At 43.9% G+C, this 144,179-nt stretch overlaps 1 protein-coding gene across 3 annotated transcripts; it reads right to left on the bottom strand.

Moving 5' to 3' along the window:
• Positions 1-56,239: 56,239 nt before the first annotated feature.
• CYTH4 (cytohesin 4) lies at positions 56,240-143,753 on the bottom strand. Of its 3 annotated transcripts, XM_056524125.1 has the most exons (13): positions 143,069-143,753; positions 133,495-133,568; positions 131,145-131,209; positions 130,994-131,060; positions 122,003-122,121; positions 118,914-118,994; positions 110,255-110,367; positions 102,846-102,994; positions 84,237-84,351; positions 61,431-61,507; positions 61,272-61,343; positions 58,453-58,598; positions 56,241-57,053 (listed from the first exon to the last, which is right to left on the bottom strand). In XM_056524125.1, exons 1-13 carry the CDS (start codon positions 143,163-143,165, stop codon positions 56,975-56,977), a joined length of 1,254 nt encoding a protein of 417 aa, XP_056380100.1. In that variant the 5' UTR covers positions 143,166-143,753; the 3' UTR covers positions 56,241-56,974. The 3 variants fall into 3 exon arrangements, with proteins under 3 accessions (XP_056380101.1, XP_056380100.1, XP_056380102.1); XM_056524126.1 differs by lacking the exons at positions 130,994-131,060; positions 131,145-131,209; positions 133,495-133,568; positions 143,069-143,753 and adding an exon at positions 122,486-122,682 and having other exon boundaries at positions 56,240-57,053; XM_056524127.1 differs by lacking the exons at positions 122,003-122,121; positions 130,994-131,060; positions 131,145-131,209; positions 133,495-133,568; positions 143,069-143,753 and adding an exon at positions 121,218-121,723 and having other exon boundaries at positions 56,242-57,053.
• Between the last annotated feature and the right edge of the window lie 426 nt (positions 143,754-144,179).

Here is a 144,179-nt window from a genome sequence, read left to right as displayed (position 1 = left end):
AGTAAGCCCCATAACCCCCCCTCCCAGCGCAGGCATGCTCACACGTATACATGCTCCTAATGCCTACACTCCCTATCACCAGCAGGCCTCGACGGTGATTTTCATGGCGGCAGGGCCGCAGGTGAGGAGGTTGAGGACCAGGGGGCGGGGGTTGGGATTTTGGAGTGTATGTAAAATGTGAGTGTGTGTGATGTATGTGTATGAATTATGAACGCAGGGAGAGGGATGATTGGGGGAGGGGTGCAGAGGTTATCCTAAGACAGCAGGTGTATGTATGATGTGTGTGTATGTATGATGTGTATGTATGTATTATGAAAAAAATAGGGAACCTTTAAAATGTTAATATTTATTGTATCCATTAAAATATGAAAAAACTTTTTGGAAAAAATCACACCACGTGAAAAAACTAAGAATGTATTGCCACCGCCATATGTTGGTATCTTTCTTGGTGCTCACCTCTCCACATTAATTCATACAGATGAGAGCCCCAACATTGTATTCTTATATTCTTATATTAACGCCACAGTCTTTTGATCACTGTTCACACTTCTAGTAACGACACAGTCTTTTGATCACTATTCACACTTGGTTTTTAGAGCCAAGCGAAAATAATCATGCAAATTTCGCAATTGGAATCCATAAAACTGTTAGTAATTTACTGCATCCAGTGCCATATACTTTAGATCACTGTTCACACTTCTAGTAACGCCACAGTCTTTTGATCACTGTTCACACTTGGTTTGTAGAGCCAAGAGAAAATATTCATGCAAATTCCGCAATTTAAATCCATAAAACTGTTAGTAATTTACTGCATCCAGTGCTATATACTTTAGATCACTGTTCACACTTCTAGTAACGACACAGTCTTTTAGTAACGACACAGTCTTTTGATCACTATTCACACTTGGTTTTTAGAGCCAAGAGAAAATAATCATGCAAATTTCGCAATTGGAATCCATAAAACTGTTAGTAATTTACTGCATCCAGTGCCATATACTTTAGATCACTGTTCACACTTCTAGTAACGACACAGTCTTTTAGTAACTACACAGTCTTTTGATCACTGTTCACACTTGGTTTGTAGAGCCAAGAACAAATATTCATGCAAATTCCGCAATTTGAATCCGTAAAGCTGTTAGTGATTTACTGCATCCAGTGCCATATGTTTGAAATGGATGATTTACTACATGCACTGTTCCTTTTGATGTTATGGGAACACGCTTCAGTGCTTGTCCGTAATATTTATTATATATGAATGTCTGCGTTTTTACAGATATTTAGCACCAAGCTCAATCATCCACACACAACAAATTGGTACAGACTGGAAATGTCTAATATAGATGTTGCACCAGACTATTCATCCATAAAAATCGCATCAATGTGAACAAGGTGAAGGCGTTTTATATAACTTTTTGTGCAAAAAGCTTCCTTGTCCCATGGGTGTTTGTACAAAGTCCAATAGGTCCACTATCTGCATGTGTATCAGCACCTTATTGGATATTGCACAGTTCCTCTTAAATGAACTTCACTTAATCCCAGATATATTTAAACCAGTATTTTTACATTTGCAAACGTGTTACTAGTTTAGTTATTTTTGTTAATAGACATGTTTAAGCTTCATATATTATTGCACTATCCCTTTAGAATACTAAGATGATTTCATTTCATATATTCACACACATGGTGGCAAATTGATAGAGGACGTGAGAAAAAAACCTGATGTCTTCTCCTTGTGTTCGTTCACACTGCTCCTCTGTAAGATTTCGGTTCAACGCGTTTCCTTCATCCTTTAATTCATCAGGAACCGTACTTAGGCTTTGTTATTCCAGCATCTCCTTTCTTTTTGTTGTTTGTTTGTGGAGTGAGCTTGTGCATAACTCTGATGGCGGTCGCGACAAAAAGAAAGGAGATGCTGGAATAACAAAGCCTAAGTACGGTTCCTGATGAATTAAAGGATGAAGGAAACGCGTTGAACCGAAATCTTACAGAGGAGCAGTGTGAACGAACACAAGGAGAAGACATCAGGTTTTTTTCTCACGTCCTCTATCAATTTGCCACCATGTGTGTGAATATATGAAATGAAATCATCTTAGTATTCTAAAGGGATAGTGCAATAATATATGAAGCTTAAACATGTCTATTAACAAAAATAACTAAACTAGTGACACGTTTGCAAATGTAAAAATACTGGTTTAAATATATCTGGGATTAAGTGAAGTTCATTTAAGAGGAACTGTGCAATATCCAATAAGGTGCTGATACACATGCAGATAGTGGACCTATTGGACTTTGTACAAACACCCATGGGACAAGGAAGCTTTTTGCACAAAAAGTTATATAAAACGCCTTCACCTTGTTCACATTGATGCGATTTTTATGGATGAATAGTCTGGTGCAACATCTATATTAGACATTTCCAGTCTGTACCAATTTGTTGTGTGTGGATGATTGAGCTTGGTGCTAAATATCTGTAAAAACGCAGACATTCATATATAATAAATATTACGGACAAGCACTGAAGCGTGTTCCCATAACATCAAAAGGAACAGTGCATGTAGTAAATCATCCATTTCAAACATATGGCACTGGATGCAGTAAATCACTAACAGCTTTACGGATTCAAATTGCGGAATTTGCATGAATATTTGTTCTTGGCTCTACAAACCAAGTGTGAACAGTGATCAAAAGACTGTGTAGTTACTAAAAGACTGTGTCGTTACTAGAAGTGTGAACAGTGATCTAAAGTATATGGCACTGGATGCAGTAAATTACTAACAGTTTTATGGATTCCAATTGCGAAATTTGCATGATTATTTTCTCTTGGCTCTAAAAACCAAGTGTGAATAGTGATCAAAAGACTGTGTCGTTACTAAAAGACTGTGTCGTTACTAGAAGTGTGAACAGTGATCTAAAGTATATAGCACTGGATGCAGTAAATTACTAACAGTTTTATGGATTTAAATTGCGGAATTTGCATGAATATTTTCTCTTGGCTCTACAAACCAAGTGTGAACAGTGATCAAAAGACTGTGGCGTTACTAGAAGTGTGAACAGTGATCTAAAGTATATGGCACTGGATGCAGTAAATTACTAACAGTTTTATGGATTCCAATTGCGAAATTTGCATGATTATTTTCGCTTGGCTCTAAAAACCAAGTGTGAATAGTGATCAAAAGACTGTGTCGTTACTAGAAGTGTGAACAGTGATCAAAAGACTGTGGCGTTAATATAAGAATACAATGTTGGGGCTCTCATCTGTATGAATTAATGTGGAGAGGTGAGCACCAAGAAAGATACCAACATATGGCGGTGGCAATACATTCTTAGTTTTTTCACGTGGTGTGATTTTTTCCAAAAAGTTTTTTCATATTTTAATGGATACAATAAATATTAACATTTTAAAGGTTCCCTATTTTTTTCATTTTTGATATATTTATACGAGTTGGGAGACCTACATCCTTTGGATCATTATAGTTTTTTCTATGTATGTATTATGCATGTATATGGGGATGCTTGGTGTCCCAAGGCGGTGTGTGTATGTATGAATGATGTGTGTAGGCATGATAGAAGTGTGTATGCTAGAAGAGTGTATGTATAATGTGTGTGTGTGTATGTATTATGTGTGTGCGTGGGGTGGGGAGGGTATATCCAGAGGCAGAAGGTTTATGTATGGTGTATGTTTATGTATGATGTACAATATGTATGATGTGTGTATATATGTATTATGCGTGTGTGGGGCGGGGCGGAGGGTGTATGTGTGTGTGTGTATGATAGATGTGTGTAAGCTAGATGGATGTATCTATGATGTGTGTATGTACGATGTGTGTGTGTGTAGGTGTGATGTTTGTATGTTTGATATGTGTATATATGATAGATGCGTGTATGCGTGTACCTAAAAGGTACTGCTGCATACTACTACACCTACCTAAAGGTGGCTACTACTACTACTACTTCCTATCAGGGCTACTGCTACTACCACCTAAATGGGGGCTGTTACTTCTATATTTGGGGAACTTCTAATACTATATATGGGGGGCTGCAACTATATACTGAGGACTGCAACTTTATAAAGGGGGCTACTATCTACTCGGGGACCTACTGACACGAGACCCCTACCTACCTACTCAGGTGCCCTAATCCTCCATAATGGGGAAATCATGTGAAGGGATCTGCTTAATAGGGGAAAGTACCTGTCACGATTCGGCTGGCTGAAGGTGGATCCTCTGAGCCAGAGAGGGATTGGCGTGGACCGTGTCGGTGGACCGGTTCTAAGTTGCTACTGGTTTTCACCAGAGCCTGCCGCAAAGCGGGATGGTCTTGCAGCGGCGGTAGCAACCAGGTCGTATCCACCAGCAAAGGCTCAACCTCTCTGACTGCTGAGATAAGCGCGGTACAAGGGAGTAGACAAGAGCAAGGTCGGACGTAGCAGAAAGTCAGGGCAGGCAGCAAGGATCGTAGTCAGGGGCAACGGCAGGAGGTCTGGAACACAGGCTAGGAACACACAAGGAAACGCTTTCACTGGAACAATGGCAACAAGATCCGGCAAGAGAGTGCAGGGGAAGTGAGGTATAAATAGGGAAGTGCACAGGTGAAGGTACTGATTAAAACCCATGCGCCAATCAGTGGCGCACCGGCCCTTTAAATCGCAAAGACCCGGCGCGCGCGCCCTAGGGAGCGGGGCCGCGCGCCGGGACAGCACAGACGGGGAACGAGTCTGGTAAGCTGGTCGGGATGCGCATCGCGAGCGGGCGCGTCCCGCATCGCGAATCGCATCCCGGCTGGGAACATTATCGCAGCTCACCCGGTCAGCAGGTCTGACCGGGGCGCTGCGAATAGGAGAACGCTGTGAGCGCTCCGGGGAGGAGCGGGGTCCCGGAGCGCTCGGTGTAACAGTACCTACTCTTCCCCCAATCTGCTTATCTACACACTCTACTGTTGGTAGAGTGGGTAGACACCAACGGGGTTATTATTACTGTACGGAATGCTTGGAACGCTATAGGTGCTTAAAAAGTGTGCAGCCTAAAATGTTTGTCTGGCCTGTTCTGTGGAGACGAGTTGTGACTGGAGGAAACTGCTTTGATGATTAGTATTGAGTGGCAGAGGCCATATTCGAATTCATGATATTTCGCGAATGTATGGACCAATATTCATCATATAGTCGCTAAATTCGCATATTTGTAATATTTGCGTTTTATTTTCGTATATGCGAAAATTTGCATATGCAAAAATTAGCATATGCGGAAATTTGCATAAACAGAAATTCGCATATGTGAAAATTAGTATATGTAAATGTTTGCATATGCGGAAATTCGTACGCCAGTCTCACACAGTAGTATTAGAGCCTTCTTTACACCGCACAAGCTGGAAGCAGAGAGGAATGATCACTGTGATGTGTACTGTGAAAAAAAAAAAATAGGAATATTCGTAATTGCGAATATATAGTGCTATATTCGCGAATATTCACATTGCGAATATTCGCGAGCAACACTAATGACAATCTGGGCCAGATGAAGAAGAAAAGGGAAAGTGACTCCGATCAGAGGAGACGTCACCTGATGTAACTGTAAGTAATTACTAATATGGTCTGTATAGCTGGGTCACCACCATATGTTCACTGTATGGGGCGGGGGGAAATATTAGTCTGTGTATAGTAGTGTTATTCAGTATCAGTATGGTATTATTATCCATCATTATATGGTGGTAATGATAATGGTCATGTTGTGGCGTTATTATCAGTATCAGTGTTATTGGTGATACTGGTCTGTGTACAGTGGTTTTATTCAGTATCAGTATGGTAGTATTATCCTGTCACTATATGGTAGTAATAGAAATGTGGTAATGGTAGTGGTCATGGTGTGGCGGTATTATTTGTCCCTTGTATAGTGGTGGTATTGCTGATGCTGGTCTGCGTATAGTAGTGCTTATTCAGTATCAGTATGTATTATGTATCGTGCCACCTCACGATCACTGTCCTGCTATGTGGTGATCACCGGTGATAGGGGCAGCGATCGGGGCCTTACTTACCTTAGCGAAGGTCAGCGGGGTCCCCTCAGGCAGCGGCAGGATCGGGACGGCAGTGGCAGGAGCAGTGGCAGAGGCGGCAGGATACAGCAGGAGGTGAGGCTTGTTCGCCTCCTCCTGTTGCTAAGCAACAATTCCCTGCATGCACAGCCAAAGGGCATGCTGGGAGTTGTAGGTTTGCAACAGCTGGAGGCACAACTACAACTCCTAGCATGCCCTTTGGCTGTCTGTGCATGCTGGGAGTTACAGTTATGCAACAGCTGGAGGCACATTTTCTTTCTATGAAAAAGTGTGCCTCCAGCTGTTGCATAACTACAACTATCAGCATGCACAGACAGCCAAAGGGCATGCTGTGAGTTGTAGTAATGTGCCTCCAGATAACTACAACGGCCAGCATGCCCTTCGGTGGTCAGTGCAAGTGCATGAGTTGTAGGAACACTGGTTGCAAAACACTGAGAGTTAACCTAAATCAGTGTTTCGCAACCAGTGTGCATCCAGCTGTTGCAAACTACTACTCCCAGCATGCACGGACAGACCGAACATGCTGGGAGTTGTAGGTTTGCAACAGCTGGAGGCACACTGGTTGCGAAACACTGAGTTAAGTAACAAACTCAGTGCTTTGCCACCAGTGTGCCTCCAGCTGTTGCATAACTACAACTCCCAGCATGCACGAACAGCCAAAGGGCATGCTGAGATTTGTAGTTTTGCATCAGCTGGAGGTTTGCCCCCCCCCCCCTCATGTGAATGTACAGGCTACAGGATACATTCACATGGGCGTGGGTTTACAGTGAGTTTCCCACTGCTAGTTTGAGATGAGGCAAATTTTCCGCCGCAGCTCAAACTCCCAGCGGGAAACTTGCTATGAACCAGCGCCTGTGTGAATGTACCCTTAAAACCCTACACTATGCTAACACAAAATAAAAAATAAATCACTACTCAGTACATATACATATACGCCTACAAAGTTACGTCCCCCCCCAAAAAAAAAAAAAAATGTCTCATTAGGCACTGCTTCCAAAATAGAGCCTCCAGCTGTTGCAAAACAACAACTCCCAGTATTGCTGGACAGCCATTGACTTTCTAGGCATGCTGGGAGTTTTGCAACAGCTGGAGGCACCCTGTTTGGGAAACACTACAGTAGGGTTTTTTGGTATCAGAGGCAAGTGTAATGCTTGCATCCGGGTCCGTAATTCATCCGGAAATCCCTAATTTAGGCCTCAAATGCGCATGGCGCTCTCTCACTTCAGAGCCCTGTCGTATTTCAAGGCAACAGTTTAGAGCCACATATGGGTTATTACCGTACTTGGGAGAAATTGTGTTACAAATTTTGAGGGGCTTTTCTCCTTTTATCCCTTATGAAAAGGAAAAATAGGGTCTACACCAGCATGTTATTTTTTTATTTTTACACTAACATGCTGGTGTTGCCCCATACTTTTCATTTTCACAAGAGGTAAAAGGAAAACAAGACCCCCAAAATTTGTAACAGAGTATGGAAAAACCCCATATGTGGACGTAAAATGCTCTGCAGGCGCACAACAAGGCTAAGGAGTAAGAGCGCCATGTACATTTGAGGCCTAAATTGGTGATTTGCACAGGGGTGGCTGATTTTACAGCGGTTCTGACATAAACACAAAAAAATAAACACCCACACAAATTCTCTCTCCAAAAGCCCAATGGTGCTCCTTCTCTTCTGAGCATTGTAGTGCACCCACAGAGCACTTCATGTCCACATATGGGGTTTTTCCATATTCATAAGAAATGGTGTTGCACATTTTGGGAGAATTTTCTCCTATTACCCCTTGTGAAAATAAAAAATTTGGGGTAACACTAGCATTTTAGTGAAATAATTTTCACGTCCAACTTTAGCGGAAATTTGTCATACCTCATAACACCTGTGGGTGTAAAGGATCACTGTACCCCTTGTTACTTTCCTTAAAGAGAATTGTTTCCCAAATAGTGTGGCATGTGTTTGTTTGTTTTTTTGCTGTTCTGGCACCAAAGGGGCTTCCTAAATGCGACATGCCCCCTAAAAACCATTTCAGCAAAATTTGCTTTCAAAAAGCCAAATGTGGCTCTTTCTCTTCTGAGCATTATAGTGTGCCTGCAGAGCACTTGACATCCATACATGGGGTATTGCCAGACTCGGAAGAGGTGGGGTTACAAATTTTGTGGGGCATTTTCTCCTATTACCCCTTGTAAAAATGCTAAATTTGGGGAAAAAACTACATTTAAGTGGAAAAAAAATTTATTTACACATCCGAATTTAACGAAAAGTTGTCAAACACCTGTGGGGTGTTAAGGCTCACTGTACTTCGTGTTACATTCCTTGAGGGGTGTAGTTTCCAAAATAGTATGCCATGTGTTTGTTTGTTTTTTGTTGTTCTGGCATCATAGGGGCTTCCTAAATGCGACATGCCCCCCCAAAAAAAATTTTGATCAAAATTCACTCTCCAAAATCCCATTGTTGCTCCTTCCCTTCTGAGCCCTCTGCTGCGCCCGTTTACATCCACATATGAGGTATTTCCTTACTTCAGAGAAATTGGGTTACAAATTTTGGGGATATTTATCTCCTTTTACCCCTTGTAAAAAAAAAATCAAAAACTGGGTCTACAAGAACATGCGAGTGAAGATTTAGAAATGAAGATTTAGAATTTTCTTCCTCACTTTGCTGCTATTCCTGTGAAACATATAAAGGGTTAACACACTTACTGAATGTCATTTTGAATACTTAGAGGGGTGCAGTTTTTATAATCAAGTCATTCATGGGTATTTCTAATATGAAGGCCCCTCAAATCCACTTCAAAACTGAACTGGTCCCTGAAAAATTCCCGACTTTGAAAATGTTGTGAAAAATCTGAAAATTGCTGCTGAACTTTGAAGCCCTTTGATGTCTTCCAAAAGTAAAAACATGTCAACTTTATGATGCAAACATAAAGTAGACATATTTTATATGTGAATCAATATATAATTTATTTGGGATGTCAATTTCCTTATAAGCAGTTTCAAAGTTTAAAAAATGGAAAATGTTCTAATTTTTCATAAAATTTAGGAATTTTTCACCAAGAAATAATGCAAGTATCGACAAAAATGTACCACTACCATGAAGTAGAATATGTCACTAAAAATTTTATTGGAATCAGAATGAAAAGTAAAAGCATCCCAGAGTTATTAATGCTTAAAGTGACAGTGGTCAGATGTGCAAAAAATGCTCGGCTCCTTAAGGTGAAAATGGGCTTGGTCCTTAAGGGGTTAATTGACACCCCTGAATGAGGGAGGGTCAATTCAAATTGCAGAGGGGGATCTGGGGCCCTGATCGCCCTGTGTCATGTTAATTGACCCCCCCCCCCCCCCCCGATTCAGGGGTGTCAATTAAAATGGCACAGGGGGATCAGGAGGGGGATGGTCAATTAAAATGGAACAAGGGGGATTCGGGGGGGGGGGGCAATTAAAGTGGCACAAGAAGGTCGGGGGAGGGGGACTGAAATGGCACAGGGGCCTGTGTCATTTCAATCCCCCTTGTGATCCCCCCGTGCCATTTAAATCCCCACCACTGATCCTCCCGTGCCATTTCAATCCCCACCACTGATCCCCCTGAGCCATTTCAATTGCCTCCCCCTGATCCCCCATGCCAATGGAATCCCCCTTCTCTTATTCCTCCCCCGTGCCATTTTTAATCCCCCTTCCTCAGATTCCCTCCCTGTGCCATTTCAATTGCTTCCCTCTGATCACCCTGTGCCATTTTAATCCCCTTCTGATCCCCCTGTGCCATTACGTGTCGTGTATGGGCATGGGTGGAGCTTCCTGTGATGTCATGCATATATAATTAATTATGCAAATTACCAAGGCTGGAATGTTTTTGCAAGAAAGGTGGCAACCCTACTGTGTTCCCATATGTAGTTGTACACCCCACTGTGCTCCATATGTAGTTGTAGGCTTCCTGTGCCCTCCCCCGCCCCATATATAGGTGTTGGCCCCCTGTGCCCCTCATATAGAATTGTAGGGCCCCTCTTTGCCCCATATATAGTTGTAGGGCCCATGTGCCTCCTTATGTAGTTGTACACGCCCCCCTGTGCCCCCCCATATATAGCTGCTAGCCCCCTGTGCCCCCTATATATAGTTGCAGGGGCCCTCTCTGCCCCCATATATAGTTGTAGGGCCCATGTGCCCCCATATGTAGTTCTACCCCCCTCTATTTCTCCCACAGACAAACTGCCTCAAGCCATATAAAGTATATGGCTGGAGGCAGTATGTCTGTGTACTGAACTGCTTCAGTGCTCCAACCCCTTCTCCTCCGGTCCGAGGCCTTTGGGCCAGAGCAGCAGTTCCCCGGACCGGGGGAGCAGTGATCGCAGCACTGAAGGTGGCCTGGATGCTGTAAAATGACCTTCCCTGCCGGCCAGGCTTCTTCTTGGCTGCTCCGCTCCACCACTCTGGGCCCACGCAAGCACATTAGTTTGCTTGCGTATTCTGCTTCCCAGAGCATCCAACAATATAAGTGGCTGTGGCCCACGGCGTAATGACCAGGCCATCCCTGTGTCCTGAAAAGATCTTTCAGGACACAGGGATGTCCCGGGCGGGCGGCATGCAATGTTTGTCGCTGGGCCCGGGCCCCTTACTGGGGTACTACATGTACCCTCCTGACGACGGCCCTGGATACAGCAGCTGATAAGTACAGGAAGGACAGAGGTATTTTTTTTTTTTTTATAATAGAAGTGATTAAAAATCTGTAGAACTTTCTGATACATGTGGATCTTAAAATATCAGATATTAAGTTATTCAACAGCTATTTGTTCATTGATAAAGCAAGGTCTGCTTCTCCTACTGTGTGTTATTTCAGGGCAGCATCAGCATGGGATACAGGATGATAACAAGATGCAGAGATAACCTCCTGCCTATTATTTACTGCAAATGGTGGAGTGGTCAAGGTCGGGATGCTTACGAAAGACTAGGCTCCTTTTAGCTTTAATTGAGCCTTGTAGAACATAGTTATCCCCTATTGTAATAGAGCTTTGATCTTTACAGAGGCCTCTGCTTGAGCTGTTTGTCTCTCAATAACATAATAAGTTATTCTTGGCTCCCCTAAATTAGTAGCTTTTACGCCTAAATTTATAGTTCATTTTTTCTACTAATTGGAGAGAAATACTAAATCATGTTATATAAACATAGACTATGTCGGCAGATCAGAACTATTCGGCCTATCTAGTCTGCCCAATATCCTGAATACTATAAATAGTCCCTGACCCTATCGTATATGAAGTATAGCCATAAAGGAAAACGGTCATCCTGTTTACCTACACTCACAGACAATGATATGCAAATGGAGCCAACAGAGAATATAGAAGAGGATCTTCGGTGGAACATATCTCCGGACCTAAGGTACATATATTTGTGGTCAGGGCTTAAAACAGTGGGTACTTATCTGAAGCATCTTACAATAATACATAAATACCAAATACATAATAAACGTCTGAGCTGTGCCATAACCGTGATCGAGGGCACTCCTATAGAGGGCATACCCTATAGTAGAAATGAATAGAAAAAGATGGGAGGGCTGGGTAGGTGTACAAAAGCAACACACACCCCGAGGTAGGGGATTCTGGGCATTATATAGTCCACTCCCCTCCCACAAACACAGCCCTGCAGGCTTAATCACTTGTGGCCAGAGCTTAAAACTGTGGGTACTTACCTGAAGCATCTCACAATAATACATAAATACCATGTACATAATAAACGGCTGAGGTGTGCCATAACCGTGATCGAGGGCACACCTATAGAGGGCAAAAAGCAAAACAAGTTAGTATTAATAATATTTATTTAGTACACTTCACATGATTACATCACCAAAAGTTTAAACACCTGTGAAATTTCAAGCCGGGGGTTTGGGACATATCTAGCAAAACAAAATCAATTCCATCTCCCCATTGACTTAATGATATGAGCCAGAACCTTATGCTGTGATGCTGCTCAGGCAGCACCAATTCGGAAGAATGCCTGGATGCAGAAGCGGGATTATGACCCAATGATTTTGCTAGAATATGCATGTGTTTTAAAAAGTTTCTGATGGTTAGGAAAGCATTATTGAAAGAGAGTAGAGGTGCGTTATCCGGTCTCTCTACCATTGTAATGAGCAATTAATTGAAAACCAGAACTGGACACCATTGTGCCCTGTCGGGAAATACAACACCTGCACTTTGGTTGTGGACGTTTTGGTGGAAAACAAAGTTAAGACATACCCCTGCTCTTTTGGGATCAGTTGTGACTTGACCAAGGACCTAGCCTTGGTGCTGGACCTGGAAAACTCCCCTGATTTAAAAAAAAAAAAAAAAAAACTAAAATGCTAGATACATGGCTGCCTTGAGTACTAGGCTATTGAGCAAACCAAAGGGAGAACCGTCTGGTATGTCTGACATGTTCCTGAACATTTCCCCTGAGAGTGGCAACCTGGCTGAGGTTTTGCTGACTGTTGTGTTGTGTATTCCCCTGAGAATGGCCCTGATTGGGTGAGCCGTGAACAATGAAGGCCTATTTGGGAACTGTATAGACAGATGATGCTCTACCCTCGCACGGAGCAAAGTTTGCTCTGTGCAGCAGATAAGAGGGGGTGCTGCAGGAGAGTTTGAGGGGGGTTCCCAGCGGTGGGACCCCGCGATCAGACATCTTATCCCCTATCCTTTGGATAGGGGATAAGATGTCTAAGGGGCGGAGTACCCCTTTAAGTACAATCTACCATTTATGGCCATAAGGGCAGGGGCACCCTGATAAGACCCTCTGCCAGTTTTTTGTACACCCTTAATCCAACATTAAGGCGCTAACTACTGGAACCGGCCTGCCCACCAAGTCTGCTTCCAGCAAAACCTGAAAGAAAAAGGAAAACTTCATCCTGCGATATTCTTAGGCCATCAGGCACGGAGCGAAATTTCTTCTGTGCAGCAGATGAGAGGGGGTGCTGCAAGAGAGTTTGCGGGGGTTCCCAGCGGTGAGACCCCGCGATCAGACATCTAATAAGATGTCTAGGGGCGGAGTCCCCCTTTAAGTAAAATCTACCATTTATGGCCATAAGGGCAGGGGCACACATTCAATTAATATAGCGCCAAAGCAAAAAAAAATCCTCAGGAAATAACCCAACTCCCACCTGTACATGCACAGTGATCATTGAGCAGCAGTAGTGCCTGAGAGAAGAGCCAGAGGCTCAGAGCACATGCCATACAGAGCACCCCAAAGGAGGGCCAGAGAGGAGACACCTGGGAAAGGAGAAGGCGGTGGCCCTGTCACCTATCACTGCACCTTTCCTCAACAACATACACAGAGCTTTGTACATAATCTCTTCTGGCAGGGGGTAGAGGCAGACTACACAACTATAGTTGCCCCCCCCCCCGCACCACAGACCCATACTATTTGTGGGATCTGCCTCTATGGGCAGTACTCAGCTGCATAAAGGTGAAGTAGAAGGATTAACATTCTTATAGCTATCTTGTTTTTCCTGTTGCCAGGACATATTCCCTTTAAAGAACCATTGGTCTGCCTGATAGACAACATGGCTATTTATTGAGTATAGCTTGTGTCCTTGCTATAGGTTAGGCTACTTTTACACTATGAAAGTGGCTCAGTTACAAACAGACATTAAGGGCTCTTTTTTTTCACTTTGACCGCCCTTAACGTCCTTTATTGTAACGGTGCCTAACGGGAGTCATAATGGGCAAAGAGGATGCCATTCACTTGAATGGGATGCCTCTAATTTCCGTTATAACGGACATTAGATAGCGGGAGAAAAAGACGTCACATGGACACATTTTTCTCCTGCTATCTTCCTAATGGACGTCACCTACCATGCACAAATGGCAGTGTGAAAGGAGGCTAACAGTTGAGAAAGGAAAGCATTTTAATTCATTTGAATGCAGACATTTCATGAATATGATGCCATTAAAGAAGTCAAAAGAATGGGGAATGCAAAACAAAATGTATTTTTGGCTCTTCTCAGCAGGATGTGGATGCTGCTGTTAGAGTTTACCAGGTTGCTTCCTAAGAATGGTTCCTATTAAGGTTGCAGTTAGCCAGGCAAGCCAGATGGTCCCAGTTCCAGGCACTGGGAAACAGGTAGAGGTGGGACTGGTGCTGTGCTGGGACTGGTGTGATAAGTAGGCTATCAACCAGAAAGAGTTAGATCCAGGCAGAAGAGTCATGGCAGGTGGAAAAGGTTCAGGGTTAGCAGTTGCGGTCAAGCACAGGAGAGTCAGCGTAATATACCAGGGTGAAGCAATGTCAGGTTAACAGGTAGAAGTCAGATACAAGATGGCAGATCAGGAACACCAACGTTTGCTATGGAAGACAGAACTATTAAGCAGAGGAGTCTTAAAGGAAAACTGTCAGCTTGCTCCCCCTGCACTAACCAGCGGTACTGGCTGATAGTGTGGGGGATGCTGATCAGTTTAAACCCTACCGTGCCCGGCCGTTCGTCCAAAATCTTTGTTTTTCTGTATATGCTAATTAGGTGCTAACTGGCACAGGCGGGGTAACTGGCACTCAGACGTCACCGCTGCTGGCTGCAGCGCCGCCCAGCTCATCAATATTCCTCCCCTGCCTCTGTCTCACCCTCTTCATCACAGAGCGGGGAGAAGAAGGAGTGACGGGGAGAGGGGAGGAATATTGACTAGCTGGGTGGTGCTTGACGTCAGAGTGTCAGTTACCCCTCCTGTGCCAGTTAGCACCTAATTAGCATATACAGAAAAACGAAGATTTCGGCCGAACGGCAGGGCGGATCCGGGCACAGCCAGTACCACTGGTTAGTGTGGGGGGAGCAAGCTGACAGTTTTCCTTTAAATAGATAGTGCCATTGTGGCAGGCAGGGAGGCTCAAATGAGTAGTGGTGGGCAGGGATAGGTGGATGCTACAATGGAAAAAACTGTGTGCAATGACCCTCTAAGTTGCTGCAAGAGTATGTGCTCACACCCTATGAGTCAGAACAGGACCTGCAGCTATGGAGGAGAAAGGTGACGAGGTGGCAGAGCAGTGACTGAGACACAAAGAGAGCGAATGTCAGGACAGACCCTGCGCCAGCTGGTGTTATGTAATTGACTACTTATTTTGATCAACAATTTTGTTAGGTCCGTTTAAATGCCTAAACTATCTCCTGATGTTCTATACTAAGTAAATATTGGTATTCGCCGTGTCGCTTAATTCAGGCAAAAAAAATAAAAATCTGAAATAGTTTTTACTAATAGCCCGTAGAAATGGTTAAATCTTAATAGAGAACAAAGTGTCTCCTCTGAGCACTCTCTGCTGTTTTCCCAGCCCTCTATATTGAACTTGGCTCTTCATGTCTGGGCTGCCCGCACTCACTATTCCCCTGCATGTATGCACTGTTGTGATTCTATAAGTACATTCTCTCAGTCTTGTTTCCTCTCCCTCTTGGATCTTGTTTGATGTCGGTCTAAAAGGCTTTTAATTAAAGGTCCACAGATCAATGCATTTCCCAGTATCCATCTTGTCTCTGCTCATCTCTCACACACAAGTGTATTGACGTCTATATTAAGCCACGTGTGCACGTCCATTTCACTGTTTTCACAATTCTCCAACAGTAAATCTATTTGGCTAATGAGCAGGTTTACAATAATGACGGTTTCTAAAGAAAACATAAAACTATTGCAATGCCACTGGGAACAAATCCTGGCCCCATGCTTTCTGTGCATTGTGAATATATATATATATATATATATATATATAGAGAGAGAGAGAGAGAGAGAGAGAGAAGACTGAAGCAGCACTCTCAGGAAAAGAGGGTAAGTCTGTGGGTGCAGGCAGTCTCAGGGACTCCGGTCCTGGGTCCACAAATTTGTAGAATTAAGAAGGGTGGAGCAGCACACCGGAGTATCAAAAATGCAAAAAGTGTTTTATTCCAGCTATAAATAAGACAACGTTTCTGTGGTCTCACACCAGGACTTGAGAAAGGTGGTGTGAGACCACAGAAACACATTGTCTTATTTATAGCTGGAATAAAACACTTTTTGCATTTTTGATATTCCTGTGTGCTGCAGCCACTTTCTTTGTTATATATATATATATATATATATATATATATATATATATATATATATATATATATATATATATCTGCACTGCTCAAAAAAATAAAGGGAACACTAAGATAACACATCCTAGATCTGAATGAATGAACTAATCGTATGAAATACTTTCGTTTTCACATAGTTGAATGTGCTGACTACAAAATCACACAAAAATGATCAATGGAAATCATATTCATCAACGCATGGAGGTCTGGATATGGAGCCACACTCAAAATCAAAGTGGAAAACCACCCTACAGGCTGATCCAACTTTCATGTAATATCCTTAAAACAAGTCAAAATGAGGCTCAGTAGTGTGTGTGACCCTCACGTGCCCGTATGACCTCCCTACAATGCCTGGGCATGCTCCTGATGAGGTGGCGGGTTGGTCTCCTGAGGGATGTTCTCCCAGACCTGAACTAAAGCATCCGCCAACTCCTGGAAAGTCTGTGGTTAAACGTGGCGTTGGTGGATGGAGCGAGATATGATGTCCCAGATGTGTGCAATCGTCTTCTGGTCTGGGGAACGGGCCGGCCAGTCCACAGCATCAATGCCTTCCTCTTGCAGGAACTGCTGACACACTCCAGCCACATGAGGTCTAGCATTGTCTTGCATTAGGAGGATCCCAGGGCCAGCCGCACCAGAATATGGTCTCACAAGGGGTCTGAGGATCTTATCTCGGTACCTAATGGCAGTCAGGCTACCTCTGGCAAGCACATGGAGGGCTGTGCGGCCCCCCAAAGAAATTACTGACCCTCCGTCAAAACGGTCATGCTGGAGGATGTTGCAGGCAGCAGAACATTCTCCACAGCGTCTCCAGACTCTGTCATGTCTGTCGCATGTGCTCTGTATGAACCTTCTTTAATCTGTCAAGAGCACAGGGCACCAGTGGTGGATTTGACAATCTTGGTGTTCTCAGGCAAATGCCAAACATCCGGCATGGTGTTGGGCTGTAAGCACAACCCCCACTTGTGGATGTCGGGCCCTCATACCACCCTCATGGAGTCTGTTTCTGACCATTTGAGTGGACGCATGCACATTTGTGGCCTGCCGGAGGTCATTTTGCAGGGCTCTGGCAGTGCTCCTCCTGCTCCTCCTTGCACAAAGGCGGAGATAGCGGTCCTGCTGCTGGGTTGTTGCCCTCCTACGGCCTCCTCCACATCTCCTGATGTACTGGCCTGTCTTCTGGTAGCGCCTCCATGCTCTGGACACTACGCTGAAAGACACAGCAAACCTTCTTGCCACAGCTCGCATTGATGTGCCATCCTAGATGAACTGCACTACCTGAGCCACTTGTGTGGGTTGTAGACTCCGTATCATGCTAACACTAGAGTGAAAGCACTGCCAGCATTCAAAAGTGACCAAAACTTCAGCCAGGAAGCATAGGAACTGAGAAGTGGTCTGTTGTCACCTCCTGCAGAACCCTTCCTTTATTGGGGGTGTCTTGCTAATTGCCTACAATTTCTTCATGTTGTCTGTTCCATTTGCACAACAGCATGTGAAATTGATTGATTGACCATGTGATTTCACAGAAGTGTGATTGATTTGGAGTAATCACATTGTGTTGTTTAAGTGCTCCATTTATTTTTTTGAGCAGTGTATTTTGCCCTCACATTCCAACATCTATAATAAACTTGTTATGTTGTTTATTGTGGGACCAGATGTTGTTTTATTTAGGGTTAGATGTAAATAAGAGCTTATTTATGATGCCCTTCACCAGAGTTTATTGTGTTGACTTTACTGTTCATATGTATTGAACAAGTTATGATTGCACATTCCCGTTCATATCAAAATTTTAAATACAATTTTTATAGATTTTCATTTTTTTAACTTTTCTTTTCCATGGTGAAAAATACAATATTTGCTATCCTTTTTTTCTGGTACTTTTAGGCTAAGTTTCCACTTGCTTTTTTTTCTGGCAGTTTTTGGAATACTGCCACTGCAGTTTTTGAGCCAAAGTCAGAAGTTAGGGGAGGAGAAGTGTAAGTCCTTCCTTTATATGTCCTATTCCTTTTGAATACACTTCTGGCTTTGGCTCAAAAACTGCATTGGCAGTTTTCCAAAAAACTGCCAGAAAAAAAAACAAGTGGAAACTTAGTCTTATGGAGCCTTTTGTGCAGCTTTGCATGCTGCAGATTGCTCCCTCCTCCTAATTTACTATCAGGATATTATCTGCCATGCTACAGATGCAGTGAAGCTTCCAGTCACCATTTTTACCAGCCTGCTCGCTGACATTTCTCTTGTTGCTTATGCCCTGCCCCCTGTTACTGCACTTCTACACACTACTTGAATCAGTGCCAATGCTGCTGTAATCACAGGTCATTATTAACTAGCAAGTTGCCTTTACAGAGATATAAACAGCATGTAATTCCCCCTTGGATAATTGAATTGGTGTGGATTGTTGGTTTGCAAATGAATTAAGATTCCAAACACTATAGGGCACACATTTCTTTAATTTTAGATAAGATGCTTGAATGTAATACACAATGAGGATTACTGGAGGTGCATAATAATAGCAATAAAACAATAACAACAACAACATTTACTACTATTACTACTATTAATAATATATATATTTTTTTTTACAATTAGAAATTTTTATTGTTTTGCAAAAGCACTAGTAACAACAAGTAGTGGACATCTCCATACACATAGCCAAGCATACCTATAAACCATCAGATAACAATACAATAGAATCTTATAATAAAATAGGTTAATCACTCTAAGTAAAAAAAGACTCCTAGGTTTGACTCCATGAGATGAGGGGAAAAGGGATGGGGGGAGGCTGGGAAATGGAGGGAAAAGCAGAGGGAAAGAAAGAAAGAAAGTAAGAAAGAATATCCACAGTATAGACAGACCATACGAACAGTAATCATACCTCATCATTTGACCACGACTTTGAGCTACTCCCGTCCCAAGTGGTTCGCATAAGGCCAAACTAGTAATGGCAACATGTAAGGGAAATGGGGAAGGGACACTAAGGGATTGCTGAGGCCGCAGCAGGGAGAGCAGTGGAAGTATGTAGGTCTCTAAAGTCCGGTGAGGAAATCAGGTTAACCCATGGAAACCAGATGGCAGCGTGCCTATCAACCTTGCAACGAGAATCTGCAAGCAGTTCCTCCATTCTGTGGAGGTGTGTCACCTCCCAAAGCCAGCACGAGAGAGTAGGGGGGGGGGGGAGACTGATCACCACAATCGAGGGATGACCGACCTTTCAGCCAAAAGGAGAAAATGTAGTAAGATTTTAGTAAATTTAGGTATGGAGGGCGGTAGAATGGAAAGGAGCAAGGGGATTGGGTCCAGGGGTAGGTGAATAGTAGTCATGTGGAATATGAGGTCCAGAACTTGTGACCAAAAGGTGGAGAGGACTGAACAGTGTAACCAAATATGTGAGATAGTGCCACCGGGCATTCCACACCTCCAACAGACATCAGGGACAGTCAGATGGAAGCAGGAAAGAAGAGCCGGGACCCTATCCCACCGAGTATGGAGTTTGTAGTTGGTTTGTTTACTAGAAACCGACAGAGTATGACACGCATTCACCGCCGTTTCCCACTCGCCATCTGATAATGGGCGGTAGATTCACAGTTCTGCCGAAACGGCAGCAGGGTAACCTTCAGTGAGTCCAGAAAGAGGCTGTAAATGACGGGCGAGAGGGAACAGACGAAGAAGAGCAGAGGCACTCAAAGGGGGTCAGAAAGCGATGTAATTGTCTTGTCAGTTTAGAGGCTTCATAGAAGTGCTGGAGTTGCACACAGTGAAAGGGAGCAGTAGGGTACATTGTACCACCTTCCATGATCAACTCAAATGTCTTCAAACCTGATCCTTTTAAGAAGTCTCCAAACGTGACACACCATGACACACCGTCTACCCAGATACAAAGAGAGTGTGAGAGCAGGTGGGAAGGCCACATTGCCAAACACCGGGGACACAGGGCCATCAGGGGGCGATATGTGTGAATGACAGAGGTAGGTTGAACGAATCATGGCTATAGAAGACATGGCAGGGGGTAGGGCAGAGAGCACCGACTTGGAGAGTGCATTGCATGTCAACCAGAGAAGAGCCATAGGGTCTAGTTGAGCTGAGGAGGATTCTAGACTAATCCACTGCTTCCCATCCCTATGATGAAAACTATCCAAAACCCGTGTAAGGACCGCAGACAGATAGTAAGCCTGGCAATCAGGGAGGGCAAGGCCACCTTCCTTCTTCCTGCGCATCAGTATTCCACGAGCAATTCTAGGATGTTTGTTGGCCCACACAAAGCCAGTCAGGAGTGTTGCTAAGTTTTGGAAAAAGGGACGAGGTAAATGTGTCGGGACGCAAGAAAACAGATATAGAAGTCTTGGGAGCACATTCATTTTTAGGATATTAAACGACGCAGGACGTATATTTACGTCCTGCGCTGGCTGGCTCCCGCGATATGAAGCTGCGCATCACATCGCGTCGGTCCCGGCGCTCATCAACGGCCGGGACCCGCGGCTAATACCACACATCGCCGATTGCGGCGATGTGCGGTATTAACCCTTTAGAAGCGGCGGACAAGTGAAAGTATCCGGGCTAGTCAGTCGGGCTGTTCGGGACCACCACGATGAATTTGCGGCATCCTGAACAGCTTGCAGGACACCGGGAGGGCCCTTACCTGCCCCCTCGGTGTCCGATCGACGAATGACTGCTTCGTGCCTGAGATCCAGGCAGGAGCAGTCAAGCGCCGATAACGCTGATCCCAGGCGTGTTAATACACGCCAGTGATCAGCATAGGATATCAGTGTGTGCAGTGTTATAGGTCCCTATGGGACCTATAACACTGCAAAAAAAAAAGTAAAAAAAAAAAGTGTTAATAAAGGTCATTTAACCCCTTCCCTAATAAAAGTTTGAATCACCCCCCTTTTCCCATAAAAAAAATAAAACAGTGTAAATAAAAATAAAAATAAACATATGTGGTATTTCCGCATGCGTAAATGTCCGAACTATAAAAATATATTGTTAATTAAACCACACAGTCAATGGCCTATGCGCAAAAAAATTCCAAAGTCCAAAAAGCGTATTTTGGTCACTTTTTATACCATTAAAAAATGAATAAAAAGTGATCAAAAAGTCCGATCAAAACAAAAATCATACCGATAAAAACTTCAGATCACGGCGCAAAAAATGAGCCCTCATTCCGCCCTTTATGTGGAAAAATAAAAAAGTTGTAGGGGTCAGAAGAGGACATTTTTAAACGTATAACTTTTCCTGCATGTAGTTATGATTTTTTCCAGAAGTACGAAAAATCAAACCTATATAAGTAGGGTATCATTTTAACCATATAGACCTACAGAATAATGATAAGGTGTCATTTTTACCGAAATATGCACTGCGTAGAAACGGAAACCCCCAAAAGTTACAAAATTGCATTTTTTCTTCGATTTTGTCGCACAATGATTTTTTTTTCCGTTTCACCGTGGATTTTTGGGTAAAATGACTGAAATCACTGCAAAGCAGAATTGGTGACGCAAAAAATAAGCCATAGTATGGATTTTTAGGTGGAAAATTGAAAGGGTTATGATTTTTAAAAGGTAAGGAGGAAAAACGAAAGTGCAAAAACGGAAAACACTGAGTCCTTAAGGGGTTAAAGGGGTATTCCAGGCAAAACCTTTTGTGTTTGTCCCATCGAACCTTTCTACCACATATCAAATTAATTTCCATCCCCTTCTTCATTCCCTCAATTCAGACTTGGTCAGATGGGAACGTAAATACTTTTATTGGCTAGGGAGAATTAAAATGGGGTTTTCCAGGCCAAAACTTATTTTTTATATATCAACTGGCTCCAGAAAGTTAAACAGATTTGTAAATTACTTCTATTAAAAAATCTTAATACTTCCAATAGTTATTAGCTTCTGAAGTTTTCTGTCTAACTGCTCAATAATGATGTCACGTCCCGGGAGCTGTGCATGATGGGAGAATATCCCCATAGGAACTGCACAGCTCCCAGGACGTGAGTCATCAGAGAGCAGTTAGACAGAAAACAACAACTCAACTTCAGAAGCTCATAATAGAAGCAATTTACAAATCTGTTTAACTTTCCGGAGCCAGTTGATATATATATAAAAAAAAGTTTTGGCCTGGAATACCCCTTTAATTCTCCCTAGCCAAGAAAAGCATTTATGTTCCCATCTGACCAAGTCTGATTTGAGGGAATGAAGGAGGCGATGGAAATTAATTTGATATGTGGTAGAAAGGTTCGATGGGACAAACACTCCTAGGTATTTAATGGAATGAGGGTGCCAAATGAAAGGATAGGAACGCTGAAAGTGATGGACTATTTGTGGGTGGAGAGTGATATTCAAGGCTTCACATTTAGTTGGGTTCAGTTTGTAATTACTAAAGGTAGAAAAATGTGTTAAGGAGGCCATTAAAGAGGGAAGATAGGGTATGGGGGATGTAAGCAACAGAAGGAGGTCATCAGCTAAGGCCAAACATTTATAATTGCACTGTTACGCCGAGCGCTCCGGGTCCCCGCCCCTCCCCGGAGCGCTCGCTACACTCTCCCCACTGCAGCGCTCCGGTCAGATCCTCTGACCCGGGGCGCTGCGATTCCGCTTACAGCCGGGATGCGATTCGCGATGCGGGTAGCGCCCGCTCGCGATGCGCACCCCGGCTCCCGTACCTGACTCGCTCTCCCTCGCTCCTGTCCCGGCGCGCGCGGCCCCGCTCCCTAGGGCGCGCGCGCCGGGTCTTTGCGATTTAAAGGGCCACTGCGCCGCTGATTGGCGCAGTGATTCCAATTAGTGTGTTCACCTGTGCACTTCCCTATATCACCTCACTTCCCCTGCACTCCCTTGCCGGATCTTGTTGCCATCGTGCCAGTGAAAGCGTTTCCTTGTGTGTTCCTAGCCTGTGTTCCAGACCTCCTGCCGTTGCCCCTGACTACGATCCTTGCTGCCTGCCCCGACCTTCTGCTACGTCCGACCTTGCTTCTGTCTACTCCCTTGTACCGCGCCTATCTTCAGCAGTCAGAGAGGTTGAGCCGTTGCTAGTGGATACGACCTGGTCACTACCGCCGCAGCAAGTCCATCCCGCTTTGCGGCGGGCTCTGGTGAAAACCAGTAGTGACTTAGAACCGATCCACTAGCACGGTCCACGCCAATCCCTCTCTGGCACAGAGGATCCACTACCTGCCAGCCGGCATCGTGACAGTAGATCCGGCCATGGATCCCGCTGAAGTTCCTCTGCCAGTTGTCGCTGACCTCACCACGGTGGTCGCCCAGCAGTCACAACAGATAGCGCAACAAGGCCAACAGCTGTCTCAACTGACCGTTATGCTACAGCAGTTACTACCACAGCTTCAGCAATCATCTCCTCCGCCAGCTCCTGCACCTCCTCCGCAGCGAGTGGCCGCCTCTGGTCTACGCCTATCCTTGCCGGATAAATTTGATGGGGACTCTAAGTTTTGCTGTGGCTTTCTTTCCCAATGTTCCCTGCACCTGGAGATGATGTCGGACCAGTTTCCCACTGAAAGGTCTAAGGTGGCTTTCGTAGTCAGCCTTCTGTCTGGAAAAGCCCTGTCTTGGGCCACACCGCTCTGGGACCGCAATGACCCCGTCACTGCCTCTGTACACTCCTTCTTCTCGGAAATCCGGAGTGTCTTTGAGGAACCTGCCCGAGCCTCTTCTGCTGAGACTGCCCTGTTGAACCTGGTCCAGGGTAATTCTTCCGTTGGCGAGTACGCCGTGCAATTCCGTACTCTTGCTTCAGAATTATCCTGGAATAATGAGGCCCTCTGCGCGACCTTTAAAAAAGGCCTATCCAGCAACATTAAAGATGTTCTGGCCGCACGAGAAATCCCTGCTAATCTACATGAACTCATTCACCTAGCCACTCGCATTGACATGCGTTTTTCCGAAAGGCGTCAGGAGCTCCGCCAAGATATGGACTCTGTTCGCACGAGGCGTTTCTTCTCCTCGGCTCCTCTCTCCTCTGGTCCCCTGCAATCCGTTCCTGTGCCTCCCGCCGTGGAGGCTATGCAGGTCGACCGGTCTCGCCTGACACCTCAAGAGAGGACACGACGCCGCATGGAGAATCTCTGCCTGTACTGTGCTAGTACCGAACACTTCCTGAGGGATTGTCCTATCCGTCCTCCCCGCCTGGAAAAACGTACGCTGACTCCGCACAAAGGTGAGACAGTCCTTGATGTCTACTCTGCTTCTCCACGTCTTACTGTGCCTGTGCGGATGTCTGCCTCTACCTTCTCCTTCTCTACTATGGCCTTCTTGGACTCTGGATCGGCAGGAAATTTTATTTTGGCCTCTCTCGTCAACAGGTTCAACATCCCAGTGACCAGTCTCGCCAAACCCCTTTACATCAATTGTGTAAACAATGAAAGATTGGACTGTACCATACGTTTCCGCACGGAGCCCCTTCTAATGTGCATCGGATCTCATCACGAGAGGATTGAACTTTTGGTCCTCCCCAATTGCACTTCTGAAATTCTCCTTGGACTTCCCTGGCTTCAACTTCATTCCCCAACCCTGGATTGGTCCACTGGGGAGATCAAGAGTTGGGGGCCCTCTTGTTCCAAGGACTGTCTAAAACCGGTTCCCAGTAACCCTTGCCGTGACCCTGTGGTTCCTCCAGTAACCGGTCTCCCTAAGGCCTATATGGACTTTGCGGATGTTTTCTGCAAAAAACAAGCTGAGACTCTACCTCCTCACAGGCCTTATGATTGTCCTATCGACCTCCTCCCGGGCACTACTCCACCCCGGGGCAGAATTTATCCTCTGTCCGCCCCAGAGACTCTTGCCATGTCTGAATACGTCCAGGAAAATTTAAAAAAGGGCTTTATCCGTAAATCCTCCTCTCCTGCCGGAGCCGGATTTTTCTTTGTGTCCAAAAAAGATGGCTCCCTACGTCCTTGCATTGACTACCGCGGTCTTAATAAAATCACGGTTAAGAACCGCTACGCCCTACCCCTCATCTCTGAACTCTTTGATGCCCACATCTTTACTAAACTGGACTTAAGAGGTGCTTATAACCTCATCCGCATCAGAGAGGGGGATGAGTGGAAAACGGCATTTAACACCAGAGATGGACACTTTGAGTATCTGGTCATGCCCTTTGGCCTGTGCAACGCCCCTGCCGTCTTCCAAGACTTTGTTAATGAAATTTTTCGTGATCTTTTATACTCCTGTGTTGTTGTATATCTGGACGATATCCTAATTTTTTCTGCCAATCTAGAAGAACACCGCCAGCATGTCCGTATGGTTCTTCAGAGACTTCGTGACAATCAACTCTATGCCAAAATTGAGAAATGTCTGTTTGAATGCCAATCTCTTCCTTTTCTAGGATACTTGGTCTCTGGCCAGGGACTACAAATGGATCCAGACAAACTCTCTGCCGTCTTAGATTGGCCACGCCCCTCCGGACTCCGTGCTATCCAACGCTTTTTGGGGTTCGCCAATTATTACAGGCAATTTATTCCACATTTTTCTACCGTTGTGGCTCCTATCGTGGCTTTAACCAAAAAAAATGCCGATCCCAAGTCTTGGCCTCCTCAAGCGGAAGACGCCTTTAAACGACTCAAGTCTGCCTTTTCTTCGGCTCCCGTGCTCTCCAGACCTGACCCTTCCAAACCCTTCCTATTGGAGGTTGATGCCTCCTCAGTGGGAGCTGGAGCTGTTCTTCTACAAAAAAATTCTTCCGGGCATGCTGTCACTTGTGGTTTTTTTTCTAGGACCTTCTCTCCGGCGGAGAGGAACTACTCCATCGGGGATCGAGAGCTTCTAGCCATCAAATTGGCACTTGAGGAATGGAGGCATCTGCTGGAGGGATCAAGATTTCCAGTTATTATTTACACCGATCACAAGAACCTCTCCTACCTCCAGTCTGCCCAACGGCTGAATCCTCGCCAGGCCCGGTGGTCTCTGTTCTTTGCCCGATTTAATTTTGAAATTCACTTTCGGCCTGCCGATAAGAACATTAGGGCCGATGCTCTCTCTCGTTCCTCGGATGCCTCGGAAGTTGAACTCTCTCCGCAACACATCATTCCTCCTGACTGCCTGATTTCCACTTCTCCAGCCTCCATCAGGCAAACTCCTCCAGGAAAGACCTTTGTTTCTCCACGCCAACGCCTCGGAATCCTCAAGTGGGGTCACTCCTCCCATCTCGCAGGTCATGTGGGCATCAAGAAATCTGTGCAACTCATCTCCCGCTTCTATTGGTGGCCGACTCTGGAGACGGATGTTGTGGACTTTGTGCGAGCCTGCACTATCTGTGCCCGGGATAAGACTCCTCGCCAGAAGCCCGCTGGTTTTCTTCATCCCCTGCCTGTCCCCGAACAGCCTTGGTCTCTGATTGGTATGGATTTTATTACTGATTTACCCCCTTCCCGTGACAACACTGTTATTTGGGTGGTCGTTGATCGATTCTCCAAAATGGCACATTTCATCCCTCTTCCTGGTCTTCCTTCAGCGCCTCAGTTGGCTAAACAATTTTTTGTACACATTTTTCGTCTTCACGGGTTGCCTACGCAGATCGTCTCGGATAGAGGCGTCCAATTCGTGTCTAAATTCTGGAGGGCTCTCTGTAAACAACTCAAGATTAAATTAAATTTTTCTTCTGCATATCATCCCCAATCCAATGGACAAGTAGAAAGAATTAACCAGGTCTTGGGTGATTATTTACGACATTTTGTTTCCTCCCGCCAGGATGACTGGGCAGATCTCCTTCCATGGGCCGAATTCTCGTATGACTTCAGAGTCTCTGAATCTTCCTCCAAATCCCCATTTTTCGTGGTGTACGGCCGTCACCCTCTTCCCCCCCTCCCTACCCCCTTGCCCTCTGGTCTGCCCGCTGTGGATGAAATTTCTCGTGACCTTTCCATCATATGGAGAGAGACCCAAAATTCTCTCTTACAGGCTTCATCACGCATGAAGAAGTTCGCGGATAAGAAAAGAAGAGCTCCTCCCATTTTTTCCCCTGGAGACAAGGTATGGCTCTCCGCTAAATATGTCCGCTTCCGTGTCCCTAGCTACAAGTTGGGACCACGCTATCTTGGTCCTTTCAAAATTTTGTGTCAGATTAATCCTGTCTCTTACAAACTTCTTCTTCCTCCTTCTCTTCGTATCCCTAATGCCTTTCACGTTTCTCTTCTTAAACCACTCATCATCAACCGTTTCTCTCCCAAATCTGTTCCTCCCACTCCTGTTTCCGGCTCCTCGGACATCTTCTCCGTCAAAGAGATTCTAGCATCTAAAAAGGTCAGAGGGAAAACCTTTTTTTTAGTGGATTGGGAGGGTTGTGGTCCAGAAGAGAGATCCTGGGAACCTGAGGACAACATCCTAGACAAAAGTCTGCTCCTCAGGTTCTCAGGCTCTAAGAAGAGGGGGAGACCCAAGGGGGGGGGTACTGTTACGCCGAGCGCTCCGGGTCCCCGCCCCTCCCCGGAGCGCTCGCTACACTCTCCCCACTGCAGCGCTCCGGTCAGATCCTCTGACCCGGGGCGCTGCGATTCCGCTTACAGCCGGGATGCGATTCGCGATGCGGGTAGCGCCCGCTCGCGATGCGCACCCCGGCTCCCGTACCTGACTCGCTCTCCCTCGCTCCTGTCCCGGCGCGCGCGGCCCCGCTCCCTAGGGCGCGCGCGCGCCGGGTCTTTGCGATTTAAAGGGCCACTGCGCCGCTGATTGGCGCAGTGATTCCAATTAGTGTGTTCACCTGTGCACTTCCCTATATCACCTCACTTCCCCTGCACTCCCTTGCCGGATCTTGTTGCCATCGTGCCAGTGAAAGCGTTTCCTTGTGTGTTCCTAGCCTGTGTTCCAGACCTCCTGCCGTTGCCCCTGACTACGATCCTTGCTGCCTGCCCCGACCTTCTGCTACGTCCGACCTTGCTTCTGTCTACTCCCTTGTACCGCGCCTATCTTCAGCAGTCAGAGAGGTTGAGCCGTTGCTAGTGGATACGACCTGGTCACTACCGCCGCAGCAAGTCCATCCCGCTTTGCGGCGGGCTCTGGTGAAAACCAGTAGTGACTTAGAACCGATCCACTAGCACGGTCCACGCCAATCCCTCTCTGGCACAGAGGATCCACTACCTGCCAGCCGGCATCGTGACATGCACAATGGGGTGATGAGACCTTTAATATTGGGATTATGATGAATATCAATCAGAAGATGTTCCATACACAAAACATACAGAAATGGGGATAATGGACATCCCTGCCTCGTGTCATTAGAATTGTCAAAGGGCAGAGAAAGATGACCATTAATTTGAACCTGAGCTTGTGGATGGGCATAAAGGGCCATGATTAAGTCCTTCATCATGGTCCCCAGACTAATCTGCATCAAAGTGGCTCCAAGGAAGTCCCAATTCACCTGATTGAAAGCCTTTTCGGTGTCCAAAGACAATAGGAATAGAGGAGTCTCTCAGCGTGTTATCTCGAGCTTCATGATTACGAACAAAGCCTACTTGATCTGGGTGAATCAGGTCTTCCAGGTAACCAGCCAGTCTATTAGCAATCAGTTTGGCATAAAGTTTTGCTTATGTGTTAATCAGAGAGATCTGGCGATAATTAGAGCACCGAAACTGGTCTTTTCCATCTTTAGGTATAACTGTAACAAAGGCTCGAAGAAAAGATTGAGGGAGAGAGGGGGAGTCAGAAACTGCATTGAAAGCGGACAACAATGGACCAGAAAGTTCAGGGTGCAGTGTTTTATTAAATTTAGCCATATACCCATCCGGTCCTGGGCAGAGATGGCAGTATCGAATTCCTCTGCTGTAAATGGCGATTCAAGTGTCTGAATAGCCTCTGTGGGAAGGCCAGGAAGCGCTGTAGCAGAGATATAATCTAGAAGAGCAAGAGGGGAAGAGGCAGTGGGTTGTCAGAGTTCGGTCGTCTGGTGGTTATACAGGGAGGAATAATAGGAATGAAAGGCCTCAGCAATTTCGTGGGTCAGATGAGTTGTGAAGCCTACAGGAGTACATATCGACGGGATATACAGGGTCGATTTCTTAGCTTTCAGGGCCCTAGCGAGGATCCGTCCGGCCTTATTGCCCCATTCATAATATGTTCTACCCATCACTTGTCTATAATATTTATATTGTTTATTCATGTGAGCTAATAATTCGTGCCTGATCGGTATGAGATCACAGAGGACAACCTCCGACTGACTCTGTTTATGGAGCGATTCCAGATTATGAAGTTGCGTGAGAAGGGAGAGACACTGAGATGCAGATTCCCTCTTTAGCTGAGCCCCATGCTTCATCAAAACTAGTGTTGAGCAGCATAGGCCATATTCGAATTTGCGATATTTCGCGAATATATGGACGAATATTCATCATATATGCGCTAAATTTGCATATTCGTAATGTTCACGTTATATTTTCGCATATGTGAAAATTCACACGCCAGTCTCACACAGTAGTATTAGAGCCTTCTTTACACCACACAAGCTGGAAGCAGAGAGGGATGATCACTGTGATGTGTACTGTAAAAAAAAAAATAAATTACGAATATATATTTGCGAATATTCGCTGGGGAGGTTTCATCATTGGCATGGTAAGAGATAAAAATTAGCGACCAAATCTTTGAGTTCCTGGAGACAAAGGGTGTCTTGTAAGAGAGACTCATTGAGTCTCCAGGTGGCATGAGGCATGAGAAAAAGAGAATGAGACTGGGGAATGATCCGATAGAGTCATCACTTCAGAGACAGATGGTAGTAGATGGTGGGGACAAAAAACATAATCTATTCTAAAATGAGTGTTTCTAGGGTGGGGAAAAAAGGTGTAGTCTCGGGTGTCTGGGTGGAGAGCCTGCCAGACATCACACAGTTGCATTAGGTGCAGTTTCTTCTTCAGTGCGCGGAGACTGCAATATGATAGATAATTGTGGCCTGAGGAGGTGTCCAGAATGGGGGAAGAGAGAGAGATTAAAGTCTCCACAGCAAGATGGGGCCAGTAGCAAATTTAGACAGTAAGTCCAGCGCCCTGATCAGAAATGGACCTGAGCAAGATTTGGGGAATAAAGTGTTGCTATGGTAAGTCATTGTCCCACCAAGTCAACAATACTAATGGGAAGGGACTAATGGAAAGCTAAGGAAACTCCTTTTGCTCTGGCCTCGGGATTTGTGCTATATAGCCACGTGGGATAGTATCTGGCTGAGATAGCAGGGAGATAATTAGTTTTAAAATGCGTCTCCTGTAGGCATAATATGTGTGTCCGTTGTTTGTGGAAAGTGTAGAGGAGTTGGGCCCTTTTTTTTGGCGTGTTGAATATGCTCAGTTCCTGGTGACTAGGAATACCTCGACTGACTTACTAAAGAGTTTCTAGTGTGCAAGTCCAATCAGAGGTGTAGCTTGTAGCTTCTGGGCCCCCGATGGCGCCAGGTCCCCGGTGCGACCCAGGGCCCCATATACCAATTAAAATGTTGGTCTCTTATGGCGCAGATGTGTTTTGGGACCCCCTTAGGCGCCAGGTCCCCGGTGCGACCTTTGCTACCTCTATAGCTATGCCCCTGAGTCCAATGCTCTGCAGTCCAGCACTGTACCAGCGCTACTCATCAGGATGTCACATATAGTATGTCTTCGATAGTCTCCTCATGTACCAGGAGTCCTCCGGCTATTTCTGGTGGAAATGCATAGTTCACCCAAGAAGGAAAATTAATGATTTAAAACTGATGTTTTATTAAATTTTCTTACCTATGCATAATGTATGAGCTGTTGGTGGTGGTGAAGGAAATTTTAATGTCATGTCTCTACCCCCACAGGCTCTTGAAGGTTTTGTGTAACTCCAAAGTTGATCAGTGGTGGGCAGGTACAGAGGTAGTAAAAGTGATGTAGAGCTAGTGTGTGGCATGCAAAATGGCATGGCACGCTGTTGGCAATTGATGGAGACAAATCCATGATCTCATGAGAGTAAAGAGCTGTAATGAGCTAAGTGAGGCAGCCAGTGCCTGGAAAATTGGACAGCTCTGTACAGACTCCGGAAGTAGATCTAGATGATAGGAAGAAAAAGAGCCACTGTAGCAGTGAGGGGTGAACCACCGAAGATGAGCACAAATCGGGCACAGGTTGGTAGAAGAAATAAGAGGAATTGGTCCCTCCTTTCGAAGAATTTCCTAGTTCTTGAATAGTGTTGCTCGCGAATATTCGCAAAGCGAATTTTATTCGCGAATATCGTATATTCGCGAATTCGCGAATATTCACGAATATAGCACTATATATTCGTAATTACGAATATTCGTTTTTTTTTTTTTTTTTTTTTCACAGTACACATCACAGTGATCATCCCTCTCTGCTTCCAGCTTGTGTGGTGTAAAGAAGGCTCTAATACTACTGTGTGAAACTGGCGTGCGAATTTTCGCATATGCGAAAATTAGCATATGCAAATTTTGCGTTATGTTAATTTCGATGTAAATTTTCGCATACGCGATTTTTTCGCGTATGCGAAAATAAAACGAGGATATTACGAATATGCGAATATTCGCGAATATATGACGAATATTCGTCCATATATTCGCGAATATTCGCAAATTCGAATATGGCCTATGCTGCTCAACACTATTCTTGAACACTGCACATGGTTCCTCCTACACTGACCTCACAACCACATAATGCTCAGAAGCGGACTGCCCCATCACCATATTACCAAACAAGACAGTGCATAGCATAAAACTAGCACAAGGAATAAAGGCAAAGTAAAACATTTGTTTTATGGTGTAGCAGTGTAGGTGGAGGGGAAAGATGGTATTAACCCCAGGGCAAGGGGTTGTTAACCCCTAATGTTCGTAACGCCAGAGTGGTTTTTGGGTGCCGGAACCACACGAACGGTATCTCCGCTATTCCAATGGCCAATTATGGTTTAATGAAGGCTTTACTGAGTTAAGACAGGTGTTTATTATCTTCACAGCTAGGCCAGATTCCCAGAGAGGTGGCAAGGAACCCAGAAGGACATTGCAGCTTGCTGGGACCAATTAGACTGGAAATAGACTTTAGATAATTATCTTGAGGCTTGACTTTAGACTGGAATTGACTATGGGTAGTGACAGCAGACATAGGGGAGATTTATCAAAACTTGTGTAGAGAATGAGTGGTGTAGTTGCCCATAGCAACCAATCAGATCGCTTCTTTCCTTTTTTACAGGCCTTTTAAAAAAATGAAAGAAGCAATCTGATTGGTTGCTATGGGCAACTCAGCAACTTTTCCTCTGCACAGGTTTTGATAAATCTCCCCCATAGACTTTTGACTTACTGGAATCACTGTAGATTTGAGGCCATCCAGGTGCTGGTCACTAGCACTGAGGTATCCGGTGTTTGCTGTTCCTCAGCAGGGAGCATAAGAGAGAGAATTGTAATGGCCACTCCCTTATATAGAGGGGGGCTGAGCCACAGCCCATTGGTCAAGCTGTGGGTCATAGGTTAAGCTGGCGCTCTCTGGATTACATCATGTGACAACATGACATAACATGTGACATTCCACAGGTCCTTCAGACATCTCACAGGTCCTTTAGACTAGCTATACATTAATGCACTGACTATAATCCTATGACAATAAATTACACTTATAATAACAGCAGGGGAGACACTGCAGGAGAGCCCCCAGGGCACTGAGGAACTCAACCTGACAGGGCCTAAGTGTAGTACAGAACCATGTTCTGTATTGAGACATTACAAACCCCCCTCGACATAGGTTCTGTCAGGGTTGAGGGACGTGGTGGCCCTGGGGCTGGATGCAGTCCTGAGGCATTTTTGCACACAAACTTCCATTCCAGGCTGGTAAATTTATTTTGGTAAAACTGATAACATAACTGTATTATTGTCCATACATGCTCTGATTTGTGGTTGAACAGGATGACTAATGACTAGGACCAATACATATACCTTTACTTTAAGGACCTTTGACTATGCATTTGGTTTAAATGGTTTTTATTGGTTTTTGAGAAAATTTTTAGAACAAGAAATGTTGGCCAAAGAAAACAAAACACAGCCAAAAGAACATTGCAAAACAATGTATCATATTTGTATAGAATTTGAATCGAACAAACACTCAGTAGTATTATAGGTTTGTCCATCTAAAAAATGTAATCAAAAAATTATAAGGATATTGTATAGTCATATCCGGTGAAATGATATAAATTAATTTGAGTTAAAGAATTAAAGTTGCATATAATCATAATCACTAAGTATTATATAATCATACTTATGATGCGTCAGCAATTGGTTTATTATTATGAATCCGGATCTTGTGGTCCTCCCCTCTCTCATCTCGTCATGTTCCATGGAATCATTTGTGGAATATATCACATAATGAATTTACCAATTATAAGTGAATATAAGCTAGTATATGTAAGAATAAGTATAAGTATGAATATAAATAATGGCACACAGTAAGCTAATATCTCTCAATGGGATATCATATACAGTACGATATTTTCAGGGACATTGGTAAAAAGATAAAACTCAGGTACATTGCAATTACAACAATGTAGGTAAACGGCTGGAGATATTTATTTCACAGGGTAATGCTTCGTCCAACTTCTCCATTTTGACTCGCAGGACAGTCTGTTGCTCATCTTCCAGGCATATGATGTCTCCACTATGCAAAACAGTGGATTAGACACAACATGACATTTGGACTATACATGTAACATAATTCTCATGACTAGACTTAATACTTTATACTAGACATTTGCGGATTGGGTTACCTGAGGCTTTCTGCCCAATGCCTTGGCTACTGGGGTCCCTTGGCATTTAAAACACTTCTCCCCAGAACACCATATTAAGTTTTTTCTAGACACCTTTATGCTAGACAACTGATATAGATAACATTTTGACATTTCTGTTACCTCATATTGACTATGTGCATTACTTAGTATCAGGAGTACTTTCTGGCCAGGAAAGTATCCTGTGCACGAACATAATAATATATGACATTAGAGACATTTGACATATGATATCAAGTAGACTGTGAAATTTTAAGTGCTACAGTGCTACTGTATGTGACTGTTACGCCGAGCACTCCGGGTCCCCGCTCCTCCCCGGAGCGCTCGCAGTGTTCTCTTATTCACAGCGCCCCGGTCAGACCTGCTGACCGGGTGCGCTGCGATATTACTCCCAGCCGGGATGCGATTCGCGATGCGGGACGCGCCCGCTTGCGATGCGCATCTCGGCTCCCGTACTTGACCCGTTCCCCATCTGTGTTGTCCCGGCGCGCGCGGCCCCGCTCCTTAGAGCGCGCGTGCGCCGGGTCTCTGTGATTTAAAGGGCCACTGCGCCACTGATTGGCGCAGCAGGCCTAATCAGTATCTTCACCTGTGCACTCCCTACTTATACCTCACTTCCCCTGCACTCCCTCGCCGGATCTTGTTGCCATTGTGCCAGTGAAAGCGTTTCCTTGTGTGTTCCTAGCCTGTGTTCCAGACCTCCTGCCGTTGCCCCTGACTACGATCCTTGCTGCCTGCCCTGACCTTCTGCTACGTCCGACCTTGCTCTTGTCTACTCCCTTGTACCGCGCTTATCTCAGCAGTCAGAGAGGTTGAGCCATTGCCGGTGGATACAACCTGGTTGCTACCGCCGCTGCAAGACCATCCTGCTTTGCGGCGGGCTCTGGTGAATACCAGTAGCAACTTAGAACACGGTCCACGCCAATCCCTCTCTGGCACAGAGGATCCACCTCCAGCCAGCCGAATCGTGACAGTGACTTGTAGTGTACATTCCTTATATGTACTTTTTATGTGTATATTATATGTACTTTTTATGTGTACATTAGTCTTTATATCTTGCTGGTATCTGCCCTTGCGTGGACCATTGGTGCACCATGCAGCACCATCTCTTGGGACTCAGGAACAGCCACCTCTTCAGGAACTCTTGACTCAGCTTGACTTGCGACAGGTACCCCCCTTTAAGCAGCCGAAGTAAGTTGTAACTCTGGAGTAGCATGATTTGGACTTGGACTTGGGGGTTCAGACATGGATGAGGCAGGAGATCTGGAGACATGCAATACATTCTAGCGCCAACGGTGACAGAACTTGTACCAGCGTGGTGACTAAAGTTGGTTGCACGGGCCCACAGGTTGGTATGAAACTGAAGATTGCAGCTCAGCCAGGAGGGAACATGGGAACATCCATGGACGGGTGAATTCCTTCTCCGGGCACATACTCCCTCGCAGGTTTGACTGCTGGTGAGGGAGGCAACGGGAGCACAGGTAAATCCTCCTTGTGACACAACTTGATGCAATTGCGATGAATGACTTGCGGTTCATACCCTGACTTCTGGATTGCATACACATCTGAGTCGGGAAAGGGTACTGTGGTCACCATATAGGGCTCTGTTTCCCAGACAGAGTCCAACTTGTGGGTTCTTGGAAACTTCCGCAGCCAGACCTTGTCACCTATTTTGAGAGGTATGACAGTTGCAGTCTTGCTGCTGCCTCTGTTGAGCCTCACCCATCTTTCTGTTGACAATCTCTCTTGCTTCCTGGATCCTCCTCTGATGGTCGGAGACCCATTCTATAGAAGCTGGCGAAGAGTTATTGAATGGAGCTTGTAGTCCAAACTTGCAATCTTTTGGTAGCGGCCCATGTCGGTCCATCATCAAATAGAATGGGGTGTATCCAGTGGAATAGTGCAATGTCTTGTTATAAGATTCCAATAGTTCGGGTAACAACCGGGCCACTCTTAGTGTCTGGACACAGATGCTGTTTGCAGCGTGTGAATGAAGACTTGATTGATTCTCACACAGAGCCCATTCCCTTGAGGCTGACAGGCAGCTGTCCTGAGTTTCTTGCAGGCATGAAATTGACACAGCTCTTGGAAGGCCATTCCCCGGTCAGTGAGGACAGACTCTGAACATCCGAGGATTTGTACCCAATGGGATTAAAACATCTGGGCTGTGGTTTTGGCTGTAAGATCTTTGACTGGTACGACTAAAACCCACTTGGAGTAATGATCCACCATGGTGAGAGCATAAGAGTATCGTGATCGGGTATGAGACAACTTGACATGGTCCAGCGCGACCAACTGGTTAGGCCTTTCACTCTGGATGGAATGGAGGGGTGCTCTGGCATTCTTGTTACCGTTCTTGGTGACATTGCAAACAGTACACTCACTGCACCATTTCTCAATGTCGCTCCGCATCCCAATCCAGTAAAACCGTCGCTTGACAGTGGCTTCTGTCTTGTGGATGCTGAAGTGTCCCGACTGATCATGGTAGGCATTGAGGACCATCGCCGTGTCCCTTCGGGGAATCAGGATCTGATGAAGTCGTTCACCTGAAACCAGATCCAAAGAGTTTCGGTACAACAGTCCCTTGTGCACGAACAGTCGCTTCCTTTGTCACCACAGACGCTTCAACTCGTAGTCGCTCTTAGCCCAATCGATATAGACGGGTTGGTACCTTTTTCATTAGAAGGTAGTCCAACAGATCCCCCATGACTTGACTTTCCTCTTGCTGAATCATCCAGATGTATAAATCTTCCTGGACCTTCTTGGACCTAGATTCGCCCACTTCAAGGATGGTCGCAGCATTCTGAATCTCAAATCTCCGGTTGAATGGGGGCATCTCCACGTCTTCCCACTTGTCTTCGACGGTTGTCTCTTCCCCGGGGGCCATTCGAGACAGTACATCTGCATTGATATTCAACTTGCCGCTTCTGTACTTGATGGTGAAATCATAATTGGCCAACCTTGAAGCCCACAGCTGCTCAATGGCACCCAGTTGGAGGTATTTAATTTCTCAGTCACATCCCACGCGAGGGCAAGGAATTCCAGCTTTAAAAAGCTGTAATTGGCATTGTTCTTTTCTGCTCCACGCAAATTACAACTGGCATACGCTATCACCCTCTCTTGTCCTTCCTGGACTTGGGATAGGACCGCTCCCAAACCTTCTAAGCTGGCATCGGTGTACAGCCGGAATGGCTGAGTGTAGTCTGGATATGCCAGGATGGGTGGCTCCGTCAATAGGTGTTTAAGGGCTTGGAAGGCTGTCTTCTGCTCTTTGGTCCAGGCCACAGGTAGCTTCCCACTGTAGTTCTCCTTCACTGTACCCCACAAGAGAGCTGTGAGGGGTTCTGCCATCTGGGCGAAGTGAGGAATGAAGCGGCGGTGGTAGCCGGCAAATCCCAGGAAGCTCCAGACGATTCACTGTGCATGGGGTAGGCCAATTTTTAACAATTTCTACCTTGTGGGATTAGGCTGGACTCCCTCAGCGCTGACAACATGACCTAAGTAGTGTACCTGAGGTTTAAGCAGATGGCACTTGGACGGCTTGATCTTCAATCCATGTTTGATCAACACTTGGAAAATGTCTGACAGACTTATTGTATACAATGACATCATCGAGGTACAGCAGGACACTCTGGAAGTTTAAGTGGCCCAATCATCACCCTATCAACCGCTGGAAAGTATCAGGGGCATTGCACAGCCCGAACAGCATACTCTTGAACTCAAACAGTCCCATGGGGGTAACAAAGGCTGTCTTCTCTCGGTCTTCCACAGCCATAGGCACTTGCCAATACCCACTGGTTAAGTCCAAGGTGGAGAAGTATGCTGCCGACCCAAGGGCGGTGAGTAATTCCTCGATTCTTGGAAGAGGTTAAGCGTCCTTATGAGTGATGTCATTCAGTTTCCTATAGTCGACACAGAAACGGATGGTCCCATCCTTCTTTTTGACCAGGACAAGGGGCGCTGCCCAGGGACTCTGGCTTTCCTGGATGACGTCTGCGTCCTTCATGTTGACTAACATCTTCTTGACAGTTTGATACATGCCTGGTTCGACCGGGCGGTGTCTCTCTTTGATAGGTGGGTTGTCCCTTGTCAAAATCCGATGCTGGATCATGGACGTACATCCAAAGTCAGTAGAATGTTTACTGAAGGCTTTGTGGTACCTCCTGGTGACATTGATAACCCCTTTGACTTGATCCTTCGGGGTGGTCTTGTCTCCCACTTGAAGTTGCGCCCACCAGGGTTTGGAGGACTTTCCACAGAACCTGAAGTCACTTGGGCTGCTCATTGTTGAGCCACTTTGTGTTCTGATAAAATATCACCTGGCTCTAGAAGATACAACTGAGCCACTGGAGTGTACTTTGGTAGGATGGTAGCCACACTTGACAGATTGACTATCTGGACTAGAACCTTCCCATCGATAACGGGGACTAAACTTCTTGCTGCTCGAACTAGTGGATGATCTTCCAACTGTATAGGCTCTAACAGGGCTTGATAGTCCTTGTTTCCCACTCCGGGACATGCACAGCACCACAGGACTGTCTCTGTGTTAGGTTGTAAAGTCACCAACCTGATGTCTTGAATCTGTTCTCTGCAAACTTCTCCTTGTTGATTGGCAAACTTCTGCTCCTCTTGGAGAACCTTTAAGTTGTTCTGCGCTGCCTGCTGGCCTGAGGGGGACATGTATGAGAGAGAGGCATGCAAAGAATATACTATGTCAGTAAAGCAATGTTTCATTGCCCAATATGAATTCTGCAGACCCCTTATCAGACACATCAGTAGCAATCACTCCCTGTCCCTAAGCACCTGTTTTCCCACTTGAATGGTGGGCTCCCAATATCTATGCCTGGGTATTGGTTTCCCGTTACCTGCCACTACCTTGAAATCAACACTGTCAGGTTCACACTATAAATTAGCATTCCAACATTTGTAAAAACTGTTTTTAGATACAGTGGACACTTGTGACCCTGTATCTATTAGCGCCTCCAACGGGATACCTTCTACAACGGGGCATTTTTACACAGGGACAGGGGCAACATATAGTGAGAGTCCCAACTTAGATTGTTCTGTGTTTGAACTTGATATCTGCTTTCCGGAGGGCCGGTCCGTGACCACAGGGGAAATCCATTTAAATCCCAACATTGTAGCTTAAAATGTCACAATTTGTTGCAATAGGTACAAAAGGGCCCTTGAGTCCCTGGGGGCCTATTGGGCGGATTATGGAGGGAGTTAACTTGACGAGGGGCAGGAGCAGATACAGTTCTCTTAGGTAGGGGCGGTTCATGGTCGGCCTGAGCGGCCTGACTGGCAAGTTCCTTTGCAGCCTGAGTTAATTGTTCAATGTCCTGTTTGACACTCTGAATTTCTGAGGCTGTGGAGGCTGGTAGTGTATTGGACACTGGGGCGGAAGCCAGTGGTGGTGGTGGTGGCATGGGGCCGGCTGCAGCACCCAGGGGTTCTAGCATAGGGTATAACTCTCCTCAGACTCAATCTTGGGCTCTATAACCTGAATAGCCAGCCCATAAGCTTTCAGATTCTCACCTGGCTTTTGTCGCTTCTGACGTAGAATGTGATTCAAATACCTGGTATAACCCCTCGAAGATCTGCTCTACCATTGGGTTCTCAGAGGCGGGCCAGGTGTGGACTTTGTCAAGTGCTGGTCCTTGTAGTTGTCCTGTGAGCAGCGGTACCTGTTGATTACAAGGGAGAGAGTAAAAAATAAACAAGCTCTGAATATTCTTCTTGAAATTCCTCAGGGTGAAGGGTTCTCCACTGTAGGTAGGAAGGACAGGATTCCACAGAAATACTGGAGCGGTTGCTGGGGCACACACATGATTGACATGGACTGCAAGCGGGACCAGTAGGACCCCTACCGCTGGTGTAGCAGATGTTCCCACTGCTGGTGATGGAGGGGTACTCTCGCTGAGTCGATCTGGATAGCTGGGTGCTGACATGTTGTCAATCTCTTTGAGTGCGCTGTTGCTTTAAGAAGACATGAGTGTGCTGTCACTTTAAGAAGATTTGAATGTGCTGTCACTTCAAGAAGATTTGAGTGCGCTGACTCTTTAAGAATAATTGAGTGTGCTGTCTCTTTAAAGGAGTACTCTGGTGAAAAACTTCTTTTTTTTTTTTTATCAACTGTTGCCAGAAAGTTAAACAGATTTGTAAATTGCTTCTATTAAAAAAATCTTAATCCTTCCAGTACTTATTTTCTGCTGAATACTGCATAGGGAAATATTTGCTTTTTGGAACACAGAGCTCTCTGATGACATCATGACCACAGTGCTCTCTGCTGACATCTCTGTCCATTTTAAGAACTGTTCAGAGTAGGAGAAAATCCCCATAGCAAACATATGCTGCTCTGGACAGTTCTTAAAATGGACAGAGATGTCAGCAGAGAGCACTGTGCTCATAATGTCAGCAAAGAGCACTGTGTTCCAAAAAGAAAATAATTTCCTAACTTTCTGGTACCAGTTGATTAAAAAAAAAAAAGTTTTCCACCAGAGTACTCCTTTAACCTGTTAAGAACCCAGGGCGTACGTCCTGAGTCCGCTCCCGATCTATAATGCGGGGCCATGGCATGGCCCCGCATCATAGCGGGTCGGGCCCGGCCTCTAACAACGGCCGGGACGCGTGCTATTAACCCTTTAGACGCGGCGTTCAAAGTTGAATTCCGCATCTAAAATGAAAGTGAAACCATGCCGGTTAGCTCAGGGAGCTGTTCGGGATAGCCTCGTCGAAATCGCAGCATCCCGAACAGCTTACATGACAGCTGGAGGATCCCTACCTGCCTCCTCGCTGTCCGATCGCCGAATGACTGCTCAGTGCCTGAGATCCAGGCATGAGCAGTCAAGCGGCAGAATCATCGATCACTGGTTTCTTATGAGAAACCAGTGATCAATGTAAAAGATCAGTGTGTGCAGTGTTATAGGTCCCTATGGGAGCTATAACAATGCAAAAAAAAAAAAGTGAAAAAAAAAGTGAATAAAGATCATTTAACCCCTGCCCTAATAAAAGTTTGAATCACCTCCCTTTTCCCATAAAAAAAAGCCATTGTAAATAAAAATAAAAATATACATATGTGGTATCGCCGCATGCAGAAATGTCCGAATTATAAAAATATATTGTTAATCAAACCGCACAGTCAATGGCGTACGAGCAAAACAATCAATAAATAAATAATCAATAAGTCCTATCAATGCAAAAATGGTACCGCAAAAAACTTCAGATCACGGTGCAAAAAATGAGCCCTCATACCACCCCATACGCAGAGAAATAAAAAAGTTATAGAGGTCAGAAGATGACAATTTTAAACGTATAAATTTTCCTGCATGTAGTTCTGATTTTTTCCAGAAGTACGACAAAATCAAACCTATATAAGTAGGGTATCATTTTAATAGAATGGACCTACAGAATAAAGATAAGGTGTCATTTTTACCGAAAAATGTACTGTGTAGAAACGGAAGCCCCCAAAAGTTACAAAATGGCATTTTTTTTTCAATTTTGTCTCACATTGATTTTTTTCCGTTTTGCCTTAGATTTTTGGGTAAAATGACTGACGTCATTACAAAGTAGAATTGGTGGTGCAAAAAATAAGCCATCATATGGATTTTTAGGTGAAAAATTTAAAGAGTTATGATTTTTTAAAAGTAAGGAGGAAAAAACTAAACTGCAAAAACAGAAAAAACCCAGGTCCTTAAGGGGTTAAGAAGAATTGAGTGCGCTGTCTCTTTAAGAAGAATTGGGTGCGTGGTTTCTTTAAGACGCCTGGCAATAGACTACAGCAAGTACCTGCATACCTTTTTGTTAGTTACCACTGGTGCCGCAAGTCGTTGGTTTATGCAGAGTCTGCGCTGCAGCGGGTACTTGCCGCATCCTGTTCGTGTCACCAAGATTGTGGTGACCCACGGTGTATGGCGGGACCACAGGGTGTAGCGGTGTAGGTGGAGGGGCAAGGTGGTATTAACCCCCGGGGCAAGGTGTTGTCAACCCTTAATGTTCATGACACCAGAGTGGTTTTTGGGTACGGAACCACACAAACGATATCTCTGCTATTCCAATGGCTAGGTAGTGAAAGGAGAGTCCACAAACAGTTATGGTTTAATGGAGGCTTTACTGAGTTTAGATATCTTTACAGCTAAGCCAGATTAAACTTGCGATAGACTTTAGATAATTATCTTGGGGCTTGACTTTAGACTGGATTTGACTATGGGTAGTGACAGCAGACATAGACCTTTGACTTACTGGAATGACTGTAGATTTGCGGCATACTAGGTGCTGGTCACTAGCAATGAGGTATCTGGTGTTTGCTGTCCTACACAGGGAACATAAGAGAGAGAGAAGTGTAATGGCCGCCACCCTTATATAGAGGGGGGCTGAGTCACAGCCCATTGGTCAAGCTATGGGTCATAGCTTAAGCTGGTGCTCTCTGGATTACATCATGTGACAACATAACATAACATGTGACATCCCACAGGTCCTTCAGACATCTCACAAGTCCTTTAGTCTAGCTTTACATTAATGCACTGACTATAATCCTATGACAATAAATGACACTTATAATAACAGCAGGGGAGACACTGCAGGAGAGCCCCCAGGGCACTGAGGAACTCTACCTGACAGGGCCTAAGGGTAGTACAGAACCATGTTCTGTACTGGGCCATTACATCAGCATCTGCCACAAAGACAGAATCTACACTAAAATAGCATAAAACACACTATAAAACTAGTTATAAACTCTATAAAGTCTTTTAAAGGGGTACTCTGCCCCTAGACATCTTATCCCCTATCCAAAGGATAGGGGATAAGATGTCTGATCACAGGGGTCTCGCCGCTGGAGACCTCGCGATCTCCCTGCTGCACCCGGCATTCGTTTAGAGCATCGGGTGCAGTGGCGGAGGCTCATGACATCATTGCCACGCCCCCTCAATGCAAGTCTATGGTAGGGTTGGCGTGATGGCATCACGAGTGGGGCGTGATCATGATGTCACAAGCCTCCACCCCGCATCGCCAGTCATCCGGCATGGAGTGACGTACGCTCCATGCACCGGATTTCTGGGGTACCACAGCTGAGATCGCGGGGGTTCCCAGTGGCGGGGGTCCCCAGCAGCGGGACCCCCAGCGTTCAGACATCTTATCCCCTATCCTTTGGATAGGGGATAAGATGTCTAGGGGTGGCGTACCCTTTTAAGGAGATTGACATTTCTAGCAGATCATGCCTTATCAAAGTGAACTGCAACCAACAAGAGAAAGGTATCTCTCAACATGTTTGCAGCCCCAACATTTTGTGCCATTTGTGCCTGGGATTTGTGATACTTTCTTAAAAGTGAAAACCATCATCCTTGAGGATGTTCACAATTTATTAGAGGTTTATTTTAGCTTCAACTACAGTTTATAATTTGTATAAAAAAGAAGAACTTAAAAGGGAAACTATTGCCAGTTTATCAGTTGGACAAATAGCAGTTAATACGTAGAGAAAACCACAAAAAGAGGATGTAAATATAGCATTGGTGTATCTACGTATTAATGCATGTTCACTACATTGAATGTTTTGACCTTCAGTTATCTTTTTTATTCTTGATTCTGTCTGTATTCTTGAGTGTTTAAATCCCTATAAGATTGGTATTTTATTGCTGATTGGTTTGCATTGGTTTTAAAAAGATTGGTTTCCTAGCAGAAAATGTTTACCCTCCAGTGGAATTCTAAAATAAAGCTCCATTAAAATAGGTGCAAATACAAAAAATAAAAACAAAAAAAAAGGCAGGTCGGCTCACCACCAGTGTGAATAGAAATGTAACCCATGGCACATGGAAGCTCTGGAGCACAGACAGCAGTGGGCCTCGTCCCACTTCGACATGTGTTGTGAGATACTTTGTAGCTTACCAGGGGATTATTTTGTGATTCTTGTTATAATTTAAGGGTTAAATATCTCACATGACATATCACGTCATGGTAATCATGAGACCCCCTTTTTTCCCTGCTTGTTAGCGGATTTACAGTTGATCTCAATGACCTGATCCGTAGGTCACCATGGTTCCGGTGGGCATGAACCAGATAGATTGTTGTGCTGTTTGAATGTTCAGTACACATAAGGTATTTAACCCCTTAACTCCTTCAGGACCCGGGGTTTTTCTGTTTTTGCACTTTCATTTTTTCCTCCTTACCTTTAAAAAAAATCATAACTCTTTCAATTTTGTACCTAAAAACCCATATGATGGCTTATTTTTTGCACCACCAATTCTACTTTGTAATTACATCAGTCATTTTAACCAAAAATCTACGGTGAAGCGGAAAAAAAATCATTGTGCTACAAAATTGAAGAAAAAACGCAGTTCAGTTTTTTGGTAAAAATCCATACGTTTAAAATGATACCCTACTTATATAGGTTTGATTTTGTCGTACTTCTGGAAAAAATCATAACTACATGCAGGAAAATGGATACGTTTATAATTGTTATCTTCTGACCCCTATAACTTTTTTTAATTTTTCTGGGTACGGGGTGGAATGAGGGCTAATTTTTTGCACCATGTTATGAAGTTTTTAGCGGTACTATTTTTGTATTGATCGGACTTTTTGACCGTGCGGTTTTATTAACTATATATTTTTAAAATTCTGACATTTCCGCACGTGGCGATACCATATATGTTTATTTTTATTTTTATTTACACAGTTTTTTTATGGATTCAAACTTTTATTAGGGAAGGGGTTAAATGATCTTTAATAACTTTTTTTTTTTTTTTTCACTTTTTTTTGCAATGTTATAACCCCCCTCTAGTGGCTATAATACTGCACTAACTGATCTTTTACATCGATCTTTGTTATCTTATAGGATAACATTGATCGATGATTCTGCTGCTTGACTGCTCCTGCCTGGACCTCAGGCACTGAGCAGTCATTCGGCAATCGGCGACACAGGAGGCAGGTAGGGACCCTGCTTGTGTGTTCCAGCTGTTCGGGATGCCGCGATTTTGCCACGGCAGTCCTTAAAAGCCCACTGAGCTAACCGACAGTACTTTACTTTCACTTTAGATGTGGCGATCAACTATGAATGCTGTGTATAAAGGGTTAATAGCGCGTGGCACCGCGATCAGTGCCGCACGCTATTAGCCATGGGTTCCGGACGTTGTTAGTGGCTCCGCGTTATAGAAAGGGAGCAGACTAAGGGCGAACAGGTACGCCCTGGGTCCTTAAGTGGTTAAGCTTACAGTTTATGCGGTATCTTCTCCATGATTAAGGGTGTGCACAGCCTGAAACACGTCAGCATTTGACTTGTTTTAGTGACATGTTGTGTAAGAGTTTTTAGCATGTTTCAATAAAGTCTTGCTTTCTATATCATTTTTTCCAGTAACTGGATATCACAATTTTTCTATCCTGAAGTCCCCATTAAGACAATTGGTCTATATTTCCAGTACTTATTTCCGTGCCAAATTTCCCATTCCATTTACCATGGAGCAGGAAGATCACAGATCTAAAAAGGAAATCAGTGAGGGAATTTTAATTGCTGAATTACCACGCCCCTTCGGTAGACTTGCATCGAGGGTCGTGGCCTGATGTCACAAGGAGGTGTGGCCGACCCCCGCAGCAAACTAAGTGTTCCGAATGCAGCCGGAACACTGGCCAGTGGTGTACCCCTTTAAAGATGAAGCAGAAATCAATATTTTTTAAGTCACATGGTCTCCAGGGGGTTTGGCTATGCTTCAGCGGGTGAGGCGATAGCAGAGTAGAAGGGATTTACTGAAGTAATGTTATCCACTCACCCACTGAAGTATAGCCACGCCCCCTGAAGACCGTGTGATAGAGGACATTATGTTTCTGGTCGCATGGAATGCTGGGAAAAGCCAGAGACAACAGTAAAATAAAAAGACTTGCACTAAAGCACTTTCAGGTGTGGGCCCCGTGCATGAATACCAGGCAGAGGTAATGAAAGCATATTACACTGTATTATAACTTGGCATCATGGGATCAAAGGATGAAGAAAAAGAATCATGGATTGTTGGATTATCATGGCTTCACAATGAACAGAGGATAATATAGTAAGAGCTGATCAGAATGAAAGTTTCTCAATCTGTGCCTACATTTGTGGCTCACAATGGGGGACATTTATCAATGTTTGCTTATGTATTCCTTTTTTTTTAGTTATTTTTTTCTTACAATTTTTTTGCTTATGTGCGACTTATTTCTCAACTGCTTTCAGCCTGTTGATACATTTCTTTCACGTAAGCAATTTTTCTTTTTTTTTCTTTGGTAGTGGATTTTTCTGCTCCATGTCTGAGCTGGAGTAAATTTAGTAGGTTTTTTTCATGCAATGCAACTTTTTTGTCACTTTCGCACTTGATAAATCTCTGACCACTGCAAGTCAAAAATCACTTTTTGCTTTGGTAAGCAAGAGTTTAATTTTTTGCTTAGGACACTGCACAAGCAAAAATTCGCAGAAAAAAGCGCAGGCGCATGTGCGACAATTTTGCGACAATCTTAAGCAAAAAAAAAAAAACTACTAAATGCTTTGATAAATGTCCCCCAATGAATTTTGAGACATCAGACAAGATACATCTAACTGGAATTGATTACCCTATTTGGGGCTTGATAGCAGAGATGGGATGCTGTATAACTTAAATGGGCACTGTCAGAATTAAAAACCTTTTAAATGTTGTACATCTTGGCAAAACATTAACCTTTCTAATACATTTGATTTAAAAAAAAATGTATCTCCTTTATATAGAAATCATGGCTTATAAAAAAGACCACTAGGAGTCACCATACTCTCCAAAATACAAGTCTGTCCATCATTCTTGTCCCAATTAAAGCACAGTCCAGTAAGTGAGGGTTAGACTGGCACTTCTCTGTGCTCACTCCTGTCCTATCAGACTGCAACATGAAACAGTGAGGAAGGGGTTACAGAGCAGCCTGCATTGATTGGATGAAGAAATCTAGCACAGCACAGCACAGCAGACTCAAGGAGGAAGTAAATACATAGTGAGTGAGGGTGGGCTCGGTGCTTGCCTTGGACGCACCCCTTTCTGAGCAGGGGATGTCAAAATGAGTGAGCAGCAGAACAAAGAGATTTGTGAGCCAAAAACAGAAGCTAGACACATAAAAAGACACATAAACAATCTGAATGACCTTATAAGTAACATAAAGAAGCATTATTTTTGTTTTTTTCTGTTATATGACTGGTACGCTTTAAGACTTTGCCCTTTGGCAAGGTCTTTGCCGGTAAGTAGTGGTGACACGACAAGTTTCAATTTCTCTTCATATTTAAAATGTTCAGGTAATTTGGACTTCAATAAACACTCTTCACAAAAAAAGACCTTGCATAGATTCAAGTTAATTTCAAATAATAAAAAAAAGCTCTAGCACGTTCAATGTAGGTACAAGGTTTATATTCGGACACTGAAACTTCCCTACTTCCCCTTATACATTCCTCACAATCGCAACAAAGAGCTTTCTTCATGCTCCCCACTATTATTAATACCAGTGTGGTGACTGGGGTGTTGCAGTATGTAGCAGGGTCTGGTGGTATTAAAGGACAACTGAAGCGGCATTACACTTGTCACCTATCCACAGGATAGGGGATAAGTGTTTGATCGCGGGGGGTCCGACCGCTGGGACCCCCCCCCCCCCCGATCTTCTAACGGGGTGCTGCCATAAGCGCTCATGGTGAGGTGACGCCCCGTCTCCTCCCCGTCCCCATACAGTTCTGTGGGGGATGGGGGAGGCACGAATGCTGCCTCCCCGCCTCTCCCATAGAGATGTATGGAGGAGGCGTGCCGGCTGCAACGTCATGCTGCGGCTGGCACGCCCCCCTGCATGGGAGAGCCGTGGCCCCGTACAGGAGATCGCCGGGGGGCCCAGCGTTCGGACCCCCCGCGATCAAACACTTATCCCCTATCTTGAGGATAGGGGATAAGTGTTTGTAACGCTGCAGATGTCCTATAACAATGGAGGCAAGATGTTGTTAACCCCTTAGTGTTCATGACGCCTGGATGTGGTTATTCCGGTATGGTAACCACCGTCAACCAACCCAAAAACCGTTTGTAATAAAGGAATGTCCACAGCAGGGATTCTGAATAAACTAGAACTTTTACTTGAAATGCTTAGGAAACAGTCTTTACAACTATGTAGTTCCTTCAGAGGCAACCGGGACACAGGATACCTCGCAGGCTTGCTGGGACTTGTAGTTATGAAGCTATTGAAGCAGACTACTGTGCTACTAATATATTCTTTAGCTGAATAGTAGTCACTGTATTTGTAGAGATAATCGATAACTCACATTTTAGAAGTGGCTGCTGTTCCTTAGGCTTTGGCCAAGATGCAATTGTCCAGGAATTTAGGCTGCTTTAGTGTACAGGATGAGAAGCAGGAACTAAGAGACAAGAGTCGTAACTGAGAGACTCCAGCCCCTTATATACTAGGGGGCTGGACTAAAGCCCATTGCTTGCTAAGCCTGTGGTTCCTGTGCCCATGGAACTCTGGGTATGTCACATGACAGTGGTTCACATGACTAACACTTTTATACATTTGTACAAACTTTATACACATTGACAATGCATACACAATATATGCAATGCATATAAATAGAACAATAAGACGGTGAGCAAGGGGGGAACCCTGCAGGAGAGTCCTATGGTCTTAAGGGACTCTTGCTGAGGGGACTTAAGGATGGTACAGGGCTAGGTCCTGTACCGGGACACCACACCAGTATCTAGAGGTGGCCTATAGTGATCTTGGATCTAGGTTTCTTCCTTATTATTGGACTTTTCTCCAGACTTGGTCAGTGAGGAGAGAGACAGCAGGAACCAGCTTATTCAGCGTGTGATTTACAATCTCCTCTCTCACCTCTTGCCTCCCCCTCATCTATCATGGTGGCAGGTCTCCTGTCCTGTCCTCTCGCAAACAGTGAGGCTGAATTCATCTTCATGTATCCAGATCAGTGACAGACGGCAACACTTACAGCCCCCATTGATAGATTTATCTACGCTATCCTGTCACCTGTACTTACAAACCCTTTTTTTCTGCAGACGGCAGCTGGAAAGGGGTTAATGATATACTAAGCGACAGGGTTAAGCTTTCTACGACTTATATGATAAAATCGAAGTGAATTGCTAGAACTGGATCCTCCCTAGAAGCTCTTCTTAGGCTGCATTCACATCACAATTGCAGCCTACGGCTGCCGGATCCATTCACTTTAAAGGAATACTCCGGGATGTTAAAATTGTGTATCATACTGCCGGCAGTAAAAAAAAATAAAGGGATACATACCTGCTGCCACTCCCCCGGTGCCTCTGGTAACCCGTTTCGGTCTCCGCTGCAATTCTCTTCCTGGTTGCCAGTGGTGGGTGAGTCATACTGCACTCAGCCAATCACCGGCCGCAGCGAAGTCCCACCTCAGCTAGCGATAGGCTGAGTGGCACTGTGATGTTTTTGGCCCTGCGACCAGTTTTCGGGACCGTAAACATCACACTGCCGCTCAGCCTATAGCCAGCCGAGGTGGGACTTCGCTGCGGCGGGTGACTGGCTGAGTGCAGTATTACTCACCCACCACTGTCAACCAAGATGCGGATTACGGCGGAGGCCAAAACGAATTACCGGAGGCATTGGGGTAGCGGCAGCAGATATGTATCCCTTTATTTTTTTTACTGCCGACAGTATGGGACACAATTTTAACATCCCGGAATACTCCTTTAATGAGCCGACCAGAGTCAAACAGTTACTCCGGTCAGCTCATTTCTGCCCTATATACGGTTTTGTGACCATACCTAAAACTGTAAAATACTACGGTTTTAGGTTCGGTCACAAAACTGGTTACGGGGAAGAAATGAGGCATCCAGAGTCACTGTTTCACCCTGGTCGGCTCATTAAAGTAAATGGATTTCAGCGCTGATCCGGCTGGGGTATGGGAGCGCACAGTTTTCCCCTCCCCCAGCCGTAGGCCTCAATCGTAATGTGAATGCAGCCTTAGACAACCTAGACCAGTGGTGTCCAAACTGTGGACCTCCAGATGTTGCAAAACTACAACTTCCAGCGTGCTGGAAGTTGTAGTTCTGCAACATCTGGAGGCAGGGCTGGTGCAATGATTTTTGCAACCCTAGGACAAAGCAAATTTTGCTGCCCCTTGACCCCGTCTATTGGCTCCGCCCTTTGACATGTCCCAGCTTATAACTGGGGGGACACACTGTAACAACCCTCCTCCTCATGGGGCAGATGTATGCAGGCTTGCGCGATGTCTAGGTCATGGGTCTCTAAACTGTGGACCTCAAAGTGAGCTATCAGAGGTGGATCCTCCCTGGAAGCTTTTCTAAGGCAACCTAGACCAGTGGTCTCAAAACTGTGGACCCCCAGATGTTGCAAAACTACAACTTCCAGATATGGCTGCCCGGGCACGCTGGAAGTAGTAGTTTTGTAACATCTGGAGGTCTGCAGTTTGGTTGTCCAGACATGCTAGAGGTTGTAGTTCTGCAACAACTGGAGGTCCACAGTGCAACAGCGAAGGATATCCTCACTCCCCCCTTGCAACACCTTATTGGCTGTGTGGTATTGGGTGTGAGATGCAGGGCAGATGTTATTACCCTAGGGGCAGATGGCCTTAACCCCTTGTATTCGTGACGCCAGGGTGTGGTTTATCCTCAATACCACCCGAAGGTATACCGCTGCATCCTGGGCTAGGCACAGGGACAATAATGACTCTGACGCCAAGTTACGGACAACGGTAGCTTTACTGAGGTTAGACAGGTAGAAAGTCTATACAGTTCAGCCAGGACCCACGGAGGTGACCAGTGACTTCAGAGACCTTGAGGGCTTGCTGGGACTTGCAGTAGATCTGGACAACTTAGGGCAGGCCACTTTGACTAGACGGATGACTGTGACTGAATTGTGACTGACAATGCTTTGACTGTAGCTTACTTGTAGACTAGTAGCTTGTGGCGGCAGGACTTGACTTGAGGCCTCCTATAGGCTCCAGACACACTCCTAGACTCGACTGCACTGGACCTCAGCTTAACAGAAAGAGCAGAGCTCAAAGAGAGAGAAGAGACCCCTCCCAGGGCTTTTATGGGTGAGACTCTGGGGGGGGGGGGTCCCATTGGTCACCCTTAAGTCACCTGGTCACTGAGACCTCCTGGGTAACAATCACATGATAAGTCACATGACAACTGAAGATCACATGGGAACATTTCTTAAAGTTATAACACTTCTTTACACACTTTACAGCATAACAAATAGCAAAACATATATACATGAGGGGACAGGTGTAAGGGAGGCCTAGGGGACACTGTAGGGAGGCTGCCTAACAAGGCAGCAATGGTACAGGGTAGCAACTCCCGTACTGGGCCACCACAGCTGCATGGGAATATAGATTGTCTAGGTCAGTGTTCTCCAAACTGTGGACCTCCAGATGTTGCAAAACTACAAACATCAAAGTGAGCTATTAGAACTGGATCCTCCCTGGAAGTTTTTCTTAGACAACCTAGAACAGTGGTCTCCAAACTGTGGAGCCCCACATGTTGCAAAACTACAACTTCCAGCATGCCCGGACAGCCGTTGGCTGTCCGGGCATGCTGGAAGTTGTAGTTTTGCAACATCTGGGGGTCCGCAGTTTGGTTGTCCGGACATGCTAAAAGTTGTAGTTCTGCAACATCTGGAGGTCTGCAGTTTGGTGCAACAGCGAAAGATATCTTCACTCCCCCTTGCAAGACCCTTTTGGCTGCATGGGAGTATAGATTGTCTAGGTCAGTGGTCTCCAAACTGTGGACCTCCAGATGTTGCAAAACTACAACTTCCAGCATGTCCGGTGTCATGTGCTTGAAGTTGTAGTTTTGCAACATCTTGGTGTCCACAGTTGGGTTGTCTGGACATGCTAAAAGTTGTAGTTCTGCAGCATCTGGAGGTCCACAGTTTGGAGACCACTGACCTAGACTATCTATACTCCTATGTAGCCAACAAGTCCTTGCAAGGGAGAGTAAAGATATCCTTAGCTGTTGCATCAATCTTCCCTTTTTAATTTCTCTATCACCTATTAAACATTAATCTCACCCCCCTTCTCCATCTTTTTCTATCAACATAGGATACGCATTGACCGTTTACGATGCTTCCTTCCAGCGTGCACTTCAAGATCTCCCTCGCTCCTCTACCGTTCTCCTCCTTTTCTCCTTCTCTCTCCTTCTCTCCATCCCTCACTCCGGGGTGTGTCCTACCCCACAGTAGCGCACTGCAGAGATGGGATGTGTTGTTACCATGGAAACCTCCTCTCCTCGGCACCAATTAAACCTGATGCTTCATTGCTGCAAGTCCAGTGATCCATAGACCACACACATCACGCCGCCGAGCGCAGCGCCGACATCAACACAGACGTGCATTAAACGTTTTGCAAGGAAAGAAAAAAGGAGGGGGGGGGGGATTGTATGAGAAAAACACAATGCGCGCAGCGCTGACCATCCGTACTTATTTACCAACGCGAAATGCCAAATGTGTTGTACTCCACTCCCGGAACTAAAAGGTTAAATATACCAACCAATAGCCTAGACTCAATTATAAGGCATTTGCTTTGAAAATTCCCAGCGGGCAGCCATATTTAAAGCTCCCCTCTGCAAATTATCTTCTGACAGTAATGTTCCTCTGGAGGTAAATCTGACTAGAGGGTGACGTGATAGGGAGCGATGAGGGATTAAGATGAAAGGTCCTTCACTATACTCCCCCCCCAAAAAAAAAAAAAAAAATCCCCACCCACCACCATCCTTATCCCAGTTTCTGTATGGGCTTGGGGCTTCTGATATGAGGAACAGCTCCGCTTGGGTCTGCCGGCAATGAGGGGGTTAACCCACCTCCTTTTTATCTCGCTTGTTAGCGAGGACTTCAAAGGCGAAGAAAAAAAAATATTCGCCGCTTAATTTGCATACATCAGTTTTAATGAGGACGGAATCCGGAGCCGGTATTGGAACGTATGCACATTCCATGTAAGAGACATGTATCACATTTATTTTTTCAAAGTATATCATTGCCGGAGGGGGACGATGCAACGCCGTTCACGAGGCAAGCGTGCATCAGCTCTCAGGGTGGTCTGTCTTTCTTTCTTCACCCAGAAGATATGATGAAAAGGACTTTCAATTGTAAGATTCAGCATGATAGGCACATTTTTTTATTTTTTTTTTAAATGGGTAACCTATATATCAACGCTATAATATGTTTCTGGTTCCTTGCAAATCGAAGTGACACCTACGTGTAATCCTGCTAAGTTGTCTTTTTTTATATTTTTTTATGTAGCTGTGAAATATGTCGGTAGACTTTATGAGCAGCGCTGGTATAATTGCCGAGCAGAATAGGCAGGGTAATTATATTTTCTCTTCGTCTCGCGGTGTTGGATGACCTCTGCTGGCCACGTGCGGTATAACCGGGTGAGAAATTTTGAAAAAAAAAAAAAGTGTCTTTTATTGATATGTTTAACCATTCAATGCTGTGTTTTCCAAACGGTGTGTCTCCAACTGTTGCAAAACTACAACTCCCAGCATGCCCGGACAGCCAACGGCTGTTGGCTGTCCGGGCATGCTGGAAGTTGTAGTTTTGCAACAGCTGGAGACACACTGTTTGGAAAACACTGAATCACCGCTATAAAATATTGAATAGTCTCAGATGATAAATGGCAATAGAAACAGTTATTATCAAATAAAGATAACCCGGGTGATTCCATCAGTTAGTAGGAGAATATACAGCGGGTAAAATAAATATGCTGTAATTTTTCTTATTTAATTTATTTGACATGAAATTTTTGCCAGATATTGGTAATAACCCAAGTACAGTGATCCCTTAACTTACAATGGCCTCAGGTTTCAAGATTTTGGTCTTTTCTGGACCATTGTAACTTGAAACTAGACTCAACATACAATGCTACGGACAGTCCAGATCTGTGAAACATGTCAATGGCTGGAAGAACCGACCAATCATAATGGGCATTCACTGGTAGAAAAACAAAACAAAAAATAAATAAACTGTATTCCTAAAGTGCATGCACTGACTGGTGTCTGGTAGCGCCCCCTACAGTACAGGGAGGTACTACATGTTCTGTACTACTCTTTACCTGGGCCAGATTTAGCTGCTCCTTTGGACACCAGGTGAGGGTGGCTCCATTTTACTTTTTTGGGACACTGTGTGTACTGTACAGGACCTTGAAGAAGCTCCTGTCCTCTACATAGACAGTGATTACAGGTCTAAGCAGATCTTTCTTACTTTTCTATGTAAGGACTTGCTTTTTTGTTTTATTTATTTATTTATATTTACTTATTTTTCTTTAATCCTCACTTTTTCCTTTTTTTGGATAACATTTTGGGGCTTCAGAACCGGGTTTCCATAGAGTCATGGTCTCAACATACAATGGTTTCAACATACAATGGTTGTCTTGGAACCAAGTGATATTGTTACTTGAGGGACCACTGTAATCCATATAAACAAAGAAATCAAAACAAATAAGCTCAGAAATTGTTATGTGTAATTATGTGAAATGACACAGGGGAAAAGTATTGAACACGTGAAGAAAGGGAGGCGCAAAAAGGCATGAAAAGCCAAGACAACAGCTAAAATCTCTCAGCCATTAAAAAGCAATCCAGACCTTTTTTTTAAGATTATCAGATGCTACATAGCAACAGAAACAGTCATTAATACAAGAACATAACCTGGGGGATTCCACCAGGTTAGTAGGATAGATATAGGACAGGTGGGGTAACTTTCTTTATATATTTCCTGCGTATACAGAACATAATATCCTGTATACACAGTGTCATCTGTTTTTACCAGTCTGTTAAAGCTGTCACCAGAATTACAGAAATGCAAACTTTCCCAGAGTCTCCAATAACCTTGTTTATATCCCCTTTAGATCATTCAAACTATATTGTTAATGATACACACACATTATATATATATATATATATATATATATATATATATATATATATATATATAGCCGTAAATGTTGGCACCCCTGAAATTTTTCAAGAAAATTAAGTATTTCTCACAGAAAAGTATAGCAGTAACACATGTTTATTCTCTTTGTGTGTATTGTAACAAAACCAAAAAAAGGAGGAAAAAAAGCAAATTGGACATAATGGCACACCAAACTCCAAAAATGGTCTGGACAAAATTATTGGCACCCTTTCAAATTTGTGGAAAAATAAGATTGTTTCAAGCATGTGATGCTCCTTTAAACTCACCTGGGGCAAGTAACAGGTGTGAGCAATATAAAAATCACATCTGAAAGCAGATAAAAAGGAGAGAAGTTCACTTAGTCTTTGCATCGTGTGTCTGTGTGCCACACTAAGCATGGACAACAGAAAGAGGAGAAAAGAACTGTCTGAGGACTTGAGAACCAGAATTGTGGAAAAATATCAACAATCTCAAGGTTACAAGTCCATCTCCAGAGATCTAGATTTGCCTTTGTCCACAGTATGCAATATTATCAAGAAGTCTGCAACCCATGGCACTGTAGCTAATCTCCCTGGGCATGGACGGAAGAGAAAAATGATGAAAGGTGTCAACACAGGATAGTCTGGATGGTGGATAAGCAGCCCCAAACAAGTTCCAAAGATATTCAAGTTGTCCTGTAGGCTCAGGGACCATCAGTGTCAGCACAAACTATCCGTCGACATTTAAATGAAAAGAAACGCTATGGCAGAAGACCCAGGAGGACCCCATTACTGACACAGAGACATAAAAAAGCAAGACTACATTTTGCCAAAATCAACTTGAGTAAGCCAAAATCTTTTTGGGAAAATGTCCTGTGTACAGATGAGACCAGGATAGAACATTTTGGTAAAGCACATCACTCTACTGTTTACCGAAAATGGAATGAGGCCTACAAAGAAAGAACACAGTACCTACAGTGAAATATGGTGGAGGTCAATGATGTTTTGAGGTTGTTTTGCTGCCTCTGACACTGGGTGCCTTGAATGTGTGCAAGACATCACGAAATCTGAGGATTACCAACAGATTTTGGGTCGCACTACACAGCTCAGTGTCAGAAAACTGAGTTTGCGTCCGTGATCTTGGATCTTCCAGCAGGACAATGGGGGAGATTTATCAAAACCTGTGTAGAGGAAGAGTGGTGCAGTTGCCCATAGCAATCAATCAGATCACTCATTTCATTTTTCACAGGCCTCTTTAAAAATGAAAGAAGTCAGCTAATTGGTTGCTATGCACCACTCTTCTTCCGCACAGGTTTTGATAAATCTCCCCCAATGACCCCAAACATATCTAAATCCCAGTCCAGATCTAAATCCCATTGAACACCTGTGGAGAGATCTTAAAATTGCTGTTGGGAAAAGGCGCCTTCCAATTAGAGAGACCTAGAGCAGTTTGCAAAGGAAGAGTGGTCCAACATTCCGGCTGAGAGGTGTAAGAAGGGTGTGCAACCAAATATTAAGTGAAGGGTGCCAATAATTTTGTCCAGACCAATTTTGGAGTTTGGTGTGACATTATGTCCAATTTGTTTTTTTTTCCTCCCTTTTTTGGTTTAGTTCCAATACACACTAAGGGAATAAACATGTGTATAGCAAATTGTGTTACAAGATGATAAGGCTTAATTGAGTCTTACTATACTTTTCAAACTTTTAATAAGCCAAAATTGGGATATTTACATTCCACCCTAGGAATACCCCCAAAACACCTAGGCTTGTCCACTTGGGATGGGGCTAGCATAAACTTTGCCCCTTCCTATCCAAGTTTGTGAGTTTGTCTTATCAAAATCGGGGATATTGCCTTGTATTTCCACCAAATGTTTGGTCCAAGGACCTTGTCCTCCAATGTTGACCTTGTTCTGCTATATCTTCTTATGTTTTGTGACAGTCTATGTTGCATTTGCCCATGATACTTATGGGTTGGGTATACCCTTTTGTGTAAGCTTGACATCATACATCAAAGTACAGTATATTAAGAGAGTTAGGAATATATCTTGTCTGTAAGGCTTCCAGGTGGACTTCCTTGATTTGGAGGTTTCGATAGAAAACTTATCGTAATGTATTTTTCAGCTCTGAGTGCCGATATATTGCTAGCAAAATGTGAAATTTTTGAGGTGCCTTGGTCATGTTAAACAGGAACAAAAACCACAAATTGTAAGTAAATAAAAACAGATCCAAGTATTCAACCACCGATAATACTGCGTGGAATCAAATCTTGGCTGCAGAGTTCATGTGATGTTTATTTATATACAACTTATGCTTTCGCTTCGTCAGTGACCATTTTTGATGGCTGAAATCTTCTTCTGGATGGTAAGAGTGTCATAGAAAGGGTCCCAAGACATACTGGATCTGAAAAAAAGGGTATGTGTGTTAAATTTCACTATTAAGCAATCCATACAGACTGTACTTACAACAAAAAGTGAGGGTAGATGGCAAATCCAATTTGAGAAGGTTATAGGTCCGCTGGCACCACCTTTAATCTCCAGAACAGAGCCCATCTCTTACCTCAGAGGGCTCTGGCCCCCACCTTCTGAGATAAACTGGTCTAGGGAGTGATGGCCCACTCCATTCTAGAGACTGCGGGAGGTCCCAGCAGTTGATCACTAGTGTTGCTCGCAAATATTCGCAATTCGAATATCATTCGCGAATATCGCATATTCGTGAATTCGCGAATTTCGCGAATATAGCGCCATATATTCGTAATTACGAATATTCGTTTTTTTTTTTTTTTTTTTATTTGTTTCTTCACAGTACACATCACAGTGATCACCCCTCTCTGCTTCCAGCTTGTGTGGTGTAAAGAAGGCTGTAATACTACTGTGTGAGACTGCCGTGCGGAAATTCGCATATGCGAAAATTAGCACATGCTAATTTTCGCATATGCGAATTTCCGCGTATGCTAATTTTGTATATGCAAATCTTCGCATATGTTAATTTTCGCATACGCGAATTTTCGCACATGCGAAAATAAAACGAGGAGATAAAGAATATGCGAATATTCGCGAATATATGACGAATATTCGTCCATATATTCGCGAATATTCGCGAATTCGAATATGGCCTATGCCGCTCAACACTATTGATCACATGCAATCATAGGAAATAACTTTGGGATAACCCAAGTACCCCTTTAAATTGGTGTAGCTTATGACCTCACGAGGACTTAATAACTGGAATAAAAAGTCAGAGAGACTTGTCAAAAGTTTTGTTCAGTCAGGGTTGGTGCTGAGGGAGACCCCCTCTGATCTCTAGATATGGGTAAGAAGAGCACAGCTGTGTGCTTTATTTCCCGGCTTGGTGCTCAGTCCATCTTATTTCAGGAGACGGGCCCCATAGGATCATGATGGAATCTGTCTCCTACAATGAGTCGGAATAGGCAGCCTGCTGGGGAGTGAAGCGCACACTTCTCCGGCTTTATCTGCAGAACCTAACCAAAAAATGTTTAAGTACAGCATCTACTATCTGTCCATCTTAGTAAAAGCCTGTGGGTCAAGCAAGTGCAAATGTGGAAGAGTTGTAAAGAATTGGCACTGATGGTAATAACTTGATGTCTGACATGGCCATTGTAAAAGGTTATATATACAAAAAGCACATCGTGTGGTCAGGCATGGCATAGTTAACTAGCTACCAATGTGATAGGGGCCGACACTTAGTAATGTTATCCTAGTGTACACACAACCTAAGCCTGTCCGAAAGCATGACTCAAACAGCAAGCACATTTAATTTGACATATTCTATAAAGACTGACTTAAGACTCTGAATCCAACTCTCTCTTTCTTCATGATTTGCAGCGGACAATCGATAGGATTGGTGGTTTCCTTGCACTTTTTTCCCATCTGCTTGGGTCTTGCATGCTTTGATAGTTTGCCCTCTTGCATGAAGGTCGAAGCAGTGCTAAGAAAAGGAAAATACATAATTTAGGCTAATTTTACGTGCAATGACTAATTTTATTTGTTATGTAATGATGTAACTGGAACTTTACTTACGTGTTTAATTTCCTTGCAGTTTTTAGGTCATATTACTACTCAGAGATTCTAGCATTTATAATTTGGTTCAAAACAGATGGAAAATCGCTAAAAAAGGGGGTAAAGTGTCCCACAAAGATTGTTAAAGGAAACCTGTCACTTGTTTTATGATCTCCAAACTGCAAGCAGCATGAAACAGGGGCAGGAAACAGGATGCTGGGACATTACGGTTTACTCTGAAATAGTACTGGCAGAGAGAAGGAGGAGCCGGCGCATCCGTCACTAAGAGCAGTTTCACTAATTGCGAGGTGGAGAGAGCTGAGTGACCCGTGATAGCTGGTACAGGGGGTGCTCAGTCCAGTAAGGCAACTCAACTAACAGTACAAAAAAGACATAGAAGACATCACTCACCATCCAGAAAAGCAATACAAAGCGAGTACAGGCAGGTATGGCAGGTGTGGCGGGGACACCACCGATCTGAAAAAGTCCCAGGGCACTTGGTAAACTGCTCATCTCTCCCTACCTGTGTATAGTGATAAATACCTCACTCAGGCTTATACTAAGACTCCTCTGAAAAGTCCCAGAGTAAATATTGTCCTGGCATCCCCTTTCCTGCACCTGTCTCATGCTGCACATTGTTTAGCAATCTTCCACTGGTAATACGATCCCCCAAGTGGTCAACTTAATAACTGCATGGAAATTCTAACAAGTAAAACAGTTGGCAGGTTACGTTTAAAGGGATTTATTAAAGCATTCAGTACCTACTAATAATACAGTACTTTCTTTGGTCCATTGAATTCCTCCCCAGGAAAGCGTCCACGTAATCACATCCACCAATCCAGATCATTTACACATAATGGTCATGCGCCACTGTAGAATGGCTCTTTACAGAACCTTCTTCATGTACACAAAAAGACCCCCCCCCCCTTCATGTACTAACTAAGCCGCAACTGCAATGCATTTGCAGGAGCCTAGAATGTATGTTTGGAATTTGTTTTCTTTATTTTATACAAAATGCTTGTTTGGGTAGTAAAAGGAGTTGTTCGTGGAGCACAAAAGGTATTACCTGTTCTGCTCTCTGGTGCTCAATTTCTTACATCTGAAAGTCTCAGAAGTATGACTTCTGAGATGAGAGGGCGAGGGTGCCGAGTGGCGTTCATTGCATGTGGGCAAAAGCATGCCCACGTGTATCCTCTAAGACATGCCAAGAGCAGAAGTAGAGCATCGAGAAGCAGAACAAGTAATACCTTTTCTGCTTCCTGTACAACTATTTAAAGTTCTCATCAGAAAATGTAATCCAAGTACGGAAGGGGGCCTACAGCTACCTTAAATGCAGCTGCCACCTTAAAGGGGTATTCTGGTGAAAAACTTTTTTTTTTCTCATATAAACTGGCTCCAGGAAGAAAAACAGATTTGTAGATGACTTCTATTACAAAAATCGTAATCCTTCCAGTACTTATCAGCTGCTTGAGTTGTTCTTATCTTTCTGACCACAGTGCTCGCTGCTGACACCTCTGTCCATGTCAGCAACTGTCCAGAGTAGGGGCACATTCCCATAGCAAATCTCTCCTGCTCTGGACAGTTCCTGACATGGATAGAGGTGTCAGCAGAGAGCACTGTGGTCAGACAGAAAAGAACAACTCAACTTCAGCAGCTCATAAGTACTGGTAGGATTACGATTTTTTAATAGAACTTATTAACAAATCTGTTTAACTTTCTGGAGCCAGTTGATATGATTTTTTTTTTTTCACCAGAGAACCCCTTTAAATGAAACTGCTGTTTAGATCGGATGAAGTGGCCTGAGATAATACATTTAATAGATCACAATTACTGGTAATATTTGTTAGAGAAATATAATGAGGTGTTTTTTGAGTCACCGAACAGCAAGAGGCCCATAAAATATTCCTGTATTGGGGCCCTCTTCTGTGTCCACCGCAGTCATTGCTGAGTGTCAAGAATCAAATTAATTGATCTAGTTGTAGAGCGGACCATGCCATTTGTGTTTTTTCCTCCCTTTATTTTATTTTTATTGCTTATTTCCTTAATTTTTTCTCTATATTCTCTTGACACACTTAACTTGACCATGGACTATCTTTTACCCTATGAATCTACTCATTTGCCATGAATATAATGGCCAATCCTAAAAATTAGATACTGGTAAGAATTTATATTATCAGTGCTCAGATATGTCATCATTAATTTTGGTCACATTTACTTATTGTTCTCTCGTGTCATACTATAGAAAACTGTTTTTATTTTTTGTTTATTTTGTATGCGCATATTATTGATATGTCTTTTTTGTTGTAACTGTTCTATTTCCTTCCTATGGAAAAAAAAATTAAATCTATAAATGAACAGTTTTATACAAGAAGAATATGTGAAGGACTCATCTCCCCAAAGGAACCAGCAAACAAGGGGATGAGAGATTTGGCCAAAGAATTAGGGGAAGACCTGATACAGAAAACAGACACCACCAAGCCCTCTATACTGAGTAGCAAATTCAGGAACCTTAATGGGAGTCCACTTTGCTCTTTGCTATGGGGCTCCACTCTTTAGGACTACAGTAAATAACATTCTTATGCACTTCATTGTGTATAGTTACCGGCTTCTTAGGGTCTTCTGCTAACTCAACACATAGATTTTCTAGAGGAATTATTCCAAGTGGGTCTTTATCCTGGAAGAACAAATATAGGAAGGTGTTAATACTTCTTTATATTGAGCTGCTCCTCTTGTTGGTCTTTCACCCATGTGACATCCTCACCGTTGTGTATTCAAAGTAATAGAGACAGTTGTCCTTGAGAATGAACCATCGCTTCTTCCAGGTCTTCACGCGGCCTCCTGTAACAAGTAATATCAGCAGTTATCAAACACATTGGAGGATAATAAAGAGGAAATTGTACATTTACTTTTGCGATGCTCAAAGGTCACTGATAAAAATTGCCTTTTTAAATGCAAATGAAGTGATTTGAGTCATTATATTGTGTATAGAGACAAGTGTTACTCCTATATATATGTTAATAACACTCTCCTTCACTTCACTTTTTAAAGGGGGCAGATAACAAAATCCCAGTCCCCCACACACACATTATATTGAGCGCATAGGAATTTTGAGATGATTAATAATGTTGGTGAAAACCTGATATTCCTGATGGATTAGGATGCTTCAAAGGTTAACATAGGTGGTTTAGGGCAGGTACATGTACCTGTAAATTATTCCTATTACAATATCCATATGTATTCCACATTGAAATCTACTCTGAAACAGAGTCCCATTTTTTCACTAGGAATCTGCACTTTAGCTCATTTCAAAGTCTGCATTCCGGAAACTCCTACTTGCGCCCCTGCTAATACACTGCTAAAAAAAGTAAAGGGAACACTAAGATAACACATCCAAGATCTGAATGAATGAACTAATGAAATACTTTCGTCTTTACATAGTTGAATGTGCTGATAACAAAATCACACAAAAATTATCAATGGAAATCCAATTTATCAACCCCTGGAGGTCTGGATATGAAGTCACACACAAAAGCAAAGTGGATAACCACACTACAGGCTGATCCAACTTTGATGTAATGTCCTTAAAACAAGTAAAAATGAGGCTCAGTAGTGTGTGTGGCCTCCATGTGTCCATATGACCTCCCAACAATGCCTGGGCATGCTCCTGATGAGGTGGTGGATGGTCTCCTGAAAGATGTTGTTACGCCGAGCGCTCCGGGTCCCCGTTCCTCCCGGAGCGCTCGCCTCATCCTCGCTACTACAGCGCCCCGGTCAGATCCACTGACCGGGTGCGCTGCGGTCCCACCTCCAGCCGGAATGCGATGCGGGTGGCGCCCGCTCGCGATGCGCACCCCGGCTTCCGTACCTGACTCGCTCTCCGTCGGTCCTGTCCCGGCGCGCGCGGCCCCGCTCCCTAGGGCGCGCGCGCGCCGGGTCTCTGCGATTTAAAGGGCCACTGCGCCGCTGATTGGCGCAGTGGTTCTAATTAGTGTGTTCACCTGTGCACTCCTTATATATACCTCACTTCCCCTGCACTCCCTCGCCGGATCTTGTTGCCCTTGTGCCTAGTGAAAGCGTTCCCTTGTTTGTTCCTAGCCTGTGTTCCAGACCTCCTGCCGTTGCCCCTGACTACGATCCTTGCTGCCTGCCCCGACCTTCTGCTACGTCCGACCTTGCTTCTGTCTTCTCCCTTGTACCGCGCCTATCTTCAGCAGTCAGAGAGGTTGAGCCGTTGCTAGTGGATACGACCTGGTCACTACCGCCGCAGCAAGACCATCCCGCTTTGCGGCGGGCTCTGGTGAATACCAGTAGTGACTTAGAACCGATCCACTAGCACGGTCCACGCCAATCCCTCTCTGGCACAGAGGATCCACCTCCTGCCAGCCGGCATCGTGACAGTAGATCCGGCCATGGATTCCGCTGAGGTGCCGCTGTCAAGTCTTGCCGACATTTCCCTAATGATCACCCAACGAAATCACCAGCTGGCATACATGACCACCGTGACACAGCAACTGCAGTCACAGTTACAGCAGCTGCTGTCACTGACACAGCAGCTGCAACTGCAACAACCATCTCCTCCGCCGGCTCCTGCAACTCCTCCGCAGCGTCCGGCCGCTCCTAACCCCTGCTTGTCCCTGCCGGACAAATTTGATGGGGACTCTAGACTCTGCCGTGGTCTCCTTTCTGGAAAGGCCTTGTCTTGGGCCACACCGCTCTGGGACCGCAATGATCCTGCCACAGCCACAGTCCAGTCCTTCTTCGCTGAGGTCCGTGGTGTCTTCGAGGAGCCTGCCCGAGCTTCTTCTGCCGAGACTGCCCTGCTGAACCTGGCCCAGGGTGTTTCTTCCGTTGGCGAGTACGCCATTCAGTTCCGTGCTCTTGCTTCCGAGTTGTCCTGGAATAGTGAGGTCCTCTGCGCGACCTTTAACCCCTTAAGGAACGGGGGTTTTTCCGTTTTTGCATTTTCGTTTTTTGCTCCTTGCCTTTAAAAAATCATAACTCTTTCAATTTTGCACCTAAAAATCCATATGATGGCTTATTTTTTGCACCACCAATTCTACTTTGTAATGACGTCAGTCATTGTGCCCAAAAATCTACGGTGAAACGGGAAAAAAAATCATTGTGAGACAAAATTGAAAAAAAAAACGCCATTTTGTAACTTTTGGGGGCTTCTGTTTCTACGTAGTACATTTTTCGGTAAAAATGACACCTTACCTTTATTCTGTAGGTCCATATGATTAAAATTATACCCTATTTATACAGGTTTGAATTTGTCGCACTTCTGGAAAAAATCATAACTTCATGCAGAAAAATTTATACGTTTAAAATTGTCATCTTCTGACCCCTATAACTTTTTTATTTTTCCGTGTATGGGGCGGTATGAGGGCTCATTTTTTGCGCCGTGATCTGAAGTTTTTAACGGTATCATTTTTGCATTGATAGGACTTATTGATCGCTTTTTATTCATTTTTTCATGATATAAAAAGTGACCAAAAATGCACTATTTTGGACTTTGGAATTTTTTTGCGCGCACGCCATTGACCGTGCGGTTTAATTAACGATATATTTTTATAATTCGGACATTTCCGCACGCGGCGATACCATTTATGTTTATTTTTATTTTTATTTACACTGTGTTTTTTCTTTTATGGGAAAAGGGGGGTGATTCAAACTTTTAATAGGGAAGGGGTTAAATGATGTTTATTCACTTTTTTTTTGCACTTTTTTTTTGCAGTGTTATAGGTCCCATAGGGACCTATAACACTGCACACACTTATCTTTTACATTGATCACTGGTTTCTCATAAGAAACCAGTGATCGATGATTCTGCCGCATGACTGCTCATGCCTGGATCTCAGGCACTGAGCAGTCATTCGGCGATCGGACAGCGAGGAGGCAGGTAGGGGCCCTCCCGCTGTCCTGTCAGCTGTTCGGGATGCCGCGATTTCACCGCGGCTATCCCGAACAGCCCACTGAGCTAGCCGGCATGCTTTCGGTTTCACTTTAGACGCGGCGTTCAACTTTGAACGCCGCGTCTAAAGGGTTAATAGCGCGCGGCACAGCGATCAATGCCGCGCGCTATTAGCCACGGGTCCCGGCCGTTGTTAGAGGCCGGGCCCGAACCGCTATGACGCGGGGCCACGCCGTGGCCCCGCGTTATAGATCGGGAGTGGACACATGACGTTCCAGTACGTCATGTGTCCTTAAGGGGTTAAAAAAGGCCTATCCAGCAACATTAAAGATGTTCTGGCCACACGAGAAACTCCTGCTAACCTACATGAACTCATTCATCTTGCCACTCGCATTGACATGCGTTCTTCCGGATGGCGTCTGGAGCTCCGCCTGGATATGGACTTTGTTCGCACGAGGCGTTTTTTCCCCCCGGCTCCTCTCTCCTCTGGTCCTCTGCAATCCGTTCCTGTGCCTCCCGCCGTGGAGGCTATGCAAGTTGACCGGTCTCGCTTGACACCTCAAGAGAGGACACGACGCCGCATGGAGAATCTTTGCCTGTACTATGCCGGTACCGAACACTTCCTGAAGGATTGTCCTATCCGTCCTCCCCGCCTGGAAAGACGTACGCTGACTCCGCACAAAGGTGACACAGTTCTTGATGTCAACTCTGCTTCTCCACGTCTTACTGTGCCTGTGCGGATATCTTCCTCTACCTTCTCCTTCTCTACTATGGCCTTCTTGGATTCCGGATCTGCAGGAAATTTTTTTTTGGCCTCTCTTATCAACAGGTTCAACGTCCCTGTGACCAGTCTCGCCAGACCCCTCTACATCAATTGTGTTAACAATGAAAGATTGGACTGTGCCGTGCGTTACCGCACGGAACCCCTCCTAATGTGCATCGGACCTCATCACAAAAAAATTGAGTTTTTGGTCCTCAGGTTCTTTGGCCCCAAGAAGAGGGGGAGACCCAAGGGGGGGGGGTACTGTTACGCCGAGCGCTCCGGGTCCCCGTTCCTCCCCGGAGCGCTCGCCTCATCCTCGCTACTACAGCGCCCCGGTCAGATCCACTGACCGGGTGCGCTGCGGTCCCGCCTCCAGCCGGAATGCGATTCGCGATGCGGGTGGCGCCCGCTCGCGATGCGCACCCCGGCTTCCGTACCTGACTCGCTCTCCGTCGGTCTTGTCCCGGCGCGTGCGGCCCCGCTCCCTAGGGTGCGCGCGCGCCGGGTCTCTGCGATTTAAAGGGCTACTGCGCCGCTGATTGGCGCAGTGGTTCTAATTAGTGTGTTCACCTGTGCACTCCTTATATATACCTCACTTCCCCTGCACTCCCTCGCCGGATCTTGTTGCCCTTGTGCCTAGTGAAAGCGTTCCCTTGTTTGTTCCTAGCCTGTGTTCCAGACCTCCTGCCGTTGCCCCTGACTACGATCCTTGCTGCCTGCCCCGACCTTCTGCTACGTCCGACCTTGCTTCTGTTTTCTCCCTTGTACCGCGCCTATCTTCAGCAGTCAGAGAGGTTGAGCCGTTGCTAGTGGATACGACCTGGTCACTACCGCCGCAGCAAGACCATCCCGCTTTGCGGCGGGCTCTGGTGAATACCAGTAGTGACTTAGAACCGATCCACTAGCACGGTCCACGCCAATCCCTCTCTGGCACAGAGGATCCACCTCCTGCCAGCCGGCATCGTGACAGATGTCCTCCCAGACCTGGACTAAAGCATCCGCCAACTCCTGGACAGTCTGTGGGGCAATGTGGCGTTGGTGGATGGAGAGAGACATGATGCCCCGGATGTGCTCAATCGGATTCAGGTCTGGGGAATGGGCCGGCCAGTCCATAGCATCAATGCCTTCCTTTTGCAGGAACTGCTGACACACTCCAGCCACATGAGGTCTAGCATTCTCTTGCATTAGGAGGAACCTAGGGCCCACTGCACCAGCATATGGTCTCACAAGGGGTCTGAGGTTCTCAACCCAGTACCTAATGGCAGTCAGGCTACCTCTGGCAAGCACGTGGAGGGCTGTGCAGCCCCCCAAAGAAATGCCACCCCACACCATTACTGACCCACCGCCAAACCGGTCATGCTGGAGGATATTGCAGGCAGCAGAATGTTCTCCTCGGCCTCTCCAGACTCTGTCACGTCTGTCACATGTGCTCAGTGTGAACCTTCTTTTATCTGTGAAGAGCACAGGGCAACAGTGGCGAATTTGCCAATCTTGGTGTTCTCTGGCTAATGCCAAACATCCTGCACGGTGTTGGGCTGTAAGCAAAACTCCCACCTGTGGACGTTGGGCCCTGATACCACCCTCATGAAGTCTGTTTTTGACCGTTTGAGTGAACACATGCACATTTGTAGCCTGCTAGAGGTCATTTTGTAGGGCTCTGGCAGTGCTCCTCCTGCTCCTCCTTGCACAAAGGCAGATGTAGCGGTCCTGTTGCTGGGTTGTAGCAGTGTGTGCATTACATAGAAAAACAGTTTCACAGCAGCGATTCAGCACAAGCCAAAATAACTGCAGAAAAGCACTGACAGAGAGAGAGAGAGAGAGAGAGAGAGAAAGTACACTTTTGAGTGTAATACATAGTGACTCTCCTGCTGCATTGGGTTGTACAGCAACTCTAAAGCTCATCGGGGCTAGTTAGGCTGAGCTCTAAAAGCCATTGTCACCTGCTATTAATTAGTGCTTAATAATACTGTACTGGGCTGTACTACACAGAGATTCTGTACTGCTGCAATTTGGTGTAAAACAACTGTAAAGCTATCATAAGGGTAACCTGTGCATACATAGGTGGTGTACGTTTTTTTCCCCCTGTTAAACTCATTTAGGCCTAGTTACTGTGAAAGGCCAGCCAAAGCTTCCCACTTGTTTCTGTAGCCTTATACAGTTTGTAGTGGAGTGCATAGTTCAGCTCTCATAAGTCCAAACTGTATGTACACCTACATGGTGTTCTTTATTTTTTTTTTCCTGTTACACTAATTTGGGTCTAGTTACTGTGAAAAGCCAGCCAAAGCTACACACTTGTTTCTGCAGTCAAATACAGTTTTAAGGGAAGTGAAGGATATTGTTCTCCTCTCATAAGTGTAACATATACGCACTCAGCTGGTGTATAAGTATGTCAAGCAGAGAAGTGCCAGGACGTGCACAGAGGAGTGGCAGAGGCCTAAATTAATCAGGTAGAGTTCGCAGTAGACTAGGGGCGAGTGGCAGCAGGAGTCACAGCAAGAGGCCTGAGCTCCCAGTATCAGCCAGCGGTCGTGTCTCGACCAGCAACCTATCTGCCATTATTGGTTGCTTAACTCGGTCATCCACTTTATCACAAGTGACATCTGACAGCCCCAGTAAACAGTAGGTGGGTTCCTCAGACACAACCCTCAGTTGGCATGGCCCGGGAGCAGTCCCTGTCCTCCCATTGCCTCTGTCCTATGCTGTTCCCTCACCCACAAAAGTATCTTATGTTGTGGGTTCAGCTCCCCTATTCACTGAGGATCTATTAGAGGACACCCGCCCCTTCCTCCGCAAGGTGGGCAAGTAGTGATAAGGAGAATATTATTAAAAGTTAAGTTTTACGTAATGCATATCCTCAATACTTGGCACACTAATACTTTTACAAAATAGACTGTTTTCTTCTGCCTTCCTTCCACAACTACTATTCTGATCCTGCCACCTGCCTGATGCCACACATCTGATGCCAAGTTCTCCTTCTTTCATCCACCTTCGTCACCAGGTACTGGTATTGCTACCCGCCGCCCCACTCTATCACCGGGTCACTTTCAGGACTCCTGATGCTGCTGATGCCACCTCCAGGTTGTCTTATTCTGCCACCAAATGTTCTCCTCATGCTGATGCCAGCTCCAGGCTGTCTCATTCTGCCACCATGTGTTCTCCTCATGCTGATGCCAGCTCCAGGCTGTCTCATTCTGCCACCATATGTTCTCCTCATGCTGATGCCACCTCCAGGCTGTCTCATTCTGCCACCATATGTTCTCCTCATGCTGCCGCCACCTCCATGCTGTGTCATTCAGCGACTATATGGTCTCCTCATGCTGATGCCACTTTCAGGCTGTGTCATTCAGCCCCTATGTGCTCTCCTCAGGCTGCCACCACCTCCACACTGTCATTCAGGCACTATTTGGTCTCCTCATGCTGATGCCACCTCCAGTATGTGTCATTTAGCCACTATATGGTCTCTTATGCTGCCGCCACCTCCATGCTGTGTCATTCACCCACTATATGGTCTCCTCATAATGATGTCACCTCTGGGCTGTGTCCTTCAGCCTCTATATGGCCTCCTCAGGCAGCTGCCACCTCCACACTGTGTCATTCAGCCACTATGTGGTCTCCTCATGCTGATGCCACGTCCAGTATGTGTCATTTAGCCACTATATGGTCTCTGCATGAGACCATATAGTAGCAAAATGACACATGCTGGAGGTGGCATCAGCATGAAGAGACCATATAGAGGCTGAATGACACAGTGTGGAGGTGGCGGCAGCCTGAGGAGACCATATAGTGGTTAAGGCCAAAAAGGGCTGAGTCTATTAGGGGTTAAAGATGTTTAAGATTTATAATTGATGAAGAGTGACTTGTAAAATTTCAATACATAAAAGCCAGATAAGAAGTACTAAATGGAAGTTAACTCTTGTCACTACATTCTCATGGCATGAAGGACATTTCCAAAACAATCTGCATGTCATACTTAACAGTATTATTTCACTATCACAGCACAACCCCTATGCAAGCTACGACAAGGCAAAGTGTACTACACCCCTATTGAGGCTCTATATAGCCCAGAAATAGCGGTTTTTAATAGCAATTTGCCGCAAATAAATTCGGACTGAACCACATTTTTTCGGAAAATTTGGCGAATCGGACGAATCGATTTTTCCCAAAATTTGCTAATCTCTAAATATAATGAATAGAGATGAGAAATTTCAAAGCCATGGAAAAATAAATCATTTTCTTTTTCCATTTATTTTTCTGGAAAAAATCAAGATTTTCAGAAAAAAAGTGAAGTGGAGTAGTTTTATAAATTGAAAATAATGTATAAATGTACCTTAAAGGGGTACACCGCTGAAAACATCAGGATAAGATGTTAGATTGCGAGGGTCCTGCTGCTGGGGACCTCCGCGATCTCCGCTGCAGCACTCCTATCATTCAGTGCACAGAGAGAACTCCGATGCCAGCCGCCACACCCCCTGCTGGTAGGAGGCATGATGGCTATGTTCTAGCTATCAAGCCCCCTCCCATAGACATGAATGAAGGGACGTGGCATGATGTCACGAATGTGGAAGCTGCAAGCTTCTGTGTTTTGGATGCCATCACTACCGGCCCAGAGATCGCTTTGGATAGGGGATAAGATGTTTTCAGCGGAGTACAACTTTAAGGATGATCTGAGAGAACAGAAACATCAATTACTGTAATACCAACAAGCCCAGCCCCAACCAAACTGAACTTAAAGGGGTACTCCAGTGAAAAACTTTTTTTTATATATCATCTGGCTCCAGAAAGTTAAACAGATTTGTAAATTACTTATATTAAAAAATCTTAATCCATTCAGTACTTATGAGCTTCTGAAATTAAGGTTGTTCTTTTCTGTCTAAGTGCTCTCTGATGACACGTGTCTTGGGAACCGCCCAGTTTAGAAGCAAATCCCCATAGCAAACCTCTTTTAAACTGGGCGGTTCCCGAGACACGTGTCATCAGAGAACACTTAGACAGAAAAGAACAACCTTAACTTCAGAAGCTCATAAGTACTGAACAGATTAAGATTTTTTTAATAGAAGTAGTTCACAAATCTGTTTAACTTTCTGGAGCCAGTTGATATATATAAAAAAGTTTTTTCCTGGATAACCCCTTTAATCCTTCCAGTACTTATTAGCTGCTGAATACTACAGTGGGAATTCTTCTCCGTTTGAAACACAGAGCTGACTGCTGACATCATGAGCACAGTGCTCTCTGCTGACATCTCTGTCCATTTTAGGAACTGTCCAGAATAGGAGAAAATCCCCATAGCAAACATATGCTGCTCTGGACAGTTCCTAAAATGGACAGAGATGTCAGCAGAGAGCACTGTGGTCATGATGTCAGCACTGTGTTCCAAAAAGAAAACAATTTCCTCTGTAGTATGCAGCAGCTAATAAGTACTGAAAGGATTAAGATTTTTTAATAGAAGTAATTTACAAATCTATTTAACTTTCTGGCACCAGTTTATTTAAAAAAAAAAAGTTTTCCACAGGAGTACCCCTTTAAACCAATTCCCTACAGCGCCCCTAAAGACAGAAAGGCGCATTGCTCTTTAAATATTGCATTCTCAATATTTGTATAGTTATATGTACTTATATAGAATACCATGTTTTGAACAGATTATAAATCATTATGAAAGAACATAACCTATTGTTCTTTTTGGGTTTTTCTTAAATTTTTAAGAAGTAACAAAAACGGCATTGGAAAAAACATAAAATAAATAATAATAATAATTCCCAATTGACCCGTTTTTAGTTTTTTTTTTCTTCCAGATCCTATCTCTAAAAATATACAGGCTTTATTTACTTAACAGTAGAAATCAGTTTTAAATGGGCACTGTCACCAACTTTATTTTTTGATATGTTGTAGTACTTATGTACTACAACATATCTCTAATATACTTTTATTATTTTTTTTATTAAAAAGGTTTAATTTACATTTAAAAACCGGCCACTGATAAAGGACTGATTTTGGAGTGGCAATCAGTCCTTTTTCAGTTAGGCTGCACTCGCTCCCTGCCTGTCAATCAGACAGGTGGGAGCGAGCGCATTGGCTCTCCGGCCACTGGCTGGGAGGCCACTCCTCCCGCACATCGCCGCCGCCTCGTTGCCGCCGCTGTCCCTGCACGCCTGCTGCCGGACCCTGCAGTAACTGCAAGTGTAATGAGGGAACGGGGTATGCGGGGCGAGGGGGGGAGGAGGGAACGGGCTAGTGCCGTAGCGGGGGGGGGGGGGGGCGCAAACGGGCTAGCAAAAAAAATAAAAAATAGGATGGTGCACTTCTAATTTTACTCATTATTCTAATTCACCTTTGCCTAGAGTGAGAACTCCTTTAACTTTCAGCATCAGGGCACTGACAGTGGATCAATAAAAATTATTTCTAATTGTTAAACTCCTTAGATACCAAGGTCTAAGTGACTGATGTATCTAAAGGGTTTGACAGAGGAAAGGGGGACTCTTTCTTTTAGCCCATTGATTATTAACATGGCAGTCATGGGCCTTACAAAGACTCTCAGATATGCCATAAGGTTCTGCCTATTAGGTCATGCAGACTCTCAGATATGCCATAAGGTTCTGCCTATTAGGTCATGCCATGACATCAATGCTTTGGACTACTACAAAACATTATGTAAACATTCATGTGATCACAACATTTTTTTTATTAATTAAAAAAATAAAATAAAATCAGATAAGGTAAATGTTGTGACTGCTACCATCTTAAAAGCCGTAATAATAGTGCCGAATATAGTGTCAGATCTTTAGTGCTCAAAAGCAGCAGGCCTACAACATGGGTGAGCTTGAATCTAGAATCAGGAATTTTAGTTTTTTCAGTACACAGTTGTCACCTGGCATTTTACAAAATTTCAACAGAAAGTGGCCAACCTCATTAAGGCCCAAAAACATGGGGTTTTAAGGGGTTAAATAGTATTGCTACTTTCTTATGTGAAGCAACAGTTCGCATCCCCCATTACAGTACGTGTGTGAGATCATGTTCCACTCTACTTCTCCTTCTGTAACATAGACTTCCTTATTGCTCTTTCTTGCATACATTACATTTTACATTATATCTGAGCTTAATTAATCAAACTGAGAAGCCTCATATCAGGGAACATGTAAGACAAATGTTTCCTAACCTGAAATGTCCGAGTGCTCATCGTACTTCATTACAGCTGAAGTGAATGTGACATGCTCCTCTGTTGTTCCTTGTCTCTTTGATAAAATTTGTATAAATTACAATTTGTATTACAGGGTTTGTCCAGTTTTATGGACATTTAAATATCATTTTAGGCACTCCGAGTGCCTAAACTAGAACAAAGTGAGAATGACTACAAAAAAAGTGGCTCTCAATTTCTAGAGGATTTGGCTTGTCCACTAATTTAATTATGGAGGTCATGTAATACTTTCATTCTCCTGTGGAGGAGCTACAGGAAAAATTAACACTTGCAATAGGATCCTCCTACGGTGGACAGTAGGACAGCCTGTGTTTGGCATTTTTGGGGGGGATTTGGAAATGAAGAAGAAAGTAGAAAAAAAGGAGTTCACACTCTAGGCAAAGGTGAATTAGAATAATGAGTAAAATTAGAAGTGCACCATGTGCATAATGTATAGTACAGTAGAATATTACTGTGCCAACACCATAGTGCCCAACATAAACAGAGCCATGCACCGCTGATAATGTTGGCGGCTGCTTCATCTATACACCACTGTACGGTTTCCTCCATCAATACGATCACTTCCTGGTTTTATCTCCCTATGCTTAGGCCCACACACTTCTCACAGTCTCCCTTGCTCGCCTACACAGTGAGATCTAAATATCAAGACATCTGGGAGAGACCAGGAGACTGAAGTTGAATTGAGCATGTGTGCCACGTAGAGGATTCCAAAAAGTGGATGTAATAAAGGGCAACAATCAAACCTATGACACACGGGAATTGGTAAGTATGTACTTCTCAAAAAGGACACTCGGAAATACTTGTACCTTTAAAAAAAATATGTGTAATTCCATATTATGCACTAGCTTAGATCAATTTATATTAATTAGAAAACCTATTTATGCTTTATCTATGGAAACCCCCTTAAAGTTTTAGTTTTAACATTAACAAAACAGCATAAACCTGTGAATACACACATAATCGCTCAAACATAGATCCTAAGAGTTAAAAGGAGGCATCTGCTTGAAGTAGATTTTAGCTAAACTGTTTTCTCCCCTTCACTGAAAGAATCATAAACAGAAAAAAATATAAATGGGTCATTAAGATCACTGAAGACCGTGAATTTAGAAAGAAAACCACTAGGGACTTAGTTTAGAAACCATTGGTCACCATGGACTTAGCTAAACAATTATTAATCACTTGGGACTTAGCTAAGAAGCCATTGGTCACCAGGGACTTAGCTAAGAAACCCATGGTCATCAGAGACTTAGTTAAGAATTCACTGGTCACCATGGACTTAGCTAAGAAACCACTGGTCACGAGGGACTTAGCTAGGAAATCAATGGTCACCAGAGACTTATCTAAGAAATAATTGGCCACTATGGACTTAGCTAAGAAACCACTGGTCAACAGGATCTTAGCTATGAAACCACTGGTCACCAGGGACTCAGCTATGAAATAATTGGTTACCATGGACTTAGCTAAGAAACCACTGGTCACGAGGGACTTGGCGAAGACATCATTGGTCACCAAGGACTTAGCTAAGAAACCGCTGGCCACCAAGGGCATAAGTAAAGAAAACACTTCTCGAACTGGCACATGAGTTATCCTGGTGGCCCACAGTCCCTAATTTATACACAACAATATGTTGAGGGCTTGTAGTTGTAGCAGATGTGCACACTATCCTCTCTCTATATTAGGGCTTGTTCACATGATTAAAATCTGTACTGATTTCATCAATTTCACACATCCAAATCATCATTGTTTTGCTGGTAACAAACATAAATATATACATTTATTAATGATATAACACCATCTAATTGTAGAATGTTCAGATTTCCTTTTATGATATTACTAAATTAGGGAAATTAGGTAATTTTTTATATTAACCCCTTAAGGACTCAGCCCATTTTGGCCTTAAGGACTCAGACAATTTAATTTTTACGTTTTCATTTTTTCCTCCTCGCCTTCTAAAAATCATAACTCTCTTATATTTTCATCCACAGACTAGTATGAGGGCTTGTTTTTTGCGCGACCAGTTGTCCTTTGTAATGACATCCCTCATTATATCATAAAATGTATGGCGCAACCAAAACACATTATTTTTGTAGGGAAATTAAAAAGAAAAACGCAATTTTGCTAATTTTGGAAGGTTTTGTTTTCACGCCGTACAATTTATGGTAAAAATGACGTGTTCTTTATTCTGAGGGTCAATACAATTAAAATGAAACCCATTATTATTTACTTTTATATTATTGTTGCGCTTAAAAAAAATCACAAACTTTTTAATCAAATTAGTACGTTTATAATCTCTTTATTTTGATGACCTCTAATTTTTTTATTTTTCCGTATAAGTGGCGGTATGGGGGCTCATTTTTTGCGCCATGATCTGTACTTTTTTTTGATACCACATTTGCATATAAAAAACTTTTAATAAATTTTTTATATTTTTTTTTAAATAAAATGTATTAAAAAAGTAGTAATTTTGGACTTTTTTTTGTTCACGCCGTTCACCGTACGGGATCATTAACATTTTATTTTAATAGTTCGGACATTTACGCACGCGGCAATACCAAATATGTCTATAAAAAATGTTTTTTACGCTTTTTGGGGGTAAAATAGGAAAAACGGACGTTTTACTTTTTTATTGGGGGAGGGGATTTTTCACTTTTTTTTTACTTTTACTTTTACATTTTTTTACATTTTTTTTTTACATTTGAATAGTCCCCATAGGGGACTATTCATAGCAATACCATGATTGCTAATACTGATCTGTTCTATGTATAGGACATAGAACAGATCAGTATTATCGGTCATCTCCTGCTCTGGTCTGCTCGATCACAGACCAGAGCAGGAGACGCCGGGAGCCGGACAGAGGCAGGTGAGGGGACCTCCGTCCGGCGTTCTGAATGATCGGATCCCCGCAGCAGCGCTGTGGGCGATCCGATCGTTCATTTAAATCGCGAACTGCCGCAGATGCCGGGATCTGTATTGATCCCGGCACCTGAGGGGTTAATGGCGGACGCCCGCGAGATCGCGGGCGTCGGCCATTGCCAGCGGGTCCCTGGCTGCGATCAGCAGCCGGGATCAGCCGCTCATGACACGGGCATCGCTGCGATGCCCGCGGTTATGCTTAGGACGTAAATGTACGTCCTGGTGCGTTAAGTACCACCTCACCAGGACGTACATTTACGTCCTGCGTCCTTAAGGGGTTAAAGAGGTTTCCTATTAGGACACATGGATGTCTTAGAGGGAAGGTTCTCTTCTTAGGCCCTAAGCCACAGAGAACTGTTCATTGGAATGGCGACCATGTCATAGTACATTTCTGCCCACTAGAGAGGGAATGTCAGGACATAGAAAGGTGTTGTGGCAAAACCAGTTATTTGCCAGGGGAGGTGGGACGGCAATGGTGGGGGATCTGACAGGTAAGTATCACTTTTTTCTTAAGAAAAATTCTAGCACCAGACAACCGCTTTAACACGTTTACTATGTCTGTAATGTAGTCCTGTTAGCTCTGTGGAGCCTTATATTGACAAATGAAGTGCTGACAAGGTGGGACATAGGGTTTAGGGCTATCTTCCCAAGTGTATAGATCTCCAACTAGATCTCCACTTACTTCAAGAAACATTTATGTGAAATAGTGGCTGCTGTAAACTACTTTTCAGCTGCATTAAGATTCTATGTAAAGGCTGTAATTTTAACCTTTAAATATTTACAAATAACATAAGATTGTACAGTCCAAATGTACTATTTCTCTACCGACCTCCAGAAGTTGTTGAGAAGGTCAGGAGAAGAAAAATCAAGACCTATCAATTCAGAATTATATCATAATTATTATTTTCCAGTATTGCACACATTTTTCTCAACACTTTTCTTACTAGTTTTGCCAATGGTCAATTCAAAGAATTTATCATTCTCTCCACCGACACAGAGAAGCATAATTGTGCGAATTTTTTGTGCAACATTATTTGCTCTTTGCACAATTTTGTCACTCTGCTGGTGCGGGAAACAATGAGGTTTCTTCCACCCTCTTAAAGGGGTTTTCTGGGCTTTTCCCTAAATTTTCCAGGGGCTAGAAATAGGAGCACAAATGAAAAAGGAAGCTCCCTATGCTGAGTGTACAGGTACATCATCAGGGCTCCGCAGCACGAAAATAGCCTTTGGAGCATTTACTTCCGAACGCTGGCCAGTGGAGTACCCCTTTAACACCTCTGGTAGCCAGAGCTAAGTCTGATAGTATGACTAAATCTTGAGATAGATGCAGATCCTGGATTAGGGACCCAGATCTATTTTACATAAATGGCACAAATGTCCAGTGTGGAATACCCCTTTATATAGCCCAATATCCCACAAGCAGAATTGTCATTAACCTCTTTACACAAATAGATGAACAGTTAGGTCCTATGTGTGCAAAGGGTATATGGATTGGGCTTTCAGCAGCAAAGGGCTGCCACTAAGCCTAGGTTCACACTACGGAATGTCTGCCTACAATTCCGCTTTGAAATTGCTGACAGAAATTCTGCTTACTAAAATGTACATGGTAGTCAATGGGTTTTCTGTTCACCAATTCACACTTCGTAATTTTTGAAGCAGAATTGTGAGCGAAAAATTCACTTTCAAATTTCCGCCTGAAGAATGGTGATGCTCATTCTTCAGACAGATCTACTCACAGACGACATTGCTGTCTATTGGGGCGGCAATTTCCGCGTGGTCCTAGCGCCGACTGATTCAGCTGGCCACACTTGGAATCTCTAGAAGGAACTTTTCCATCTGGAGATTCCGTTGTGTAAACCTAGGCTAAGGGTTTATTTACATGGCAGAATTTTCGCTTGCGGAATTCCATTTCAAATGAAAGCCCGTAGACTTCTATGGGATTCCACACTCCCATTAAAACTTCCGAATTTCCGCTTGCAGAATTCCGTTTCAAATTAAAGCCCAGTCCCATTCACACTTCTGAATTTCCGCTTGTGTAATTTGGCCTCAAATTTAAAGGGGTTCTCCGGTGCTTAGACATCTTATCCCCTATCCAAAGGATAGAGGATAAGATGCCTGATCGCGGGAGTCCTGCCGCTGGGGACCCCCGGGATCTTGCACGCGGCACCCCGTTTGTAATCAGTCCCTGGAGCGTGTTCGCTCCGGGTCTGATTACAGATGACCATAAGGCCGGCGGTGTGTGACGTCACGCCTCCGCCCCCCGTGTGACCTCACGCTCCGCCCCTCAATGCAAGCATATGGGAGGGGGCGAGACAGCTATCACACCCCCTCCCGTAGGCTTGCATTGAGGGGCGGAGCGTGACGTCACACTGGGGCGGAGGCGTGACACGCTCCGGGGACTGATTACAAACGGGGTGCCGCGTGCAAGATCCCGGGGGTCCCCAGCGGCGGGACTCCCGCGATCAGGCATCTTATACCCTATCCTTTGGATAGGGAATAAGATGTCTAAGCACTGGAGAATCCCTTTAAGCCCATAGACTTCTATGGGATTCCACACTCCCATTCACACAAGCGGAAATTCAGAAGTGTGAATGGGAGTGTGGAATCCCATAGAAGTCTATGGGCTTAAATTTTAGGCGGAATTCCGCAAATGGAAATTCTGCCGTGTGAATAGACCCACACATAGAAGTCACAGCAGCTCAGTAGTAAAAAGTCAGTATACATGCACTTTTTTTTTTTTACTAAAGGGGTACTCCGGTGAAAAACTTTTCTTTTTTAAATCAACTGGTTCCAGAGAGTTAAACAGATTTGTAAATTACTTCTATTCATAAATCTTAATCCTTCCAGTACTTATTAGCTGCTAAATACTACAGAGGAAATTCTTTTCTTTTCGGAACACAGAGCTTTCTGCTGACATCATGAGCACAGTGCTCTCTGCTGACATATCTGTCCATTTTAGGAACTGTTCAGAGTAAGAGAAAATCCCCATAGCAAACATATGCTGCTCTGGACAGTTCCTAAAATTGACAGAGATGTCAGCAGAGAGCACTGTGCTCGTGATATCAGCAGAGAGCTCTGTCTTCCAAAAAGAAAATCATTTCTTCTCATGGTGTGGTATCTAAATGTGGTATCTAAAAAAAATTGCAGATGACGGCGCAAAAAATGAGCCCTCATACCGCTCTATATACGGAAAAATGAAAAAGTTACAGGTGTTCAAAATAGGACGATTTTAGATTACTGATTTTGTACAAAAAGTTTTAGATTTTTTTAAGCGGTACAAAAATATAAAAGTATCTAGCCAGGGATATCATTTTAATCGTATTGACCCACAGAATAATGAACACATGTCAATTTTACCCTAAATTGTACAGTGTGAAAACGAACCCCTCCAAAAAGTGCAAAATATTGGTTTCCATTTAAATTTCCTCCCCCAAAATTTTTTTTTTGGGTTCGCCGTACATTTTATGGTGAAATGAGAGGTTTCATTACAAAGTACAATTGGTCACATAAAAAACAAGCCCTTATATGGGTCTGTAGATGGAAATATAAAAGAGTTATGGATTTTAGAAGGCGAGGAGGAAAAAATGAAAACGCAAAAATAAAATTGGCCTGGTCCTTAAGGTGAAAATGGGCTTGGTCCTTAAGGCTAGGTTCAGACTACGGAATCTCCGGGCAGAAAATTTCCGCCCGGAGATTCCGAGTTCCGCCTGCGCCGACTGAATTAGTCGGTGCTAGGACCGCGCGGACACTGCAGTCTCCTATAGACTGCTATGTGTTCCGCTAGGATTTCTGCCTGAAGAAAGAGCAACCCCTTTCTTCAGGCGGAAATTTTCTAGCTGATTTTTCATCCGGATTTTCCGCTTCACAAATTCCAAAGTGTGAATTTGTGAATGGAAAACCATTCACTACACTATGCATTATAATAAGCGGAATTTCTGCCGGAAATTTCAAAGCGAAAATTCCGGCGGAAATTCCGTAGTCTGAATCTAGCCTAAGGGGTTACACAACCCTACCTTGTTCCGGAACTCCATTAAACTCCAATTAGCAATACCTTAAAAAATTCCAAGGACGTATGCATTCTTATACTGCAAAAGCTAAGACGAGCATAAAAGACTTTTGACCATTTTTTCTGTATTCTTCATATTTTTTTTTCTTTTTTCTTTTAGTTTTCCTTTAGAAACATTACCTAATACACATGAAGACAAGTGCAAAAGACACTATAGCTAGCCCAAGGTCTAGACATCACAGAGTCAGGATGAATAAGGAGGTGGACCCTGAAACATTGTATCAGATCCCAACTAACTTTGTGATGTCTAGACCTTGGGCTTAGCTATAGTGCCTTTTACACTTATTTGCATGTGTATTAGGTAATGATTTTAAAGGAATAGAAAATCGGGGGGGAAAAAAAGAAAAGAAAAATATGAAGAATACAACAAATCGCAAGCCTTTTATGCTTGTCTGAGCATTTGTCATATAAGAACGCTTGTGCCCTTGGAATCTTTGAAAGGATTACAGCTCAGTCCCATTGAAGTGAATGGAGCCAATCTGTAATACCACACACAACCTGAGGACAGACGTGGTGCTGTTTTTGGAAAAAAAAATTGCTGTTTATTCTATTCCTGGATAACCCATAGCAGTATAATAGAAGGATTTTGGTCTTTATATCAATAATGTTATTTCCTTCTTTTTTGGGGGATTTTTCAGTAAATTTGTCTTCAGTTTTGCAAAACACTTTCTACATTTTATTACTAGATTTTTTTTTCTAGAACTGGTATCCTATTCTTTTTTATTCATTCATTCAATATAAATGTTGACAAAAAAAAAAAAGAAATAAGAACCCAAAAAACAGATAAATGACTCTTTTGAGACAACTAACCAGTGACGTTTCTAAATCTAGGGACAGTCACCACATTAAACATGAAAGTTGGCAATACGCGGGTGTCACTCAGATGACACATTTAGGAATATCAGAAAAACACGCAATTTATGGAAACAGGACATTTGCATTCATGTGAAGAAAAGAGAAGTGAGACAATATGTATTGCTGGAATGCAGAATTATTCACAAAAAGGGGAACCGAGTTCCATATATCTTAACATAGTTATTTTCTTTTTTTGCAATTCTTTGTCCATAGTTTCATCATCCGATGCACGCGTTCTTGTGAGCAGATATTATCCTCTGAGAGCTATAGTCCTGGCTCCATACAGTTAACTACACTGATATAGCAGAAGGACAAGAATGATTTTAGCTACTGACAAATTTAGCTCCTAGATGATTGTCTAGACTGGATACAATTGTAGCAAACTCTGAGCTGTAAGAACTAGCAGGTGAGCACAGTATGAGTTTTTAGCTTTCAAATTAAATCAAGAATCATCCTATTCAAAACAGCAAGCAGAGATTTAGCAAATGGTGAGAATTGGAAACACAATTTATATTACAGAGATGTACAGTGATGACGGGGCATTCAAATAAAACTTTTGATAATGAACTTCAGGTGCTAAATAAATTTAAAAAACAAAGCATACTCACCTGCCCTGATTCCCCGATCTGCTGTTTCTGATGTCACTGGGTCCCCACTGGGTCGACACATTAGAAGAACAGTGGTGAGCAGTATAGATGTCGCAAATTGTTTGCTGGCAAGCAGTTCCTGGCATACTTAGCATGTTCGCATCGCCGGGCGAACATATGTGAAGTTCGATTCGCCCCCTATACTTTAACCCTTTAACGATGCAGGACGTATATTTACGTCCTGCGCCGGCTCCCGCGATATGAAGCGGGGTCGCGCTGCGACCCCGCATCACATCGGGTCAGTCCCGGCACTCATCAATGGCCGGGACCCGCGGCTAATACCACACATCGCCGATCGCGGTGAAGTGCAGTATTAACCCTTTAGAAGCGGCGGTCAAAGCTTCTAAAGCGAAAGTGAAAGTATCCCGGCTAGTCAGTCGGGCTGTTCGGGACCGCCGCGGTGAAATCGCGGCGTCCCGAACAGCTTGCAGGACACCGGGAGGGCCCTTACCTGCCTCCTCGGTGTCCGATCGACAAATGACTGCTCTGTGCCTGAGATCCAGGCAGGAGCAGTCAAGCGCCGATAACACTGATCACAGGCGTGTTAATGTGCCTGTGATCTGTGTAAAAGATCAGTGTGTGCAGTGTTATAGGTCCCTATGGGAGCTATAACAGTACAAAAAAAAAAGTTTAAAAAAAAGTGTTAATAAAGGTCATTTAACCCCTTCGCTAATAAAAGTTTGAATCACCCCCCTTTTCCCATAAAAAAAATAAAACAGTGTAAATAAAAATAAAAATAAACATATGTGGTATCGCCGAGTGCGTAAATGTCCAAACTATAAAAATATACCATTAATTAAACCGCACGGTCAATGGCGTACGCGCAAAAAAATTCCAAAGTCCAAAAAAGCGTATTTTTGTCACTTTTTATACCATTAAAAAATGAATAAAAAGTCCGATCAAAACAAAAGTACCGATAAAAACTTCAGATCACGGCGCAAAAAATGAGCCCTCATACCGCCCTGTATGTGGAAAAATAAAAGGGGTCAGAAGATGACATTTTTAAACGTGTAAATTTTCCTGCATGTAGCTATGATTTTTTCCAGAAGTGCGACAAAATCAAACCCATATAAGTAGGGTATCATTTTAACCGTATGGACCTACAGAATAATGATAAGGTGTCATTTTTACCGAAATATGCACTGCGTAGAAACAGAAGCCCCCAAAATTTACAAAATGGAGTTTTTTCATCGATTTTGGCGCACAATGATTTTTTTTTCCGTTTCGTGGTGAATGTTTGGGTAAAATGACTGATGTCACTGCAAAGTAGAATTGGTGATGCAAAAAATAAGCCATAATATGGATTTTTAGGTGGAAAATTGAAAGGGTTATGATTTTAAAAGGTAAGGAGGAAAAAACGAAAGTGCAAAAACGGAAAAACCCTGAGTCCTTAAGGGGTTAACATTGCGGTAAACTTTGACCCTGTGAATCAGAGTCAGCAGACACATTACAGTCAATCAGCAGCAGTCCCTCCCTTCCAGACCCTCCTACCTCCTGCACGGACGCCATTTTACCTGCTAGGTGGTGTATTCAGGGTCCACTTTACTCCTAAAGCACTAGTGAAACATCTGCTTTAAGGACAGCACCCAAAAAAGCCCTTTTTAGGGCTCAAATATCAGTCAGTGTGTCTTGCAACAGCTGGAGGCACCCTAGTTAGGAGGGGACCGCTGGTTAAAAGGGGTACTCCAGTGTAAAACTTAAGTTCCTTCAAGCAACTAACTACAGTATTAAAAGGGCTATAAGTTCAGTCCTTGTATCTTGCAACAGCTGGAGGCACCCTGGTTGGGATGGAACCGCTGGTTAAAAGGGGTACTCCGGTGAAAACTTAATTTCCTTCAAGCAACTAACTACAGTATTAAAAGGGCTATAAGTTCAGTCCGTGTGTCTGGCAACTGCTGGAGGCACCCTGGTTGGGGACCTCTGCTTAAAAGGGGAACTCCGCTGGCAACCTTTTTTGCTCATTGTCACACTAGTGCAAATCACATTTGGTGTGACAGTTGTTCAAATAAAAAAATAAAAAATACCTTTTTTGGCTGTGAAATAAAACCAGTGCTGCCTAAAGGGGGGCTCTCACTATGTGCTGCCTAATATGGGGGAATCTATGTGCTGCCTAAAGGGGGGGTCTAAATATGTGCTCCCTAAAGGGGGCTCTATGTGCTGCCTAAAGGGAGGCTCTATCTATGTGCTGCCTAATATGGGGGAATCTATGTGCTGCCTAAAGGGGGGGCTCTATGTGCTGCCTAAAGGGGGGATCTAACTATGTGCTGCCTAATATGGGGGAATCTGTGTGCTGCCTAAAGGGGGGATCTAAATATGTGCTGCCTAAATGGGGCTCTATGTGCTGCCTAAAGGGAGGCTCTAACTATGTGCTGCCTAAAGGGAGGCTCTAACTATGCGCTGCCTAGTATGGGGGAATCTATGTGCTGCCTAAAGGGAGACTCTAACTATGTGCTGCCTAGTATGGGGGAATCTATGTGCTGCTTAAAGGGGGGCTCTAACCATGTGCTGCCTAACATGGGGGAATCTATGTGCTGCCTAAAGGGGGGATCTAACTATGTGATGCCTAAAGGGGGATCTAACTATGTGCTGCCTAAAGGGGGCTCTATGTGCTGCCTAAAGGGAGGCTCTACCTATGTGCTGCCTAAAGGGGAGCTCTAACTATGTGCGGCCTAATATGGGGGAATCTATGTGCTGCCTAAAGGGGGGATCTAACTATGTGATACCTAAAGGGGGCTCTATGTGCTGCCTAAAGGGGGCTAAAGCACGTTAATCGAAAGAATTTAGGAATAATAGGTGATTTATGCCCTTTATGGATTAAAACCAGACTCTGCATCAACTATGTAATTTTCCATGGGAGTTTTGCCATGGACCCCCCTCAAGCACGCCACAGTCCAGGTATTAGTCCCCTTGAAACAACTTTGAAATCACTATTGTGGCCAGAAAGAGTCCCTGTGGGTTTTAAAATTTGCCTGCCCGTTGAAGTCAATGGCGGTTTGCACGGTTCGTTGGTTCACGAACATTTGCAGAATTTTATGTTCCCGACATCACTAGTGAGCAGCGGGGACCCAGCTCTATCGAAATGGCAGCTGAGGGGGCTATAGGCAGGTAAGTATCCTTTGATTTTTATTTAACTAGCACCCATTATAAGAAAAACAATTGAATAAACAGAAAACCCAGGTACATCAATCAGGCTCAAATATCAGCCATTGCTGGAACAACTTACCCATTTTAAGAAGCCAGCCCTCCCGTTGTGGTTTTTGGAAGGCAAGTCTAAGTTCCCATGAATCTTCATCTTCAGGAAGCTGAAATGGCTCCTTTTTCAGGCTTTCATACATGTCCTGCGATAAAGAACAGACAAACATAGACGTTGTGTAGAGCAACATATGGTCCACAGTATAGGTATAAATGTGTGCAAGCATAACAGAATCCTCCTATTGAATGTACCGCTCATCTGACCCTTCTGTTAATTGACATATCACAATGCAGTACATCTGCAACATGTTAGGCTAAAAGGACATTTTTTTCTTAGGAAAGCTTTGTTCACACTGAATTCATGCCTTACATACGCCACCTGGCTTTAATTGAACAAATAGTATTGCTAGCTGAGTTTAACATATCTATGCATTTAACCCCTTGAGGACCAAGCCAATTTTGACCTTAAAGGGGTACACCGGTGTAAAAAAATTTTTTTTAAATCAATTGGTGCCAGAAAGTTAAACAGATTTGTAAATGACTTCTATAAAAAAAAAATCTTTACCCTTCCAGTACTTTTTAGCAGCTGTCTTGTCCACAATGTTCTCTGCTGACACCTCTGTCCGTGTCAGGAACTGTCCAGAGCAGCATAGGTTTGCAATGGGGATTTTCTCCTGCTCTTGACAGTACCTGATACGGGCATCATCAGGTGTCAGCAGAGAGCACTGTGGACAAGACAAAAAAGAAATTCTAAACAAAAGAATTTCCTCTGTAGCATACAGCTGCTAAAAAGTACTGGAAGGGTAAATGTTTTTTTACAAATCTGTTTCTTTCTGGCACCAGTTGATTTAAAAAAAAAGATGTTTTCCACTGGAGTACCCCTTTAAGGACCGGGCCAATTTTCATTTTTGCACTTTAGTTTTTTCCTCCTCCCCTTCTAAAAATCATAACGCTTTCAATTTTGCACCTACAGACCCTTATACGGGCTTGTTTTTTGCAACACCAATTGTACTTTGTAATTACATCAATCATTTAATAACAAAATCTACAGCAAAACAAAAAACATATATATTTGTAGGGAGAAATTGAAAAAAAAATGCCATTTTGTAATTTTTAGCGGCTTCTGTTTCTACACAGTGCAATTTTCTGTAAAAATTACACCTTCTTTTTATTCAGTAGGTCCATATGGTCACAAAGCTACCCAATTTATGTAGGTTTAATTTTATTTTACTACTTTAAGAAAATGATAACTACATGCACCAAAAATAGTATCTTTAACCCCTTAAGGACTAGTGTTGAGCGACATAGGCCATATTCGAATTCGCGAATATTCGCGAATATATGGACGAATATTCGTCATATTCGCGAATATTCGCATATTCGTAATATTCTCGTTTTATTTTCGCATATGCGAATATTTACACGTGCGAAAATTTGCGCATACGAAAATTTGCATATACAGAAATCAGTGTTGGCGAAAATTCGCATATGCGAACATTAACATATGCACATATTCGCATATGCGAATATTCGCACAGCAGTCTCACACAGTAGTATTAGAGCCTTCTTACACCACATAAGCTGGAAGCAGAGAGGGATGATCACTGTGATGTGTACTGTGAAGAAAAAAAAAAAAAAAAACGAATATTCGTAATTACGAATATATAGCGCTATATTCGCGAATATTCGCGAATTCGCGAATATGCGATATTCGCGAATAAAATTCGAATTGCGAATATTCGTGAGCAACACTATTAAGGACTCAGCCAATTTTCACTGAAGGACAAGGCCATTTTTTGGACATGATGACTTTCACTTTAAGCATTAATAACTCTGGGATGCTTTTACCTTTCATTCTGATTCCGAGATTGCTTTTTCGTGACATATTCTGCTTTATGTTAGTGGTAAAATTTTGTCGATACTACATCATTTCTTGGTGAAGAATTCCAAAATTTTATGAACAAATTTAAATTGTTTTTAACTTTGAAGCTCTCTGCTTGTAAGGAAAATGAATATTCCAAATAAATTATATCTTGATTCACATATACAACATGTCTACTTTATGATTGCATCATAAAGTTGACATGTTTTTACTTTTGGAAGACATCAGAAGGCTTCAAAGGATAGCAGCAATTTTCCAATTTTTCTCCCAAAAATTTCTAAATCGAAATTTTTCTGGGACCAGTTCTGTTTTGAAGTAGATTGGAAGGGCCTTCTTATTAGAAATACCCGACAAATGACCACATTATAAAAACTGCACCCATCAAAGTATTCAAAATGACATTCAAAAGGTTTTTCTCAGGAATAGCAGCAAATTGAAGGAAAAAATTCAAAATCTTCATTTTTTACACTGGCATGTTCTTGTAGACCCAGTTTTTGAATTTTTACAAGGGGTAAAAGGAGAGAAATCTTCTAAAAATGTGTAACCCAATTTCTCTCGAGTAAGAAAATACCTCATATGTGTATGTCAAGTGTTCGGCGCGTGCACTAGAGGGCTCAGAAGGGAAGGAGCGACAGTGGGATTTTGGAGAGTGAGTTTTTCTGAAATGTTTTTTTGGGGGGCATGTCGCATTTAGGAAGCCCCTATGGTGCCAGAACAGCAAAGAATAAAAAAAAAAAACACATAACATACTATTTTGGAAACTACAACCCTCAAGGCATGTAACAAGGGGTCCAGTGAACCTAAACACCCCACAGGTGTTTCACGACTTTTTGTTAAAGTTGGATGTGTAAATGATTTTTTTTTCACCAAAATGCTGGTTTTCCCCCAAATTTTAAATCTTTACAAGGGATAATAGGACAAAATGCCCCCCAAAATTTGTAACCCCAACTCTTCTGATTATGGAAATACCCCATGTGTGGACGTCAAGTGCTCTGCTGGCGCACTACAATGCTCAGAGGACAAGGAGTCACATTTGGCTTTTGAAAAGCGAATTTTGCTGAAATGTTTTTTTCAGGGCATGTAGCATTTAGGAAGCCCGTATGGTGCCAGAACAGAAAAAAATAACACATAGCATACTATTTTGGAAACTACACCCCTCAAGGCACGTAACAAGGGGTCCAGTGAGCCTTAACACCTCACAGGTGTTTGACGACTTTTTGTAATTTTTTACATTTTTACAAGGGGTAATAGGAGAAAATGACCCCCAAAACTTGTAAACCCATTTCTTCTGAGTATGGAAATACCCAATGTGTGAACGTCAAGTGCTCTGCTGGCGCACTACAATGCTCAGAAGAGGAGGAGCGCCATTGAGCTTTTGGAGACAGAATTTGGTTGGAATAGAAGTCGGGGGCCATGTGCATTTACAAAGCCCCCCGTGGTGCCAGAACAGTGGAACACCCCCACATGTGACCCCATTTTGGAAACTAAACCCCTCACAGAATTTAATAAGGGGTGCAGTGAGTATTTACACCCCACTGGCGTTTGACAGATCTTTGGAACAGTGGACTGTGCAAATGAAAAATTACATTTTTCATTTTCACGGACCACTGTTCCAAAAATCTGTCAGACACCTGTGGGGCGTAAATGCTCACTGTAACCCTTATTACATTACGTGAGGGGTGTAGTTTCCAAAATGGGGTAACATGTTGGGGGGGTCCATTGTTCTGCCACTATGGTGGCTTTGTAAACACATGTGGCTTTCAATTCCGGACAAATTTTCTCTTCAAAATCCCAATGGTGCTCCTTCTCTTCTGAGCATTGTTATTCGCCCGCAGAGCACTTTACATCCACACATGGGGTATGCTCTTACTCAGAAGAAATGAGGTTACAAATTTTGGGGGGCCTTTTTCCTATTTTCCCTTGTGAAAATGAAAAACTTTAGGGTAACGCCAGCATTTTAGTGAAAAACATTTTTTTTTTCATTTTTCCATCAAACTTGAAGAATTTTCATAAACCCCTTAACGACGCAGGACATAATTGTACGTCCTGGTGATGTGGTACTTAACGCACCAGGACGTATATTTAAGTCCTGAGCATAACCGCGGGCATCGGAGCGATGCCGGTATCATTCGCGGCAGGTCCCGGCTGTGGATCGCAGCCAGGGACCCACCGGTAATGGCGGACACCCGCGATCCCGTGGATGTCCGCCATTAACCCCTCAGATGCTTCACGGCATCTGCAGCATCGCTGTCACCGCGGTCACGGCAGAAGGAGGTCCCCTCACCTGGTTCCACTGCCTTCCCGGAGTCTTCTGCTCTGATCTGCCTTCCCGCTGACCAGAGCAGAAGATGACCGATAACCCTGATCAGTGCTATGTCCTATACATAGCACTGAACAGGATTAGCAATCAAATGGTTGCTATAAATTGTCCCCTATGGGCACTATAAGAGTTCAAAAATAAAAGTAAAAAAATTAAGTAAAAAAAATTTGAAAAACCACCTCCCCCAATAAAAACGTAAATTGTCCCATTTTCCCTATTTTACCCCCAAAAAGTGTAAAAAAAAATATTTTATATACATATTTGGTATCGCCGCGTGCGTAAATATCCAAAATATTAAAATAAAATGTACATTATCCCGTACGGTGAATGGCATGAGAGTAAAAAAAAAAGTCCAAAATAGCTGCTTTTTTATAAAAAAAAAATTAATAAAAAATGTAATAAAGGTTTTGTATAAGCAAATATGGTATTAATAAAAAGTAAAGATCATGGCGCAATAAATGAGCCCTCACACCACCGCTTATACAGAAAAATGAAAAAGTTATAGGTCTTCAAAATAGGGGGATTTTAAACGTACTAATTTGGTTAAAAAAGTTTACAATTTTTTTTAAGCGCAACTGTAATAGAAAAGTGTATAATCATGGGTATCATTTTAATCATATTGACCCAGAGAATAAAAAACACATGTCATTTTTACCATAAATTGTACGGCGTGAAAACAAAACCTTCCAAAATTTGCTAAATTGCGGTTTTCTTTTTAATTTCCCACACAAATAGTATTTTTTTGGTTGCGCCATACATTTTATGGTAAAGTGAGTGATGGCAATACAATGCACAACTGGTTGCGCAAAAATCAAGCCCTCATACTAGTCTGTGGATGAAAATATAAAAGAGTGATTTTTTGAAGGGGAGGAGGAAAAAACAAAAGCGTAAAAATAAAATTGTCTGAGTCCTTAAGGTCCAAATGAGCTGAGTCCTTAAGGGGTTAAACACCTGTGGGTGTTTAAGCTCACTTGTTACATTCCGTGAGGGGTGTAGTTTCAAAATGGGGCTCGCAGAGCATTTTATGCTCCCATATGGGGTATTTCCGTACTCAGGAGAAATTGCGTTACAAATGTTGAGGGCTTTTTTTTTCCTTTTAACACTTGTGAAAATAAAAAGTATGGAGCAACACCAGCCTGTCAGTGTAAATATATTTTTTTCACTAACAGGCTGGTTAAGCCCCCAACTTTTCCTTTTCATAAGGGGTAAAAGGAGAAAAAGCCCCCCAAAATTTGTAACGCAATTTCTCCAGAGTACGGAAATACCCCATATGTGGCACTAAACCGTTTCCTTGAAATACGACAGGGCTTCGAAGTGAGAGAGAGCCATGCACATTTGAGGACTAAATTAGGGATTGCATAGGGGTGGACATAGGGGTATTCTACGCCAGCGATTCCCAAACAGGGTGCCTCCAGCTGTTGCTAAACTCCCAGCATGCCTGGACAGTCAGTGGCTGTCCGGAAATGCTGGTAGTTGTTGTTTTGCAACAGCTGGAGACTCCATTTTGGAAACATTGCCGTACAATACGTTTTTCATTTTTATTGGGGGGGACAGTGTAAGGGGATGTCTATGTAGTGTTTTACCCTTTATTATGTGTTCGTGTAGTGTAGTGTTTTTAGGGTACATTCACACTGGCAAAGCTTTAAAGTGAGCTTCCTGCTAGAAATTTGCGCCACGGCGAAAAAATTGCCGCAGCTCAAGCTTGAAGCAAGAAACTTAATGTAAACCTGCCCGTGTGAATGTACCCTGTACGTTCACATGGGGGGGGGGGGGGCATACCTCCAGCTGTTTTAAAACTACAACTCCCAGCATGTACTGACAGACTGTGCATGCTAGGAGTTGTAAATTGGCAACAGCTGGATGCACACTAGTTGGAAAACCTTCAGTTAGGTTCTGTTACCTAACTCATTATTTTCCAACCAGTGTGCCTATAGCTGTTGCAAAACTACAACTCCCAGCATGTACTGATGCTGGGAGATGTATTTATGCAACAGCTGGAGGTACGCACCTACAACTCCCAGCATGCCGAGACAGCTGTTTGCTGTTTGGGCATGCTGGGATTTGCAGTTTTGCAACATCTGGAGGGCTACAGTTAGAGACCACTGCACATTGATCTCCAAACTGTGGACCTCCAGATGTTGCAAAACTACAAATCCCAGAATGCACAGACAGCAAACAGCTGTGTGGGCATGCTAGGAGTTGTAGTTTTGCAAGATCTAGAGGGCAGTATAGAGATCCCTGTGTAGTGGTCTCTAAACTGTAGACCTCCAGCTGTTGCAAAACTGTAATTCCCAGCATGCCCAAACAGCTGTCCGGGCATGCTGGAAGTTGTAGTTTTGCAACATCTGGAGGGCTACAGTGTAGAGACCACTGTAGAGTGTAGTGGTCTCAGACTTTAGCCCTCTAGAAGTTGCTAGGCAACTTACCGGCTTCCGTCACTGCAGCGGATCACGTCCCGCAGCCTCCACAGATGGGTAAGTGGACTTTGGCGCCCGGTCCCCTGCGGTTTCCCCGTTCTGCCTCGCCTATTGTGGGTGGGCAATACGGGGAAAACGAGAGTTAACCCCCCCGCCCCGATCTGCTATTGGTCGTCGCTTTGACGACCAATAGCAGGGATAGGAGGGGTGGCACCCCTGCCACCTCACTCCTATCCCTTCAGGGGGATCGTAGGTGTCTTAGACAACTGCGATACCCCTTATATTCTGGGTTACCGGGTCACCATAGACCCGTATGACCCGTAATAGGCGCAAATCGCAAGTGTGAATTCACTTGCGATTTGCACCGATCGCCGACATGGGGGGATCTGTTGACCCCCTGGGAATTTGCGCGGGTTGCCTGCTGATCGATATCAGCAATCACACTGGTCCGGTTCCCGCACAGCGCGCGACGGGGATCGGAATTCCCACGGGCGTAACTGTACGCCCTGGGTCCTTAAGACCCAGGTACAGAAGGCGTATCCATATGCCCTAGGTCCTGTACGGGTTAAAATTGTCATTTTCTGACCCCTATAACTTTTTTATTTTTCTGCATACGGGGCTATATGAGGGCTCACTTTTTGCGCCGTGATCTTTAGTTTTTATCAGTATCATTTTTGTTTTGATGGGACTTTTTGATAACTTTTTATTAGTTTATTATGGTGAATGAAGTGACCAAAAATGCACAATTTTGGACTTTGGTATTTTTTTACGTGTACACCATCAACCGTGCGGTTTAGCTTACCTTATATTTTAATAGTTTGGACATTTATACACGCAGCAGTACCATATATGATTATTTTTATTACATTATTTAATTAAAAAAATCGTAAAAGGAGGTGATTTAAACTTTTAATAGGGAAGGGGTTAATTCACTTTTTTTTTTACACTTTATTTTTTAGCCCCCATAGGGGGCTATACCATGCAATCTTCTGATTGCATATACTGATTAATGATATGCCATAGCATAGCATTGATCAGTGTTATCGGTGCTCTGCTGCTCTAGCCTGCATTGTAGGCTTGGAGCGGCTGATCGCCGATCAGACAACAAGGAGGTAGGAGAGGAGCCTCCTACCATTCACTCGATGGGCCGCGGATGTCCCGATCAGCTCGACTGAGCTATCGGCACGTCAACTCCGCATTTTAGACATCGCGATCAACATTTTAGCAGGCCCATATACTGCATTTGCCTTGTTCATGCATTATGGAAGCAATGTCTGCTTTGGTGGAGCAAATGCAGGGCTTGACTCAGCTTGTCCATGATGAGTCCTCTTAGTCTCAGTCAGCATTAGTCCAGACCTTGACTCAGAGACTGCAAGATCAGAAGCAGTTAGTTCAGAGCTTGCTAGCCAGAATTCAGGAGCTGGAGTCTGCTAGAACTCGGGTGTTATCTGTTCCTGCTTCAGCTCCTGTGGAGCCACAAGTTAGTCTCTCTGACCGATTTTCAGGTAACCGCAAAATGTTCAAAACCTTTTGTGAGAGCTGCAAATTGTACTTTAGGTTAAGGCCATACACATCTGGTACTGGGGCCCAAAGAGTGGGTATCATTATGTCTCTTTTGCAAGGGAGTCCCCAGGAATGGGTATTTTCCCTTGATCCCGATGCACTGAGTTTTCCTCAGTGGACGCCTTGCGGGATTGGGTCTTTTGTATGCTGAACCGGACCGCGCTGCATACGCTGAAAGTCAACTGCGTACATTAAAGCAAGGTTGCAGACCAGGAGTACTGTGCAGATTTTATGAAGTTGTTCATGGCCTCCAACTAGAATGCTCCAGCCTTGATTTGTCAGTTCAGACTAGGGTTATCTGATACCGTAAAGGACATGCTTGTTACGTATCCCTCTCCTGACACCCATAACTAAGCCATGACTTTAGCCGTGCGTTTGGACAAACTTTTGCGAGAATGCAAACGGGAGTGTTCTTCATTCTCTGTCTCTCCTGTCCTGCTTGATTCCTCTCCTGTCTCTAAGTCTGTCCCTGATCATGAACCTATACAGATAGGGTCCATTTGTACCCCAGAAGAACGCAAGAGGGTCTGTCACCATTATGGCCTGTGTTTTTACTGTGGAGAAGACACTCATTTCATCGCCTCGTGTGTCAAGTGTCCGCGTCCAAGCGGCAATCGTGGTGGCCACTTGGGTGCACAGGTATGTCATGCCTCTCAGAGAGCTACGCCTGGCAGAGTTCTTCAGTGTTTCTACTAATGTACAATCTGATTTTTCTTCAAAGAGTATTATTAAGCCTGTTTTGCATCAGCCTCTGCTTAAATCGGCGTCTTGTGACATCAGGGGCAATAAGAGTGTGGAGACCACTTCAGTCAATTTGCAGTCAGAGTGGAGTAATGAGGATCTGGAGGATGACTGTAAGGACACCAATGAGTGGTGTGATTTGGAGGATGAGGACATTGATGGTCCATCTGTATTCAAGTCAATACCTTTATACTCTGAGGTGCTTAAAGGGGTTCTCCACTGCCCTGTCTTCCGGAGCTCCACTGGCAGCGTCCGGAAGTTTATTACTCTGGACGCTGGGTGCGAGCTTCTGTGTTTGAGGCCGCCCCCTCGTGATGTCACGCCCGCCCCCTCAACAAAAGTCTATGGGAAGGGGGAGTGACAGCGGTCGCGCCCCCTTCCCATAGAGTTTTGTTGAGAGGGCGGGCGTGACGTCACGAGGGGGCGGCCTCGAATACGGAAGCCTGCACACAGCGTCCGGAGTAATAAACTTCAGGGCGCTGCGAGCGGAGCTCCGGAAGACAGGGCAGTGGAGAACCCCTTTAAGGGAGCTTTTTGTTTGGTCTTGTTGCTTGGGTTATGCCTGTCTGGACTGGTCAGCTGACCTTGATTGGAACACCTGCTCTGGCTATATATAAGCTGGCAGTCTACTTCCAGTCAGTGCCTGCTAAAGAACTCAGTTTAGTACTCTAGCTAGCCTTCTACTTAGATGGGTATTCTGGGCAAAAACATCTTATCCCCTATCGAAAGGATAAGGGATAAGATGTCAGATCGCGGGGAACCCGCCGCTGGTACCCCCCACGATCTCCCTGCAGCAGCCCGCATTCTATGCGTAGCTGCGTCTGCAGTTTCCGAAACCGCCGGGCTTCCGAGACAGGGACGTGACGTCACGCCAGGCCCCCTCCATTCATGTCTATGGGAGGGGACGTTGCAGACATTACACCCCCTCCCATAGAAATGAATGGAGGGGCGTGGTGTGACGTCACGTCCCCGTCTCGGAAGCCCGGTGGTTTCTGAAACTGCAGACGCAGCTACGCATAGAATGCGGGCTGCTGCAGGGAGATCACGGGGGGTCCCAGCGGCAGGCCCTCCGTGATCAGACATCTTATCCCCTATCCTTTCGATAGGGGATAAGATGTTTTTGCCCGGAATACCCCTTTAATCTGTTATTTCTGGCATTTTTTCCCTTTGGCTTTGCTCTCTTACTATTCTCTCTGGTACTAGCAATTTGGTACTCTGACAACTCCTGGCTTGACTCAAATAGTGGACTTTGACTTGTGTGAGTGTGTTTAGTTCTGCTTTGTTAGTCTGTCTATTTTCCTACTGAACCCTGACCTGAGTCTGTATTATTGTAGTTTATTGTTTTGACTGTCCCTCACTTATTTAAGTAGGAACTGTCTCCATGGTTGTGGTAAGTGATGTCGCGAACATAAAATTTTTGGTTCGAGAACCACGAACGTCCCCAAAAGTTCGCGAACCGCCATTGACTTCAATGGGCAGGCGAATTTTAGAACCCACAATGACTCTTTCTGGCCACAATAGTGATTTAAAAGTTGTTTCAAGGGGACTAACACCTGGTGGGATCCATGGCAAAACTCCCATGGAAAATTACATAGTTGATGCAGAGTCTGGTTTTAATCCATAAAGGGCATAAATCACCTATTATTCCTAAATGGTTTGGAATAATGTGCTTTAGACAGCACATAGATTCCCCCATATTAGGCAGCACATAGTTAGAGCCTCCCTTTAGGCAGCACATAGTTAGAGCCCCCTTTAGGCATCACATAGATTCCCCCATGTTAGGCAGTACATAGTTAGAGCCCCCCTTGAGGCAGCACATAGTGGGATTTGAACAAGGCCCCAGCGCTGCAAGGCAGCAGTGCTAACCTCTGAGCCACCATGCTACCCTTAGCATACATCTAATATCCACGGTTGAAAAAATGGACAGAGATGTCAGCAGAGAGTACCTGAAAATTAGGCATGTACAGTTACATGCCTGAAAAATGTGGTATTGTTGCAGCCGCTTCTGTAGCAGCGGCCATAAAAATTGCAGCACCATAACAATTGCAACAGCAGAGGCCAGAATAATTAGGCATGTACACATGGATGAAAAATTGGGTATTGTCACAGCCGCATCTGTAGCAGCAGCCAGAAAAATTGCAGCACCAGAAAAAGTGCAGTAGCAGAGGCCAGAAAAATTAGGCATGTTCACCTGGCTGGAAAATTTGGTATTGTCGCAGCTGTAGCAGTGGCCCAAAAAATTGCAGCACCATAACAAGTGCAGCAGCAGAGGCTCGAAAAATTAGGCATGTACACCTGGCTGGAAAATTTGGTATTGTCGCAGCCGCTGCTGTAGCAGCAGCCAGAATAATTTCTGTTTGTTTTGGCAGGCATAAAGTGCCCTAAAACATTGCGGCTTGAACCCTAATTGGTGGCGGATAAGTCACGCAAGTCATCCGGCATTCAGAGTTCAAATACTGCAGCGTGTGGACCATTTTTAGACCAAGGCAGCTAATCTGATCAGGCCTTGTTCAGTCAAATGTATCGCCCAGTGTCAGTCCCTTTGGGATCTATCCCTCATTCATCTTAAGAAAGGTGAGGTAATCCAGACTTTTTTGACCAAGGCGACTCCTCTTCTCAGTGACAATACCTCCCGCTGCACTGAAGGTCCTTTCTGACAGCACACTTGAAGCGGGACAGGCCAGAAGTTCGAGCGCAAATTGGGATATCTCAGGCCACAGGCCAAGCCGGCACACCCAGTAGTCAAGGGGTTCCTCGCTCCTCAGAGTGTCGATATCTGCTGTTAAGGCCAGGTAGTCTGCTACCTGTCGTTTTCTGATGGTGGACCCCGAAGGGCTGTGGCGATGCGTATGACTTAAAAAGCTCCGCATGTCCTCCATCAACAGCATGTCTGTAAAGCTTCCTGTCCTTGCCGGCATGTTCGTGGGGGGAGGAGGAGGAGGATTACTTTCACCTCTTCCCCTGTTAGATCCCTGTTGTGCTGTGACATGACCCTTATACGCTGTGTACAGCATACTTCTTAATTTATTTTGGACCTGCTGAATCCTTTCCGCCTTGCTGTAACGCGGTAACATATCAGGCACTTTATGTTTATACTGGGGGTCTAGTAGCGTGGACACCCAGTACAGGTCGTTCTCCTTCATCCTTTTTATACGAGGGTCCTTCAACAGGCACGACAGCATGAAAGACCCCATTTGCACAAGGACTGATGCCAAACTACTCATGTCCCATTCCTCGTCCTCAGTGATGTCAGGGAAGGTATAATCTTCTTCCCCCCTCGCCACGTACAACACCACACGAAACCAGATAGGTGACAAGGAGCACCCTGGGATGCCTGCTGTGGTTGGTCTTCCTCCTCCTCTTCAAAGCCACATTCCTCCTCTGACTCCTCTTCCTCACAATCCTCTTCCAGCATTGCCGCAGGTCCAGCAAGCAATGCTGATAAGACTGTTTCTGGTGGTGATGGTGTCCACAACTCTTCCTCTTCACACTCATTTACTGCCTGATCCAGCACTCTTCGCAGGGCACGCTCCAGGAACAAAACAAATGGTATGATGTTGCTGATGGTGCCTTCGGTGCGACTGACCAGGTTTGTCACCTCCTCAAAAGGACGCATGAGCCTACAGGCATTGTGCATGAGCCTCCAGTAACGTGGCAAAATTCCCAGCTCCGCAGATGATGTCCTAGCACCCCGGTCATACAAATATTCGTTGATGGCTTTTTCTTGTTGGAGCAGGCGGTCGATCATTAGGAGTGTTGAATTCCAACGTGTTGGGCTGTCGCATATCAAGCGCCTCACTGGCATGTTGTTTCGCCGCTGGATATCTGACAAGTGCGCCATGGCCGTGTAGGAACGCCTGAAATGGCCACACACCTTCCTGGACTGCTTCAGGACACCCTGTAAGCCTGGGTACTTGAGCACAAAGCGTTGTACAATCAGATTACACACATGTGCCATGCACGGCACATGTGTCAACTTGCCCAACCTCAATGCCGCCAACAAATTTGTTCCGTTTTCACAAACCACCTTGCCGATCTTCAGTTGGTGCGGAGTCAGCCACTGGTCCACCTGTGCGTTCAGGGCCGTCAGGAGCGCTGGTGCGGTGTGACTCTCCGCTTTTGAGGGAAGTCAACCTCAAGACGGTGTGACACTGCCGTATCCGGGATGTGGAATAGCACCTGGGGTGCTGGGGGGGGTGCCGGTGATGTGGAGCAAGACGCAGCAGTGGAAGAGGACTCGGCCGAGGATGTTATGGAAGAGGATGGAGTAGGAGGAGTAGAGGAGGTGGCAGCAGGCCTGCCTGCAAGTCGTGGCGGTGTCACCAACTCCTCTGCAGAGCCACGCATTCCATGCTTGGCAGCCGTCACCAGGTTTACCCAATGAGCAGTGTAGGTGATATACCTGCCCTGACCATGCTTTGCAGACCAGGTATCAGTGGTCAGATGGACCCTTGCCCCTACACTGTGTGCCAGACATGCCATAATTTCCTTTTGCACAATGGAGTAAAGGTTGGGGATTGCCTTTTGTGCAAAAAAAAAATTTCATCCGGGTACCTTCCACTGCGGTGTCCCAATGGCTACAAATTTTTTAAAGGCCTCAGACTCCACCAGCTTGTATGGTAAAAGCTGGTGGGCTAGCAGTTCCGACAAGCCAGCTGTCAGACGCCGGGCTAGCGGGTGACTTTGAGACATTGTCTTCTTGCGCTCAAACATCCCCTTGACAGACACCTGACTGTGGGCCTGTGGGCAGATGAGCAGGAACTGCTCAAGGCGAGAGACGGAGAGGCGGATGGTTGAGAGGGGGCAAGGAGGGCAGCAGTGGTTGACCTGGCTGAAGATGCTGGACCAGGAGGAGGATGGCGGCTTTGACTTTGTGTGCTGCTTGTACTGACGTGTTGATCCCATAGGCGTTTGTGATGTGACATCATGTGCCTTCGCAAAGCAGTTGTGCCTAGGTGGGTGTTGGACTTCCCACAACTCAGTTTCTTCTGGCACAGGTTGCAAATGGCCTCGCTGTTGTCAGAGGCAGACACACAAAATAATGCCACACTGCTGAGCTCTGCGATGACGGCATTCTGGTGGTGACAACAGCATGCGTTGATTGGCGTCCCATTCTGGCTGACCCCGGGTGCCGATGCATGCTGTCTGACTGTGCCACTAGCTCCTTGCGACGACCTCCCCCTGCTTCCAACTCGTCTCCTCCTCCTCTCTGTCTCCCCATCTGAACTTTCCCCCTCTTCTTCTCTTCTAGCGGGCATCCACGGACACATCGTCATCATGAACACCTTCACCGCTAACTGACACCTCAAGAAAGGAAGCAGCAGCGGGTACAACATCATCATCACACCGTACGTCCATGTGTGTAATGCTGCCTGACTGAGACATATCCCTGTTAACTGCATCCTCTGGCAATAATGGTTGTGCATCACTCATGTCTTCAAACTGATGTGTAAATAACTCCTCTGACGGATCAAGTAAAGCTGCTGTGGTGCTAGTGTTGGCGGCAGGCGGGCAAGTGGTAGCATGGGAGGTGCCTGAAGCTAAGCTAGAGGAGGAGAAGGACTGTGTGTCAAGGTTCCGAGCGGAAGCTTTAGTAGTAGATTGGGTGTCTTGTGATAGCCAGTCAACTAAGTCCTCAGAACTTTGGGGGTTCAGGGTACATGGCCTCTGAACACTGTCCATTCTAGGGCCAAAGGGAATCCCAGCACCACGACGGCCCCTGCAGGGTGGCCTTCCTCTGCCTGTCATTTTTTTTGGTTAAATTTACACAAGTGTCACACCTAATGTGATTTGCACTAGGGTGACACAATTTGCCCTGCAGGCAGGAAAAATGGCAACTGTGACGTGAACTAACAGTGACGGCTGATTTTATTTAACAGCCAAAAAAGGCATTTTTTAAATTTTTTATTTGCACAACTATCACACCTGATGTGATTTGCACTGGTGTGACAATGAGCAAAAAAACTTGCCAGCGGAGTTCCCCTTTTATGCAGTGGTCCCCAACCAGGGTGCCTCCAGCTGTTGCAAAACACACGGACTGATATATTTCAGGCCTTTGAATACTGTAGTAGTTAGTTGCTTGAAGGAACTTAAGTTTGATTCTGGAGTACCCCTTTTAACCAGCGGTTCCCTCCCAACCAGGACTGATATCTTTCAGCCCTAAAAAGGGCTTTTTTGGGTGCTGTCCTTAAAGCAGATGTTACACTAGTACTTTAGGAGTAAACTGGACCCTGAATACACCACCTAGCAGCAACCTAGCTATCGCTTTCTCTATACAGCAGGAGCAGCTTCTCCAACCCTCCACTTCCTAAGCCTGCAGCATGCTGAAAGAGGCTAAAATGGCGTCCGTGCAAGAGGTAGGAGGGTCTGGAAGGGAGGGACTGATGCGGATTGGCTGTATTATGTCTGCTGACTCTGACTCACAGGGTCAATGTTTACTGCAATGTTAAAGTATAGAGGGCGGATCGAACTTCACATATGTTCGCCCGGCGATGCGAACATGCGAAATTCGCCGGGAACTGTTCGCCGGTGAACAATTTGCGACATCTCTAGTTGTGGACCTGTTATTTAGCACAGGTATGCAAGTAGGTAGGGACAGGGGGAGTGGGCCAGAATAGTGTGCACTCCTTCCCTGTCCATTCCTGACACATTGTTCCTACTAGTGTACAATCTGATTTTACATCAAAGAGTATTATTAAGCCTGTTTTGCATCAGCCTCTGGTAAAATTGGCGTCTTGTGACATCATGGGCAATAAGAGTGTGGAGAGCACTCCAGCTGATTTGCGGTCAGAGGTTAGTAATGAGGATCTGGTGGCTGACTGTGAGGACACCAATGAGTGGTGTGATTTGGAGGATGTGGATACAGATGAGGACATTGATGGTCAATCTGTATCCAAGCCAATACTTTTATACTATCCAGTGCTTAAGGGTCCAGTGGCCCCTCTTAAAAGGGGGGGGGGGGTACTGTAAGGAACCGAAGGGTTGACTTGCACTGAGAGCTTTCGTTTGGTCTTGTTGCTTTGGTTACACCTGTCTTCTGCGACTGATCAGCTGACCTTGATTAAACACCTCGTCTGGACTTATTTAAGCAGGCAGTCTACTCCCAGTCTTTGCCTGCTAAAAAGCACAGTTCTTACTCCTAGCTAGCGTTCTACTGTTTCTGTAATATCTGGCCCTTTGACCTTTTGGCTCCGCTCTCTGACTCTTCTCTGGTACTAGCGATTTTGTACTTTGACAACTCCTAGTTTTTGAGGCAGATAGTGGACTTTGACTTATTTTGTGAATATGGTAGTTTTGCTTTGTTACTGTCTGTTCCATACTGTACCTTGACCTGTGTCTGTATTATTGTATTTTATTATATTGTATTTTATTATATTTGACAGTTGACTCCCCTCACTTGTCTAGGGAGGCACTGTTCCCGTGGTTATGGACCCATTGCCAAGGGTGGGTATGTAAGTAGGCAGTGATAGGGGAGTGGGTGAGAATAGTCTGCACTCCTTCCCTGGCCACTCGTGACACTATGCATTTAAAAGCACTAAGAGTGAATGCAGAATAGCCATCTAAGGCTAAGTTAAGTGTATTTTCTGGGTTTCTTCAAACATATAGTATGTCTATAGTAATGGCTGAAGGTGCCACGTGGTGGTCGGGGACCATTGTTCTGCAAGATTAGCAGAACACCAAATCATAAATGGGGAGCTGGATGCAGACTATGGCACCCTTCACTGTCCTGACTGACAGCTTTACATATACATTGTATTATAGTACATGACTATATAGTTGGCCTAAACTATTGTATGCCTATAGCAATGTTTCCCAACCAGGGTGCCTCCAGCTGTTGCAAAACTACAAATCCTAGCATAGCTTGCTGGTAGTTGTAGTTTTTCAACAGCTGAATGCACCCTTGTTGGGAAACATTGGCCTATACAGTGGCTTTCCTTGGAACCTTTCGAAACAATTCTGGAAGAAAAAGGATGTTGACTGATATAAACTAACCTGATGCTTATAAAGCAATGTCCACATCAAATGTTAATCATATTTCTAATATACAGTACAGACCAAAAGTTTTGACACACCTTCTCATTCAAAGAGTTTTCTTTATTTTCATGACTATGAAAATTGTAGATTCACACTGAAGGCATCAAAACTATGAAATAACACATGTGGAATTATAGACATAACAAAAAAGTGTGAAACAACTGAAAATATGTTATATTCTAGGTGGAAAGTGTCCCCAAGTGCAGTCACAAAAACCATCAAGAGCTACAAAGAAACTGGATCAACTGCAGACCGCCCCAGGAAAGGAAGACCAAGAGTCACCTCTGCTGCGGAGGATAAGTTCATCTGAGTCACCAGACTCAGAAATCGCAGGTTAACAGCAGCTCAGATTAGAGACCAGGTCAATGCCACACAGAGATCTAGCAGCAGACACATCTCTAGAACAACTGCTAAAAGGAGACTGTGTGAATAAGGCCTTCATGGTAGAATATCTGCTGGGAAACCACTGCTAAGGACAGGCAACAAGCAGAAGAGACGTGTTTTGGCTAAAGAACACAAGGAATGGACATTAGAGCAGTGGAAATCTGTGCTTTGGTCTGATGAGTCCAAATTTGAGATCTTTAGTTCCAACCACCGTGTCTTTGTGCGACACAGAAAAGGTGAACAGATGGACTCTACATGCCTGGTTCCCACCATGAAGCATGGATGAGGAGGTGTGATGGAGTGGGGGTGCTTTGATGGTGACACTGCTGGGGACTTATTAAAAATTGAAGGCATACTGAATCAGCATGGCTACCACAGCATCTTGCAGCGGCATGCTATTCCATACGGTTTGCGTTTAGTTGGACCATCATTTATGTTTCAACAGGACAATGACCCCAAACACACCTACAGGTGTAATGGCTATTTGACCAAGAAGGAGAGTGATGGGGTGCTGTGCCAGATGACCTGGCCGATACAGTCACCAGACCTGAACCCAATGAAGGCAAAAGGGCCAACAAGTGCTAAGCATCTCTGGGAACTCCTTCAAGACTGTTGGAAGACCATTTCAGGTGACTGCCTCTTGAAGCTCATCAAGAGAATGCCAAGAGTGTGCAAAGCAGTAATCAAAGCAAAAGGTGGCTAGAACCTAGAATGACATATTTTCACACTTTTTTGTTATGTCTATAATTCCACATGTTTTAATTCTTAGTTTTGATGCCTTCAGTGTGAATCTACAATTTTCATAGTCATGAAAATAAAGAAAACTCTTTGAAAGAGAAGGTGTGTCCAAACTTTTGGTCTGTACTGTATACTAAAAATTATTACTGATTTATTGTAGTTTTTCTACCACCAGAGTCATAGTAGCCCAGCATAGTGCTAGAGAACTGATCCTTCAGGGGGCCCTGGCCCGTACACACATATGAGACCCCAACAGTACAGCAGAAGACAACACTGCTGACTTTCAACTAACACTAATGTCCATTTGGTTGGTTCAGAAATAACCTTATGATTAAATGTCCTGGATGTGTAAGAATAATAATAATAGAGTGGTTGTCACAAATTCAATAGAGCTGTAGGGTGGACTCTCAGAATCATTTCCTCTGGTGGGCCTCAGTAACCCTCTTTTGGTATGGCATAGCACTGAATATGTGAATTTTCTAGTTGGCAACTAAGTTTGAGTACTGGAGAACTTTTCACCAATATACTGTTTATTTAGCACCATACTTTGAGCATACTCACGGTAAGCAGGTCTGTGGGCAGATCTCCACCTGGATGGACGCCTCTATGCAAAGAAATGAAGTGCTGTAGGTCGGGCTTGTCCTTCACACTTGGGTTGTGTAAACTGGTGTTTAAGATGATCAGCGAGAAGGAAACAATATAGCAGCTGTCTGAATGAGAATATATTTGTTATCATCAGATATTGACTATATACCGGTATATAAAACACAATATAAGCCTTCTAGCCTGCAGTTTCTAGAACAATATAGTAAAAGGATCTTTTCACGTCACATTAAATATTTGCTTTAGGTTAGTTCGATGGGTAAAAGAACGGTCAAGTATAAAACTCCCGACATTAACAACCAAAATATACCTGCCCGTAAGATGCCACAATGATTCTTTTTTTTGGCATCCATCAGGTCTATAGAGGTTTATTGACTTGTACAGCACCTGAGCCAAGTATATTCTTTACTGTATACACTGAATGTACATAGAAAGTGTTGGTTGAGTAGACAATAAGTGGGTACATTCATTGCATAAATATAAAACATTGGCCCTCATTTACTATTCTAAACCCGACTTGTTTTGTAGGGTTTTTTTGTCGCATCTTTGTCTGCAACATGTCGCAGACATCGTGCGCCAGTCTGCGACACAATGCAACATTTTTTCCCGATGGACCCGATTTGGATTCTCCCAACCCCGAAAAAGGGTCGTAACCCGAGATTTCTGAGCTTTCCCACATATTTGTAAAGCTTTCCAACCCAAATTTGTTGAATTGTTGTGGATTTTTTCCCGACAACTCAGGAGTCGGAAACCAAGCCAAAAAGATGCACATGCGACAAACAGGATGCGACATAATAATAAATACCAGGGGAAAAAAGCAATCGGGAAAGAAAGCAACATAGACTTAAAACCCGATTTTGTAAGTAAATGAGGGCCATTGTTATATAAATGCACAGGTTGGTGGCATAACATGTGGTCAAAGAAGCAAAAGCATGTACACAATGCAACTGTCCTATACTGTTTTTATTTTTCTTTTTTTTCTTTAATAAGACTTAAAGGGGTACTCCCATGGGAAACGTTTTTTTTTTGTTTGTTTTTTTAAAGTCAACTGGTGCCAGAAAGTTAAACAGATTTGGAAATCACTTCTATTAAAAAAATCTTAATCCTTCCAGTACTTTTTAGGGGCTGTATACTAAATAGAAATCCAAATAAAGAAATGCATTTCCTCTGATGTCATGACCACAGTGCTCTCTGCTGACCTCTGCTGTCCATTTTAGGAACTGTCCAGAGCAGGAGAAAATCCCCATAGCAAACATATGCTGCTCTGGACAGTTCTTAAAATGGACAGCAGAGGTCAGCAGAGAGCACTGTGGTCATGACATCAGAGGAAATGCATTTTTTTTTTTTTGGATTTCTCTTTAGTATACAGCCCCTAAAAAGAACTGGAAGGATTAAGATTTTTTTTATAGAAGCAATTTACAAATCTGTTTAACTTTCTGGCACCAGTTGATTTAAAAAAAAAAAAAAAAAGTTTTCCACGGTAGTACCCCTTTAAAATGGACCTGTCAGGTAATTAGGGTTTAAAGTGAGGGCATAGATGTATAGGGCTTTTGACGCTGAATCAATACATACTTCTCATTAGTTAGTGGATCCCCACAGCATCAAGATATGAGTTTAAATGAATATACAAAGTAGACTTTGGAGTCCACTGGGCATTCTGCTTAATGTGGAGATTACAGAGAAGAGGAAGGGATTACAGTGCAGCCTAGTGGTATCAATCAGCAGTAGAGGGAGTGACTAACTGGTGAAGTTGCTTAATGTCTTATTTGCATAACTTTTTTGATTTTTATTCTGTGCTGAAGGGGTCAATTAAGTAATGAGAGGTATGTACTGATTCGGGGTCAAATGCCCTATACAACCATCCCTTTACTTTATACTCTCACAACCTGCTTACAGGTCCACTCTTAGGGTACGTTCACACATACAGGATCTTACACAGATTTGATGCGCAGAATTTGTAACTGCCGATTAGAAGCTGTGCTTAGTCATTTAGTATTCCTATCTGAACATGTATGGCAGATCCACAGACTCGAAGCACCCACATCTGGGACACCTGATCTCACCACTGCTTGCCAATGTAAAGAGGTGGCCGAGCATTGAAGTTCTTTCCTCCTTCCATGGCACAGCTATATGTTGCATTACCCTAACATGACAAAGCAAGGTAGCCAGTAAATGAGTGTGTTCAGTATGGCTGAGTTTCTCCTAGGTTTTCACTTGCTTTTTTTTTCTTTCCCCCAAAAATGCCCACATAAATGCCCCAAATGCCAGTGTTTTTTGGTGGCCAGATGTTAGCTGAAAGTCAATAGGGATTTATGAGAAGCCAAACCTACTTAGTGTTTTTTCCCCTCATCTTTGGCATCTTACTGCAGTTTTGGGCTCAGTGGGAGTTTTCCAAAATCGCAGCATGTTGTGACTGTTTTTTTTTTTTTTTTTTTTTTTATAAAAAATTTGGTGTTTGTCTTTGTTTAGCACTGAGGTTTTTTCTAGAATAGTGTCCAAATTTATAATAATAGCAATCCTTGAGTCACAAAAACACAGGGGACAAAAACACTGGGGAAAAACGTCAAGATCAAAATTTACTATATATAAATATATATATATATATATATATATATATATATATATATATATATATATAAATTTTTTTTTTTTTTTACTCACAAAATCAGCATCTTGGGAGTGCAAAATAAGGAGGTTTTTTTGGTGTGTGTGTTTTTTTTGTTTTTTTTTCCGGTCGAAACACATCAGGGAAAAAAAAAATCAAATTAAAATGTTGCCTAAAACTGCAAATGGAAGGGACTATGCATAGCAAGCAAGGTAGAGGGGCGGATCTACAGTATTGTATAGTGGGCAACATTTTTTATACAAGATATCGGGGGGAGATTTATCAAAACCTGTGTAAAGGGAGAATTGTGCAGTTGCACATAGTAACCAATCAGATCGCTACTTTCATTTCTTAAGAGGCCTGTGAAAAATGAAAGAAGCGATCTGATTGGTTTCAATTGGCAACTGCTCCTCTCCACAGGTTTTGATAAATTTCCCCCATTATTTATACTTCATTGACTATAATTGTCACTGACTATAACATTATTTCATCCCGGACAATTCCTATAAATCCAGGGGAGGTCCATTAATGCATTTTATGTCTATTGTAGATTAATGGATAATATACAGTGAATATAAGTGAGAACATTGGGGGATGGAAAAATAACTTTTGAAGACGGAAGTTTTTTGTTGTTGCTAGTATCATGTAGTTTTGTCTTCTGAGAAATACTATTTCTGGCACGTGAGAATCAGAAAAAAAAGGAAGTTTTGCTACTATTTCCTTGCGTTTTTTTTTTTTTTTTCATGTATTATAAAATAAAACTTAGAGTATTCCCGTCCCAGCAATGCTATCACATGTGACAGATTGTGTAAAAATATGTATTCATGCAAATAAATTCACTTTCAAGAAATGTAGACTCCTCAAACTCCCTTTGATTACGGTATTTTCTAGCTATTGCTTATGGTAGTGATTTTCAACCAGTGTTCCCCCAGCTGTTGCAAAACTACAACTCCCAGCATGCCTGGACAGCCTTCGGCTGTCCAGGCATGCTGGGAGTTGTAGTTTTGCAACAGCTGCAGGCCCACTGGTTAGGAAACACTGGCCTATGATTACAATGGCCTTGGAGGCCCCGGAGCCATTTTATAGTGTTGAAGATGAGGTAGATAAAAAAACGGATATATTTCTTGCAGCGCTGGACCAATGGAATTGGAAGAGACCAAACTCTTATGGTTATAAAGTAGTAGCGTATATTGAAAGCACGTCAACGCGTTTCTGGCCTGAAATAGGCCCTTCATCAGGACAAGGTTAACTAGCACCTTGTCCTGATGAAGGCCCATTTTGGGCCAGAAACATGTTGACGTGCTCTCAATATTAGCTACTCCTTTATAACCATAAGCGTTTGGTCTCTTCCAATTCCATTGGTCCAGCGATGCAAGAATAATATCCGTTTTTTTTTTTTTTTTTTATCTACCTCATCTACTACTACTGACGACTCCAGGGAGTGTTCGGAAGTATTGCGAGCTGCAGGACCAAAAGACTCACTCTACATGCCAACACAGGTGTTGTGCTCTTAGCGCAACACCAAAGGGTGAGTGAGATTCATATGTTTTCATCTTTATAACCATTGTTTAACTATACTTCACTAGGGGTGCGTGTCCTGTTTATTCCTCTATATGGTGTTGAAGATGGCACTTAGCTGCGGTGCCCTCCTGTGCCCTAGCCAAATATAGAAAAGCTGGTAAGGAAATGATTTGGACATATCTAAAGGTTACATTTTTGATGAAAATGGGCAAAAAAAAAAAAAAGGTACAGGTTTAGAAAAGAAAAAATACCTATTGTTTAAATCAAGTTTTTATGTTGAACATATTTTTTAATGACTTTTCGGAAATGTTTTTTTTTTCTAATTTCCCATTTTCCTTTCTATATTTTCAAATAATCCTGAAGACTTCCAGTTTTCATTCTGGCCAACAACGTAACAATAAGTTGTCGCTACCTTTTTTGTAGAGATAAAGTTTTTGCAGTCTTTTTCTTATGACAGATAGTGTATATATATATATATATATATATATATATATATATATATATCTATCTCTGTGTAGATAATACAAGATCCAATATTCACCACAATAGGTGATATTCGCAGCCTACCTTCTCCACCTTCCTGCACAATGACCTCTGCACAGGTGACAGAGCATGTCTAGAAAACCCTCCAATAGAAGTCAATGGCCCTGATTTACTAAGAGTGGAGTGTATTTTTTTTTCTTCCCCAAAAGATATTTCACCACAGTATTTACTAGTGTTTCCCTGCATTTTGCACTTTTCCCTATGTGTTTTTTTTTCTTTTTTTTTTTTTTACACATGCTCTGAACTGTAGGGTTTTCCTCAACTCAAATCCACCACATTTTCTGTGGAAACCTTAGTAAATATGTTGGGATTTTTTCAGTGACCACGCCCCTTTTTTGGGTTTTCTCAGTAAAATGGAGAGTTGGTCGGGTCTTTTCAATTCAGGCGCAGACAGAATTTCTGGCGCACAACCTGACAAAACATGTCGGGTTTACAATAGTAAATCAGGTACAATGGCCCTAATTTATGACATGTTTTATTGGGTTGTGCTCCAGATTCTGTTGCATTGCCCCAGAAATTCTGTCTGCGCCAGATTTTGCACCAGAATGTGCGCCAGAATTGAGAAAAACCCGACTAACTCTCCATTTTGCTGAGAGAACCCGAAAAAGGGGCGTGGTCGCCGGAGAAAGGGGGTGTGGTCTCCAAAAGGGGCATGTTCCCGACATTTTCACAAAAACCCAACATATTTACTAAGGTTTCCACATAAAATGTGTTGGATTTGAGCTGAGGAAAACCCCAAAGATCAGAACATGTGTTAAAAAAAAAAAAAAGTGAAGGGCAAGTGGAAAATGTAGGGAAACCTTAGTAAATACCTTGGAAAATAAATTGTAGGGAATTAAAACCCACAAAGAAACCTACAAAACACTCTTAGAAAATGAGGGCCAATGAGTCTGATTCCTCTAAATGCTGTTAGCAGAACAGAGGAGAAGTTCAGGTACTAAGGCCACCCCCATAATAATGAACAAAAAAAAAATTACAATCAGAAAATAGAAACATAAAATGTATGTATACTCTCCCTGTCTCTTAAAGGGCCAGTATGCACACTTAAATCAGTACCAGGTTTGTAGCATTACTGCAGAGTTGCTCCCTGTGAGTGATTTCTGACTATTGGACTCCAGGCCTCCTTGACTGCTGCCTTGTATCATGTTAGATCTTTTGTGTCTGTCCTTGGCTCGTTTCTGCCACATTGGCTGTTTGCCTTTCTTGGACCAGGATGGAATGCTGCCAGTCCAGTCCAGATCTGAGCTACTATCTAGCCAGCCCCCCTGTCTGACCTTTTAATTCCTTACATTGTTGTCTTGCTGGCCCCAAGGCCATCCACCACCTATACCACCTATTAGAAATAGTGACCTTTTGTTCCACTGCAGTGAAGTCAAGTTTCTTGTACAAGGGTTAAAGGGGTACTCCGCCCCTAGACATCTTATCTCCTATCCAAAGGATAGGGGATAAGATATCTGATCGTGGGGGTCCCACAGCTGGGGCCCCCCACCGTCTTAGCTGTGGCACCCCAGACATCCGGTGCACGGAGCGAATTACACTCCGTGCAGGATGACAGGCGATGCAGGGTGGAGGCTCATGACGTCACGGCCACGCCTCGCGTGTGCCATCATGGCCACGCCCCCTCAGTTTAAATTTATGGGAGGGGGGGTGATGGCCGCCATGCCCCCTCCCATAGACTTGCATTGAGGTGGCGTAGCTATGATGGCACGAGCGAGGCATGGCCTCCAGCGTTGCACTTGCCGCTCTAAACAAACGTCGGGTGCAGCAGGGAGATCTTTGGATAGGGGATAAGATGTCTAGAGGCAGATTACCCCTTTAAAGAGTGAAAACTAAGGGGTAAAAATAGACAACATCCTGGGCAGTGGCACAAAGTCAAATGGTGCAGTGGGTCCACACTTTCTAGTAGATACTATGCTATGCTTGCTGTGAAGAATGATCTCTAGAGGAGTCTTACTTGTAAGAGTTTGGAGGATGACATGATCTTTAGTTTCACTGAATTACTGTTTCCACAGAGACCATTTCATATTACTAAAACAGGATGTGCAGAACATCATCGCAGCAGACCACAAGCTGGAGCAGGCCTATCAAACAGCGAGATGCACTATGCTCACAGTTATTTCAGAACCAAACCAGCCACGAAACAAAGCCATGGAGATAACCAAATATAAATTAAGATGAGACATTCTGAGTCACTGCATCTTACGCCGTAAACCATAGGGTCAAATATTCTGTTACATTATTATATAAATATATGTTCAAACGTGAACTAGGAAAAGACGGAGATGGAGGTACAGCCACCAGCAGGGCTGGATGAAGTATTGATGGCTTTTGCTCAGTGTGTTTCTCCGCCAGCACGGAAACTGGTGGTTAAATGAATGAGAATGTCAATGGGTGGTAGATGATCAAATATCCTATTTCCCGCTCCAGTCTGAAGTTTTCACAAGAAATCAGTATTTGATATTCTCTAGTTAGCTGTAAGAATACATAACATTAGTAAAAAACAGTGCAGGTCTGACTGTGAGACTGACTCCAATATTGATTATAGAGATTCAAGGAATAGGCACTGAGATAAGGACCAGGAAATTCTAGTTAAAGATCTGTGACTGTTTTAGCAATAAGCCCTGTTCACATCATGCTCTTGTGATAAGAAATTAACACCATGCAGTATTTATATAGATTATAGTGGATTTTTGGTCACCTGTGGACTTGAAGGTGTCCAGGTTACATTGGCAGTAATGGGCTGAGAAAGTCTCCATTATACGGTCAATCTTCTGTGCTTCACCTGGTAACCGAAAGCTACCAAGAAATCGCCTGGAAGAACGTGGATTGTAGAGAATTAGTTGGGCTATGGCAGAGGTCCACAAACTTTTCTAGTCAAAGAGTAAAATTGTTAGATAGTACCACTTCAAGGAACACAAGAAAGGGAAAAGGAGTATTTCCATTTGAGATATATATTGACAATTAATGGAGTCTCCATTTCTAGGACTCCAACTTATCAGGCCAACATGGGCCCCTATCTAACTATTTGGCACCCTAGAGAGGAGAAGCCACGTCTATTGAATGGTAGAAAAGAAGAACGTTAGCTCCATGGCATGACTAAGCACACCTTTGTTCTAAACATGTCACATAGAAGTTCTCCCATGCTTTGTGTTGGTAACTTCTTTTAAAGAGTTCTTCTATAAAGTTTTAGCAAGTTTTATGGATCTATTGCTGGATGAAATGTCTTCTTTTTTGTATGTGGACACCATCCTGGCCTGACTAGAATCATGTGCACAGCCTAAGCTGTAATAATGAGCATTTCCCACCTGCCCTTATTTGCCATGCAAGCTCACTGCAGTTGGCTTTAGCAGGGATCGAGATGGGAGGTTGCTAACAGGTAGGTCAGAGACGAAGGTAATTGTTACGCCTAGCGCTCCGGGTCCCCGCTCCTCCCCGGAGCGCTCACGGCGTCTCTCTCCCCGCAGCGCCCCGGTCAGTCCCGCTGACCGGGAGCGCTGCACTGTCATGGCCGTTGGGAATGCGATTCGCACAGCGGGACGCGCCCGCTCGCGAATCGCATCCCAGGTCACTTACCCGTCCCGGTCCCCTGCTGTCATGTGCTGGCGCGCGTGGCTCCGCTCTCTAGGGCGCGCGCGCGCCAGCTCTCTGAGACTTAAAGGGCCAGTGCACCAATGATTGGTGCCTGGCCCAATTAGCTTAATTGGCTCCCACCTGCTCCCAGACTATATCTGCTCACTGCCCCTGCACTCCCTTGCCGGATCTTGTTGCCTTGTGCCAGTGAAAGCGTTTAGTGTGTCCAAAGCCTGTGTTACCTGAACCCTTGCTATCCATCTTGACTACGAACCTTGCCGCCTGCCCCCGACCTTCTGCTACGTCTGACCTTGCCTCTGCCTAGTCCTTCTGTCCCACGCCTTCTCAGCAGTCAGCGAGGTAGAGCCGTTGCTAGTGGATACGACCTGGTTGCTACTGCCGCAGCAAGACCATCCCGCTTTGCGGCGGGCTCTGGTGAACACCAGTAGCCTCTTAGAACCTGTCACGATGCCGGCTGGCAGGTGGTGGATCCTCTGTGCCAGAGAGGGATTGGCGTGGACCGTGCTAGAGGATCGGTTCTAAGTCACTACTGGTTTTCACCAGAGCCCGCCGCAAAGCGGGATGGTCTTGCTGCGGCGGTAGTGACCAGGTCGTATCCCCTAGCAACGGCTCAACCTCTCTGGCTGCTGAAGATAGGCGCGGTACAAGGGAGTAGACAGAAGCAAGGTCGGACGTAGCAGAAGGTCGGGGCAGGCAGCAAGGATCGTAGTCAGGGGCAACGGCAGAAGGTCTGGAATCACAGGCAAGGAACACACAAGGAACGCTTTCACTGGCACTAGGGCAACAAGATCCGGCGAGGGAGTGAAGGGGAAGTGAGGTGATATAGGGAAGTGCACAGGTGTAAACACTAATTGGAACCACTGCACCAATCAGCGGTGCAGTGGCCCTTTAAATCGCAAAGACCCGGCGCGCGCGCGCCCTAGGGAGCGGGGCCGCGCGCGCCGGGACAGAACTGACGGGGAGCGAGTCAGGTACGGGAGCCGGGGTGCGCATCGCGAGCGGGCGCTACCCGCATCGCGAATCGCATCCCGGCCGGAGGTGGTAACGCAGCGCCCCGGGTCCGTGGAACCGACCGGGGCGCTGCAGTGAGGGAAGTGTAGCGAGCGCTCCGGGGAGGAGCGGGGACCCGGAGCGCTCGGCGTAACAGTACCCCCCCCCTTGGGTCTCCCCCTCTTCTTGGTGCCTGAGAACCTGAGGATCAGACTTTTGTCCAGGATATTGTCCTCAGGTTCCCAGGACCTCTCTTCTGGACCACAACCCTCCCAATCCACTAAAAAAAAAGTTCTTCCCCTGACCTTTTTGGAGGCCAAGATCTCTTTGACAGAGAAGATGTCCGAGGAGCCGGAAACAGGAGTGGGAGGAACAGATTTAGGAGAAAAACGGTTGAGGATGAGAGGTTTAAGAAGAGAGACGTGAAAGGCATTAGGGATACGAAGAGAAGGAGGAAGAAAAAGTTTGTAAGAGACAGGATTAATTTGACACAAAACTTTAAAAGGACCAAGATAGCGTGGTCCCAACTTATAGCTCGGGACACGGAAACGGACATATTTAGCGGAGAGCCATACCTTGTCTCCAGGGGAAAAAATGGGAGGAGCTCTTCTTTTCTTATCTGCGAATCTCTTCATGCGAGAAGAAGCCTGTAAGAGAGAATTTTGGGTCTCTTTCCATATGGTGGAAAGATCACGAGAAATTTCATCCACAGCGGGCAGACCAGAGGGCAAGGGGGTAGGGAGGGGGGGAAGAGGGTGACGGCCGTACACCACGAAAAACGGAGATTTGGAGGAAGATTCAGAGATTCTGAAATTATACGAGAATTCGGCCCAAGGTAGAAGATCTGCCCAGTCATCCTGACGGGAGGAAACAAAATGTCGTAAATAGTCACCCAAGATCTGGTTAATTCTCTCTACTTGTCCATTGGATTGAGGATGGTATGCAGAAGAAAAATTTAATTTAATCTTGAGTTGTTTACAGAGAGCCCTCCAGAATTTAGACACAAATTGGACGCCTCTATCCGAGACGATCTGTGTAGGCAACCCGTGAAGACGAAAAATGTGTACAAAAAATTGTTTAGCCAACTGAGGCGCTGAAGGAAGACCAGGAAGAGGGATGAAATGTGCCATTTTGGAGAATCGATCAACGACCACCCAAATAACAGTGTTGCCATGGGATGGGGGTAAGTCAGTAATAAAATCCATACCAATCAGAGACCAAGGTTGTTCGGGGACAGGAAGAGGATGAAGAAAACCAGCGGGCTTCTGGCGAGGAGTCTTATCCCGGGCACAGATAGTGCAGGCTCGCACAAAGTCCACCACATCAGTCTCAAGAGTCGGCCACCAATAGAAGCGAGAGATGAGTTGCACAGATTTCTTAATGCCCGCATGACCTGCGAGATGGGAGGAGTGACCCCATTTGAGGATCCCAAGGCGTTGGCGTGGAGAAACAAAGGTCTTTCCTGGAGGAGTTTGCCTGATGGAGGCTGGAGAAGTGGAAATCAGGCAGTCAGGAGGAATGATGTGTTGAGGAGAGAGTTCAATTTCAGAGGCATCTGAGGAACGAGAGAGAGCATCGGCCCTAATGTTCTTATCAGCAGGCCGAAAGTGAATTTCAAAATTAAATCGGGCAAAGAACAGAGACCACCTGGCCTGACGAGGATTCAGCCGTTGGGCAGACTGGAGGTAGGAGAGGTTCTTGTGATCGGTGTAAATAATAACTGGAAATCTTGATCCCTCCAGCAGATGCCTCCATTCCTCAAGTGCTAATTTAATGGCTAGAAGCTCTCGATCCCCGATGGAGTAGTTCCTCTCCGCCGGAGAGAAGGTCCTGGAAAAGAAACCACAAGTAACAGCATGCCCGGAAGAGTTTTTTTGTAGAAGGACAGCTCCAGCTCCCACTGAGGAGGCATCAACCTCCAATAGGAAGGGTTTAGATGGGTCAGGTCTGGAGAGCACGGGAGCCGAAGAAAAGGCAGACTTGAGTCGTTTAAAGGCGTCTTCCGCTTGAGGAGGCCAAGACTTGGGATCGGCATTTTTTTTTGTTAAAGCCACAATAGGAGCCACAATAGTAGAAAAATGTGGAATAAATTGCCTGTAATAATTGGCGAACCCCAAAAAACGTTGGATGGCACGGAGTCCGGAGGGGCGTGGCCAATCTAAGACGGCAGAGAGTTTATCTGGGTCCATTTGTAGTCCCTGGCCAGAGACCAAGTATCCTAGAAAAGGAAGAGATTGGCATTCAAACAGACATTTCTCTATTTTGGCATAGAGTTGATTATCACGAAGTCTCTGAAGAACCATACGGACATGCTGGCGGTGTTCTTCAAGATTGGCAGAAAAAATCAGGATATCGTCCAGATATACAACAACACAGGAGTATAGGAGATCACGAAAAATTTCATTAACAAAGTCTTGGAAGACGGCAGGGGCGTTGCATAGACCAAAGGGCATGACCAGATACTCAAAGTGTCCATCTCTGGTGTTAAATGCCGTTTTCCATTCATCCCCCTCTCTGATGCGGATGAGATTATAAGCACCTCTTAAGTCCAGTTTGGTAAAAATATGGGCACCTTGGAGACGATCAAAGAGTTCAGAGATAAGGGGTAGGGGGTAGCGGTTCTTAACCGTGATTTTATTAAGACCTCGGTAGTCAATGCAAGGACGTAGAGAGCCATCTTTTTTGGACACAAAGAAAAATCCGGCTCCGGCAGGAGAGGAGGATTTACGGATAAAGCCCTTTTTTAAATTTTCTTGGACGTATTCAGACATGGCAAGAGTCTCTGGGACGGACAGAGGATAGATTCTGCCCCGGGGTGGAGTAGTGCCCGGGAGGAGGTCAATGGGACAATCATAAGGCCTGTGAGGAGGTAGAGTCTCAGCTTGTTTTTTGCAAAAAACGTCCGCAAAGTCCATATAGGCCTTAGGGAGACCGGTTACATGAGGAAGCACAGGGACACGGCAAGGTTTACTGGGAACCGGTTTTAAGCAGTCCTTGGAACAAGAGGGCCCCCAACTCTTGATCTCCCCAGTGGACCAATCCAGGATTGGGGAATGGAGTTGAAGCCAGGGAAGTCCAAGAAGGATTTCAGAAGTGCAATTGGGGAGGACCAACAGTTCAATCCTCTCGTGATGAGATCCGATGCACATTAGAAGGGGCTCCGTGCGGAAACGTATAGTACAGTCCAATCTTTCATTGTTTACACAATTGATGTAGAGGGGTCTGGCGAGACTGGTCACCGGGATGTTGAACCTGTTGACGAGAGAGGCCAGGATAAAATTTCCTGCAGATCCAGAGTCCAAGAAGGCCACAGCAGAGAAGGAGAAGGCAGAGGCAGACAACCGCACAGGCACAGTAAGACGTGGAGAAGCAGAGTAGACATCAAGGACTGTCTCACCTTTGTGCGGAGTCAGCGGACGTCTTTCCAGGCGGGGAGGACGGATAGGACAATCCTTCAGGAAGTGTTCGGTACTAGCACAGTACAGGCAGAGATTCTCCATGCGGCGTCGTGTCCTCTCTTGGGGTGTCAGGCGAGACCGGTCGACCTGCATAGCCTCCACGGCGGGAGGCACAGGAACAGGTTGCAGGGGACCAGAGGAGAGAGGAGCCGGGGAGAAGAAACGCCTCGTGCGAACAGAGTCCATATCCTGGCGGAGCTCCTGACGCCGTTCGGAAAAACGCATGTCAATGCGAGTGGCAAGATGGATGAGTTCATGTAGGTTAGCAGGAATTTCTCGTGCGGCCAGAACATCTTTAATGTTGCTGGATAGGCCTTTTTTAAAGGTCGCGCAGAGTGCCTCATTATTCCAGGATAATTCTGAAGCAAGGGTACGGAACTGTACGGCATACTCGCCAACGGAAGAATTACCCTGGACCAGGTTCAACAGGGCAGTCTCAGCAGAAGAGGCTCGGGCAGGTTCCTCAAAGACACTTCGAATTTCCGAGAAGAAGGAGTGTACAGAGGCAGTGACGGGGTCATTGCGGTCCCAGAGCGGTGTGGCCCAAGCCAGGGCTTTTCCAGACAGCAGGCTGACTACGAAAGCCACCTTAGACCTTTCAGTGGGGAACTGGTCCGACATCATCTCCAAGTGTAATGAACATTGGGAAAGAAAGCCACGGCAAAACTTAGAGTCCCCATCAAATTTATCCGGCAAGGATAGTCGTATTCCAGAAGCGGCCACTCGCTGCGGAGGAGGTACAGGAGCTGGCGGAGGAGATGATTGCTGGAGCTGTGGTAGTAACTGTTGTAGCATAACAGTCAGTTGAGACAGCTGTTGGCCTTGTTGCGCAATCTGTTGTGACTGCTGGGCGACCACCGTGGTGAGGTCAGCGACAACTGGCAGAGGAACTTCAGCGGGATCCATGGCCGGATCTACTGTCACGATGCCGGCTGGCAGGTGGTGGATCCTCTGTGCCAGAGAGGGATTGGCGTGGACCGTGCTAGAGGATCGGTTCTAAGTCACTACTGGTTTTCACCAGAGCCCGCCGCAAAGCGGGATGGTCTTGCTGCGGCGGTAGTGACCAGGTCGTATCCCCTAGCAACGGCTCAACCTCTCTGGCTGCTGAAGATAGGCGCGGTACAAGGGAGTAGACAGAAGCAAGGTCGGACGTAGCAGAAGGTCGGGGCAGGCAGCAAGGATCGTAGTCAGGGGCAACGGCAGAAGGTCTGGAATCACAGGCAAGGAACACACAAGGAACGCTTTCACTGGCACTAGGGCAACAAGATCCGGCGAGGGAGTGAAGGGGAAGTGAGGTGATATAGGGAAGTGCACAGGTGTAAACACTAATTGGAACCACTGCACCAATCAGCGGTGCAGTGGCCCTTTAAATCGCAAAGACCCGGCGCGCGCGCGCCCTAGGGAGCGGGGCCGCGCGCGCCGGGACAGAACTGACGGGGAGCGAGTCAGGTACGGGAGCCGGGGTGCGCATCGCGAGCGGGCGCTACCCGCATCGCGAATCGCATCCCGGCCGGAGGTGGTAACGCAGCGCCCCGGGTCCGTGGAACCGACCGGGGCGCTGCAGTGAGGGAAGTGTAGCGAGCGCTCCGGGGAGGAGCGGGGACCCGGAGCGCTCGGCGTAACAGAACCGGTCCACTAGCACGGTCCACGCCAATCCCTCGCTGACACAGAGGATCCACTACCTGGAAGCCGAATCGTGACAGTAATAAAGGTTCATTCCCTTATCAAGGAGAAGTCCTGGGTTAACTCAGATCTTTCTACAAGGCTGGAGGACGTAGAAGCAAAACAAATTTGGATATAATACTCACAGATCCCCATTAAAGTTGATATATTTCGAAAAGTTATTCACAATTTAAAGAGGCTTTCTGGTTTGGACAATCTCTACTGATGTAATAGGTCCCTTGACAATAAAAATAATAACAATGTTGTTCTTTTGGGTGATCACCTGTGGAAGTCTGACAATAAATGTTCAATATCCCTACGGGGAAATTATAGGGGTAATCTGGTTTAGAAAAACGTGCTCCCGTCTCAAGTGGTTTGGCTTAGTGGACAGTCACTGCTTTTCAGCAGGACCACGTCTCTGAAGTTGGGGGCTGGAGTGCTGGACAGGAGAGTTGGGAGAAGCGCTGGACAGGAGAGTTGGGAGAAGTGCTGGACAGGAGAGTTGGGAGTAGCGCTGGACAGGAGAGTTGGGAGTAGCGCTGGACAGGAGAGTTGGGAGTAGCGCTGGACAGGAGAGTTGGGAGAAGCGCTGGACAGGAGAGTTGGGAGAAGCGCTGGACAGGAGAGTTGGGAGAAGCGCTGGACAGGTGAGTTGGGAGAAGCACTGGACAGGAGAGTTGGGAGAAGCGCTGGACAGGTGAGTTGATCGTCAATAGCCAGGCTCTCATTGCGTGTGTAATACAGGAAAAGACATTAAGAGGAGCTCTTTCTAATCAACCTCCACTCTAATTTATAAGGATCCTGAATTACAGACACCCCTATACGAACTCAGAATTCTATAATAGGATATATCAAGGCATTAGTGTCAGTCGTACAGACATGTCAAAAGTTTATATTGCTTCAGATTTCAGTTATAGCCCTGTGAAGTGTGCGGCAGAGCACTGAAATGCTTCCCCTGCCACTAAATCCGACTCATTAACTACATTAGATTCTATGGTGAATGAGTTGGTTTGAGGGACAGCTGGGAAGTATTGCGCATGCTCTCACACTTCACCCTGCTGTAACCTGCAATCGCAGTTGATCTAGGGACTAAAACCTGGTGCAATGCCATGTCAAATGTTTTAAAAATAACAGGGATGCTTTAAGTCTTTAATGCTATTTAACTATTGGAAATGTACAAACTGCTGTGACCAATGAACATCCACTCAATATGATAGATAATGTTGTGGTGTCTTAAAAGGGTACTCCACTGGCCAGTGTTCTGGCTGCATTCCTAACATTTAGTTCCAAACGCTGTGTAGACACTGCAGAGGTCGGCCACGCCCCCTCCCACAGACTTGCATTGTGGGGGTATGGCCTGATGGCACAAGGAGGCGTGACCTAGCCCCGCAGCACACGTACAGCGTTCAGAACTAAATGTTCCAAACGCAGCCAGAACACTGGCCAGTGGAATACCCTTTAAGGTGTCAGAAGAAAATGGGGAGGGGGGGGATGGGTGGGGCAGAGGAGTCCAGTGATCAAGTTGGCTCTAGGCCAGTCAATAGCTTTATTTATGGAAACAAATAAAACCCCTTTGAATCATGTTTGTGCCATCACCCGGTTGTAGAATAGGCTGGTATCAATACAGTTATGATATGAATACAAGATGATTCTCACCTCAAAGCATCTACAAGACTGAGTTTCTCCAAGTTGTGACATTTCACGAAAGCCTTCAGAACCTGGATATTCAGTGACTCCCTGGAGAGAAAGAACAAAAGAGAAAGGAAAGGAAGAGGAAGGAAATGGGATGGGGGCAAGAGAGGAAAATAACAGCAAAGGGAAGATACAATGGAAAATAGAGAAAAAAATAGTTAATGGGGTATTTAGATGTTACTATTGCATATACAACACAACTGAACGACACTTATTTAGTAGATTATTTTATGCACCATTATACTATAATAAGTTTACCTACATCAATCCGATAATAATGCATCAAATGACAGGCTTAGCTCTGCTAAATCTGTATGTCATAAAACTGCACTGTATGTTCATTGTAATCTTTATGTTTTATAAATTAGGACTAATAAATGGTTATAGTGCGGTATGTATTTCTATGTCTAGTCGGAGCGGTCCCATGGCATCCATGTATGCAGTGTTCTCCCTAAAATGATTGTTCCACTAGAAAGAAAATGACAAGCATAAAAGGTCAGTAATGAAAGAAGATGAGCAGAGTGTTACTATTTCTGCAAATAAACCAATTTGTTCTGCAGCTTCAAGGGCCGCATGGCATCGAGCAGTGACATAAGTGAGTAGTGGCCTGTCCTGCTCATTGTCACATGTATTATCACTTGTAGTTAATTAGGAGATGATTAGCGGCATTGTCATTAGGGGAATGTTTACAAGGACGGCTCCGATACTGCAATAAAATGCTCATTAATATATGATTTGTGGTGAGGGTGTGATGAGGGCAGATTAAATTACCCTAAGGGCAGATGGCATTAACCCCTTGTGTTTGTGATGCCAGGGCGTGGTTTATCCTCTTCACCACCTGAAGAATACCGCTGGATCCTGGGCTAGGCACAGGGGCAAATAATGACTCTGATGCCAAGTTATGGAACAGCAGCAGCTTTACTGAGTCAGACAGGTGTAACAGTCTATACCGCATGGCTAGGCCCAAGGAGGTGACCAGTGACTTCAGAGACCTTAGGGCTTGCTGGGACTTATAGTGTACTTGGACAATGTGGATGCAGGCCCCGCTGACTTGAGACAGGATGACTTGGACTGACTTGACTATGAAAGCCTATGACTGACTTCACCCCTTCTGTAGCTTACCAGGCTTTGACCTGACCTGTGGGGCAGTGGACTTGAGATATGGCCTCCTCTGAACTCTAGATACACACCTAGGACTTGTCCTCACTGTAGTTCAGCAAAGACTAAGAGAGCCAGCAGAGGCTCCACCCAGGGCTTATATGGGGAAGACTCTGAGGGGTCCCATAGGTCACCCTTAGATCACATGGTCACTGATACCTCACTGGGTTACAATCACATGACAACAGGTTAATCACATGTCAACTGTTCTTAAAGTTATAACACATTTTATATTCAACATGCAGCAAAACACAGGCATAGAAGCACAAGAACAAGGGGAACGGGTGCAGGGGGCCCAGGGGACACTATATGCAGGCTGTCTGACAGGGCCACTAGGGGACAGGGATGCAACTTCTGTACTGGGCCACCACAGATTTATTGAACATACTGCATTGTAGGGTAGCTATACAAATGACAGACTGCTCCCTTCTAAACAGCCTGCATCTGCAGATGGAGGGGAAAGTTGACTGAGAGTTAACACTGAACACAGAGTAAGCAATTATCATTAATTCTTAATGCATTCAGTATACTGTATACTGTATACTGTATACTATAGATAGATAGATATTTTATCACATACTAGCTGAATACCCCGGGGTTGCCTGATTTTTCCTTCCTAATCCTTGTTGGGGAGGAAAATAAACAAAGGAGGAAGCTTTTGACTTCATATCCTGTCCTCATATATTGTTGTCATATCCCAACCCCATATCCCGACCTCCTATCCCTTCCTCAAATCCTATAAAGGAAGGAGAAGATCTAAAGCTGAGATCGCGCTGTTTCAGACAAGTTCCAGGATACTAGTAGGTGTCTTAAATTCTTTTATTCACACAACACGTTTCTGGATTTTAATAATCCTTTCTTCAGGCGTGACAAGGATTATTAATATCCAGAAACGCGTTGTGTGAATAAAGGAATTATAGACACCTACTAGTATCCTGGAACTTGTCTGAAACAGCGCGATCTCAGCTTCCGATCTTCTCCTTCCTTTATTGTTTCTTACACGCCGGTGAATCCAGTGTGGGAAGCCGCAGCAGTTGCTATATTAAGCGTACATCAGCGTTGTGCCTGGAATATGCACAACCCCTCCAGGTGAGTGCATTCCTTACTCACCTCAATAATCCGACCTGGTCTGGAAGACTCCACACAGAAGCGCTCTGTTGTTTTTTGTCTTATATCCTCCTATCCCGTCCTCCTATCCTGTCCATCTATCTCGACCTCCTATCCTGTCCTCCTATCCCGACCTCCTATCTCGACCTCCTATCTCGACCTGTAACATGTGTACCAGGTATTGAAATATCTCCAGCCGTACGAATTTATGTGGGAACATACATTCAATTGATTTGCATGGAACTTTAAACAAAAAGCCCAACCCTCACAAATGGGGGTAGTTAAGGGTTAAATTAACTATCCTATATTTTAAGTGGACATATAAGTAACGTGACCATGTGTTATGGAAATATCTCCAGCCGTTATGCAGTAACATATATTTCCCATAGACTTGTATGGGACTTTAAACATAAACCCGCCCCTGGCAAATGGAGGTGAGTAAGGGTTAAATCCCCTATCCTATGTTCGTTGCTGACATATAAGTAACATGTGTGCCGAGTTTCATGTTAATATCTTTAGCCGTTTGGACGTGATGCTGGAACATACACACACACACACATACCCACATACATACACACACACATTGGGGAAGATTTATCAAAACCTGTGCACAGGAAGAGTGGTGCAGTTTCCCATAGCAACCAATCAGATCGCTTCTTTAATTTTTAAAGAGGCCTGTTAAAAATGAAAGAGGCGAGCTGATTGGTTGCAATGGGCAACTGGAGAATTTTTCCACTGGACGGGTTTTGATAAATCTTCCCTATTGAGTTTTGTATATATAGACTAACCTTTGTCCGAGGTATACCCCTATGGCAGCCTTGCTCAGTCCTGCACCATTATATAGGAAGCTTGCGATTTGTTCTGGATCTTTTTCCACAAACTTCTTTGTAATAAGCAACTGGATTCCCTGGACACCATATAGTAAAAAATAAAAACATTCAGTGACAGATGTCTACATAATAATATGGCATCAAAGGCCATACTAAAAAAAATAAAAATAAAAAAAAAACTCTGGTATGGGTTATCCAGGAATTGAAAAACAGAGCTACTTTCTCTTAAAAAAAAACGCGCTCTGTCTGTCTCCAGGTTGGATGTGGTTCTGCAGCTCAGTTCCATTGAAGTTAAAAGAGCCAAGTTGTAATACCACATCCAACCTGGAGACAGACGTATAGCTGTTTTTTTAAAGAAATTAGCTCTGTTTTTCTATTCCTGCATAACCCCTTTAAGAAAAATGATAACTCTTGTGCATGCTTTGTATATACTTATTATACTATAGTTGATGAGCCATTTATGGGTTGTCTGAAATTTTGATTCATTCTTCCACCATAAGATGGTTGCTCTTCTAATGCAGAATAAGTTTCCCATAATGCCTTCATAAAGTCAGAGGGCGGAGTCTCATCACATCGTGCTAGTTCTGCTCTGAGTCCAAAGTACAGCAAGTCATAGATCAATGAAAACGAAAACCCTGAGGAAGATTTATTAAAACCTGATCACAGAAAAATGGGTGCAGTTGCCCATAGCAACCAATTACTTTTATTTTTTTTAAAGTCCCCTGAAAGATAAAAGAAGCCATCTGATTGGTTGCTAGGGGCAACTGAGCAGCTTTTCCTCTCAATCCTTTAACTTACAGTACACAGTCTCAGTTTCTCCCTATCAGTTCTTACAAGCAGTAAGCAGTAGTGATGTCGTGAACATAAAGTTTTCGGTTCACGAACCGCGAACGCGAACTTCCGAAAAAGTTTGCGAACCGGGCGAACCGCCATTGACTTCAACGGGCAGACGAATTTTAAAACCCACAGGGACTCTTTCTGGCCACAATAGTGATTTAAAAGTTGTTTCAAGGGGACTAATACCTGGACTGTGGCATGCTGGAGGGGGATCCATGGCAAAACTCCCATGGAAAATTACATAGTTGATGCAGAGTCTGGTTTTAATCCATAAAGGGCATAAATCACCTATTATTCCTAAATGGTTTGGAATAATGTGCTTTAGGCAGCACATAGAGCCCCCCTTTAGGATCACATAGTTAGATTCCCCCCTTTAGACAGCACATAGATTCCCCCATATTAGGCAGCACATAGTTAGAGCCCCCCTTTAGAAAGCACATAGTGGGATTTGAACCCAAGGCCCCAGCTCTGCAAGGCAGCAGTGCTAACCTCTGAGCCCCCATGCCACCCTTAGCATACATCTAATATCCACGGTTGCTAAAATGGACAGAGATGTCAGCAGAGAGTACCAGAAAAATTTAGGCATGTACACATGGATGAAAAATTTGGTATTGTTGCAGCCGCTTCTGTAGCAGCGGGCAGAAAAATTGCAGCACCATAACAAGTGCAGCAGCAGAGGCCAGAAAAATTAGGCATGTACACATGGATGAAAAATTGGGTATTGTCGCAGCCGCTGCTGTAGCAGCGGCCAGAAAATTTTCTGTTTGTTTCACCAGGCAGAAAGTGCCCTAAAACATTGCGGCTTGAACCCTAGTTGGTGGCAGATAAGTCACGCAAGTCATCCGGCATTCAGAGTTGAAATACAGCAGCGTGTGGACCATTTTTAGCCCAAGGCAGCTCATCTGATCAGGCCTTGTTCAGTCAAATGTATCGCCCAGTGTCAGTCCCTTTGGGATCCATCCCTCATTCATCTTAATAAAGGTGAGGTAATCCAGACTTTTTTGACCAAGGCGACTCCTCTTCTCAGTGACAATACCTCCTGCTGCACTGAAGATCCTTTCTGACAGGACACTTGAAGCGGGACAGGCCAGAAGTTCGAGCGCAAATTGGGATAGCTCAGGCCACAGGTCAAGCCGGCACACCCAGTAGTCAAGGGGTTCATCGCTCCTCAGAGTGTCAATATCGGCGGTTAAGGCAAGGTAGTCTGCTACCTGTCGGTCAAGTCGTTCTCTGATGGTGGACCCCGAACGGCTGTGGCGATGCGTAGGACTTGAAAATCTCCGCATGTCCTCCATCAATAGCATGTCTGTACAGCATCCTGTCCTTGCCGGCATGTTTGTGGGAGGAGGAGGAGGATTACTTTCACTTCTTCCCCTGTTAGATCCCTATTGTGCTGTGACATGACCCTTATACGCTGTGTACAGCATACTTCTTAATTTATTTTGGACCTGCTGAATCCTTTCCACCTTGCTGTAATGCGGTAACATGTCAGGCACTTTATGTTTATACCGGGGGTCTAGTAGCGTGGAAACCCAGTACAGGTCGTTCTCCTTCATCCTTTTTATACGAGGGTCCCTCAACAGGCCCGACAGCATGGACAAGGACGGATCCTGAGCTACTCATGTCCCATTCCTCGTCCTCCGTGATGTCAGGGAAGGTATAATCTTCTTCCCCCTCCAGCCACGTACAACACCACGGGAACCAGATAGGTGACAAGGAGCACCCTGGGATGCCTGCTGTTGTTGGTCTTCCTCCTCCTCTTCAAAGCCACATTCCTCCTCTGACTCCTCTTCCTCACAATCCTCTTCCAGCGTTGCCGCAGGTCCAGCAAGTGATGCTGATAAGGCTGTTTCTGGTGGTGATGGTGTCCACAACTCTTCCTCTTCACGCTCATCTACTGCCTGATCCAGCACTCTTCGCAGGGCATGCTCCAGGAAGAAAACAAACAGTATGATGTCGCTGATGGTGCCTTCGGTGCGACTGACCAGTTTTGTCACCTCCTCAAAAGGACGCATGAGCCTACAGGCATTGCCCATGAGCCTCCAATAACGTGGCAAAAAAATTCCCAGCTCCGCAGAGTATGTCCTAGCACCCCGGTCATACAAATATTCATTGATGGCTTTTTCTTGTTGGAGCAGGCGGTCGAACATTAGGAGTGTTGAATTCCAACATGTCGGGCTGTCGCAAATCAAGCGCCTCACTGGCATGTTGTTTCGCCGCTGGATATCTGACAAGTACGCCATGGCCGTGTAGGAACGCCTGAAATGGCCACACCCCTTCCTGAACTGCTTCAGGACATTCTGTAAGCCTGGATACTTGAGCACAAAGCGTTGTACAATCAGATTACACACATGTGCCATGCACGGCACATGTGTCAACTTGCCCAAACTCAATGCCGCCAACAAATTTGTTCCGTTGTCACAAACCACCTTGCCGATCACCAGTTGGTGCGGAGTCAGCCACTGGTCCACCTGTGCGTTCAGGGCCAACAGGAGCGCTGGTGCGGTGTGACTCTCCCCCAAGATGGCGTGACACTGTCGTATCTGGGATGTGGAATAGCACTTGGGGAGCTGGGGGGTGCCGTTGATGTGGAGCAAGACGCAGCAGTGGAAGAGGACTCAGCCGAGGATGTTATGGAAGAGGATGGAGTAGGAGGAGTAGAGGAGGTGGCAGCAGGCCTGCCTGCAAGTAGTGGCGGTGTCACCAACTCCTCTGCAGAGCCACGCATTTCATGCTTGGCAGCCGTCACCAGGTTTACCCAATGCGCAGTGTAGGTGATATACCTGCCCTGACCATGCTTTGCAGACCAGGTATCAGTGGTCAGATGGACCCTTGCCCCTACACTGTGTGCCAGACATGCCATAATTTCCTTTTGCACAATGGAGTAAAGGTTGGGGATTGCCTTTTCTGCTAAAAATTTTTGTCCGGGTACCTTCCACTGCAGTGTCCCAATGGCTACAATTTTTTTTAAAGGCCTCAGACTCCACCAGCTTGTATGGTAAAAGCTGGCGGGCTAGCAGTTCCGACAAGCCAGCTGTCAGACGCCGGGCTAGGGGGTGACTTTGAGACATTGTCTTCTTGCTCTCAAACATCTCCTTGACAGACACCTGACTGTGGGCAGATGAGCAGGAACTGCTCAAGGCGAGAGACGGAGAGGCGGATGGTTGAGAGGGGGCAAGGAGGGCAGCAGTGGTTGACCTGGCTGAAGATGCTGGACCAGGAGGAGGATGGCGGCTTTGACTTTGTGTGCTGCTTGTACCGACGTGTTGATCCCATAGGCGTTTGTGATGTGACATCATGTTCCTTCGCAAAGCAGTTGTGCCTCGGTGGGTGTTGGACTTCCCACAACTCAGTTTCTTCTGGCACAGGTTGCAAATGGCCTGGCTGTTGTCAGAGGCAGACACACAAAAAAATGCCACACTGCTGAGCTCTGCCATGACTGCATTCTGGTGGTGGCAACAGCATGCGTTGATTGGTGTCCCGTCTGGCTGACCCCGGGTGCCGATGCATGCTGTCTGACTGTGCCACTAGCTATCTGACATCACCGCTATCTGACACCTCAAGAAAGGAAGCAGCAGCGGGTACAACATCATCATCACACCATACGTCCATGTGTGTAATGCTGCCTGACTGAGACATATCCCTGTTAACTACATCCTCTGGCAATAATGGTTGCGCATCACTCATGTCTCCAAACTGATGTGTAAATAACTCCGCTGATGGATCTAGTAAAGCTGCTGCGGTGCTAGTGGTGGTGGTGGCGGCGGGCGGGCAAGTGGTAGCATGAGAGGTGCCCAAAGCTAAGCTAGAGGAGGAGGAGAACGGTGCGTCAAGGTTCCGAGCGGAAGCTGTAGTAGATTGGGTGTCTTGTGATAGCCAGTCAACTAAGTCCTCAGAACTTTGGGGGTTCATGGTACGTGGCCTCTGAACACTGGCCATTCTAGGGCCAAAGGGAATCTCAGCACCACGATGGCCCCTGCGGGTGGCCTTCCTCTGCCTGTCATTTTTTTATTTTTATTTGCACAACTATCACACCTAATGTGATTTCAGCGTTAGAAACTGCAAATTGCAGAGGATGAAAACTTGGACCCTCTTGGCGCTCACCCGATGGAAGAATTAGCCGTGGAGGACAGTGGATAAAATATTCAACATTACTTTAATCAGCGCTAAAGACTACGCGTTTCAAGGGGTGGGACCCCCTCTTCGTCAGGTCATTTCGCTGATTTCCCCGACCGCTACTGTGGAACACAGAGACGGGTAGGATCCAGGCTGCTTCCCGACTTCTTACCCTATCATTGGGTTACAAGCATCAATAGGTGTTGTGCTCTTAGCATAACACCCTCAGGTGAGCGGTTATCCTTACTGCTGCTTCCATTTATCTCTGTACCATCGGAGTAATGGCACATGTCCTTTGCGCTTTTGTCTGTTTTATTTATTTTTCATATTGTACAAACCTAATGTGATTTGCACTAGAGTGACACAATTTGCCCTGCAGGCAAAAAAACTGGCAACTGTGACGTGAACTGACAGTGACGACAGATTTTATTTAACCGCTAAAAAAGGTTTTTTTTTTTTCCTTTTAATTTACACATCTATCACACCCAATGTGATTTGCACTAGGGTGACATAATTTGCCCTGCAGGCAAAAAAAAATGGCAACTGTGACGTGAACTGACAGTGACGACTGATTTTATTTAACAGCCATCAAAGGTATTATATTTTTTTTTATTTGCACAACTGTCACAGCTAATGTGATTTGCGCTAGTGTGACAATGAGCAAAAAAGCTTGCCAGCGGAGTTCCCCTTTTAAGCTGTGGTCCCCAACCAGGGTGTCTCCAGCTGTTGCAAAACACACAGACTGATATATTTCAGCCCTTTGAATACTGTAGTAGTTAGTTGCTTGAAGGAACATAAGTTTTATACTGGAGTACCCCTTTTAACCAGTGGTTCCCTCCCAACCAGGGTGCGTCCAGCTGTTGCAATTTGCAAGACACACGGACTGATATCTTTCAGCCCTTTGAATACTGTAATAGTTAGTTGCTTGTAGGAATTTAAGTTTGATTCTGGAGTACCCCTTTTAACCAGCGGTTCCCTCCCAACCAGGACTGATATCTTTCAGCCCTAAAAAAGGCTTTTTTGGGTGCTGTCCTTAAAGCAGATGTTACACTAGTGCTTTAGAAGTAAACTGGACCCTGAGTACACCACATAGCAGCAACCTAGCTATCGCTTTCCCTATACAGCAGGAGCAGCTTCTCTGACCATCCACTTCCTAAGCCTGCAGCATGCTGAATGAGGCTAAAATGGCGTCCATGCAAGAGGTAGGAGGGTCTGGAAGGGAGGGACTGTTGCTGATTGGCTGTAATGTGTCTAAGGGTCAAAGTTTACTGCAATGTTAAAGTATAGGGGACGAATTGAACTTCACATGTGTTCTCCCGGCGATGCGAACATGCTAAATTTGACGGGAACTGTTCGCCGGCGAACAATTCGCAACATCTCTAGTAAGCAGTGGAAAGCAGTGTGGAGCCTTCCATACAGGAGATAGCATGTGCAGGCAGTATGCTTCTTTAAAGGGGTGCAACTTTTTTTTTTTTTAATCAACTGGTGCCAGAAAGTTAAACAGATTTGTAAATTACTTCTATTAAAAAATCTTATTAGCTGCTGAATACTACAGAGGAAATTATTTTCTTTTTGGAATACAGAGATCTCTGCTGACATCTCTGTCCATTTTAAGAACTGTCCAGAGTAGCAGAAAATCCCCATAGCAAACATATGCTGCTCTGGACAGTTCCTAAAATGGACAGAGATGTCAGCAGAGAGCACTGTGGTCATGATGTCAGCAGAGAGCACTGTGTTCCAAAAAGAAAAACATTTCCTCTGTAGTATTCAGCAGCTAATAAGTACTAGAAGGATTAAGATTTTCTAATAGATGTAATTTACACATCTGTTTAACTTTCTGGCACCAGTTGATTTAAAAAAAAGTTTTCCACCTGAGTACCCCTTTTAAGTAGAAATTGCAAGATGACAAATACAAGTCAATAAAAGAATCTAAAAGATAAAACAATGTTCTTGTGGTGATTATTTGGTGTTTATTGGATTCAGTGCTCTTTCGCTTTTGGCTGCTTAGCTGCTATGTCCTGTAGTTCTGCTCCATATGGGTTACCAATCTGTCATTAGCTTAGCTGTATTGTCTATTGGGATTGCATGGTAATGGAACGAGCTAATCCAACCTACCATTGTCTCTTGCCCTCGTCAATCAGCTGATTCAAGCCCCTGCTTTTTAGGGCCCTTTGAAAGAGCCCATTATTGACTGAGGGAGCATTCTCTCAAACAAAAACAAAAAAAAAAAAAAACACCCAGGGCCAGCAAACAGTCAATGAATGGGAAAATTCTTGGACATAGGTTGACCAACATTAGTCAACTGGACATGACCCAGTGTAAACAAGGGATGTGCAGCCAAAAATGACCAGATTACAGGGTTTGCAGGAATGATCCAGCGATCGTTCTACCCCCACACCACAATGATGATTGACCCATGTAAAGGCTTCTTAGGCTAGATGGGCACTTGGTTAAAGGCACAGGTTTGCCCATCTACAGGGTGCCATAGATTACAACCTACTCTGCCTCCCTATTGTCATCATTTTGATATCCACTTCTCAGAGGTTGAGGTCACTGATCCTGACATTTCAGTATAAGAGAATAACAATATAGCCAGTTTAATAAACTTGTCTATTATTCACATAGGTTAGAGGCTGTACCACAATCCTGGTTGTAGATATCCGATCCCTGATATAGACTACCAGACTACTATGCAATATCCTCCTTCATAAACAGCATGTATAAAGTCTATGGTAAGGAAGTAGGCATATTAATATAACACTAATGCACTTTTGTGCAAGGTTTCTTTTATTAGTTATTCATACCTTGTACATTATACATTGAAAATGAACAGTAAATTAACTTTTACTTTTACTAATTACTTTTTCCAAAAACTTGTTTTCATAAGGCTTATTCAGATTGAAATGAAAGGGGTATTCCAGGAAAAAAACTTTTTTTATATATCAACTGGTTCCAGAAAGTTAAACAGATTTGTAAATGACTTCTATTAAAAAATCTTAATCCTTTCAGTACTTATGAGCTTCTGAAGTTAAGGTTGTTCTTTTCTGTCTAAGTAATCTCTGATTACACATGTCTCGGGAAACGCCCAGTTTAGAAGCAAATTCCCATAGCAAACCTCTTCTAAACTGGGCGGTTCCCAAGACACGTGTCATCAGAGATTACTTAGACAGAAAAGAACAACCTAAACTTCAGAAGCTCATAAGTACTGAAAGGATTAAGATTTTTTAATAGAAGTAATTTACAAATCTGTTTAACTTTCTGGAGCCAGTTGATATATAAAAAAAAGTTTTTTTCCTGGATAACCCCTTTAATACCTTGAATTTTAAAATAGGTATCGTACCTTGCACTTTGCAGCCTTTTAATAAGTTGCCACATCCTTCCTTAGTCTCACCAACTTAGTAGAAACATTAACACGATGCTTATAAACTGAAATAAGGTCCTTTTGGAGATATTCTACCTTGTCTTAGGCTTTATTAAAAATACTACAATTCTTTGTGAAGGCCCCCTAGATACCCAGAATGCCGGTGGTCTAAGGGTAGGTGGCAGTTGTTTCTTCCTATTATTCAGCCCTAGTTGTTGAAAATTGTTGGAACCACAAGCAAACTTTGGTCTCTTAAAATAGATGGCACATAATCAAGAGCAGTGCACCAAATGACAGTGGTGCCGAAGCGGAGATCGCAGGGGTCCCCAGCTGCAGGACCACTGCGATCATACATCTTATCCCCTATGCTTTGAATAGGGGCTAAGATGTTTTCAATGGAATACCCCTTTAAAGTGTAGGACTACAGCACAACACGGTATCAGGGTATCACCTTCTGGGTTTTAGTCCCCCTCAGGCATCATGCCCTGGATACATCTGCTATGTCTGTACCTCCTATAGCTACTTCCATCCACTAGTCTAGTGTATTAAAGAAAGACTAAAGCTTAGAGGAATTATTCTCATTTTATGTATTCCTCATCCTCACCACTTTTATTTATTTATTTTTTTAAACTCACCTTTTCTGGATCCATGTTAAACTTCCTGCTTGCACTGAGCAATTCATTGTCTCTCTGCTTTTTTTGACTATGAGAAAATAAATCGAAAATTTAGATTTCAAATTCTTATCAGCAGCTTCATGTTTATGCTCAGTCCACGTATTCCACCCACCTTAACTGCAGGCGCTCAAAGTCATCTATATCGTCCATAATTTCTGTTATCTCGTTCTGTAAGTTCTGATAGTTGAGAAGAAAGAAGACAAAGTACAAGGTTCAATAATGATGATTCGCAATTCAGCGTGAAGAAAAGGATGCTTGTCAACCCGGCGCTCCCCAATGTTACAGACAAAAAAGTTCAGTCGTCTCACGAATAACACATTAAATGAAAAAATCTATTATACACAGGACAACGTGTTTTGAGGGTATTGCAACCCTCTTCATCAGGTCTGTCCTACATGTAAAAATGATCATTGACATGAATAGGTAGACCAGATGTCATCAAGTGTATAGAATTGGTCTGACAAAGGGAGAAAATGTATATACTGTACATTATTTGGCTGTTCTTAATAAAATTTTAATATAGATGGGAATTTTTTATTGATTTTTATATAATTTTTCTGGTATGTGATGTGACCATAAAAACTGCAATTCTGGCATTTTCGTATTTTTTTTTTATCCATATACGCCATTTATCAAACGGGATCCTAAATGTATATTTTAATATGTGTGAACAGCTATGCACATTTAGATTTTTTTTTTTTTTTTACATTTTGTATTTGAAAAAGAGAAATGGGAAAACATTTGAATTGTTATTGGGGGGATTTATTTTTTTTAAACATATTGTAACTTTTTACTGCACTTTTTAAGTCCCTCTAGGGCACCTGATTAAGCAAATGCTTGGCAGAAGCAATAGCACAATTTTGCCAGCTTTGGATGCGTAGTACAGGCCTCAGGCTGATATGACAATTAGTGTTGAGCGTGAATATTCGCATTTGTAATTTTTATCGCGAATACTGCGAATATATTCGAAATTATGAATATTCACTTTTTTCCGCATACGCGCATATTCGCATATGTGAATAATTGTGGGCCAATTAGAATGATGCAAATACACTTGTCAAAGGTTATCAACAACATCCCTAGCAATCAATAGTAAAGTTGCCCCCCCCCCCCCTCACTGTTTTCTTCCTCGAATACGCGAATATTCGCATATGCGAATATAAGACGAATATTCATCTATATATTCGCGAAATATTGTGAATTTGAATATGGGAAATGCCGCTCATCACTAATGACAATCACGACGCTGATTCACCCACTTTACTATCTATAACACGCCTCCAGCATTGACAGTGGCATTTAAACAATTAACAGCTGGCAGAGAGATTACTCTGAGCTGGCTATTATTGGTGGCTATATGGTGCTTAAAGTAGCTGGTAACCGCCGGTTATGAAGTGGATCCGGTTTCGAGGCCATGCCATACACCATTAATTCCTGCATAATGTACCAGTTAAAGGGTTAGACGTTTAAAGATTCTCAAAATTGGTGATAAATTTGGCACAGTTTCAGACTTATCTAACTTTTTATACAAACCATTGATGGCCTTCTTTGCACCAGTATTCTATCACAACATTTTGGGACAATTTGGTACATTTTAAACTGCAATTCTCCCCCTCTAAGCCACAACCCTCTCACTGAATGTCTATACAACCCTCCCACTGAATGCCTGTCCTGGATGAAGCCCTGCTCGGGCGAAACGCATTGGAGGTGTGGTGGGTGACTGGAGAACGTATAGGGGGGCTCTTACCTATTACTTTATTCATCAGCAGGTCCACTTCATGGCCTCTGATCTTTAGTCTTAAACTTACCTTTTACCTTATCTGTATCAGCATTTCACATTGCTAACCTTCTTACTACATCATTGTGTTTTGCGCACTTGTGCTGCTATACCTTTCCTCCTCGGAGGTTGCTGCTAGACATTCTTGCACCTTATACGAATATACAAGTATGTGTTTATCTACCTACCTATATACTTTTGTTGCATGAATTTTCTACAAATATATATATTTTTTCTCTGTGTTAGCACTTTACTGCTGAATTTGCACTGGACCTATGCTGTCTTTCTCCCCCCTCTCCCCAGTCTCCTACCTTTTTTTCTGTGTCCATGCCATTTGTGTGTTTTTAAATTTTCCCCATTTTTTGTATTTTGTCTCAAATTTGATATGATATAATTTAAAAAAATACATTGATTTTACATTTTGGTCGTGGTTCCTTTTCTGGATAGGTTATATGTTTATGGTATAGAACCACAGGACCTTATTACCAGGTCTATAATTTATGTACCCCCACACTATGTTGGCGCTAAATTTGAATGTCTATAAAGCAATAAATGTAGTTACAAATTGTGGTAACAAATGTGTCAACAATGGGATGCACAGAATGGTAAGAAAAATTTCCAATTTTGGAACATTTTCCAACATGTTTTGTAGCAGAGAGCGGATTAAGGATGGGGAACAACTCACTTTAATTTGTTCGAATAGCTCATCTCTGCTTTGTGAAGTGATTGTAGTCTCCTTTGTCTGACCCATTGTGTTTCCTGTTAAAAGAAAACAAATGATACTTTTTGAAATATTTAATATTTTATACAGGAAGACAAGTTATTAGTAGTTCGATTTGCAAATATCTGCAGAGAGAAGCAAAAGATCAGCAAACTTTATTTTACCAAATCCTTTTTGAAGATAAAGAAGCCAAAACATAGATTCACATTTAGCCTTCATTTTTATGCCTAAACTACGGTTCTATTAGTAGGAAGAAAAGTTAAAGCACTTTTTTTTATTTACAGTGTATATACAAAGGGTGAAATAAATATTGAACACATCACCATTTTTCTCACTAAATATATTTTCAAAAGGTTCTATTGACATGAAATGTTTACCAGATGTTGGTAAAACCCCAAGTAATCCATATGTACAAAGAAACCAAAACAAATAAGCTCAGAAATTATGTGTAATAAGTTGTGTAATAATGTGAAATGACCCAGGAAAAAGGTATTGTACACATTAAGAAAGGGAGGTGTAAAAAGACATGGAAAACCAAGACAACAGCTGAAATCTATCAGTAATTAAAAAGCAATCCAGCTTTTCATTATCAGTGCAATCCCATTGTCAGTGCAAATTAATGTCAGATGGTTTAATCCTAACAGATGGCTACAAAAATGTCCCATTGTCAATGTGTTACTCCAGACACATCTCATGATGGGTAAAAGCAAAGAGCTGCCTCAAGACCTTCACAACTTAATTGTAAAACATAACAATGTTGTTGGTTGCAGGTACATTTCTAAGTTTCTGAATGTTCCAGTGAGCACTGTCTGGGCCTTAATACGTAAGTGGTTAAGAATAATTTTACCATAAATTTACCTCAACCAGTTGTTTATTACAATATATCTTACAGAGGAGTGGAAAGAATAATTAGAAGAGTTGACCAAGAGCCAAGGACACTTGTGGAAAGCTTCAAAAAGACCTGTAATACACTCTGCTGCCATGGCCTGGATGCACGCTCACCACACAAGACTTCATTGCTGAATAATAAGCAGTGAAGCTCATTTGAAGTTTGCTGCACAACATTTGGAAAAGCCATTGAAAAACTCGGAGAATAGTGTGGTCAGATGAGGGCAAAACTACTGAAATTACTTCTTGTGCTCACACTGTGCACACTTGTTACGCCGGGGACATCTCCAAGCTAAGTGCGCTGAACATGTTTCAAAGAAGTATACCTTACAAATTATTATTATTATACCTGTCACTTCTTCAGGTGGCTTGCTTTGTTTATATTTGTGGGTACCTGTCACATCATTAGGTTCCACAGCATTGCTTAGTTAATACATTTGGCCTCATTAGTTGACACATCTTAGCTTTTCTAGTATACCTGTCACATCTTAAGGTTACACATTGTTGCATATCCAGTATACCTGTCACATGTACAAGTTCCACATGATGGCACATCTTTATACCTGTCACATCTTCAGGTCAGCTGTCATAATCAGACTCTTCACACCTGTCACATCTTCAGGTTGCACACATAGTCCCATATCAATGTTACCTTTTATGTCTTCAGGTGGGTTAGGTAATTAATACCTTCTTATATCTGTTTTATCTTCAAGTTGGCAATGACATTATTATTCACTCATATATTTTTGTATCAGATGGTAACACTTTATGTGTATACTTGGAGACTCTTCAGGTGAAAAGGAAACACTGTGTTGTGCATAGTACAGGAGCTTAGGGGGCAGTGCATGACACAAAGCTATCTTTAAGCAAACTAATTTAGACCGTTGACAGAAAAAAGGATGGAGCAGGATTGTTTTAAGATATAGATTTGAAAAAGCATTATGCTATGCTTTTGTGTACCCACTCTGGATTTATTGATTTCAATGGACCAAATACATTCATTCCATTTCTATGCATATACTGTTCTATTGCAAGACTCAAACACACAAGAAACTCACATGTATTCCAAACAAGGTGTTAGATGTGAACATACCTTTAAATGGCTAAGAAGAGACAACTCGTGACCAGTTAATCTTCACAGTAGCTGATGCTGTAATCTCCATCCTTTTTAATGCCCACAGTTTTATTGAAAAGTTTCTTGTAAAGTTTTATTGTTAGATAGCTCCAGCAACAAATGAAAACTGTTAGTTTCCCACAAGATTACATTGTGGTATGGCTTTAAACTAAGGACAGGAAAGCTGAAGATAAATTAGAGAAATCGATAGTTGATATTTGTAACTTCTTATGGTTTGGTATGCTTGCTAAGATATAAAGTATATTCTGCCACGTATTGTTATATAGTAACTGGTCACTCTTTGTCTTAGTACAATAACAAAACCTTTCAAAATGTCAATTGCCAAGGGGCATGGCTATACTGTTGAACATGTATGATGCCTTTACATCAGCTTCTCGAGGGTCACTGACAATGAGTAGCCACCACCACTTTCTGCTGCTTTATCAGCTCCAGAACCCTATGCACACTCTTCTCAAGATCTTATCCAGACCAGATTTTGTACAACAGATTTTCAGTTCACCATTTATTTTGCACAATGGCCATTTTTATTTTTTTAAGAAGTACACCCCCCACAGATTTTTTTAGTGCAATTTTCATTGGTCTTCTCAAAGAAGTTTTACTGCATTACCTTGATGGGTTTGAAATGACTAGCTCCTGACCCCAAATTGCTTTTCCACCAATCTCTGCTCCCAGTCTGACCAGGACCTTTAACAGGCAGTTAAGAGCCTATCTTATGGCCTAAAAAATCTGAAAAGGTAATGACAAAATTGCGATCTATCATACCTCTGCAACCAAAGCCTACACTTTTGCAGACATTTTCTCAGCATTACTCACAAGGCACTTGGAAACTGTTCCTGGTTTCCAGAACGTGAAACCCAAGAAAATTGTACATTCTAAGTTATGTGCCCAAGAGCTCTGCAGCTAGTTCTACAATATTAAAAGCAGACACTTATCTAAAACATACGTGTCCACAAGAAATGTCAGGATGGCACCAATATATTTCTCAGCAGACCATACACCGATCAATGGACATTCATTATTAGGACATGCGGTGCTCACAACCATAGAGAGTCCAAGGTGCTAGGAATTAATTTAAGGACAGACTTGACTGGCTAGCATGTCAAGACACAACGATTAGCATCCTGCACTCACTGCTAAGTACCAGACTCAACATTCCTACATGGAGATCACCGGAGGACCAGGCTTCAGAAGGTACGTGGGTGCTCAGAGGATGACTTCCTGTGGTTTCGCGCATATGCGCGAAACTGCCGCCAGTTGCCTTTGAGCGCCCATGTATCTTCTGAAGACTGGTTCTCCGGTAATCCCCATGTAGGAGTGTCGAGTCTGGTACATAGCGGTGAGTGCAGGATTCTAATCGTTGTGTCTTTACATGCTAGCTTGTCTAAAATAAGCAACATCAAAAGAAAGTACTTTAACACCATTTTAAGGGGATATAGACTGCTGCAAGCAGGACATGCTAGAAAAAAGGCCCCCCTAACAATAGTCTTTTAGGATTGCATAAAAACTCTCTAAGTTATCCTTTTGTCAGTGTGAACTAAACACAAGATTTTATAACCCAGCATAGGTTTTACTTTATTTCTACCACTATGTTTTTTCACATAGTTATGGGTTTAAAAGTGTAAGTCATGTAGTGTTATAGGTACATATGTGAGCATACCTTGTTATATGTTAACAGGTAAGATCTATTGAAATTGTGTCAGGTCCACATAATTCTGTAGTCCGTTACACAGGATCAGCTTCATTTAATTGTGTGCACCCTACCCCCTCCATTTTTTAATTTATTCTCTTGCTTTTCTGAAAATGACAAAAAAAATTGAATCCAATTTTCCTAATTGAATATGAGTATATTGCTTCCTTTAGTTTCAACAATAACTCAAATCTTTTCTTTTTTTTTTATACTTAATTCCCACCTTCTCCTTTTGTACTACACATTAACTGGATTTTTGGCCACAGACAGGACCATCTTAATAAACTGGTGGGCCCAGTGCACAGTTTTCATAAGTGGGACCCCCCACCATCTACTTTTCTAAAGGTGAAAAATATGGTGTGTCATACATGGCAGAACTACTTAGCCTTAGTAGCTTTGGATTTCTGTCACAGATTTTACTTGCTGTCATGAATGTAAATTAGTTCCATTAAATGTGGCTAATCTGTTTTTGTAACCTTCTTGAGGAGTATTCTCATAATAAGTGACATTCCTTTCTAGGGTTTTGGATGGCTAAAAGGTTCTTGACAAACTGTCGCCCTTTCAGACTAGGAAAGGTGATGGTGGTCCTTATCTTGAATGCTGCAAAAGAACCATTCTTTAGGCCAGGGCAAAGCTGGTACTCAAGGTATCTCAATAGTTACACACAAGAACCAGACTTGGTCCTACCCATCCTCAGGTGGCCTTGACAACTAACCCATCTTATCTTCTGGTGACTCAACTACTCTTACTTTCTCTACCTTACGACTCAATCCTCTATTCTCCCATCTCAATCTTATTCCAATAACTATCAGGTTAATGGGGTAATCCAGGATATATTACAGATATATATATATATATATATATATATATATATATATATATTTATTTTATTTAAATTATTTTTTTTAAATACAAAAAGCTCCAAAGCCACCACACTTCCTGGATATGTTCCCTGTAAACCATCCTGCCTGATATGCAGAGCTCCTGTGGCCTCTGTTGTCTTCTCTGGCTGCTTGATATTCTTCGCCATCATTCTCTCCCCTTGCTTACATCTCCCAGCAATCAATGCAGCTCTGCTCGGCCAGCCCCCACCCTCCTGCTCTGAGCAGCAGAGAGAGATTCAGTGGCTGATTGGCTGAAGCTGCAAACACCTCCCAGTTCTCAACACTAAAGAGAGCATGACGCTGGTCTTGGTCTCTCAGGATGGTGGGGGCTGCTTTCAATGAGGGATTAGGACAGAGACAGAGTGGATGGCTGGATGATGTCATTCCCTCACTTCTTGCATGTAAATGACAACTAAAGAGGGGAAACTGCTCTATATAGTAGAGGAATGACATTTAGGCAATTAAAAAGGTTCACGAGAGGGAAAGAATGGGCTATGAGTTTAGTTCCCTGGAGTACTCCTTTAACATGTTCTTTTTATTAACTTTGCTAGAAAACCTCCCCTCTTAGCCAGGGTGTCCTAACACTGGCACGTATGATGTCCATAATTCCTATTAGAGATTGTGGACAGGGGTTTTCATGGTGAAACAACCCCTGTGAAGAAGCAATTCTCTAATCCATCACAAAAAAAGCTAAACTTATCCTAAAATACACCATGAGCAAAAATATTATAAATAAGAAAAAAAAACTCCAAGATTTCAATTTTTTGCTACGCTTCAAAACTGCAGACTTCCCTGTGAGAGTAGATATTCATTTCCTTATATTACTGCTGTTGACAGCAGATTTCAGAAGCTTCTTTAGTGCCAACAGATGCCATTACAAAAGGTATCTAAAGTACAGATTCAGTTGAATGTGAGATGCATTGAGATATTTATCAAAAAGGAGGAAGTGTCTGGTCCTATTTGTTATTAAAAACATTCTGCATTCTTTACGTGTCCCAAGTGGCATGTAACTATTCAGAGAACAATGCTGAGGACAATACAGATCAACAGTGAACAACAATTCCGCCATATGAAGTTCTAATATTAATTTACGCCTTCTACTAGGAAAGTAAACATAAAATATCATTAAGAATGCTGTTTATGGGGACCTGTATTTTTTAAATGTATTTATAGCTGAACAAACACTGGCTGTCACATAAAAAATAAAGAGTCCAACAGTGACCAAAAGGTTTGCAGAGATTAATACAAGCTGGGCCATTTATATGGATACACCTTAATAAAATGGGAATGGTTGGTGATATTAACTTACTGTTTGTGGCTCATTAGTATATGTGAGGGCGGAAACTTTTCAAGATGGGTGGTGACCATGGTTGCCATTTTGAAGTCGGCCATTTTGAATCCAGCTTTTGTTTTTTCAATAGGAAGAGGGTCATGTGACACATCAAACTAATTGGGATATTCACAATAAAAAACACGGGTGTGCTTGGTTTTAACATAACTTTATTCTTTCATTAGTTATTTACAAGTTTCTCTTTGTTTACAGCCATTGACATGTCGTCGAGGTTAACACGTGAGGAGCGAATAGAAATTGTGTTGATGTCTGGTGAATGCAGTAACTGGGTCATTGCAGCAAATTTCAATGCAAGACACCCTACGAGACCACCCATCTCCCATGCTACAGTTAGCAAACTGCTCGCTAAGTTTCGTGAAACTGGTTCAGTGTTGGACTTACCAAAATGTGGACGCATGAAATCTGTCACTAATGAAATAACATCAGTGGCTGTCCTAGCTTCATTCAGCAAGAGCCCACCGCGTAGCACTCACCGCATTTCACTGGAGAGTGGCATTAGTCAAACATCCCTTTGGCGGATATTATCTACTCACAAATGGCACCCTTACAAACTCCAGCTACTGCAGCATCTCAATGGGGATGACCCAGATCGGTGCACTGAATTTGCAGAATGGGCAAAACAAAAATTGGAACAGGACCCTCAGTTTACGCAGAAGATTTTGTTCAGTGATGAGGCAAACTTTTATGTGAATGGTGAAGTTAACAAACAAAACCACCGCTATTGATCTGACACTAACCCACATTGGATAGACCCCTCCAAGACTGTTGGAACACAAAAATTGATGGTTTGGTGTGGTATATGGGGTACAAAGATAGTGGGGCCATTCTTCATCAATGGAAACCTCAAGGCCACTGGATATGTGAAATTGCTACATGATGATGTGTTTCCCTCTTTGTGCACTGAAGCTGGCATGTTCCCTGAGTTTTTCCAGCAAGTTTGATGTGTCACATGACCCTCTTCCTATTGAAAAAACAAAAGTTGGATTCAAAATGTCCAACTTCAAAATGGCCGCCATGGTCACCACCCATCTTGAAAAGTTTTCCCCCTCACATATACTAATGTGCCACAAACAGGAAGTTAATATCACCAACCATTCCCATTTTATTAAGGTGTATCCATATAAATGGTCCACCCTGTAGTACTCGTCTCCTCTTTATTGAGGAGTATATTGCTTAAATATTTCCAGCATGTGGTGAAGCATGTTTTTGTTCATTGTATTCATCATTTTTTTTTATTTATGTTTGTATATAATTTTTATTTATCTTCCCTCCCCCACCCCCTCTTTTTTCCTTTCCTGTATCCCTACTTTTACATTTGAAAAAAAAAATTACTGTGAAAAAAAAAGAAAAATAAAGAGTACAGGGAATTAGTTTCTTTCTGTCCTTTCTGGAATCTCAGATAGGATAGTGCACACAATAGGGGGAACTACAAAGCAGGGACATCATGTTGTATATGTTTCATTGTGAGGAAGTAAAGGAAATCACAGTGGAGGAAGCCATGGGGATCACGGCATATTAGTATAGAAACTTGTCTATAGGATCACCCTAGGGACCAATTAAATGCACAGTATAAAAAACATTGAGCATTGTGCCTTTTAATAGATCTCTATAGTAGGCATTGCCTTTAAGAGTCCATTTTGGCCATGTGAAACCTCCTCTTCTTTTCACGGCAGAGGCCTTTCTCTGCCTTTCTCCTCAGAGCTGACAACTGGCTGCTCTGTGTCCTGAGGCTCTGTGACATGCCTCTGGCTCACACAACAGGCTGATTGACAAGCTCAGAGAATGCACAGAGCCCTGCTTGTCCTGCCCTCACTTCCTGTATTTTGTCTTCTGAGATACACAAGCATAATGTGTTGCTGTTCTGTTATGACTTCACTCACTACTCTTTATTAATGTACATGTCTGGAAGGTAAGCAGCAGGAAGACTACAAATTAAGGGGAATTTGCAGGATCAGACTACATATGGTTTGTTTGTAGTCTGTTACCACGGAGACACACAGGTCTGCATGGAGCTGTATACACACCACAATAGGAAATGTTAAATCAATTTTATGTCTAAAGTTTCTAGATCTGTTATTTTACATGCATTGGAGCAATAAAAATGGCTTCTAAAATGCACATAACTTTTAACTACAATATTATATCAGGACACAACAGCTGCAATTCTTTAGAAATTAGAGTATATATATATAGAAACTTTGATAGCAGCATATTGATAATACAGGAATTATACAGGAATTACTGTATCTGCTGTGATAGCAGCATATTGGTCATACAGTGGAGGGAATAAAAAATGCCTGTAAAAAACTGTCTAATTTTTTTTGAGTTATAATTGGTTGCTATGGGAAAATCATATACATTTTTGTTTCAGTTTTTACTTATCCTCCCAAGTATTGTTCATACATCAGCTGTTTAATATCCTGTTTGTTTGTATAAATTTATCTCACCTACTCATCCTCACCTGAGGACCAAATTTTTCACAAAAGTACCATTGTTGACCATAGTCCTGATTTTGGCAGGATAATCCCTTAAAATCTGCCTGGAAAAGGAACAAGGTTTGTAAACATAATACTGTTTATGGGGTATTCCCCATAAACAGTTCCAAAGTTGGATCGGGCGTCGGGAGTTGGGATGTCACTGCCACGGCCTTGTTATGTGATGCCATGCCCCCTCAATGCAAGTCTATGGGAGGGGGCATGGCGGCCGCCACATGTGGTCACGACGTCACGACCCCTGCTGTCCACAACCAGCGTTTTAAACGAACGCTGCATGCTGCCATCTCCTTTGGATAGGGGATAAGATGTCGAGGGATGGAGTACCCCTTTAAATGTCCCCATCAAATTAACGTTTGTTGATTTTGCATTTTCTTTTCACAGTAAAATATAGCATGCAGTTAGTTCCTTAGTTACATTAAAAATTTATGCAATATGGTGCAAAAAGAAAACATTTTACATTTCATGCAGTAGCCACATTGGTGGCCTGTGCTAAAAAAGGTCAAGACATCTATCAAAACAAGTGTCCCTAAAACATTAAATGTTACCTGCAGAAAGGAGTGACATGCAGAAAGGAATGACATAAAATGATACATATGAAATAAATAGAGTACACAAATCCACAAAGGGGAAAGCACAGTAAATCCCAGTGCAATGAACTTGCAACATTGTTGGCTTGTCGGTGTGGGCAAGGGATTTTAGAGAAGATGCACACAGGAGCCACTTTCCATTATATAAGAAAGAACTGCTTGCTAATAATCTCCTATTATATACGTATAGTGTAAAAACAATGTCTCTCAGTCTATCTGCTAGCAGCTGGCAGGATATAGACGATTTACAGTCTAAAGTTTGCATCCTATTTTCACACATATGTCTCAGCCTGTAGTTCGCTCATATGGAATCTATCTGGAGTCTGACATTTCCAATCCTATTAAGGAATTGCTAGTTAAGCAGTTTCCTGATATGTTGAAGTGTCTCCAATGATATCTATGAGTCACATTACACATCAAATACTAAAGTGGTTGACAGAACAACCGAAGATATAACAATGACAACATGAAAACATTCCCCCCTATAGTAGTAAATGAGGAGGGTACTCACCGTTTTCATAGTCCTCCATTAATAACTGGACTCCTTTGGCTTTGGTAGGTGACCCTGACAATGGCAATAAATATCTTGCTGTGTCTCTGCTCCCCATTTGTGATCACTTGATACAAAAACTCTTATTTACCACTATCTGGTTACCAATAATTCTCCATCCAGGTTTGCCTGTTGGTGTGTTTTATATCTTTTGATCTCTAGATCGGTTATGTCTTTATGTTCCCTTTTCATTATTTAATATCTTCTCCAATTCTTCATGATTCATATTCCTTGTGCATCAAATAATTGTCTGAGATCCCTTGCATCCCTTGTTTGCTGCTTCTTCTGCAATCTACTTGCACAATATACTAAGTAAGTCACCACGTCCTATGTCCTGCACTGCAACACACTACAGTGACTTTGAAGCCTGTACCGTCTATTCACATAAACTGGAAACAAAATAAGATCCTAGTAACAGGAAGGGGACAGACACGTTGCGGTTAGTGATTGCGGAAGTCACACTTCCTATCCCTGCTTCGCCATCACCTTTACGCAGATCCTTCATTTACGAACCAGTAACAATGTCGCAGTCCAGTCCAGTTGGTGCTTCCTGTTATGACTTTTTCTGAGGTTTTGTGAAGATAGCTTATCTGTGCCCTAAAGTGTCTACCATCTCCTTTAACCCTTTTATCTCTTTATATCTCTGTTTCGGCTTCACCCCTCCCTGCAAGTTCCTCTTTCCGTAACCACAAGTTTTCTAAAACCAGATGTTTTTGATGTTTGTCTATATCAATTATGCTTCAAGCAGGATCTTTTTGTATGTAACTCATTTTTAGAACTAGAAAGAATGGTAACCATTATTATATGTAAACAGCAAATAAAAGAAATAATATCACACTCGCCAATACTGCAAACTTCTTTCTTTATTTTCAATTACTCACATGTAGGGAAGAGAGACAGACATACAACGGCGGGGAGACTCCTTTCTGTACACCCCAGCCATCGTATGTCTAGCTCTACTCCCTTCATGTGAGTAATCGAAAATAAAGAAGTTTGCAGTATTAGTGAGTGCGATATTATTTCTTCTATTTGCTGTATTCCATGGACTTGCCAGTTCATATGTCAGCACCAC

The sequence above is a fragment of the Hyla sarda genome, chromosome 6 (assembly GCF_029499605.1).
Source record: "Hyla sarda isolate aHylSar1 chromosome 6, aHylSar1.hap1, whole genome shotgun sequence".
In the NCBI taxonomy this organism is placed as follows: domain Eukaryota; kingdom Metazoa; phylum Chordata; class Amphibia; order Anura; family Hylidae; genus Hyla; species Hyla sarda.
This window is presented reverse-complemented; position numbering and strand designations above follow the sequence as displayed.

What these genes read in the sequence shown, in the direction of transcription:
- CYTH4 (XM_056524125.1), bottom strand. Translation starts at nt 143,165, where the DNA reads ATGGGGAGCAGAGACACAGCAAGATATTTATTGCCATTGTCAGGGTCA. An exon ending in TGCCCACAGACCTGCTTACC is followed by an intron (nt 84,352 to 102,845) that starts GTGAGTATGCTC and finishes TCTTTATCGCAG; the next exon opens with GACATGTATGAAAGCCTGAA. An exon ending in GGGCTGGCTTCTTAAAATGG is followed by an intron (nt 61,508 to 84,236) that starts GTAAGTTGTTCC and finishes TACTTGTTACAG; the next exon opens with GAGGCCGCGTGAAGACCTGG.